At 28.9% G+C, this 131,807-nt stretch overlaps 8 protein-coding genes across 13 annotated transcripts; 5 read left to right on the top strand and 3 right to left on the bottom strand.

The window, feature by feature from the left end:
- The first annotated feature begins 469 nt into the window (after positions 1-469).
- Positions 470-12,028, top strand: LOC123273408. The gene is made up of 7 exons (XM_044740806.1): positions 470-852; positions 986-1,174; positions 1,282-1,340; positions 2,978-8,216; positions 8,286-9,069; positions 9,178-9,303; positions 10,983-12,028. The coding sequence occupies exons 1-7, from the start codon at positions 847-849 to the stop codon at positions 11,495-11,497; spliced, it is 6,918 nt and encodes a 2,305-aa protein (XP_044596741.1). The 5' UTR covers positions 470-846; the 3' UTR covers positions 11,498-12,028.
- Positions 12,029-12,801: 773 nt separating this feature from the next.
- LOC123272986 (zinc finger protein 181-like) lies at positions 12,802-18,347 on the bottom strand. The gene is made up of 4 exons (XM_044740056.1): positions 18,110-18,347; positions 17,888-18,037; positions 13,604-13,774; positions 12,802-13,529 (listed from the first exon to the last, which is right to left on the bottom strand). Exons 1-4 carry the CDS (start codon positions 18,245-18,247, stop codon positions 12,825-12,827), a joined length of 1,164 nt encoding a protein of 387 aa, XP_044595991.1. The 5' UTR covers positions 18,248-18,347; the 3' UTR covers positions 12,802-12,824.
- Positions 18,348-18,406: 59 nt separating this feature from the next.
- Positions 18,407-27,529, top strand: LOC123272980 (elongator complex protein 3). Its single transcript, XM_044740045.1, has 6 exons — positions 18,407-18,561; positions 18,754-18,995; positions 23,635-23,838; positions 23,916-24,169; positions 24,265-24,454; positions 26,747-27,529. The coding sequence occupies exons 1-6, from the start codon at positions 18,543-18,545 to the stop codon at positions 27,491-27,493; spliced, it is 1,656 nt and encodes a 551-aa protein (XP_044595980.1). The 5' UTR covers positions 18,407-18,542; the 3' UTR covers positions 27,494-27,529.
- A 1,326-nt stretch (positions 27,530-28,855) lies between these two features.
- On the bottom strand, positions 28,856-33,976 carry LOC123272984 (solute carrier family 17 member 9). The gene is made up of 8 exons (XM_044740052.1): positions 33,688-33,976; positions 33,225-33,571; positions 31,647-31,820; positions 31,448-31,583; positions 31,268-31,364; positions 29,480-29,645; positions 29,197-29,355; positions 28,856-29,107 (listed from the first exon to the last, which is right to left on the bottom strand). Exons 1-8 carry the CDS (start codon positions 33,774-33,776, stop codon positions 28,968-28,970), a joined length of 1,308 nt encoding a protein of 435 aa, XP_044595987.1. The 5' UTR covers positions 33,777-33,976; the 3' UTR covers positions 28,856-28,967.
- A 4,841-nt stretch (positions 33,977-38,817) lies between these two features.
- LOC123272973 (probable histone-lysine N-methyltransferase CG1716) lies at positions 38,818-49,248 on the top strand. 5 transcript variants are annotated; one of them, XM_044740021.1, is made up of 6 exons: positions 38,818-39,134; positions 39,285-39,329; positions 39,397-39,464; positions 39,559-44,383; positions 45,307-45,639; positions 48,616-49,248. In XM_044740021.1, exons 4-6 carry the CDS (start codon positions 39,587-39,589, stop codon positions 48,769-48,771), a joined length of 5,286 nt encoding a protein of 1,761 aa, XP_044595956.1. In that variant the 5' UTR covers positions 38,818-39,134; positions 39,285-39,329; positions 39,397-39,464; positions 39,559-39,586; the 3' UTR covers positions 48,772-49,248. The 5 variants fall into 5 exon arrangements, with proteins under 5 accessions (XP_044595956.1, XP_044595959.1, XP_044595958.1 ...); XM_044740024.1 differs by having other exon boundaries at positions 39,524-44,383; XM_044740023.1 differs by lacking the exon at positions 39,285-39,329.
- A 5,173-nt stretch (positions 49,249-54,421) lies between these two features.
- Positions 54,422-123,886, bottom strand: LOC123272985 (stress-activated protein kinase JNK). 2 transcript variants are annotated; one of them, XM_044740053.1, is made up of 10 exons: positions 123,427-123,886; positions 109,630-109,685; positions 70,009-70,073; positions 66,095-66,510; positions 64,890-65,019; positions 63,795-63,992; positions 63,364-63,628; positions 62,005-62,163; positions 61,634-61,758; positions 54,422-56,973 (listed from the first exon to the last, which is right to left on the bottom strand). In XM_044740053.1, exons 4-10 carry the CDS (start codon positions 66,232-66,234, stop codon positions 56,815-56,817), a joined length of 1,176 nt encoding a protein of 391 aa, XP_044595988.1. In that variant the 5' UTR covers positions 66,235-66,510; positions 70,009-70,073; positions 109,630-109,685; positions 123,427-123,886; the 3' UTR covers positions 54,422-56,814. The 2 variants fall into 2 exon arrangements, with proteins under 2 accessions (XP_044595988.1, XP_044595989.1); XM_044740054.1 differs by lacking the exons at positions 109,630-109,685; positions 123,427-123,886 and adding exons at positions 100,660-100,764; positions 100,828-101,497.
- Positions 94,092-95,366, top strand: LOC123272998. Its single transcript, XM_044740083.1, has 2 exons — positions 94,092-94,233; positions 94,870-95,366. The coding sequence occupies exons 1-2, from the start codon at positions 94,219-94,221 to the stop codon at positions 95,167-95,169; spliced, it is 315 nt and encodes a 104-aa protein (XP_044596018.1). The 5' UTR covers positions 94,092-94,218; the 3' UTR covers positions 95,170-95,366.
- Positions 123,887-123,975: 89 nt separating the features above from the next.
- On the top strand, positions 123,976-130,697 carry LOC123272987 (GDP-fucose protein O-fucosyltransferase 1). Its single transcript, XM_044740057.1, has 5 exons — positions 123,976-124,142; positions 124,621-124,736; positions 127,726-127,849; positions 129,758-130,122; positions 130,204-130,697. Exons 1-5 carry the CDS (start codon positions 124,037-124,039, stop codon positions 130,642-130,644), a joined length of 1,152 nt encoding a protein of 383 aa, XP_044595992.1. The 5' UTR covers positions 123,976-124,036; the 3' UTR covers positions 130,645-130,697.
- The last annotated feature ends 1,110 nt before the right edge of the window (positions 130,698-131,807 follow it).

The raw sequence follows: 131,807 nt of genomic DNA, 5'->3' as shown, positions 1-131,807 counted from the left end.
CTAGAGACAATGAAAATTAAATTAGCCGACATTTAAAAATTTTTAGATTTTTTTTTTATTGAAAAAATTATTAAAAAAAAATGTCACTTGTAAAAAACTTCAAAAACTGTAAGTGAAATTTTTTAAAAATATTTTTTTATTTTAATTTAATTATTAAAAAAAAATCAAATAATTAAAAACGTCGGCTAACTTTAGTATCATTTAGAGACGTCAAAAAAAATAATTTATTTCTTTTTTTTTTTTATTTTTAAGAAGAAATAAAATTATTTACAAGAAAAAAAAATATTTCTTATATTTTTTGCTAGTATGAAAAATAAATTATAATAATAATAATAAATATAAAATAAATTTGAATTGCAAAAACGCCATCTAGGTGCTTGAGAAATTTCCCAGCAGCCAATTCAGTGTTTTATTTTATCTTCCACCAGTAAATTTTTTTGTCAAGTCATGTTTTAAAATCCAGTCGCGAAGTGTAAAAAGTGTCAGCACCAGGTGGACCCAGACCTACACTAATGGGCCCGATGGGCATGGCGTTTTGATCTTGCTCTAGTGTCCTAGGTCTTCGTCTGGTGTCTAGTGTCGTTACATGTCGACTTGATTGCATAGCACAGAATCGAGTTGTTTGCGAATCATTGAATAACGTATGTAAATTTAAGTGATAAAAAATCATGCATAAATAAGTATAGATATTTTTAAAATTTTAAGTGCAATCAAACATCTAGAATTTAATATGCCATCATGACACATTTTAATAACATTGTAAATACACCAGCTGATTTTTAAAATGCTGTAAAAAAATTCAATAAACCTATAGTTTTATCCATCTATTTTCATCACGGCTGAATTATGGAGGTATTTATACTACAATAATTATTTTATTACTCCATTTATTTAAAAAAATTATTGGTCATTATTAAATAAATAAAAAACATTTTATATCTTGTCTCCGTTATACATGTTTATTATGATGACAATTTTATTGTAGGAGTGTAACGGGTGTAAAAAGAAAAAAATGGATCAGCCTAACGATAAAATTCCACCACGACGCAAACGCAATCTAATGCAAAATTTTATTCATCGTGATATTGGAATTGGAACCAAAGGTAGTGCTAATACTAAGTCATTTGAATTCCTCGCAGAAACAAATCTCGTTCTCAAAGATCATGAAGAAATGGTAAATATTTTTAATTATTTTTATTATCACTGACTCATAAATAAGTACTTACAATAGCATCTATTCATAAAATCAACTAAATACCATCATTCATTATTATATTTCAGAAATGTAATATTCCTGGATCTCCTCGAGCAACTTATTTAATGGTCTTTAGTCCAGACGGGTACGTAAAATTTTCATTAAATAACCTTAAGGAGGAACACCACTGTGACGATCGAAAAAAAGAGGTGATTTTCGGGAATTTTTTTGACAAGGAAAATAAAGAAATTTGGGGATCTGATTTTTTTTATTTTATTGAAGGTACATTATAGATTATTGCCCTAAATTTTTATTAAAAAATATTAAATTATCACAAGGTTAAGGTAAAGTACCCAGTACTTGAACACATAAAAATGGGACCAGTACTTGAACAGACTTTTCGAATTGTTATAATACAAAATCTGTAAATTTATTATGAGTAATATAAGCATATTATTATTATTTTTATTAAATGATACAGTAACTGATTTCTGTAAGTTTTTTCAATTATAAGTCAAAACAATTATATTATTATTAATTTAAAAGTTGACATGTCGAGAATCAACGATAGATGGTATTTTTTTCATGAAAAAAGTACTAAATCGTAAACCAAACAATCAGTAAAAAAAAACGATATATCATCATTTTAAGTAAAAAAAAATTGTATCATCTAATGAAATAGTCTTTTCTCAATAACATATATTTTTTGCAAAGACATAAACTAGAATTTTCATATTAAATTTTAGCGTTCAACTATACCTCCAAATTTTCAAAGCGATACCCAGAACTTGAACAGGCTGGAGCCGTATAATTTTAACAGCACTGTGACCTCTAATAGGTTTATAGACTAGTGATCAGCATTTTGATTTGTATTAATTGCTGCAATTTAAATAAGTTTTATGACTAAAAATTAGTGTAGTTAAAAATTATTGAACGTTTTGAATTGAGTTTTTTTGATTTATAATTGAAAATTTGTTTTGTCATTCATAAAAAATGCAATTAAAAAATTAAATACAAATATTTATCATTTTTAAATGAACATATTAAATATTCACAGTATTATTTTTAATATTATTCAATAATAGGTGTGCCTATTGCCATATATTTTATTAGTTCAACTACTGCTCCCAGAGTGTTCAACTACTGCGGCTTGTCAGAATTGATTGTTCAACTACTACTCCTTTCATAGTCTATTTTAAAAACGTTGTCAAAATATAAATAACCAATTATCTGTATTATTTTGCGCTTCAATCAATTTAAAATTGATTATATTTTCATGAAAATCACTAATTTGAACTAATAATTACATCTTTATATATTAAAAGTAGGGTCAAATAAGTTTTACTTTGAAACCTGTTCAACTACTGGGTACTTTACCTTAGTGAAAAAATTTTCAATTAATTGCCATTTTTTAAAGATAAAAATTTTTTTAATTTCGTACGTGCGACGATAACTACATCTCTACTGATTAAAAAGCAATTTGGGTTTTTATTTTTAAATGATCCGTTTTTGAGTTATCGAACCGACCATGGAGAGGGAAATTTTTTCTAGTGCTCTACGAGATTGTTAATAACTTTGTAATAATTAAATATTTCTTAATAAAAATTTAAGGTAATAGTGTTTAATGTACCCTTAATAAAATAAAAAAAAATCCGATCCCCAAATTCCTTTATTTTCCCTGTCAAAAAAAATCCCGAAAATCACCTCTTTTTTTCGATCGTCACAGTGGTGTTCCCCCTTAAAACCCCCCAAACTGTACTAAAAAATAAAAAACTTCCACAGAAAAAAGGTCGCATCGACTCACGGGAACAGAAACGTCTGTATAACAGACCTGACAACAGGAAAGAACATAAAAACCCTAACAGGACATCCACGATCTCCATGGTGCATAGCATTTCATCCTTCCAGCGAATTGGTAGCCACAGGGTGTCTCGCTGGACAAGTAAGAGTCTGGGATCTCCAAGGAGGAAGCGAGGTCTGGAGCTCTGGTAACCCAACAGCAATAGCCTCACTAGCTTTCCATCCATCCGAGCGTCTTCTAATAATAGCAACCCACAACCAGATCCATTTCTGGGACTGGCGTAGCTCTGAGCCGTTTGCCGTAGCGTCAACTCGCAGCGACTCGGAAAAGGTCCGTTTCGTGGCGTTTGATCGATTGGGAAGAAAGCTAATAACGGGAATCGCCAACACACTTCACTCACAGTCGCAGTGGGATCGTCCTCCGAACGACCACCTCAACAGACGGCTCTTGAGACCGGACTACAGGATTCAGTACGAAAGACCAGACCCAAACTCGTCTGGTAACAACCACCATCGGATTCCCCTGGGTATAAACATTTGGAATGACTTCAGCAACCGCCTGCCAGAATTATCAGCCAATAGATACCCGACTTACATCAGCTTTGACGATCTGTACCGAGTTAGGACTACCAGCAGGCAAAACTCTGCTCCAGCTAACCCAGATGACGATGAGTTCACAAATTCTCCGACGATGCGCAACTTCTTGAGGGATAGACACCTTCCGAGAGCTGCTGCGAGGCTCCTGGGGAGAATCAATGATAACGGTAACGTCGAGCAAGGCAACGTGACCATAGAAGTCCGTCGGAATAATTTGCTGTCGCAAAACAATGAAGCGTTGGGAGCTGAGCAACCAGGCCATCGTTTACCAAACACGCACCCGTACTATCTAGGCTCAATTTTGCGGAGAGTGTTGAGACACCTGGCGGATATTCGCAGGGTACCTCAGCTGATGTTGGAGGACATTTTCTATGAAATAGACCGTAATCGCAGCGGACTGCGCAGTGCAAGGCATTATTTTTCTTTTGCTCCCCGCGAAGCTCGCTGGCGAGAATTAGCTGAAGAGGGAATTCTTCCTCCAGTTCCGACAATGTCGCTGTCAACTTCACCGTCTTCGTCAAACAGTCTTCCGACTCCTAGGCGGCTGGCTGAAGATGATCGGACTGATTGTGATAGACAGTTGATTTATTTATGGGCAGAGCTTCAATTAAATCAGCTTTACAGGAATCTTATTGACCATTATGAAGCTCAGGTTCATACTTTCTTCAACCCATCGAACAATGGGCTGGAAACTGAATCACTACGTAATTTCTCGCCAATGCAAGACAATGACATTGCTGGGAGAACTCAGCGACTGAGTTATATTCTACGAGTTCATCAGCTTCCTACTTCTTACGACCATGTAGCTCTAGTGTTTCAGCATCTTCGTCGGCAGCGAGCTTATGGTAGTCTCTGGGAACTGCGCAGAGCTATTCAGATCACAAGTGCTAATAATTGTAATTATTTATCGAGGCTTCGTAATCTTCGTGTGAGGTTAGAGGTCCACGCGACGGCTTACATTGGTGAGGAACGAAGAGGATTGAACCGCTCGATAAGAGCTTCGCTGGATATTGAATTGCGCGAGCTGAGAAATCTTGAAAATCAATTTCGAATGGCTAATTACAGGATTGAACAATTGAGACAGTTATTCTTGCAATTGTCAGCCAGGTCAATACCTTACTATCCGTCTGCAAATGCTGAGAGGGTGATTTATTGGACGAAACTCAACCGGCTGATTGGTATTTCTCCGGAAGTTATTTCTTTGTATGAGAGAAATTCCCGGAGTGATTACAATTCGTCTCCTACTTTTCAAAGTGACTCTCGGAACCCTGATAATCCTTCATCATCGTCATCGAGGCTCGCTGGCAGCTCGGGGAATCAATCGGGGAGACGTAATCCGGGTACTTCTAACCGGCGGCTTTTTGAGCCTAGCAACAGTGATCCCGGGGATGAGGAACCTCCACGAAGAAGATTAAGGAGAGATACTACAGATGATAACGCTGGTAGTGAGATAAGAAATAATGGTCATTATTCTGAAGCAACTCCTGATAATTCGACGTCTAGTGAAGAAGGACAATTTGCACAAGTGCCACATCCTGTATTATCAATATTTACTATCTCGTCACACTCTGCTTTTCAGCCGAGTGTTCCGAGAAATACTCTTAATAATCAAAGTCAAGATTCTTCCAATAATTCCTCGCCACGGCAGTCTAATTCAAATGCTAATCAGAATCAGCCGGCACCACTACCTCCACCGCCATCAACTACTACAGCAGCTACAACTTCGGCAGCTGGGACAACAAACAGTGATAATTCTCTGTGGATGGCTTTGATGATTGCTCAGAGATTAAATACTCAGCAAAATAATGGTTCAAATGATTCTAATAATTCGAATGCTGAAAGTAATCCTGGTCCTAGTACATCCAGGCACAATAATGATAATGATAATCGTAATGATGAAAATGAAATGCTGTTAAATGAAGATGAATTTATGGATGTTGATGAAGTTGGCTTTGGTGAAGAAGACGAGGAAGAAGAAACTAGAGAGACGCCTCAAGTTGAGGATGAGGATATTAATCACGAGGAGGAAGAAGAAGAGGTTGAAGAAGACGAACCTGAGGTAGAGGGAGAGGTTGAGGAAGAAGAAGAAGATGAGGAGGCTGAAGACACTGAAGAGGCTAGAATAACCTCTCAATCTGCTATTGCTGGCGTTAGTCGGGAAGAAGAAGTCCAGAGTTCTAATAACGATCCAAGACCGAGATTAGCTACTCGGTTTTCTGCTTCCACGTCAAGAGAGCCTAACCGCGTTGAAGACGAAGAAAACACTGCTGAGCAGTCGGAAATTGGGTACTGGTTACTTCAAGAAAACAGCAATCCTGACTCAAATGACGCGGGGACCAGTTCTAATTCTACGCCTCTGAGGTGGACCAGTCGCTGGATCCGCACGAGCCCTAGCAACCGTCCTGGGAGCACTCGGACTCCTTTATCGCCCTATGAGCAGCCGCCTTTCTTTCCTTTTAGAAGTCTTCGTGATCAGCAGCGCTGTGATGCAGAGCAGAGAAGACACTCCAGCGAGACACCCTCGGCCAGTGCTCCTGATAGTAATCCAACGGATTCGCAGTCAGAGTCCGGTGTCCAAGGGTCAGCATCGTCTGTTCTTCTTCAGGAACTTGCGTCTGCTTTACAGGTTGACGAAACTCCTAATACCTCGGATTCAATGGACAGGATCCTTTCTTCGGGTCAGGCAGCTTCGGATAACACTGATAATAATGATGCTCCAGGTAATTCTAATGGACAAACGGGTAATTTAATTTTGAGAACAAGTGATATTAATAGTCATTTTGGAGATAATAATTGTAGAGTTTTTATTAATCAATTCCTTCGGGAAAAATCTGCTGCTAGATTTAATAATTATAGTAATAATAATAATAATAATAATAATAATAATAATAATAATAATAATAATAATAATAATAATAATAATAATCAAAGTGTTGGTAGTAGTGGTAGCAGTAGTAATAATAATAATAATAATAATAATAATAATAATAATAATAATCCACAATCATATGCAGGAACTTCAAGAACAAGGATTGATGTCCAAATAACAGAACTCCGAAACTACATGACGAGATATCAAACTTCAAGATCTAAATGGAAAGTTCTTCTCCAAGAATTACGATCACTTCACTCTCGAAATTTCCAAAGAAACACCTCCGAGGACCCAGTAGCTTCAACATCAAGAGACACCCAAGATTCGCCTTCAGTAGAGCGACTGAGAAACTTCAAAAAAGCTCTGATACAAAATTACGAGCGACAACACGGAGCTTCATCTTCATCTGCTGGGCCATCTTGGCTGGCGAATCGTACACAAGAGCCTAGAACCAGTGGAGAAACTAGTCCAGTGTTTACTCCAGAGCAGTACAATATGCTGGAAGAGCTGTCGAACTGTATCCCCCAAGAGCATGAGGCTGAAAATTTATTTTACCAAAACTTTATTTCTTTTCTAGACGGCAATTACCCCCGACTTAGTTCTAGCTCTTACTCAAACTCAACCAGCGACCACACTTACTCGAATCTGACTATTAGAGATCGAGAGAGTGAATCGCCGACGATATCCAGTTTAGCGCATCGGCTGGTCAGCAAGTGGACCCCTCCGGGTTCTAACGACTCGCTGGATGAAGACGGAGAAGTAAGACGGATTACTCCTGGAATAGCCGAGTATATCCGCATAAAAACTTACGCTAGAGATTACGTTCATCAAACTGACGACATGCGGCCGCTAAGGTTGGCGCTTCATACTCTGGACGCGCGCTTGCTTAATTATTGGTGTTTTTTACCGGATTATGGAAGCGAGTCGAGGTCTAGAACTCCAGCGAATCGTATGCTGATGATAATGAGTAAATCAACGCAATACAGTTTACTGGGGGCCTTTGAGAAGGTAAGAATTACCTTGAACAAAATAAACGAGAACGGAGCTTACGAGAGACTCTGTTACATATACGTCATAATTCGCTTGGCTCTAGAATTGATTGACTTAGTCATAGCCCAGTCTATTATAATATACTGCGAAGCGACTGAAGCTGATCGTGCATCTGAGCGCAGAGGTTCAAGACGCGAGCAGCCCTCAACATCGGAACCACCTGAAGGCACAAATGCCAGTGGTAGTAATAATCAACCAGACAGCAATTTGAGGTCCACACGACTTTTACTGGGCACTGCAGATGCTCTTCCAATGCCTAGGCCAGTTATTTTAAAGTACCGGAGGATGGCTGACCGGCTCGAAAGATTGTTTCCGAATTCAATGATTTATCAAAGTCAAAATCAAAATTATAATCCTAGCATTAATAACATTGGTAGCAATGTTGGTAATAATAATTCTAATGGAAATAGTAATTTTATTTCACCTACACCGTCAACTTCTATTGCCAATGATTCTTCAAGACTGGGAAGAAATTTAGGTATTGCTTCTGAGAGCAGTACTCTGTCCGCTGAATTACAAAGTATCATCGAGAGGATTCAGAATAATGTTAACTCACTTTCTGGAGTTGTTGATGATACTCGACTGTCTGAATCTACAAATTCTGCTACTTCTGCTGCTAATAGTAGCAGTAATAATAATAATAATAATAATAATAATAATAATAATAATAATAATATTATAAATAATAATAACAATAATAATAATAATAATAGTAATAATATTATAAATAATAATAACAATATTATTAATAGTAATAGTAATAATAACAATAACAATAATAATAATAATAATAATAATAATAATAATAATAATAATAATAATAATAATAATAATAATAATAATACAAGAGAATTTCCAAGAACACGTAATTATCCACGACAATCGCGTGTCCATGAAGATGATATATTGCGAGCAATAAGACGCTTGAGTGCTAGTGTCCTTTTAAACCGTGCATCATCACGATTGACTAGTCTAAGATTCTGGCAACCAACGACAGAACCAAGCTGGACACTGCCAATTCGTCGGATTACATCATCCCGAGATGCACCTAGACAACAATTGAATGTACCAGTTCTCCAGGTGAACAACGTTCCTGTAAGCGACTTCAACAACTTGCCAGGTCATCGTGATCATCTTCTAAGATTACCACCACCTTCCTACGAGACTCCGCGTCGGATACTGACCACGAGAATCCAGAGACAAAATGCGGTCCAGTCAGATTCGTCAAACTCGTCATCATCTCAGGGCTCCGATCACGCGGCTCCTGAGTTTGTGTCACCGCCCATTGATCCTATTCGGAGCTCCCCCTGGGTCCCGATGATTAATTTGAATGAAATAGCACGAGCTCGGTTCCCAGGACACGTTGCTGCTGCGGGGATGGCTGTTGATGCCAATGGTGGACGGGGTGATGGCCAAGAGCCGGCTAATGACGATAATGATGATGTTGAGATTAGGACTGAACATGTTCCAATGTCGTTTCATGATTCTGAGCAGCAGAAGTACAGGGTACAAGCTTGGGACTTTTCCGATGGAAAAATACCTGATATTAGAGATTGTAAGTTCATTTTTTATTTATTTTAATTTATTTTTAATTAATTTTTATTTAAATAAATATTGATTTTTATTAAGGTTGATTGGTTGTTAATTATTGGTTTTTTTTTAGCTGAGAAAAATATTGTTGTACGCGAGTGCAAGATTCATAATGATGCTAATATTGATATTTCTTCGGATGGTAAATACTTGGCATCATTTTTGCCGTCTGGACGGATGCATATGTCTACAACAATAGGTAATTTTTAATTATTTATAGTTTTTTTATGTATGAAAAAAATGATTAACTTGAAATTAATTAATCGGCATCAGTGTTGGGCAGTAATATTATTTTTATTAATAATATTACCATTAGTTACTTATTTTTTTCTAATTAATGATTTTTTTTTTAATTAATTGTATTTTCATATAATTATTAATTTTTTACAAAGAATTGGTCATGTTTTTTTTTTTCTAATTAATTAATAGTTACAATTTTACAAAAAGTAAATCAAACCATATAATAGCAAGTAAAATTAAACTATAAATTTCTAAAATGAAGTTACATTCTCGCCTGTCCAGATTAAAAGTCAGAGTAATTCAGATTAGGCTTTAAAACTCTCGATAAATTTATTTCTAATAATTTCTAAAAATTATATATTATTCTTTTTTAACGAATAATTTTTCTCAAAAATAATTTTTATTCTTCAAATTAAAAAATTTTCAGAACAATAAATACTAATCTATATTATTATTAAGAGAATAAGAAAAATTTTGTTTCCAAGATAGTCATATGATAAAATCAGTTTTTTTAGTGAAATTTAGTGTCATAGCAAAGGTCTTGATTTGAATTTGTGCTTTTTCAAGGTTTCTTATTATTCTCACCGATATTCAATTTATATGATAAGTATTTAGGCTGAATTTAAAAATACTCTATCTCCAGACACATAATTAAGAAATGACTTTGTATCTTGTGAACTATTGACATTTTTAAAGATATAAGCTCATTCCGATGTTACACTCATCAAGACCTTTCATTTGAGTACCCACATCAATTTTTTATATATTTCATATATTTATGTATATTACATATATGTATATATGAAAAATATATCAAAATGCATGTGGGTACTCAAGTGAAAGCTCTTGATGAGTGTATCATCAAGATGAGCTTATATATTTTTAAATGTCAATAGTTAAGAAAGTACAGGGCATTTTATCAAATATCTTGTGAACTTTTGACATTTTTAAAGATATAAGCTCATCCCGACATTGCACTCATCAAGACCTTTCATTTGAGTATACACATCAATTTTTCATATATTTATATATATTATATATATATGTATATATGAAAAATATATCAAAATGCATGTGGGTACTCAAATGAAAGCTCTTGATGAGTGTATCATCAAGATGAGCATATATATTTTTAAATGTCAATAGTTAAGAAAGTACAGGGCATTTTATCAAATATCTTGAGAACTATTGACATTTTTAAAGATATAAGTTCATCCCGACATTACACTCATCAAGACCTTTCATTTGAGTACCCACATCAATTTTTCATATATTTCATATATTTATATATATTATATATATGAAAATATAAAAAATATATCAAAATGCATGTGGGTATTCAAATGAAAGCTCTTGATGATTGTAACATCGGAATGAGCTTATATCTTTAAAAATGTCAATAGTTAAGAAAATGAAGTGCAATTTAACAAAAGTTATTATTTAATGATGCAAAATTTTATTTATTTATAGTTCACAAGTCACGGCAGTCATATAGTGTCTGCAAGGTTGCTAGTTTATAATTAAAAAATTAAGAAACACAAACAGAAAATGATATTCTGCCCAAAACTGATTAATCTTCATTTGAATAATTAACGTATGTAAAAATCTTCCTGAAATAAAAATAAACAATTTCCCCAGGAATATACAGTCTCGAATGGGAAACCCTGGGCAAGCAGCTACACTCGACAAAAGTAGACCAAACAGTAGCATCTCTGTCAATATCTCCAACTCATGGACACTTATTAGTTGGCCTAGCGTCTCGTCGTGTTCACGCGCCCTTGAGACCATTTCCAATGGCGCTGATCTACAAATTCATCGAGCGTCCCTTGGAGGACGAGACCACAGAAAAAGAAATAAAGAACCTGGAGACTCGCGAGGACGAAGTGCTCGACCAATTTTTGCCATACAGCTTCGAAACCTACAACATTCCGTCGTTTCTCACACACACTCGGATGCTCTCAAACCGGTACGCTTCTCGCAACCAGGAAGATCAAAAGGACAGCAAGAAATCAATGGTGCTTTTACGTGAACTCCAGCAAGTTCATCGCGAGAACGCTGGTTACATGAGCCTTAATTGTATAAGATGGGTTCCGCAAGCGGGTCAAGGAATTATTTATGCTACCAATACTGGACTACTTAATATTCTTCATTGATTCCTATTTATATTTAATTACCATGATAACAATATTAATAATATAAGTAATAACAATATTATTGTTATCGAAACAAATAATGATTAACAGAGTAAATATAATGAAATAAATATAATATTAAATATTATAAAATAAAAGGGAAATGTAGTAGCAACAAAATGATGGCAATCCGAGCGAAGCTCGGAAATTTTTTTTATAGAATCGCGTACTAACGAGTGATGCTAAGTCACTATCAAATTGAGGAACTAAATTATACTTGACTGCTAATTTTATTTAGTTTCTTTGGGGCATACTTATGTACTGCGATTGTATCTTTTATTTTTGGTTTTCTGTTTTTAAATAACTTTACCCAGTGTTTATTAACTTTAAAATACATAAAAATTTTTGATAATTATTTTTATTTAGAATTACTAAAATTAATAGTTTCTTTCACTGCGTACTCGGAGTGGTTATTTGTGATAGTGGCATAACAGCTCATTGAATTGATTGTAAAAGAGTTAAAAAATAAAATAAACATGTATACTATTCTAATTTTTATGATACTGAAATAAGCAGACATCTGATAATTATTTTAATTTTTATAATTAATTAATTTATATATAAAATATACACTGAAATTAATTTGTTGAAAATTTTAAACATTTTTATTTCTTACCTGAAGAAATAAAAACTTTTCTTAGTAACTTTATTTAAAAAAAAATAATTTTATAAAAACAACTTGCAAATTTTCATCCAAAATTTTTTTTCCCAAGCCAAAAAAATTAAAAAAAAAAAAATTTTTTTTTTTATTTCGAAATAAATAATTTTATAAAAACAACTTGCAAAATTTTATCCAAAATTTTTTTTTTCCTGTCAAAAAAATTTTTTTTTTTAAAAATGTCTAACAAAAATTTTTATTTCTGTACACGGAAAGAACAAGATGACACTGGATATAATCCCAGATTATACTGAGTATAATCCAGATTACAATGAGTATAATCCAGATATCACACAGTGTAATCTGGATTATTTTAGCTATAATTTGAAATTTTTTTTCACTACAGATATCACCGAGTATAATCTGGGATGATATCCAATATTATCTTGTTCTTACCGCGTAGCTAAAAAATAAAATTGTTTAAAATTTTCAATAAACTAATTATCATAAAAATGCCCATTTTTTCAAAAAAAATTTTTTTTTTATATTTTTAAAAATTCGCACATAATTTTTTTTTGTTAGTACTAAAATTTTTTTCATTAAAATTTAATTATTAAAAAAATTATTAGATGTCTGTTAAATTCATTCTCATGAATTTTTATTATAGTTAATAATTATTGTAATTTATTTCTAAACATCATACAGTAAACTATGTAACAATTCTGGAGTCTCTGGCTGTTTTAAACAAAGAGACATTTTGTCTGATGTGTTAGGATATTTATCAGCATTAAGATGTCCCAAATCTTGATCAAGAATCGTTTCAATTTCATCATCTATATAAATTTGATTGTCATAGCTCTTAATTAAATATGACGACGAATTAGGATCCGTCGAGTTGATAGTTTCATTAATTGTCTTTTGGATTTCGCTTTCTGTGATGTAAACAGGAGGGAAGGGTTCCAGTCTTTGACTAGTCAACTCTGGTTCATTTTCTCGACACTCGTAATCAACTCCCGACACGTCGATTCCTTCAGGAATCATGCTGCTGCGAGAGCACTTGCTCAAGTGTAATTTCAAATTGCCAGTTTGCGAGAAAGCGCGATTGCAAAAGTTGCAGCTGTAAGGACGCTCTCCAGTGTGACACCTCGCGTGTCTCTGAAGCTTGTATCTCGTGGCGAAGGTCTTGCCACACTCGGTGCAAGTCAACAGATTGCTTCCAAAAGGATTCGCCGAACTCTGATCAGGCTCCAAATGAAAATTTAGCATGTGAGACTTTAGAGATATTTTGTAGCGAAACGACTGCTGACAAGTCTCGCAACGAAATTCTTTCTTTCCTTGATGGCTTTCTTGGTGTTTTCGGAGGACTTCTTGTTGGTTGAATGACATTGAACATATCTGAAACCAGCAGTAATGTAAGATTTTTGTTTATAATTTATTTGAAGAATAAAAATAATTTAATTAATAATTACATTACAAATAAACGGTCGTTGCCCAGTATGGATCCTTTTGTGTCGCTCCAAGTGCGACTGACACCTAAAACTTTTAGCACACTGCTCACACATGTGCTTTTTTCTCACTCTTGATACAGGTACAGGCTTCTCCATTACTATTTCATTTTCTTTTAAATGGCAAAGCATATCCTGAAATTTTTTAAGTTAATAAAATTTTTATAATTTTTTTTATTAAAAAAATTATTACAAAAAAAATTGATTTTTTAAAAATTGCACTTGCAGTTTTTAAAATTAAAAAAAAAAACAATTTTTTTTGTAGTAATTTTTTCAATAACAAAAATTGAAAAAAAAATTGATTTTTTAAAAGTTTGAAAAACTGTAAGTGCAATTTTTAAAAAAATATTTTTTATTTTTAATTTAAAAATGTCGGCTAACTTTATTATTATGTCAATATGAAAATTAAAATTTTTAATTTAAGTTAGCCGACATCTAGAAATTTTTATAATTTTTTTTATTAAAAAAATTATTACAAAAAAAATTGATTTTTTAAAAATTGCACTTACAGTTTTTAAAATTAAAAAAAAAAACAATTTTTTTTGTAGTAATTTTTTCAATAACAAAAATTGAAAAAAAAAATTGATTTTTTAAAAGTTTGAAAAACTGTAAGTGCAATTTTTAAAAAAATATTTTTTATTTTTAATTTAAAAATGTCGGCTAACTTTATTATTATGTCAATATGAAAATTAAAATTTTTAATTTAAGTTAGCCGACATCTAGAAATATTTATAATTTTTTTATTGAAAAAATTATTAAAAAAAAAATTGATTTTGTAAAAAATTTCAAAAACTACAATTGCAATTTTGAAAAAAATATTTTTTAGTTCTAATTCAATAAATTAAGCAAAATCAAAAATGTCGGTTAGCTTTATTATTATCTCAATATGAAAATTAACTTAGCCGATATCTAAAAATGTTTATGATTTTTTTTTATTGAAAAAATTATTAAAAAAAAAAAAATTTTATTGTAAAAAATTTGAAAAATTACAAGTGCAATTTTAAAAAAATATGTTTCAGTACGATAAAAGACCTAGTTATTGACACTTGCAATTTTATTTTAATTAAGAACAAATCAACTCTAATAAATTAATAAATGAAAATTAAGTTAGCCGACATCTAAAAATATTTATAATTATTTTTTTATTGAAAAAATTATTACTAGAAAATAAAAAAAAAATTATATTTGTAAAAAACTTTAAAATCTACAAGTGCAATTTTTCAAAAATATTTTTTACTTCTAATTTGATAAATAAAAAAAAATAAAAAAATTAAAAATGTCGGCTAACTTTAGTATTATAATTAATAAATATCATTTTTGAACTATAAATTTTGAGATAATTGATTTTTTTAGAATATTTTATTTTTTAATTAGAATAAAATTGCAAAATTAAAAAATTAAAAGTCAGCTAACTTTAGTATTATGTCAATAAAATATTCTTCATAATTCAATGAAGAGATATTTCATAATTTTTTCTAACAAACTACCACAAAAAAAATAGGAAAAAATTCCATATGTAAAAATTTCAAAAAAGTTTGGAAAATCCAAAAGTGCACGCCTCATAACGCTCATTCATTTTTTAAGAAAAAATGAATTGTGTAACTGATAAAAAAAAAAGAAAATTATAATTAAGTAATTTCTTACAGAGTACTTTTTTTTTTTTTTTTAAATATCAGCGCCCTTTTTTCTTGTTATATGCGTACGCAGTCTAAAAAAATCTAGCTTTATCAAGTAGCGCCATAGTTTTCACGTGACAAATAAGAAAAATTCGTTTGTCTTTGTACGGTTATATCGTAATAAATTTTAATAAAAATTCAATTTAAAAAAAAAGTACGTAAACTAGGCTACTGATATGAAATACGGACCCAGTTCATCGAATTCTTAAACTAATAAAAAAGGTCCGGTCTTGAAATATCAATTTGTTTGGGAGTAATCGTTGGTACATCCAAAATGGGGTGACATCCGGACGTCCACGTAAAATTTTTTTCAAAACGTTTTTTTTTTCAAAATAGCTACATGAAATGATTTTAGAAAGTAAAAGATGGTTAGATTTAAGTGATTTCTCCGTGTACATCTACTTATATTATTGTATAAGTGTAATATGGTTGTGATAGAGACATTTAACCCTTCAGCACTCTCGCTATGAGATTTTCTCTCACGCTCATCAATAACTCAAATTTTCTTTCAAATTTCAAATGGAATGACTATGTGATTTTTTTTCTATCTGCCAAAAAATTAATATTATTTCAGATTGCAATATTATTATTTTAATTGTTCTATACTATAAAAAAATAAAATAAATTTTATTAACTCTGTGAGATATTTTCTCATCGCAATAGTAAAGTAGAGGGGTCAGAATTTAAAAAATCGGGTCTGATCGGTACAGTTCGGAGGTTCTCGTAAGAGTGCATTTGTGTTTGGATGTATTATTATAAATAGTATCCCTCGCGGTTTTGAGAATGCCGTAAAAATACCGTAATTTTTCGGCATTTATGCTCATGCCGTATATTTACCGTTATAATTTGGTAATAATGCGGTTAAACTATAGTTGTTTTGGCCAGTTTTTATACTGTAGTTATCCAGTATATATACTGCACTTATGCTGTACAGTTACCAAAAATATACTATACAATTACCGCATTAATGCCCAAATTTTACCCAAAAAATTCCAAATAATTACCGTAATAATACAGTAATTTTGCCGAATATTTTCTGACATAATGGACAATTATTAAAGATTTAGTTTTATTTTAGTTCACTTCTATGTTAGAAATGAATAAAATGAAAAATTTCAAATTTTGCTTTTTATTCTCCATCGCTACTTTGCAAAAACAAATACTGTTTTTGAATAAAAAATATGTCGAATATTATTTTTTAATTAGGTATTTAGCAGTAATTAATATAGAATAATACATATGTTAAGTAAATATATTCTAATTTTAATTTCAATTTTTAATTTCTCACTTAGAAAATTGAAAATTTTCTAAAATCGAAAAGTTATATTGTTTCACATATATAATTATATTATTTAATTTTAAATATGCTTATCGTAAGATGGACGGTGTGGCTTAATGTAAATAGAATAAGCAAAAAAACAGTATGGTATAATCCGGGTAGCTCAAATGGTAGAGTAGCCGACATGTCCTCAGGAGGTTCTGGGTTCGAATCCCAGTCCGAGCGTTATTTAATTTTACACAATTTTTTAAATATGGTTTTAATACAATCATTTTACCGCCTTATTACCGTAAATATGCCGCATTTTCAGCGTAAATATTCTAAATTTTTAGCGTAAATGTATCGCATTTTTACGGTAAATGTTCCGTAATTTTTCGATAAAAAAACTGACCAAAACAACCGAAAAAATGCTGAAAAAATACCGCATTAATACTGTATAATTGCGACATTTTTTCGGCATTTACAAAACCGCTAGGGATATTACATACCTAGGCCAGTAAAATAAGAAGAGTCTCAGATCACATGTAATTGTTGGCCGAGGCGAAGCCGAGGTTGACAAACATGTGATCTGAGGCTTTCTTATTTACTGGCCAAGGTGTGTATACTATTTTTCTACTCGACGTAGCCGGAATGTGGCAACTTTGTTTAGCGCAGCGGCCAGAAAGTTGCCACTTTCCGGCCGGAGGGCAGAAAATATTATTTTTAAATAAGTCAATTTTTTTTTGTTTTAACAGTACATTACACCCCTAGGGAAGTAAAGTAAGAAATGTCTCAGATCACATGTAATTGTTGGCCGAGGCGAAGCCGAGGTCAACAAACATGTGATCTGAGGCTTTCTTATTTACTTCCCGAGGAGTGTATACTATTTTTTTCCTCGACGGAGGCGTAAAGCGGCAACTTCGTTTAGCGCAGCGGGGCTAAAGTTGACGCTTTACGCCCGGAGGGCAAAAAAAAATTTATCTTGTTTGAGATTTATTAAATTAAAGGGGCTATAAGCATGCGTGCGCTTCCACAAAAGGCGTGAGAGTTTTTCTCATCGCGCGAGTAATGATAGTAAATCGTTTTGCGAGAGTGCTGAAGAGTTAAAGATCACAAAATTGCTTGACCTTGATGAGTCGAGTATAAAGCACAACCTCACGCGCTTCGCGCTATGAGGCGTGCAAAACTATAAATGTCATTTTTTTTCTTAAACATTTTTTAAGTTACTTAATTTATTAAATAAAATTTAAAGATCATCAGCTGATTTTGTTTTAGTATATTCTTCACTTGTCACTGATTAAAAAACTAAATTACCTCTGCAAAATCAATTTCTAAGGACGGAGCAGAGAGCTGTTTTTGTACATTGGCTACCATCAGACAAAACTCATCAAAGCTGCATATTTTTTGCTCGCAATCCATGCAGACATACTTGGAAAATGTATCAGAAATCGAAACATTTATTACCTGTAACCGATTTAATTAATTAATTATTAATTAAAATAAACATTAAATTATTAGTTATTAAACAATACTCACATCTTTAGAAAAATATTTATTGATAATTGAAACTAAAACAGCTCCTTTTATTTTATCTTCAAAAACATCTGTTCCACGGGCTTTTTCTTTTCCACATAGTCTACATAATTTCATGCCTATTTTGTGAATGTTCATCATTTTTTCTTCTTAAATTATTGTTTTAGAATCAAGTAAATAAATAAATTACTAACAGACTGACATAAGTCAGACGTCAGAACTACAATGAAAAGTACCTTTATTTATTTTTGTCTCTCTCTTTTACCGACAGAGTGCGACATAATCAACAATTGTGTATGTATATATACCAGCGACTCATAATCATAATAATTCTGAGAATAAATAAAAATAAATATATTCCACGTGCTTGAAGTGTCATTTAGTGGAATTTACTCAAAATACTTGGAAAAAATAACGTTAATTATTAATCATCAAGATGGCTCGCAAGAAGAAAGGTAAGATTTAAAGAAATTTTTACAATAATTTGCGCCAAAACCTTTTGGTTGTTTTTTAAAACTAGCAATAGAAATTTTTAACCTATAATTTAAAATTTTAAGATATTTTTAATTTTTTTTAATTTCTACATGTCATAATTTATTTGTTAAAAAAATTATTAAACATCTGCCTAATTTTTTTATATTTTATAGTTTTTATCGAAAGTAAAGAAGAGAGAATGATGTTGACTATTCAGGAAGTAATCCAGGAATTGCTAGTGGCGCATGACGAGCACCGGGATGTTGATCTGAATAAATTAAAAACCAGGATATCATCCAAGTACGGTTTGGAGTCTTCACCGAGGCTGGTGGATATTATTGCAGCAGTTCCTCTTGATGCTAAGAATAAATTGCTTCCTAAATTAAAAGCTAAGCCAATCAGAACAGCCAGTGGTGTAAGTTTTTTAAAATTATTTTTAAATCAAAAGATATCTGTCAGTTTTTCAGAATTTTTTTATCAAATTAATTATAAAAAAAATAAGGTAAAAGACCCAATACCGGAATGACGAAGGGTACATGACTGGTTTTTATTACTTAGAAAATATTCAAATGGTTCATTAGTAATAATAATTCATCCAATCATATAGAATAAACATGTAGTTACACGAAAATAATTAAATTTATCAATTTTGTCGAATTTAATACTAAATAAATAATAGTTTAAAAACTAAAACACGCTTTTTATAGAAAACCAAACTAAAAAATAGAAAATAAATTTTAATAAATTTAAATTAAGAATAGTGTTAAAAATTTCAATAAATATAAATTAATAATAGTGTAAATAAAAATGTATTTTATTTTAAAAAGCGTGGGGTGCTTTTAAGATATCAAAATGATAATCACTCTACTCATATCTGTCAATAAAATATTTATAACTATTGACACCATGCACCCCACGCTTTTTAAAATAAAATACATTTTTTATTTACACTATTATTAATTTATATTTATTGAAATTTTTAACACTATTCTTAATTTAAATTTATTAAAATTTATTTTCTATTTTTAGTTTGGTTTTCTATAAAAGCGTGTTTTTAGTTTTAAACTATTATTATTTTTACTTTTTAGTTTGGTTTATTTATAAAAGCGTGATTTTTTAGTTTTTTTAAACTATTATTTGTTGATTATCAAAAATATTCAGGCGCGCAAATTACCCACGGAGAGTTACATACTGACAAACTGACATACAAGTGAAGCTAATATAAAGCGTGTAAAAACCTACGGAGGAAACCACCTGGTTTCGAAATATAACTTCGGGATGGTCATCAGAGGATTCCGGGTTGATGTACGGGTTTATCTGTGCCATTCCCGATGAAAACCTACGGAGGAAAACACCTGGTTTCGAGAGATATAACTTCGGGATGGTCATCAGAGGATGACTAGGAAGGTCATCACCTGGGTTCTAGGTTGATAATAATCAAAATTTAAATAATATCATTATGGTAGTCTCTTTATGCGAAGGAGAGTTACATACTGACAAACTGACAAACTGACAAACTGACAAACTGACAAACTGACAAACTGACATACAAGTGAAGCTAATAAAAAGCGTGTAAAAAACATGTTTTTTGAAATAATCTAAAAGACCCAGTATCGGAACACCTTAAATGCCTAGTCCCAATACCGGAATATGGTTGGCCCAATACCGGAACGATAAATAAAACTAATTTTTTTAATCTAAAGAGTCCGCTTTTCGTAAGCTGGATTAATTAAATGATTAATTAACAAATCATAATACTTTATGTGAATTTTTCTGAATTTATAAAACTAATTTATAAAATGTTATCTTCGACTTAACTTTCGGCATCCTACTACTACCTATAAAAAATTAAGCAGTTAATTCAGAACTCAAATGACATGTATGCATAGTGAAACTAACAATAATTATTTAATATTTAAAAATCAAATAAATTTTTACTGAAAATCAAAAAAAAAAAAAATAAACGATTCGAGGTTATTATTATTATTATACTTGACGACACTTATGTAAAAAAGAAAATTTCAAAACAGAAATTTGCTTTTGTTCTTCAAGTTAAAATTTACGAATATTTGAAGCAATTTTTATAATAAAATTACTTTCTGTATTAAATGTTATTTCACAAAAACTATTGTTGTTGTGCTTGATGTTAACAATCAACACAGTATATCGTAAATGTTAATAAATAATATCAATATGGCTGACTGTTCCGATACTGGGTATTAGCTCATTTCGGGTGTACCAATAGACGAACAGTAAATTTTAAATAACAATAGGGTCTTTTTTGTATTATTAATTAATTGCATCGAATTCTTAGTATTTGTATTAATACATAAAAAAAAAATTTTAGTGAAAAGTATTTCCGTTAGGTTTCTATGAGCTTAAGATCATCGAGTGATTTCTTAGCAAAACCATTAAGAGACCTTGATAAGTCAGAAATCTAAGACTATTGACATCATTAACATTTTTTTTTCAATATTTCCAATATAATTTAAAGTTTCATTCATATTTTATTATGTAAAAAAAAAGATTGAGGTTTCTAATAAAGAAAAGTTTGTTTAATTTGATTGAGTACGAGATAAAATATAAAATAATAATTGTCAAATCGTTCCGGTATTGGGTCTTTTACCTTATTTTTTTTAATTTGCAGTTATATTTTTTTTTTTACAAATAAATCATGACAAAAAAAAATTGACATTTAGAAATTTTAAAAAATTTCTAAATGCAATTTTTTAAAACAATTTATTCGTTAAATAAAATTAAAAAATTATTTAGTAATTGTAAATTTTAATGTCATTTTTTTTTTTAATTTTTTATAATGAACTTTTTTTATTAATTTTAATTAAGAAAATCAAAAAAATTGTCACATGTTTTGAAAACAATTAATATATGATAGATTTAATTTATTTTTAACAAATTCTCTTTTGCAACTAAACTATTCAATAACTTGGTGGACTGTCCTCAATTGTTATCATTGTTTAGATTTAAGATATCAATCTTAGATGTGAGAAGTCATGTTCCGATGCATTTACCTATTGCTAAGACCAATCTAACTCAGTCAGCACGTATCTTTAATACGGTAAATCGTTTTTGTCAATTGGAGGCTTCATTTGACCCTTTTAACTGTCCTAATGGCTATGTAACAGCATTAGGGGAGAAGGGCGTCAATTGAACCACTCGACTTAAAAAATCGAAAAAATTGAAAAAACGCTTCATGCTCCTAGAATTAGATTTTAATATGTTAAACTCGGATATGATCAAAATTTGAAATCATTGCGATTAATAAATTTTGAAAAATTGAGATTTTCTTATTTTTAGGCATGTAAACTGTTTTTTCGGCTGGTGACAAATTGTTTAATAATATTTCAATTTTTGAATTAATTGATAACATTTGAATTGTAGTAGTTGTATATACTTATACTTTATAATCCTCAACTTTGTTCATAGTGATATAATAGTTTGTTTATTTATTATTTACTATTAATTGTTATAAAATTATATGGGGTCAATTGAACCAGCAGTCCCGGAGACGATTGAACCACACGGAGAAGCATGGGACATACGCGCGCATCTTGACTCTACGTGAAAAATACTCAGAGAAATAATCTAACAATTTGATGAACAGAATTTATAATGAAAATTATTTTTCAATTGATTTTTAATTTATTTAATATAATATCTGTGCATTAAAAATGTGTAACAGTAATATTAGCAAGTAACAATTAATATATTATTTATTAAAAGTTCGGGTTTGAGTTTTAAATATTATTGGTTCAATTGAACCATTCGACGCGTTTGGATAAATTAATAATTTTTAAAAATTCACGTTGTTTATTGACTAATTTATGTGTTGATATTAATAGTAGACTTAATTAATAAGCTACCATTCCAAGAAAAAAAAAATTATTTTTTAGTTTTAATTCGAATAGTAAAAAATTACTAAACTTTTTTTGGTTCAATTGACCCCCTTCTCCCCTACTTGGCAAATTAGCAACTAAATGGCGTTGAATACGTGCAATTGTACAATTGAGAAGCTTAGTTTCAAAAGGGTATCTTTTCATTTTTGATTAATCGAGACAAAAAACTAGTTATCTTCAATTATAAATATTCGTATTGAACTTTTTTTAAATTAGCTATAAAGTGCTATCGGTTATAAAGTTGCAATTCGATTTTCATTTATAAATCTTTATAATTCTCGAAGTAATTAATATATAAAAGTTCAGAAAACTGGTATTTTAAAATATGAAAAGATACCCTTTTGAAAATCAGCTCCTTAATTATAATAATAATAATAATAATAATTTTTTTTTCTTTTTATTTTTGTTAATTACTATTATTTTTTTGGACTACAATTGCTAACACATCATTAGTCTTTTCATTTATCAATTTAACTATTGAATTACTATACTAGCTATAAGTCATCTTGTTATACATAAAAAAAAAATTTTATGTACTAACCCTGTTAATGGCCTAAGCTGTTGGGTTTGTTTATATAAATAAATTACTTACTTAAGTGAACAATTTATTGATATTGATTCTCGACGATCACAAAGATTAGCTCTCAAATCAAATAATGTTAACTTTGAAACCCCGCATTTTACATCGAATTATTATGAAAATTCATTTGTTATCACTGTTATTCGTCTCTGGCAAACATTGCCCCCTGATCTTATTGATGCTTCCAGTATTGAGGTCTTTAAAACCAAACTGTTTAATTATTTAATGGAGCAAGAGACTTAAACTAAGTTACCTATTGTCACTCTCGATGTTATTATAATTCATATTGTTATTATCTTTGACTGTATAACTACAGATATTATATAAACCCATCTACCCTAGTTAAATCATATAAATCATATAAAAAATTAAATTTAAATCATATTATAGTTTATCATAAGCATTTTTATTATTATATTCATTATATTCAAATTTTTATAAAATTGTTTCCACTATTGCAAAAATATTTTGTATACCTTGCCATTTGGCATCAGCCTTGGCTTTATTAAATAAATAAATAAATAAACGAGTAATTAATATTAAAACTTTTTAATCTTCAGATTGCAGTTGTCGCTGTAATGTGTAAGCCCCACAGATGTCCACACATAAATTTCACAGGTAACATTTGTGTCTACTGTCCGGGAGGACCAGATTCAGATTTTGAATATTCAACTCAATCTTACACTGGATATGAACCAACGTCTATGAGAGCCATTCGGGCTAGATATGATCCATTTTTACAGACTCGTCATCGCGTTGAACAGGTTAAAATTCTGAAGCATAATTTTTTAAATAAAAATAAAAAATAATAACATTTATTTTTAATTTTATTAATTGACAGCTGAAGCAATTGGGCCACAGCGTCGACAAAGTTGAATTTATTGTAATGGGCGGTACATTTATGTCTCTACCTGAAGATTATCGCGACTATTTTATCAGAAATCTTCACGACGCGCTATCTGGACATATAAGTAATAATGTTGATGAAGCGGTCAGATTTTCAGAACGAAGCAAGACTAAGTGCATCGGCATCACTATTGAAACTCGACCGGATTATTGTTTGAATAGACATCTTTCTGATATGCTTCGTTATGGGTAATTTTTTTATTAATTTTTATAGTAAATAATTTAATTATTAATCAATATTATATTCAATTAATTAATATTTTATTTTATTAATTAATAATTAGATGTACAAGATTAGAAATTGGAGTTCAATCAGTCTTTGAAGATGTTGCTCGTGACACCAATCGTGGTCATACAGTTAAAGCAGTCTGTGAGACATTTAATATTGCTAAAGATGCTGGATATAAAGTAATTGCTCATATGATGCCTGATTTACCTAATGTAGACATTGAACGTGATGTAGAACAATTTATTGTAAGTATTTTTTTTATTTGTTATTTTATTTTATTTAGGTATTAATTATTATTAATTGAGTATTTAACTTTAATAAAATCCATTACAAATTGTAGTTTTTAGTAGATTTCATAGAAATTTAACTATTGCAATGGTCCTCATGACGAAACTTTTGAAAAATTTTGCTATATTCCTACTAAACTCGACGAGCTGAGTCAGAAAATACACATGGTTCAAAAGTTTATATATATATATATATATATATATTAGGGTGTGCCAAAATGTAACTCCCGTGGAGAACCTTTTAAAATTGGAATTTCGAGTTCCGCTTTCAACAGGGGCTGCGTTTGGGCATTTCCTGAGATATTTTGGAGTGAGACGATGTATTCGATTTTCATAGAATTTTTAACAGAAGCTTAGCTTGAGCATTTCCGATGAAAATTCAAAATTTGGCCGGAAGTGCCCAAACTAAGCTTCTGTTAAAAAATTCTATGAAAATCAAATACATCGTCTTACTCCAAAATATCTCAGGAAATGCCCAAACGCAGCCCCTGTTAAAAGCGGAACTCAAAATTCCAATTTTAAAAGGTTCTCCATGGGAGTTACATTTTGGCACACCCAAATATATATATATATATATGATATAACGCGGCTTGTCACGACGATAGCGTCGTAAATTTACAACGAATCTTTACCAAACTCAACATACTTATTCTACAGATAGATACCGAAGTCAATTTCGAAGATGAGCTTAATCGGTAAAGTATTTTAGAAATGCCAGGATTTAAAAATTTTCAAAATCATAAAAATTTATATTTCTTCACATTCTTACTCGATTAACTTTTAAATGAGATAACTTATTGAATCTCTGTAAATTGCATCTGAAAGCTCTTTAAATAAGCTTTAATTTAAGTACCATATCATGTGTGAAGTCTTAAAATTATTTAGAAATGCCAGGATTTAAAAATTTTCAAAATCATAAAAATTTATATTTCTTCACATTCTTACTCGATTAACTTTTAAATGAGATAACTTATTGAATCTCTGTAAATTGCATCTGAAAGCTCTTTAAATAAGCTTTAATTTGAGTATCATATTATTTCTGTAGTCCCAAAATTATGTCTTATTCCGCTATGCTAATTATGAAATTTGCTATTGCATTTGTTTTATAAAATTTTTAATTTAATTTTTTTCATTAGAACGCTATCATTGTAATGATTACAATAAAAATCATACTTTAAAATTCAATTGTAATTTTGATTGATAAGTAATAAAATGAAATCTACTTCCATTTCGGCTGCCGAATGGTCTTTTTATTTATTTATTTATTTATTCATTTAAGTGATTTGTAAGATATTTTTTTAATACACTGTCTGTTGGTCGTTAGATTATATAAAATCTAGTTAATTGTAGTAAACAAGTTGATATTTTTTTTATAGCTTAGTACAGAAAAAGAAAATCTTAATCGGTCAATAATTGGTTCATTTACCCTAACACTGATCGGCAATATAATTTATATATTTAATTATTAATATTCAGTATGAGGAAAAATATAAATTAATATAATGTAATCAATGTCTAGCACCAAATTAATAATAATACTTTTATTTTGACTTATTTTACTTCTGTATATTAATTATATATATTATTTCTCTTTCCATCTAATCTTTCTATTTTTCTTTTCTTTTATTTTATCTTCTTGTTTGCACGTTGTTGTCCTAGTGACCCTCCTGCACCAAACTCCGCAATCCTTTTTTTTTTTTCCTTAGGATCTTTTCAATTTTTCTGAAGACCGTAGCACCAAATTGATATTTAATGACTAGTATGATTATAATTTTCTCTTGATTATGGAATTGAATCAATGTAGCATTAACGAAAGTACAATTAGACAAAAAAAATTAATTCTTGAGCAGAAAAAAAATTTTTTTGATTAAAAAAAAAAATTTTTTTTAGACCAAAAATATTTTAATAATTTATTTCTTGAGTCAAAAAAATTTTTTTTGGGAGTAAATGCTTAAAAAATTTTTTTTTGGGAGTAAATGCTTAAAAAATTTTAATTTGTATTTATAGTTAATTTATTTAATTATTTATTTATTATTTAATTATTTATTTATTATTTAATTATTTATTTATTATTTAATTATTTATTTATTATTTAATTATTTATTTATTATTTAATTATTTATTTATTATTTAATTATTTATTTATTATTTAATTATTTATTTATTATTTAATTATTTATTTATTATTTAATTATTTATTTATTATTTAATTATTTATTTATCCATACTAACTATAAAAATTTTTCACAGGAATTTTTTGAAAATCCAGCATTTCGTGCTGATGGTTTAAAAATATATCCAACATTGGTGATCCGTGGTACAGGTCTCTATGAATTATGGAAGACTGGTAGATACAGAAGCTACCCACCCAGCACCTTGATCGACTTGATAGCAAGAATATTGGCGCTAATACCGCCTTGGACTAGAGTATATCGAGTCCAGCGTGACATACCAATGCCTCTGGTGAGTTCAGGAGTCGAGCATGGAAATCTAAGAGAGCTTGCCCTGGCTCGAATGAAAGATTTTGGCACAGACTGCCGTGATGTCAGGACTCGCGAAGTTGGAATCCAGGAAATCCACAACAAAGTCCAGCCTTATGAAGTCGAGCTTATACGCCGAGACTACGTGGCCAATGAAGGATGGGAGACATTCCTGTCGTACGAAGATCCGACTCAAGACATCCTCGTCGGGTTGTTGAGGTTGAGGAAGTGTGGAGCCAAGACATACCGCCCGGAACTCAAAGGCAAGTGTTCTATCGTTCGAGAGCTTCATGTTTATGGTACGGTGGTTCCAATCAGCGCGCGCGACCCTACTAAATTTCAGCATCAAGGGTTCGGAATGCTGCTCATGGAAGAAGCTGAAAGGATTGCTAGGGAAGAACATGGCTCACATAAAATTGCTGTGATATCAGGTGTTGGTACCAGAAATTATTATCGAAAAATTGGCTATGAATTGGATGGTCCTTATATGTCTAAAATTCTTGTAAATAATAATTAATAATTAATAATCAAAATAATAAAATTTATTATAATCATAATCATTAATTTAAAATTTATTATTTCTTCTTTTTTAAAAGTTTTTTTTGATTCATTAAAATTATTTAAAAAAATGATTTTTATTTAAATAAAAAAATTTATTCTAATTTATATTATTAAGAGAATAAGCAAAATTTTGTGGCTAGTTTATTTATATGATAAAATGGGTTTTTATGGTTAAATTTGGTATCGTCGAAAAAGTCTTGACCTGGAGTTAAGGTAAAAGCCCCAATAGATGATCATATACTGGTACGTGATCATCTATTGGGGCTTTTACCTTATGCCTTTTCATGGTTTTATATCATTCTCACCAATGATCAATTTATGATAATAAGTATTTAGACTGCATTTGAAAATTCTCTATCTTTAGATACATAATTAAGAAATGACCTTGTATCTTGTGAACTATTGACATTTTTAAAGATATAAACTCATCCCGATGTTACCCTTGTCAAGAACTTTCATTTGAGTACCAACATCATTTTTTCATATATTTATATATATTATATATATAAATATATGAAAAATATATCAAAATGCATGTGGGTACTCAAATGAAAGCTCTTGATTAGTGTTACACCAGGATGAGCTTATATATTTAAAAATGTCAATAATTAAGAAATGACCTTGTATCTTGTGAACTATTGACATTTTTAAAGAAATAAGCTCATCCCGATGTTTCACTAATCGAGACCTTTCATTTGAGTACCCACATCAATTTTTCATATATTTATATATATTATATATATGTATATATATATATATATATATATATATATATATATATATATAAATATATGGAATATATGAAAAATTGATGTGGGTACTCAAATGAAAGCTCTTGATGAGTGTAACATCGGGATGAGCTTATATTTTTAAAAACGTCAATAGTTAAGAAAGTACAGGGTATTTTAATAAATATCTTGTGAACTATTCACGTTTTTAAAGATATAAGCTCATCCCGACATTACACTCGTCGAGACCTTTCATTTAAGTACCCACATTAATTTTTCATATATTTATATATATTATATATATGTATATATGAAATATATATCAAAAATGCATGCGGGTACTCAAATGAAAGATCTTGATGAGTGTAACATCGGGATGAGCTTATATCTTCAAAAACGTCAATAGTTAAAAAAGTAAATTGCAATTTAACAAAATTCATTATTTAAAATAAATCAAAATTGTATTTATTTATAGTTCACAAGTAACGGCAGTCACATAGTGACTGAAAGGTTGCTATTTATAATTATTAATCTTAAATTTATAATTATTTCTTCTATTAAATTAATATTTTATTTATTTATTAAAATTAAAAAAAATGATTTCAATTTAAATAATAAAATTTATTTTAATTATCTACAAATTTTTTAAAATATTTACAAATTTATTTCCTTATAATTAAATATTATCTAAAATCACTTTATTTATATAATCGGTTGGCCTGAACCAAACGTCAAGTACACGATGCAACCAAGAGCATCGATTATTGACGTAAGGATAAATACTGCTGCCCAACTGTGAGTCATGTGTAGAATGTAACCAGCTAAATAAACACCCAAGAAACCTGTCAGCAGATAAAAAAAAAAAAAAAGAAAATAAATAATTCTTATTATGTCTTAAAACAATCATTTTCAACAATAAGTATTATCATACCAGGTACTGCGCCGATGGAATTCATAATACCGAAAACACTTCCAGAATGTTTAGGAGCAAGGTCTGAAGGATTAACAGCTATTGCGGTGTTGTGAAATCCAGTGCCTCCAATAATCAGCATTAAGCAGATCATGGCACTCGGGAACGTCGTCACTCGTGCTGCAAAAACACATTTTATTGATAAATAAATTTTATTACCGCTTTATCTTGACGGATAAAATTCCGATCCGCATAAACTTGCGAATAAAAAAATCAGAATACAATGAAATGCAATATAACTTACACAAGATAAGTAAATTAATACTTTGCGTCGTTAAACAAATTGTTTCAATTATTTTCCTGGTAGCTGTTACAGAGTACCCGGTTTTTATGAGTCTTTCTGACAGCATTTTTGCGATAAACGTACAAGGTACTAACGATAACCAGGGTATCATGTTTACCTTCCAGCTCTGAAAATGAATAGTTGCATTAATTATCTACATTATTAAGAAAATAAGAAAAATTTTGTGGCCGGTGTATTTATATAATAAAATGGGTTTTTATAGTTAAATTATGTATCATTAGAAAGGTCTTGACCTGGAGTTGTGCTTTTTGAAGATTTCATATCATCCTCATCAATAGTCAATTTATGATGAAGTACTTAGGCTGCATTCGGAAATGCTCTATCTCTAGATACGTAATTGAGAAATGACCTTGTGCCTTGTGAACTATTGACATTTTTAAAGATATAAGCTCATCCTGATGGTACGCTCATCAAGGCCTTTCATTTGAGTACCCACATCAATTATTCATATATTTATATATATTATATATATGTATATATTAAAAATATATATCGAAATGCATGTGGGTACTCAAATGAAAGCTCTTGATGAGTGTAACATCGGGATGAGCTTATATCTTGAAAAACGTCAATAGTTAAGAAAGTACAGGGCATTTTAACAAATATCTTGTGAACTATTGACATTTTCAAAGATATAAGCTCATCCCGACATTACACTCATCGAGACCTTTCATTCGAGTACCCACATCAATTTTTCATATATTTATATATATTATATATATGTACATATGAAAAATATATGAAAAAATGATGTGGGTACTCAAATGAGAGCTCTTGATGAGTGTAACATCGGGATGAGCTTATATCTTGAAAAACGTCAATAGTTAAGAAAGTACAGAGCATTTTAACAAATATCTTGTGAACTATTGACATTTTCAAAGATATAAGCTCATCCCGACATTACACTCATCGAGACCTTTCATTCGAGTACCCACATCAATTTTTCATATATTTATATATATTATATATATGTACATATGAAAAATATATGAAAAAATGATGTGGGTGCTCAAATGAGAGCTCTTGATGAGTGTAACATCGGGATGAGCTTATATCTTTAAAAATGTCAATAGTTAAGAAAGTACAGGGCATTTTAACCAATATCTAGTGAACTATTGACATTTTTAAAGATATAAGCTCATCCCGACATTACACTCATCGAGACCTTTCATTCGAGTACCCACATCAATTTTTCATATATTTATATATATTATATATATGTACATATGAAAAATATATGAAAAAATGATGTGGGTGCTCAAATGAGAGCTCTTGATGAGTGTAACATCGGGATGAGCTTATATCTTTAAAAACGTCAATAGTTAAGAAAGTACAAGGCATTTTAACAAATATCTTGTGAACTATTGACATTTTTAAAGATATAAGCTCATCCCGACATTACACTTATCGAGACCTTTCATTTGAGTACCCACATCAATTTTTCATATATTTCATAAATTTATATATATGAAAAATATAGGAAAAAATGATGTAGGTACTCAAATGAAAGCTCTTGATGAGTGTAACATCGAGATGAGCTTATATCTTTAAAAACGTCAATAGTTAAGAAAATAAAGTGCAATTTAACAAAAATCATTATTTAATAAAGCAAAATTTTATTTATTCACAGTTTAAAGTCACGGCAGTGACATAGTGACTGCAAGGTTGATAGTTTATGAATAATTATTTTGTAGGTGGTAAATAATTAATTAAATAAATAAATAATACCTGCACATCTGGAAAGGTATCATGAAAATATGTTGGCATCCACGAAAGTAGTACAAAAAAACAGTTGTTCTGGCACGCATGAGTGAACACGCAGGACCTAATTCGAATATTAATATTAATCATTTAACGCTGAATATTTTCTGCTTAATAATAAATCAAGAGATAAGATAACGTAGGTACCAAAAGGGGGATTTAGACCACAGCTGCCTCCAGGGCAATGTGCTGTGAATAGAATCCTCGGTTGATTTTATTTTTTTTCTCTGGACTGTCAGACTTTGGTAGTATAAAAATAGAGTCCATAATAGTCCTAAACTACCTAAAATCAAATTGAAATTGTTCTATTTAATCTTCTTCATAGTCTTCACATTATGTAATGTACCTAGTACTTGAAATACAATTTGCCAATGATAAGCCTTCATCAGATAAGACCCTAAGGTCACTGTGAGTAAAGTACCAAGTGCCGATCCTGATGTAAGTAGCCCGAAAAACGAGGCTCTTTCGTATTCTTCTAGATGATGGCTAGTTAGGCTTATTACACTGGGGAAATGCATACCTGAAATAAATTATTCAATTTTTATTTTAAAATTAATAAAACATTTTTTAATTTTTATAGAATAATATAAGTATGTCATCATTTTATCTCGAAAGTGTTTGTAAAAGTTAATCTCGAGAAGATGACATGTACTTAACTTTCTCTTGGATAAAAATATTATATACATAATTCATTTTGATTATAAAAGATGTTACGTTTATATAACTTTTACTTATAAAAAGTAAATCCAATATCTCTAGATTATCACATCAAAAAAAATTTATGACACTTAAATTAGCAGATCCTTGACAATTTTTTTATTTTTTTTGAAAAATAAACTAGTTCTAGAAAATTATTATAAAAAATGGTATTCATAATTTTTTAGAGCTTTTAAAAATAAAATTTTAAAAATAAATTTTTCTTGCTGTAATTTTTTAATTTAAAAAATCCTACAAATTATCAGATGTTTCTCAATTCCAGTATCATAAATTTGACGCTAAAATTAGCGGACACAATTTTTTTTTCTTGAAAAATAAACTAAGTCTAGAAAATTATTAAAAAAAAAATTATATTTATAATTTTTTAGAGCTTTTAAAGATAGAATTTTTAAAATAAATTTTTTTCGCTGTAATTTATTAATTAAAAAAAATTCTAAAAATTATCAGATGTCTCTCAATTCCAGTATTATAAATTTAACACCAATTTTTTTTATTTTTCTTGAAAAATAAACTAAGCCTAGAAAATTATTAAAAAAAATTTTATTTATTATTATTCAGATCTGTTAAAGATAGAATTTTTAAAATAAATTTTTCTTGCTGTAATTTGTTAATTAAAAAAATTCTAAAAATTATCAGATGTCTCTCAATTCCAGTATCATAAATTTGACACTGAAATTAGTGGACAAGACAATTTTTTTTTTATTATTGCTTTCCTTGTACACCTCCGCGGTTCTTACAAGGCTGATATTCCTTTTTTTAAGTAAATTTTTTTTCATTTTTCTTGAAAAACAAACTGCGATAATTTATTAATTAAAAAAATTCTAAAAATAATCAGATGTCTCAATTTCAATGTCATAAAAATATAAAGTACATATCGACGCTCTAATTAGCAAATTGTCTAACTCCATTTTAGAGAATCTTCTATTTGTACGAAAAAAACAATTAGTTCAAAATTTATTATAATTTTTAAAAACCATTTAATATCATTAATATCTAATAGAGACATAATATTTAGGTTTGAATCATTCAAATAATTAATAATTGTATTGCTAAATGAAAATGTTAAAAAATCACCCTCTAAAAAATAAGGAGTTAGACAAATAGCTAATTAGACCATCGATGTAGAACTCCTTCATCTATCTTATAGCAGTTTGTGCCCCTAGTATTTACAATTTACAATTAAAAAAATAAAAAATGTTTCGTGTACCTTGAAAGGCACCATTTAGTACCCGAGCAATAGCAACAATTAACACACAGTGAATGCTCGAGGAAAACATTTCAATGACATCAGACATGAAGAAGGTGCTGAGCGACCAGCCTAGAGCAGCAATCCACATGACTCTTTGGCCACCCATCCGATCGCTTATGTACCCACTGGCTACCTGGGTGAGTGTGTACCCCCAGAAGAAGCTGGAGAGTATCATCCCAGAGTCTGCTTTGCTCCATTGCTTCTCTTTGCTGACAACTGGCATCAGCAGCGGGACTGAGGTCCGGGTAGCGTACAGTAAACACGTCCCGCAGTACAGAGAAATGAACCATTTTCTCCTCTCTTGTCTACAATAAACAAACAATAGTAAATAATGATAATAAATTATAAATTAAAAAGTACAGGCAAGTAAAACAAACAGTAAAGCGAATGATGATCAATCAATAATTAATCAAGTATTCACCTAGTCCAGAAACAGGTTTTGCTGTCATCGGCGAAATCGACAGTCAGCATCTCCAGTTGATGCGTTGGCAGTAGGTCGTGACTGACCATTAGCTTCTGTTGCTTGGGATTCGAGTGTTCCCTTCCGTCACGGAAACTCCTACGTGTCCATAAAACCAGCAATGTCCATTGTTATTATCGCTCATTCCTGTTTACTGCGGAGCGATAGCAGTCGGTCGGCTTCGACACTGGTTCTGTGCTCTGTCCAGTCTGTCATCGAGCCATTCGATCCACTGAATGCTTTCTTGACTTATCATAATAATATACGGACGCTTGCGCGTGAAATTTTGCTTGATCTGTGTTTTTTACGCTGGGTCTAAACATTAAAGCATGAACTTTTTATCTGAAATATTTTATTGCAATATTATTATTATTATAATTTAAATAAATAATTTTTTATTTAAATGAGACACTAATTACTTTGAAGTAATTATTTTTAAATTATGATACTGAAATTAATTAATAATTAAGGAATAATTAATAGTCAATTAATAATAATTAATAGTCAATTAATAATAATTAATTGACATCTGATGATTTCTAGGATTTTTTTTTTTTAAATAAATTATTATAAAAAATTTAACTTGTAGATGTGTCAAAAAATTTTTGACATAATTATTTTAAAAATATTTTTTTAGATGATATTAAAGTTAGCTGTCACTTGACCATTTTTTAATTTTATTTAACAAAAAAATTTGTTCCAAAAAATTATTTTTAAAAAATTGCATTTTTAATTTATTAAAATTTCTAAATGTCAATTTATTTGTTTCCAATTTTTTTTGCAGTAATTTATTTCTTAAAAAATTGTCAAATATCTGCTACTTTAATTTTCATTTTTTTATTATTAATTTATTTGTTGTAAGAATCCAAAAAATCACAGATGTCTGCTGATTTCAGTTTTAATTTTTATAATAACTAAATTTTGATAAAAAATTACAAATCAAAAAGTTAGAAAAAAATTACAAGTGCAAATTAAAAAAAAATAGTATTTTTTATGAAAATTAACTTAGCAGATATTTTATAATTTTAAGAATTTTTTAACAAATAAATTATGTCAAAGAAAATGAGAAAAAATATTGACATTTAGAAAATTAAATAAATAAAACAATGAAAATTAAGTTAGCTGACACTTAAAAATTTTTATAATTTTTTTTTCATTGAAAAAATTATTACAAATTAATAAAAAAAGATTGTCATTTGTAAAAAACTCGAAAAAATATAAGTGAAATTTTAAAAAAATATTTTTTAGTTCTAATTAAATAAATGAAAAATAATCAAATAATATGGCATTAAAGTTAGCAGTCACTTGACCATTTTTTCATTTGTTTTAATAAATAAATTTGCTCCAAAAAATTATTTCTAAGAAACTGGATTTTTTATTTTTTTAATTTTCTACAAGTCAATTTTTGTTTCTCATTTTATTTTACATAATTTATTTGTTAAAAAAATTCTTAATATTATAAAATATCTGCTAAATTAATTTTCATTCAAATAATTAGAAACGTCGGCTAACTAGTATTATAATAACAAGTGAAATTTTTTGGAGATAATTTTGCGGAACTTATTTATTTATTAAAAATAATTAAAAAATGGTCAAATGACTGCTAACTTCAATGTTATTATTTTTTTACAATTGAATTGTCATAAAAATAAAAAAAAATGTCAGACATCTGCTAATTTCAATATCATATTATTTTTACTTAATTTTGGGATTCATCACCTTGTTTAATGGAAAAATGAATTATTTCTAAAAAAAAACACAATTTTTAATTAACTTAATTACTTAAAACTGATGATTAATTGTCAAATTAATTTACTAACAAAATATTCTAGAATATGAAATCATAATTCAAATAAGTTTTAAAAAGTATTTAAATTTCCCGCCACCAGATGGCAGATAGTGACGGCTCAAAACAGCATATATGTAATACTTCTATATGGACAGTTTCTATAAGTGGAAGCTGTTCCGACTAAGAAAGACAGAAGAATAACACTTTCTCTGTCCTCTGAGGTCCCAGCTCGGTTCTGCGCCTTCTTTTGTGCGCAAAGGGGAAAGCAGCGGGTTATTCAAAACAGGAATGTTATTATAAAATTTTTTTTTTAATTCAATGCAAATTTATTTTAAAATACCAAATAATACTGAACAATTAGTTTTTCTGAATTACAATAATAAATATATTTGTAAACAGAATCATAACCACAAAATTATTCCCCTCATTCTTCCCCCTCTATTAATATCATGGGGAATTCTCAAGCATGCGCAACGTGAACCAGGTATCTGGGACGAGAGAGAAAATAGTATATGTCGGCACCTTAATAGTGGGACATTCCTTCCCATTTAAACTGTCCATATAGAAGTATTACATATATGCAAAACAGGCACCAGTTAACGCGACGGAGACAACCTGAAGAAAAAGTATCTCCCACCCGTGTTATGTTATGTTATAATCTGATCCGATGTTTAGTAAGTTTTTACTGCCGTAGATGTCTCAATATTATAGGGACCGAGCCCTAACTGTAGAGGCAGCACATCTGTCGGAAGTGGCGCACTCTGGTGTTAAATTTACACAAAAAACGGGCAAAAATATTGCAATTGTTAATGAAATAATAATGAAAAATAGGAAAAAATAATTAATTACAGTTTTTAACGGGTAACAACCGATCGTATTCAAAGCAGAAATGATTGAAATTGTGAAAAAACTTTTGAACCTAGATATTTATGGAATCTAGTTGAAGAAAAACATTTAAATACCTCAGAAAACATGAGCGCTAGGTTATGTCCCACTCCAGTTGCACTTCTATCGAGGTTATTTGTCTACCATTTTTCGACCGCGAACCACAGCCAGTCAGAGAAAAACATCAAAATTTCAGTGGTTAATTTATTTTACACTTTCAGTCCAGTGTAATTATATACTTTAAAGTATAACTAAATTATATTGATAAAAATACTGCCAAAAATCTATCCATTTATTAAGATAAAAATTAATAAAAAGTGAAACTCATGTTAAAATTCAAAACTTTTGCCCGTAATTTGTACATTTAAGTCACCAGTTGGCGTGACAGTCTAGAGGCTCGGTCCCTATAGTTAAATTCGGCTCAGATCGGCGGGCTCTTTAAAATTCGCTAAAGAATACGAAAGTATTCCTGTTACGGACTTTCGTGAATAATAATCAATATTATTATTAATTTATACTAGTTAGGATGAGGATTTGGCATTCGGTATTATGAATGATGAGATTTTATATGCAAGTTATATGGGATATATTGTAAGATGTTTCATATACAGGAGTTACTTGCTTACTGCTATATCTTAATTTTCCTAAGTTTTGTATCGAGTTAATAACTTATTTTAGAGGGGAGATTTTAGCTTTAGGGTTGGATTTATTATAAGAATGATTTCTAATTGGTCGATTTCTTCAAGAGTGCACAGTAAAAAAATTTTTGTAAAATTTAACATAAAATTTTGTGTAGATGTTTTTTTTTACATAAAATTTATGTTAATTCTAGACAAACGGTTTGTATTGATCAATCCATCCATTTTTTAACACACTCAAGTGTTAATTCAAAGTAAAACTACACTTTTTTAATGTTACTGGCCAACCAACACAAAATTTATGTTAAAGAATTCTTCATATATAGTCACGTATGCCACACAAGATAGACATGTAAATGTGATAGCCTCAACGTCATTTTAATTTGGTGGATTTTGATTTGTGTCATTACGTAAAATACTTAAATGCAGCTAATAAATATACAATTGTAGTGTATAGCAATTAAAAACTAAGTAAATAAAGGGTAATTTATATTAAAACATCCGATAACAGAATTGTAACCTTAAAATTCATTACAAGGTTAATGTCCTTTCTAGTGTGAATCTAGAAGACAGAATAAATTTTAAATTATGAGGAAATAAATAAAATAAGAAAAATTATAAATTTAATGATTATGAATCTAGCAGACATGTTGATTTTTTTTGACAAATTATTTACAAGTTAAAAAATACTTAAAAAAAATTACACGAATAATTCTTCAAATTTTCTACAAGTGAAATTTTTTTTTTTTAATTTTTTTGTAATAATTTTTTCATTAAAAAAAATTGTAAAAATTTTCAGATGTCGGCTAACTTAATTTTCATTTATTTTTTTGAATTAGACAAAAAAATAAATAATTGAAATTAATAAATTATTAGAAAATAAACTTACAGTTTTTTTAATTTTCTACATGTGCATTTTTCCTTTAATTTATTATTTTCAATTGTTAATGTATTTTTTTTAATCACAAAATATATATATATTTAAGTTATTAGTAAAACTCACATATTTGACAGCTGATCTGAGTAACACAAAGAAAAAGTTACAATCAACACTTTATTTGTGTTATGGATAACATTTAAGTGTGTAGAAATCCGAGAATCAGCCAATGAAAGTTTTAACATATTTTTGTGTTACTTTTAACACAGAATTATGTTGATTTCATCAATACAAACAGTATGTGTAGAATTAACATAAATTTTGTGTAAAAAAATCATCTACACAAAATTTTATGTTAAATTTTACGAAAATTTTTTTACTGTGTGGGACTCAAAAGTAAAAGTGACGTCTTCGCTTAATTTTCTCTCGGAAAAGTGAAACTAACCATGTGTTTAACACATGGCGTCGTAGTCATTGCCTGGTTAGAATAAAAGCCATAAAAAAGGGAATATTTAGTTTAGCCTAGGATAATAAAGTCCTTTATTGAAAGTCGTAAATTGTAGTATTTTGCTAGAGTCTCTAAGAAACAAAGATGTATTTGTTATTTAAGATTTTAGTTTCTCCTTTTTATAGTTTTTCTCGAGATATTATATTTTATTTTCCTCTCGAGTGACCATTCTATATTTAAGTATTCCATATGTTTTATTTTCTTTGTTACGATGTTCTTAATATTATTCTTATTATTTTTCTACAAATAATTATTCTTATAATTATATTATTAATCAATTATTTGTCTGATTTGAATTTAAATAAACCGCTAATTTATATCCTATGTAGATGGCGGCATGTGCTGCTACATCACACCCGGTAAGTAAAACGAGTGTGTATTTATGCCCATCTTCACGTTGTTGCAGACTCGATGCTCAACTATCTCAGCATCTGTCTTGATCTTGACGGTGGTCTTTAGACATTTCATCTCTGTTGCTTTTATAATTTTACACATATACAAAATCAGTTAAATAATTACACTAAAAAATAATAACTAAACAAGTCTCTAAATAACAAAATAATTAAATAAAAAAAAAAAATAGGAGTTAAAAAATAATTAAGTTTGGTTACTAAGTTTGTTACAAGAGTTCCCTGAAATATATCAACATTATCGATGTGATTTTTAACATTTTCACCACCCCAGTAAATATATCCCGCATTAATCACCAAGGTACAACGCTTTTATTTATCTAAATTCAATCTATATATATTTTAATGTCAAAAAACTTTTCTACCGTGACCGAGTTATCATAATGACCATTTAATTTAAAAATAATAATTCCACCAGTAATATATTTACAAAAAAAAAATAAATTAATAGCCAGCGCTGATGGAACAAATCGAGTTAAATTTATTAAAATCAAACGTAAGTTTAAATATTTAAAATTATTAAAATTTTTATTTTAAGTTATTTAGTTATCGTCTGTGCTCAGGTCTCGGGTTGTCGTGGAAACTCGTGAGGCATTAACAGCCATGGGAATCTCGTCAGAATAATTCCAAGGTAAGAACGTAATTAATATTACTTAACACTTAATTAAAAATAAATTTTTCGACTGACAGATCGATTGTTTCATCAACCCGGTGGTAAATTTCAGGTAATTAGTCTGCGGATAGAATAAAAAAATGGCTAGGCGTAAAAAAAGTGATACCGGAGCTGTCCAAAAGCCCGTTAATCCAGTAGCTGTCAGAAAATCAACCCGTCAGAGCGCCAGAAGATTGTCAGTGGATGACAAAAAAGTTAATGGAGACACTAGTTATCAAACAACACCAGTCCAAGAAGACCAGCAGGTAAATCCGGTTAATAGTGACGAAAGTGCTGCTACGGTTCCAATAAAAGTTAAGAAAAAACGCGGAAGGAAACCTCTTAATCGTAATAAAATAAATGTTGATGATAGTGCTAAAGTTATTGTTAATAAAATCGAGGACGTCACTGTGGAGCTTGACGGCAGCAGCTCTGAGAATATTAAAGCAGATGATGATGACAACGTTGCAATAATAGTTACCGAGGAGTTTTCGAGTCTTAATACCGAGGAAGACTCCAGGCAGATGGTGTGGGAAGACGGGGAAGTTATTGAAGAGACTATTATCTGCGGAAGCATGGACGTAGATAATGGTCAGCTTGAGGAGGAGGGCTGTCTCGACACCACTGTTGTCCTTGAGCAAGTTTTGCTGGTTAATGAGCCTAATTATGAGGGTAAAGAAGTCGTTGAGTTTACTGTTATTCAAAATGAAGACGGGACTGAGTCGATGGTTATGACTTCTGAGGAAGGTTTTAAAGCTAGTGAGTATGATAGTAGTGTAAGTTGTTTAAATACTGACCAGGTTTCACCTAAAGAAAATCAGAATCAAGATCAGGATCAAAATTACGAGCCAGAAGACGAGGAAGCTTCTAAAGAAGTTATTTTTGTCAGAGAGGAGGTTGAGGAGGTTACTATTGAGGATGGTGAAACTTTAATTAAAGCTGAAGATGAATTATCAAGTGAAGTAATTGTTACTGAAGATAAAGCGGTGAGTAATGTCATAAATGACAGTGACACTAAGTTAAGTGATAAGTTGGATATTGTCGAGGTTAAAGCAACTGTTGTTGATAATCTTCAGGTTAATTTAAATAAAGTAGATAATTTTGAAAAATGTAAAGTTATTGACGCTGTTATTGCTGATTCGTCGCTAGTGTCGTGCCCTAGCTCGCCAATTGTTGAAAATGGAACCTCAGATTCTTCTAATTCAAACATTGTTCCGGTTAAACGTAAGCGAGGAAGACCTCGAAAGGAGCCTTCGATTTCTCCGAGCGAGTTGGAGAAAAATTTAGCTACTATTTCGATAAATGAAGTACCTAAAGAAAGTGATATGGTTGATGGAACGTCCTTGGGTGTAAGTAATTCTAACAATGATTCTCTTGTTATTAACAAGCCGTCTGAAGAACTTTTTGAACAGCTCGCTAATGTTAGCAATCAAGAGAGTGTAAAAAATGATAAACTTGAAGAAAAATTGAGTGTTTTTAAAGAAGACATGGATTCTACGGAAAGAGCGTTGGATCGCACACCAACTCCTACTGACGGGTTCAAGCCGAGCAAGACTATCAACAGATCTCAGAGTGTTGAAGAACTTTCCCGAGAAAGTGGGCTGGATGTTAAAACAGACTCTGATGATATTAAATTGTCCAGCAGTAGCGACAACAGCAATGACACAGTGTCGTTAAATGGGGTCAAGTTGCCTGAGTTTGGTGATAAATCATCAGGAATCGCTGAAGGCGACAAGAAGATCGGGTTCCGTAGCAGGAGTGGCAGCACCGACACCACTGGCTCCGAAAGTGGCTCCAATAGCTCAAATGTACGTCGTAGCAGCAGAATTCGTTCTCAAGGCTTGATGAAACCGCGATCTAGAGGCCGTGGGTTGGTAACTAAGCCCATTGCGGATTTTCTAAAGCTCCCGTTGGAGCGAGACAAGCTCCAGCCGGTTAACACACCCGTCCAAGCGCTGAGAGACACTCCAGACAGTCAGTCTGAGACCCAGTCGGACAAAGAAAATAGTATTAAAACTCCTCTTTCGGAGTTTAATGCCTCAGTCAGCTCCAGTTTGATCACTGGATATGATTCAGACTCGACAAAGCCTGTAAAAGTTAAATCACGCTGGAGAAGGTCCAGCGAGCTTGAGATGCATGCGGGATCTCGATTGTCTTTCGGTGGCCTTACTGCTGGTCCAACTACCAGCGATATATCTAATTCTTTGCCTGCGATATCGGAAGCCGTTCCGACAATTCCTCTTTTTTCGTCAAAAGACAGCGAGGTTAAAGATTTAAATGGTTCGGGGAATCCCTCGCCTGTTCCCGCGATAGTTCCGCAAGTTCCAGAGGAAAAGGACAAAGAGATAGAAGATAGGTTGAGTCAGTTTGAATATTTGAAGGAAAATTTGTACCTTACTGAAAGATATACCAATAAGGAAACTAAAAGGATGGTTTGTGATTGTTTTTTAACTGAAGAGGAGATTGAAAGAGGCGAGCTTGGTTGCGGTGAAGACTGTCTTAATAGACTGCTGATGATCGAGTGTGGCTCGAGGTGTGTTGTCAGCGATCGGTGTACCAATAGGAGGTTCCAAAGCTGCTCTTATGCTAAGTGCGAGGTTTTTAGGACTGACAAAAAGGGTCTGGGCTTACGCGCGACTGCGGATTTAGACGCTGGGGAGTTTATTATGGAGTATGTTGGCGAAGTTGTTGACCCTAAAGACTTCAGAAAGCGTGCTAAGGAATATTCCAAGGACAAGAATAAACATTACTATTTTATGTCGCTTAAATCTGACCAGATAATTGACGCAACAATGAAGGGTAATATCTCACGATTTATTAATCACAGTTGCGACCCGAATGCTGAGACTCAAAAGTGGACTGTTAATGGGGAGTTAAGGATTGGTTTCTTTAATCGGCGCTTTATTGCCGCTGGCGAGGAGATTACTTTTGATTATCATTTCCAGAGGTATGGTAAGGAGGCCCAGAAGTGTTTTTGTGAGGCGTCAAACTGCCGCGGGTGGATCGGCGAGACTCCGGAGGAAGAACAGGAGAAGACTGAGAAGAAAGAGACCCGAGAGCGGGAACGAGAGAAGGATGTTAAGAAAAAGAGGGAGGTTAAGAAGGTTTATGTTGAGGATGAAGATCTGGATGAGGAGATTGATAAGCTTTGTATAGGCGGGTTGAAGAATCGCGCTCATACTTTGACTCTAAGTCGGCTGATGGTTCGTAGTAGGGAAATTGAGCACCGGACTAGGTTGTTGAAGCTCATTCAGAGTGGCGAGCAACCTTGCAGAAGGTTGTTCTTGGATTATCATGGGCTTAGGCTGATGTGGAGTTATATGATGGACGTTGCTAGTTTGGAGACAGAAGAAGCGATGTTGTTTAGACTTGAGCTGCTCAAGACTCTCAGTACACTGCCAATTCCTAATAAAACTATGCTGATGGACAGTAAGGTTTATAGTGTTGTTCAAAAGTGGTCCGATCAACAGTATTTGTCCCCGAAGTCTGAATCTCCCAAAGATGAAGCTGATAAATTGAAGGGTGAAGAAATTGAAGGTAACTGTGATAATGATGACAAGTCTGGTGAATCAGCCGGGTTGAGTAAGAAAGATAAGAATGATAAAGATGAACCTGGGAGTGGAGATGTTAGCCCAACTGGAATAACTGGAGTAACTGGAGCAGCTGGACCGGATCATGCTAAAATTATTCAAGAGCTGGCGAATAATTTATTGAACGACTGGCTGAGTCTTAAAGAAGTGTTCCGGATACCAAAGAAAGAAAGGATTGAGCAGATGAAGGAGCATGAAAGAGAAGCTGATAGTGGGTACAGAGAAGATCTCAAGAAGGAGGCTAAAGAATCTTCTTCTACTTCGTCGTCGGCTTATGATAGGCGCAGGTCTGATAAGTACGACCGGAGACGAGGGAGAGACAGTCCTGAGCCGGATAATCATCGTAAGGACAACAAACGAACAAATGATTCTATGTCGAGGTTGTCTAAACTTGAACGGAGACAGCTTTTTGCGCTGAAGGTCGCTAAAGAGGAGGAAGAACGGTTGAGGAGACAGCAACAAGAGATGTGGCAAGAACACGAGTCCAGGTGTCATGGATTGGGCATGGATCCACATACTACTGCTGCTGTTGATCCTCAAACGGGGTATCCGTTGTTTTTTAACCCGGCTTTGGGACAGTGGCAGTCTTATCCTCTGCAAGAGCCTCAGCATCCGGATATGTTCATGAATAACAGGGTGATGCCGGTTCCCAATCAGAATTCCCATCCGATGCCCAGTGAAATTCCTCCGGGGATGCCGCCGTATGGAATGACTCAGCCTCCGGTGCCGTACAATGTTGGGCCGATGGTTGGAGTTCATCCTCCTCAACCTTTCGCGGTAGACGGACATATGATGCCGGGTAATTTGATGCCCATTCATAATGGGTCTACTCCGCCGTTGCCCATTCCGCAGGCTCACTGTCCGGTTTTTATGGAGAAACCCGTGGAACAGTTCACTCCGACTCCTATGGAAGCTGTTGAAGATACTCCTGAACCTCCGGTTCAACAGACTGTTGAGCTACCGCCTATTGATCTGCCGCCCAAGTGGAAGTGTGCGAAAGACGCTAGGGGTAGGTGTTACTTTTATCATGTTAAAGAACGGATTTCTCAGTGGTTGCCACCACCTCCGGTTCATATTGGGGGTCAGCAGGATACTAGTTCTAGCTCGGAATCTAGTGAAGAGTCGAGTTCGTCCGAGGAGGAGGTTGATGAGCTTGAGGATGATGATGATCATGATGATACTGAAATGCTCAGGGGGGTTTTGGAGCAGATTAAGATTCCGACGAAGCAGAATCCTCGGGGGAGTGCTGGGGTTCCGTCGGAACCTAAGAAACGAAGAGATGGGCTTGTTCAAGAAAGGATTATAAGTGTAAGTATTTTTTTTTTTTTTTTTTGTAATTGTTTAAATGCGAGTTTTCTTTTTTTTTTTTTTTTAACTTAAAAATTAACTTGTTTTAATTTTTTTTAATTAAAAAATTAATTTATTCAAATTTTTTTTATCAAAAAATTAGAAAATTAATTTATTTTAATAAAAAAATTGAAAAATTAATTTATTTTAATTTTTTTTTTTAATTAGAAAATTAAATTGTTTTAGTTTTTTTATTAAAAAAAATTAACTTATTTTAATTTTTTTTAAATAAAAAATTAATTTTTGTTTTTATTAAAAAACTAATTTATTTTAATTTTTTTTTGCTATAAATATGATTATGATTATTAAATTTTCAATTTGAAAGTAAAAAAAAATAGATAGTTTTATTTTTTATTAAAAATTTTTTTAGACATTAATTTTAGAGTAAGATAAAAAACCCAGTTATTGACACTGGCCTAGTTGTTTGACATTTGCAATTTTATTCTAATTAAAATAATAAAATGTTCATAAAAAATCAATTTTCTTAAAATTTATAATTAAAAAATTATATTTATTAATTTATTAGAGTTGATTTGTTTTTTTTTTTTTAATTAAAATAAAATTGCAAATGTCAATAACTAGGCCCAGTGTCAATAACTAGGTCTTTTACCTTATCTATTTTTTTTTTTCTTGAAGAGTATGAAAAACTTTAATTTAAAAAAAAAATTTTAAACTTTTTTAAAAAATAGATAATTTTTATTTTTTCATATTCTGCATCAAAAATCAAAAAATTCATTAATTAGTAAATTTTTCGAATTTTCACAATTGAACTTAATTTTATAAATTCTAAAAAAATTTGAGATCTAAAAAATTATTTTTTTTTTTATGTTTATATGTTTAATAAATTAAAATTTTATTGTAATACTTAACTTTTTTATTAACAGCCTCGTCGAGAAGAAAAAGTCGATCACAGAAAATACAAGGAAATCAAAGAAAAGCAACGAAGGCATAAAGAGCGAGCCAAGTTGAAAGAACAAATGGAGAAATTAAAGAAACATCGACGTGCTAATAAAGCAAAATACCATGCAAGACACACGGCAATAAAGTTGCAAGCGATTGCCGAGTCGAACGAACTCACTACCGAGCGAAAAATAAAGGATACATTCAGGATAAACATGGCGAACGTAATCGTCAGATTCTTGAATCCTTATCGTCAGCATGACTGCAAGCAGGGACGAATTACCAACACAGAAGATTTTAAATATTTAGCGAGAAAGGTGAGCTATTTTTTATCAGCTAAAACATTTTAAGCTGGTCTTTTATTGCACGCCTCATGAATTTTTAAAAAAAAAAAAAAAAAAAAAACAGTATTTTAAAAAAAATTCTATCCTTTAAAGTTCTAGAAAATTATAAATGCAATTTTTTTAAAAATAATTTTCTAGAACTAGTTTATTTTTCAAGAAAATTAAATATCTAATTTCAGTGTCAAAATTATATATTACTAAAATTTAGAGAAATTTGATAATAGCACGCTTCACAAGCGAAGCGTTGAGGTAGTGCTTTACTCTTGACATTTAAAAAAAAGCAGTTCTCTCGAAACTAAAATTGATTTTTTTTTTTATTTATATTGCACTTACAGATTAATCTGAGTGTCCTAATATCAAGTCAAATAATTTGTCAGGCACATAAAATATATTTCAATAACAATTATTTTGTTTAACATAGTAAATAATAACATTAAAAATAATCTTTTCTGGACGTCCATGTGTCTGTATTTATGGATTGGTGCATGTGGCAGGAAAATTCGTCGAAAAATGATCGTATCGGAATAATTTTTTTTTTATTATCTAAAGTAACACCCGACGGACTTTCTCAATTAATATGAGCGTTTAATTTACTGTCGTTAAATTATTATTTATAAAAAAACTAATATACGACTGTGTATTTTTTTTGTATACAGGTGATTCTCTGTAAGGACGTCTTGAATCTGCACAAAATTGTCCGACCAAATTATTTTTGATTTTATTAGAAAAAAAATTAACAAGGGCTAGAAAACTATCAGCTTAATCATAATAAATAAACAGCCGATTTAATTTTTGCTTTTTCAATATTTGTGTATCTTGTGCCATATAACATGACAGGGGACTGACTGTTTGCCAGGGGACTGTTTTTAGTAGATTTCATAGAAATCTAACTATTGCATTGGTCCTCATGACGGAACTTTTGAAAAATTTTGCTATATTTCGACTCAGCTCGTCAAGCGGATTCAGAAAATGCATATGGTTCAAAAGTTTATATATATATAGCTATATATATATATATATATATATATATATATAAGGTATATATATATATATATATATATATGCTGCTGCTTGCTATATATACACGATATATATACAGCAGTATATACTGATATATATATATATATATATATGTTATATATATATATATATATATATATATACTATATATATATATATATGCCATATGCATATATATATATATGACTGCTACGATATATATATAGCTATATATATATATATATATAGCTATATATATATATATATATATTGTCGATATATATATATATATATATATATATATATATATACACGATATAATCGGCATTGGCTCTTCTCTAACTCTCGTAATTCTATACGGATCTCAATAAAACGTAACATACTTATTCTTATGACGATTTCCGAGGTTAAGTTCTAAGATGAGCCAAATCTGTCGATTAGTTTAGAAATGAGAGCAATTCAAAAATTTTCAAAAATCGCAAAAAATTTTCACTTTGACCTTATTTCCGTGCAATAACAATGGAACACGACATCCTATCGGATTTCTGTGAATTGCATTTGAAAGCTTATTTAATAAGCTTCAATTTGTGTACTTATTTATTTCTCCGAATTAAATAGTTTAGGAATAATAGCAATTCAAAAATTTTCAAAAATCGCAAAAATTTTTACTTTTACCGTATTTTCGTGTAATTACAATTGAACGCGATATCAAAATTCTATAAGTGGTATCTGAAAGCTTATTAAATAAGCTTTAATTTGTGTACCTCATTATCAGTTTAGACCAAAAATCACCTACTTTCTCAGACAGATTTAATGAAATTTTACTTTTGTATTCGTTTTGACGTCATTGTTGTTTAATCAAACAGAAATTTATTTTTTTTTTTTTTCGTATGCATCCCTAGTAGTATTTTTATTATTTATCATGAAATCTACTTCCATTTCGGATGCCGAATGGCCTTTTTTTATTAAATTGAGAAAAATCAAGCAAACTATTTCAATGCATTCAACTTTTCAAGTTCTCAATGAATGTTTACATTAATTAGAATAATATTAAGACTTATGGATCCAATTTTATAAATAAATTATAAATAAAAATAGTTGCCAGGGGACTGAGTTTTAAAGTGGCCCAGACACATATTTCCAGCACAAACGGTGCTTTGACACTAAATAAAATGGCGATAAAGCGCTAAAAGCCCTATGATTATTAACTTAAGGCTAGTTAGATCCTTATAAACTTTACAAAAGGTAAAATAACACGGTGGATTTTTTTTTTTGGCTTTGAACTTCTGGCAGGGGACTGTTCTTAAAATGCCTGGGACAAACTTTGGTTTAATGAATTTAATGAAACAAATTAATTTTCGGTACTTTTTATTGAAGAAGATTGTTAGTTAACTAATTAAGTTTATAAACATTATGGACCAAATTATATATTATGGACGAATAACTTAAAATTTAATCTTAAAGTTTTAATTTTGGAAATGGGACAGCCCAGGGGACTGTTATTTCGGTGGTTTACGAATTTATAGCAAAAAAAACAAAATTTATTTTATTTTAGTTTTCAATGCTCCAAATAGAAATGTTTTTTTATTTTCGTAATAAATTTTTTTTAGTAACAAAATAACAATTTTTCTAATAAAAAAATGCCTGGGACAACAAAAAACATCCTTACAGAGAATCACCCATATCTATCTATACATTTTATTATAGTATTTTTTTTCCTCACCTTAGAATTATGACGCGACTAAACCATAGCAGAGTTTTCTATTTTTTATTATTTTGCTTTTTACATTTAATTTTAATCAATTTTATTGTGAAAAATGAGATTATGAGGCGTGCACTTTTGGATTTTCCAAACTTTTTTATTTTATTTTATACATTAAATTATATTGTATTACATTGTATGACTAGACGAAAGCGATTTAAAATAATGGATTCTAATTTATTTTTCAGCTTACACACTTTGTACTAGCAAAAGAACTGAAGCACTGTAAAAGCGTCGACGAATTGCAGTGCAACGAAAATGTTAAACATAAAGCTAAGGATTTTGTACGTAAATACATGGGTAAATTTGGACCTATATATCAGAGATCATCCGATGAAGATTAAATATTAAATTTATTATTAATTATTATATAAATATAAATAACTATTTTATTTTTTCAAATCGAGATCATCTCACGCTCGTAAATATCCTTTAGAAAAAATAAAATAGTTTATCGTAATTATTTAAATGTAGATATATTTACTATTTAATTAGTGATAAATGAAATTAATTATGTAAGGTAGATACAATTTTTATTGAAGTGATGATGCATGGTATATATATACATTTGTGTGTATATATACATATAAAAACAAATTACTTATTCATTACTTTAAATAGTTATTTATAAGTCGATTTTTTATCAGTCCTTGTACAGTGTCGTGTAGTCCTGGATATTTTTATTTTATCTTTTGTTAAATAGTTTGTGGTTTCGCTAACTAATATGGTTTCGTTATTTCAAATGTTCACGCAGATATTTTATTCTAAGCGGTATTTATATAATTCGAGTGAATGGTCTATTGTTTAAGTAACAAATAAGATTTAAAAAAAAAAAATAAAAAAAGAAACGAAACAAATAGACAAAATTTTAACTCCTGTTAATAAAAATTATTCTAAGATGAGCAATATATTGTGCTATTTGAAACATTGTAAATACAGTCTAATATAGCCAAATTTACACAACAATTTCTTAGATATTTTCTTATTTTATCCGTCCTTTGATATTTAATCGTAGCAATTTTTTTTTTGTCAAAAGAAAAATAGGAAGAAATCAAATTTAGAGCTTCATGTCATCTGCAAAAAGAAAAAAATATAAATTAAATTTATTATTATAATTATTCATTATTAAGTTTATTTCAAAAAATTATCATTTCTTCTTTGACTTAAAAAACTATGTTATCGATATTATTAAGAGAATTAACAAAATTTTGTGGCCAGTGCATTTATATGATAAAAAAGGTTCTTATGGTTAAATTTGGTAGCGTTGGAAGAGTCTTGACCTGAAGTTGTGCCTTTTCAAGGTTTCATATCATTCTCATCAATAATCAATTTATAATGATAAGTATTGAGGCTGCATTCGAAAATTCTCTATCTCTAAATACATAATTAAGAAATGACCTTGTATCTCATGAACTATTGACATTTTTAGAGATATAAGCTCATCCCGATGTTACACTCATCAAGACCTTTCATTTGAGTACCCACATCAATTTTTTATATATTTATATATGTATATATATATATATATATATATATATATATATAGTAGCAGCATATATATATATATATATATATATATATATATATATATATATATATATATATATATATATATATGTATATATATATGTATATATGAAAAATATATCAAAAGTGCATGTGGGTACTCAAATGAAAGCTCTTGATGAGTGTAACATCGGGATGAGCTTATATCTTAAAAAATGTCAATAATTAAGAAATGACTTGGTATTTTGTAAACTATTGACATTTTTAAAGATATAAGCTCATCTCGACATTACACTCATCGAAACCTTTTATTTGAGTACCTACATCAATTTTTCATATATTTATATATATTATATATATGTATACATAATTAAGAAATGACCTTGTATCTCATGAACTATTAACATTTTTAGAGATATAAGCTCATCCCGATGTTACACTCATCAAGACCTTTCATTTGAGTACCCACATCAATTTTTCATATATTTATATATATTATATATATATATATATGTATATATTAAAAATATATCAAAATGCATGATGGTACTCAAATGAAAGCTCTTGATGAGTGTAACATCGGAATGAGCTTATATCTTTGTAAATGTCAATAGTTAAGAAAGTACAGGGCATTTTAACAATTATCTTGTGAACTATTGACATTTTAAAATATCTAAGCTCATCCCGACATTACACTTATCAAGACCTTTTATTTGAGTACCCACATCAATTTTTCATATATTTTATATATTTATATATATAGTAATATATATGCATATATGAAAAATATATCAAAAGTGTAACCGGGATGAGCTTATATCTTCAAAAACGTCAATAGTTAAGAAAGTACAGTGCAATTTAACATAATTAAGAAATTACCTTGTATCTTGTGAACTATTGACATTTTTAAAGATATAAGCTCATCCCGACATTATACTCATCAAGAGCTTTCATTTGAGTACCCACATCAATTTTTCATATATTTTATATATTTATATATATTATATATATAAATATATAAAATATATCAAAAATGCATGTGGGTACTCAAATGAAAGCTCTTGATGAGTGTAACATCGGAATGAGCTTATATCTTTGAAAACGTCAATATTTAAGAAAGTACAGTGCAATTTAATAAAAGTCACTATTTAATAAAGCAAAATTTTATTTATTTATAGTTCACAACTCATGGATGTCACATAGTGATTGTAAGGTTGCAAGTTATTATTATTTATTAATTTGAGTTCTAAAGATTATTATTTCTTCTTTGATATAAAAATTTTTTCTAATGAAGAAAAATCTAATTTCAATAAAAACAAAAAAAAGCAAAATAGTAATTAGAATTCAACTTATTTTTACTACGACTTATAATAAATCTAAGAAGAGCAATAAATGTTCCTACCTGAGAATATCGTAAGTATAATCCCCTACAACTTTAATTACAATCAAAGTTTCTCGTTGTTCCAGTTGTTCTTTGGCTGGTTAATCAATATGCAGAGCGCAACTCCGAAGAAACTTATCAAAGCTATCTCAACAATTATCTAATACCATATTAACTAACTATTACTCACTACATTTGAATATAATAATAATAATTCTAAACAAACTAATAATGTATCTAAAGGACACAGGCAAAGAAGAAAGAAAATGGAATACATATTAATATTTGTTTCCATTCTTTATTAATTAAAACCAACAGCATTATTGAGCAATTGGTTCAGCATTGCTAAACGGATTATTAATTGCCGGCGTAGTATGTGTCAAAAGGTATTTACTAAATAAATAATTAATAATAAATAAAATAAAGTCACACTGTTGAATTAAACTGAGATTCAATTTTAAAAATTAATTATATCCAGTCGGCCATCAGCTTTTAATTCTTCTCTTTATATTAATTTCAATTAAAACTTCAGATTAATTTATATTCACAGTTATAAATATTTTATATATATATATATTTATATATTGTATTGCACAAGAGCATTAATATTAATATAAATATTAATATTAATAAACTTTCGATATTTATACATATAAAAAAAAAATTATTTAAATTATTTAATACCGAAATAATTAGCACGGACAATTACGTTAATATTTAAGGACGTTTTAAAACACCCTTATTGGGCGCTTGGTTATTTTTTTAAACCTTTATACTTTTAAACTTCTAGGCTAGTTGATTTTTAATTAATAATTAATAATTATTAATTTATTTTTATACTGGAGATTAAATCCGTAATTCATTGCTGTTTTATTAATTATTATTTTTATTTTAATTATCCATCCCTCTCTCACTCTCTCTCGTTCCTCTTAACTTACTCACAATAATGATAATTATCGTAATGTATTTACAGAAGAGGTAACATAATCATCAATCAATCAATCAATTAACCCAATTAATCAATTAATCAACCGAGCAATTCAACTGTAGTCTATTATAATAATAAATAATGATTACACTGCATTTAACTACCAAAACTAATTACTACATGTTTTACCATTTAATTAGCTACATTTTATTTTATTATTTCAATTAATTATCATTATCACTAATCTACTGCTACACGTCGCTAATAACTACTTAAGTTTTATTTATTTAATAAACAAATTCACACATTTTAACGTTTACGGAGCAATGGACTTTTGTCACCATAAACATCTATTTATTTATTTATTTATTATTATTATTAATTGTTTATTATTATTATTTCCTTAAAATGATTAATCCATTCGACAAGTAGAGACAATTCATACAAATTACAATCGCATATCATACATACTGACTCTCTCGCTTACGAGAGGGACGAGAGTATTACAATGATAATAATTGTTACTTAATAAAATCATATAATTAGTAAATTATTATTATTAAAAGGTAGAAAATAAAATATAGTCATAAGCGCCCGATACTCGACACAACAATCATTCCGGCTTTTTTAATGCCCGAAGAATAGTTAAGAACAAAGAACTATACAAAGCTTACGCTTTTTTAGAGCTTTCATTTCTTCCATTTAAATAAACATTATTATTATTATTATTATTATTATTACTGTTAATTTTATTATTATTTATTAGTTAGTAAGTTTATTTCCAAAAATTATTATTTCTTCTTTGACATAAAAATTTATTCTAATTAAGAAGAAAACTAATTAAATAATTTTTTTGAAATAAACTTAATAAATAAATAATAATAAATTATTTTTTGCTTATTGTTGTTATTATTAATATCAACAATACTTTGTGGAAAATTCAAACTTAATAATAACAATAATAATAATAATGATTAAAAATTTTTTTATCTTTTCTTATCATTTCTTTTTTGACTTAAAAATTGTTTATTATTACTATTATTATTATTATTATTATTATTATTATTATTAATTAGTTAGTAAGTTTTTTTCGAAAATTATTATTTCTTCTTCGACATAAAAATTTATTCTAATTAAGAAGAAAACTAATTAAATATTTTTTTTTAAATAAACAATAAATAAATAATAATAATAAATTATTATTTTACTTATTGTTGTTATTATTATTATCAACAGTACTTTGTGGAAAATTCAAACTTAATAATAACAATAATAATAATAATGATTAAAAATTTTTTTATCTTTTCTTATCATTTCTTTTTTGACTTAAAAATTGTTTATTATTACTATTATTATTATTATTATTATTATTAATTAGTTAGTAAGTTTTTTTCGAAAATTATTATTTCTTCTTCGACATAAAAATTTATTCTAATTAAGAAGAAAACTAATTAAATATTTTTTTTGAAATAAACTTAATAAATAAATAATAATAAATTATTTTTTTGCTTATTGTTGTTATTATTAATATCAACAATACTTTGTGGAAAATTCAAACTTAATAATAACAATAACAATAATAATGGTTAAAAATTTTATCTTTTCTTTTCATTTCTTCTTTGACTTAAAAAATTGTTTTATTATTATTATTATTATTATTATTATTATTATTATTATTATTATTGTTATTCAGTTAATAAGTTTGTCTCCAAAAATTATTATTTCTTTTTTGACATAAAAATTTATTCTAATTAAGAAGAAAACTAATCTTAAAAATTTTTGGAAAAAAATTTAATAAATAAATAATAATAATAAATTATTATTTTACTTATTATTGTTATTATTATTATCAACAATATTTTGTGGAAAATTCAAAGTTAATAATAACAATAATAATAATGGTTACAAAATTTTTATCATTTCTTCTTTCACTTAAAAAACTGTTTTATTATTATTATTAATTTTATTATTACTTATGCAATCTTAATAACCTACCTGGTAGATAAAATCCACCAAAAATTATTTTTTTATTGAAAAAGGCTAAGGCTTAAATAACTAATCTAAAAAGCGTTGAAGATAATCCTCATTTCACTTATGCATTGCACATTGTTACATTCATTCATTAACATACAACTCTCTAATTAACCACTCGCTTATAATAAATCATTTATACATTACTATTATTATTATTATTATTATTATTTTAAATTAACTGAAACAAATTTAATTACCGCTACATAACTATCCGCGAAACTACCGATCTAATTTAGCAACATGGACATATTCTTCCACAATTGTGGGCTGTGGGTCATTTATTATTAATTATTAACTATTAATTAATAAATAAAAATACGCCGGCTCGCAAATATCCTCCAAAAATTACCCTTACAATTGTTTATTGTTTATTATTTTCATGTATAATAATAAATGTTTGTGTATTTATTTTTTTATATATACTTCTTAATAAATCCTCCGGTCTCTGACATTATCACTTATCAAACTGCAGAGCACGGGCTCCAAAAATCTTTATAAATATTATTGATAAGCTAAAGTAGTCTCAGCAGAGATTAATCAAAATTTTACAAAAGCGATAATATGTATATATATATTTATATACTTAATATTTGTTTTTATACATTTATAAATATTTATATTTATATTATTTTCATCAAGTACAAATTCCATTATACCCTGTCCGATGGAGTGAGGGAATGTTTCAAAACTCAAGCTCAAGGGATAGCCCAACGTTATTACTAGTAATCATTATAATTATAATTATAATTATTTTTTATAATCATAACTATTAATCAATAATCTAATTGACGTTGGCGGTAAAATTTACGCAAGCGTCAATTATTATATTTATATTATGCGGGGTTTTAAAGCGATTGTTTGACAGCGCGCTCTACTTTTTAAAAATTCAACTTTTTGTAGCTATTTCTTCATAACCTTAAAACTTATTATGTAAATTAAAAAAAAATTAAAGGAGTAATTTAAAAAAATTTGATGTAATTACAATTGTACTATGATAAAGATTAATAAAAAAATTATTTCAAATTATTATTTGTTAATAATTAATCACAATTAAATAAATAAATTTTGAGATGGAATGACCATTCAAAATGGCGGATTCAAAAGTTGAAAAATTACGTCAAAATTTGAATAAAATTTTTTTTTAATATCAAAAAATGGAGAGTACTGTCAAAAATTGCCTTCAATAAGCCGCAATTATTCGTAAAGATTTTTGGTAGAGCTCTATGATCGTGACACAAATTTTCTCAATTATCTGCGTCGTATTATATTTATTACAATAATTATAATTAGTTATATTTATATTTATATATATACCCATAACGTACTCAGTACACGCAATAATTATTAACCGTGTGCAATGCAATTACATTAGCAATTATAATATCTTAATGTTAAATAGTTATCATTATTATTATTGTTATTATTCATTTTATAATTATTATAATTAGTATTACAAAAGCTTGATTATTTGGATCGGACTGTAGCAATATATTCACATAACTATTTTCGTGGTAAAATAAAATTTAATATTAATATTATTATTATTACACTTTTTTCCATCAAATTTTTATTATTACCATAATAACGCCTCTGTACTTGCTCGCTTTATTAATTTAATAAACTAAAGGTCTCACTAAATCATTTTACTTTAATAACATTAATTCATTCTACTTAAATTAAAATAATAATAATAATAATAATAATAATAAATACAATTATTCATACCAATACTCTGACAGTAAAATGTACAACAAGACTTTGAATAAAAAAAAAAAAAAGATACAGAGGATTTAAATAAAATAAAAAAAATAAATCATAATAACAATAATAATAAAAATATTCCTCGAATTAATATAAAAACTCAGTAGCGACTGTACACTTTTAAAGAACGTAATTGTCAGGGCAGTTGGAATAAATTATTATAAAATTTATCACTTAAGCACAAAACACACTATAATTAAAACGTCCATATCTCTGCGCCCGTTATTAAATTAATTATTTTTTTATTTTATTTTTCATTTTAATTTATTTATATATTTATATATATATATATAATAATAATAATAGCCTGTGATACACAAGTAAAGGGCTCAAAAACATTATTATCAACTAAACGTCTAGTCTTAAATCGACTCGCTTGAATAATCACCTTCTTCTAAATAATTTCTTCACTCGCGTTTTTTTTTTTTTTAAATAATCAACGAGCACTGTCCAAAATATATCAAGTAATAATTCAATAGAATTCCATGTTGTAGACATACTACTGACAAATAAATAGGTGAAGTACAACAAACTAAGTGTCAAAAAATTTATGAGAAGAAAGTGAAGACGAGTCGTGATTTTTTAATCGAGCGGGCGGAATAGTTGAATGTGTATAAATTTATATTGAATAATAATAATAATTAGTGGTAGTATGTAGAGTAAAATTTGTGTTGCGGTGATGTTGTTTGAAAAACCAATTATCAATAATAATCAGTTTTTTTTATTAATAAATTGGAAACGTAGATACAGATGATCCCTTTGTCTAATGTGCAATGTCTACCGTGAGCCAGCAACTGGATCCACGGATGATTGGGCGGTCGCCGCAGGATTGTGACTTGTCTCGTATTCCATTACCTCCTGATAAATCAGTTCCTTCCACTGATCGACTGTGTGCTCCCGTTCATCGACACTGTGGTCGTAAGGACCCGGTGCAGGCTGGAATTAAAAATTACAGTTATTAATCCCCGTAAATGGTTTATGGTAGTATTGTTTATGTACATACTACACTGATAGTAGGATTTGTTTATAGTTAAAAATGTTTGTTAATATTTAACAAATCATTTATTAGAGACCATTTTTTACTCCTTAATTAATATTTCTTAAGGTAAAGTACCCAATACTTGAACACTTATAAAAATGGGACCAGTACTTGAACAGACTTTTCGAATTGTTATAATACAAAATCCGTAAATTTATTATGAGTAATATAAGCATATTATTATTATTTTTATTAAATGATACAGTAACTGATTTCTCTAAGTTTTTTCAATTATATTATTATTAATTTAAAAGTTGACATGTCGAGAATCATCGATAGATGGTATTTTTTTCATGAAAAAAGTACTAAATCGTAAACCAAACAATCAGTAAAAAAAACGATATATCATCATTTTAAGTAAAAAAAAGTTGTACCATCTGATGAAATAGTCTTTTCTAAATAACATATATTTTTTGCAAAGACATAAACTAGAATTTTCATATTAAATTTTAGCGTTCAACTATACCTCCGAATTTTCAAAGCGGTACCCAGAACTTGAACAGGCTGGGGCCGTATAATTTTAACAGCACTGTAACCTTTAATAGGTTTATAGACTAGTGATCAGCATTGTGATTTGTATTAATTACTGCAATTTAAATAAGTTTTATGACTAAAAATAAATAATAGTTTAAAAAAACTAAAAACACGCTTTTTATAGAAAACCAAACTAAAAAATAGAAAATAAATTTAAATTAAGAATAGTGTTAAAAATTTCAATAAATATAAATTAATAATAGTGTAAATAAAAAAAATGTATTTTATTTTAAAAAAAGCGTGGGGTGCTTTTTAAGATATTATCAAAATGATAATCACTCTACTCATATCTGTCAATAAAATATTTATAACTATTGACACCATGCACCCCACGCTTTTTTTAAAATAAAATACATTTTTTTATTTACACTATTATTAATTTATATTTATTGAAATTTTTAACACTATTCTTAATTTAAATTTATTTTCTATTTTTTAGTTTGGTTTTCTATAAAAAGCGTGTTTTTAGTTTTTTTAAACTATTATTTATTTTTTACTTTTTAGTTTGGTTTATTTATAAAAGCGTGATTTTTTAGTTTTTTTAAACTATTATTTGTTGATTATCAAAAATATTCAGGCGCGCAAATTACCCACGGAGAGTTACATACTGACATACTGACATACTGACAAACTGACATACAAGTGAAGCTAATATAAAGCGTGTAATTAGTGTAGTTAAAAATTATTGAACGTTTTGAATTGAGTTTTTTTAATTTATAATTGAAAATTTGCTTTGTCATTCATAAAAAATGTAATTAAAAAATTAAATACAAATATTTCTCATTTTTAAATGAACATATTAAATATTCACAGTATTATTTTTGAATATTATTCAATAATATGTTATATTTCTTTTGATATTTCAATAAAACGTTGAAAATTTTTGGTGTGCCTATTGCCATATATTTTATTAGTTCGACTACTGCTCCCAGAGTGTTCAACTACTGCAGCTTGTCAGAATTGATTGTTCAACTACTACTCCTTTCATAGTCTATTTTAAAAACGTTGTCAAAATATAAATAATTAATTATCTGCATTATTTTGCGCTTCAATCAATTCAAAATTGTTTACATTTTCATAAAAATCACTAATTTGAACTAATAATTTTCATCTTTATATATTAAAAGTAGGGTCAAATAAATTTTACTTTGAAACCTGTTCAACTACTGGGTACTTTATCTTAGTATTTAAAAAGATTTATTAATATTTAATAAATTAATATCAGATTTATTAAATACAAACAAATCATTTTAAATACTAAGAAATATTTGTTTAAAACGGTTGTCCAATTTTAAAACACAGTAACTGCAAAATTTTTATACCTAATTTTTTTTTAATATTGCTGTATTTTTTATAACTTTTTGACCTTAATTTTAAGTATTTTTTCTTAAAAATATTTATATTCAAGTATTTTCTATTCATAAATCAAATTTTTCATCAATTTGGTAGGCAAACTTTTATTTAATCAGAAAAATTTTTAAATGTTAGTTACTGTGTTTTGAAATTGGGCAGTCGAATACTATAAAGTGGTCTCTAATAAATGATTTGTTAACTATTAACAAATATTTTTGGTACAAATAAATCCTTCTATCGGTGTATACTAGGTACAGTATACTGAGAAAAAAAAAATTTTAGTTCAGAAAAAAATTTCTTGGCTCAAGAATCGTTTAAAATAAATTTTGGTTCTTTGACAAAAGAATATCAATATCTATCATGGTAATAAAATATTAATTTTGATAGATTAACAAACTAATAAGTTCACTTGAATTAAATAAAAAGTAATTTGATTAATTAGATTAATTCTTGAGACAAGAAAATATATTCTTGAAAATTATCAAGAATATATATTCTTATGACAAGAAAATTTTCTCAAGTGTAGTACTTTTTTTTCTCAAGAAAGAAAGAAAAATTTCTTGACGAGAACAAAATTCTTGGCTCATGAAAATTTTCGAGTGCCTGAAGGAAAACCGAAGTTATGTTGGCCGAAGTAAAAAATTTTTCTTTAAATTCTATTCTTGGTGGAAGTCATTTTTTCTTAATTCAAATTATCATAAATATTTGATACAATAAATTTTTTTCCCCTCCGGGCGTAAAGCGTCAACTTTAGCCCCGCTACGCTAAACGAAGTTGCCGCTTTACGCCTCCGTCGAGGAAAAAAATAGTATACACTCCTCGGGAAGTAAATAAGAAAGCCTCAGATCACATGTTTGTTGACCTCGGCTTCGCCTCGGCCAACAATTACATGTGATCTGAGACATTTCTTACTTTACTTCCCTAGGGGTGTAATGTACTATTTATTTGAATCAAGATTTTTAGATACTTTAGGGAAGCAGCGCCACCTATTTCAGCTGAGAAAAATAGTATATTACACACCTGTGGCAAGAAAATGAGAAATGTCTCAGAACACATATATGTTGCCCGAGGCGAAGCCGAGGTCGACATATATGTGGTCTGAGATATTTATTATTTTCCTGCCATAGGTTTGTATACTATTTTTCTGTCCGACAGAGGCGGAAAGCGGCAATTTCGTTTAGCGCAGCGGGCCGAAAGTTGCCACTTTCCGCCTGGAGGGCAGAAAAATTTTGCCCTCCGGGCGGAAAGTGGCAACTTTCGTCCCGCTGCGCTAAACAAAGTTGCCGCTTTCCGCCTTCGTCGAGCAAAATAGTATACACTCCACGGAAAGTAAATAAGCAAGCCTCAGATCATATCCTGGTCAACCTCGGCTTCGGCTCGGCCGCCGTTTACAGGTGATCTGAGACATTTCTTACTTTACTTCCCTAGGTGTGTAATATACTATTTGCTCGACGGGCAGAAAGCGTCAACTTTCGGCCCGCTGCGCTAAACGAAAGTGTCACTTTCTGCCTTCGTCGAACAAAAAAATAGTATACACTCCACGGGAAGTAAATAAGAAAGCCTCAAATCACATGTTTGTCAACCTCGGCTTCGCCTCGGCCGACAATTACATGTGATCTGAGACATTTCTTACTTTACTTCCCTAGGTGTGTAATATACTATTCTCACCTGGAGAAAATTTTTCTCTTGAATATTTGATACCCATTTTATATTATTTTATCGTGCAATTATACATATTGAATGAAAAAAAAATGATTCAATATTATTTGATCTTCCAATTAGACATATTAATCAATAAAAATATTAATGAAATAGTATATTACACACCTAGGGAAGTAAAGTAGAAATGTCTCAGATCACATGTAATTGTCAGCCGAGGCGAAGCCGAGGTTGGCAAACATGTGATCTGAGGCTTTCTTATTTACTTCCCGTGGAGTGTATACTATTTTTGGGCGCGACGAAGTCGGAAAGCGGCAACTTTGTTTAGCGCAGCGGGACGAAAGTTGCCACTTTCCGCCCGGAGAGCAAAATGTACTTTTCTGCCCTCTGGCCGGAAAGTGGCAACTTTCTGGCCGCTGCGCTAAACAAAGTTGCCACATTCCGGCTACGTCGAGCAGAAAAATAGTATACACACCTTGGCCAGTAAATAAGAAAGCCTCAGATCACATGTTTGTCAACCTCGGCTTCGCCTCGGCCAACAATTACATGTGATCTGAGACTTTTCTTATTTTACTGGCCTAGGTATGTAATATACTATCTATCTTTATATTTAATTTTTTGGAGCAAGAGAGAAATTTTCTCAAGACAAGAAAATTTACATCTATCAAGAACTAAATTTTTTGGATCAAGAGGCTGAATTTTCTCAAAACAACAAGATTTTCTTGACTTAAATAAATTTTTTTGGATCAAAATACGTATTTCTTAAAGCAAAAGAATTAATTTAGTTGGAATAAGTGAAATTTCTTGTGTCAAAAAAAAAATTTTTTTTCGCTCAAGAAAATAATTAGGAAGAAAAAAATTTTCCTGGCTCAAGTGAACTTTTTTTTCTGTGTACATAGGACATAGTACATAGTACACGATCTGCAGATAGTCGAGTACAGACTATCTACCGTGTTAAATGTCCTTTTAATGCTTGTTCATTATCAGTGATTGCATGTCGTTAATACTTACAGCGTTGACCTCACCCTCATCGTACCAGACGTTGATGTAATTGTGCAATAAAGCGTCATCGACCGAGATGCGACGTTCGGGATCGATGACTAGCATGCGCGAGAGCAGGTCCCTGGCTTGACTCGCTGCAAACAAATGATGCAGGAAATTTCGTTGAGAGAGTAAGTAGAGTAAGAGTTTTTAGGAAGGAGCTGGAATGGAAAGTTGGCTTCAAACCACTCGATATATGCTCCTAGTTTCAGTGCTTTATATGAGCGGAGAGGAACCAGAGGAACAAGTCTCCAATGCGAGTATTATAATAGATATAAATAGAAAGAGAGAGAGGAAGAGATAACATATAGTACTTGAGTTGATTCCCAACTTCAACTTACCCTTCAGTCTATTGTGCTCCGAGGAGTCCGTGGGAAACAGAATATCCGGGAATAGCCTCTCGAAAGGATACCCTGGGTATCGAGGCCTGTTCTCTACGTAATTCCTCACCGTTGGCTGCAGTCGTTGCATGAATTCTTGAGCCGGCGTCCCGAGTTGCTCTGGAAATTGTTAGAGTTTAGATGTTTATTTAGAAAGTTGTACATATTTTTTTAATTTTATTTTTTAAATTAGGAGATACTTGAAAATTTTTTGACGTTTCTTGAAAAATATACTAGTTTTAGAAAATTTATTTATAGTTTTTTTAGATTTTTTAAAGATAGAATTTTTTGATAAATTATTTTATGTGAAAATTTATATGGTAAAAAAAGTTTGGAAAATCTAAAATTGCACGCCTCATAATCTCATTTTTTACAATAAAATTGATTAAAATAAAATATAAAAAGCAGAAAACTCTGCTATGGTTTAATGGCGCCATAATTCTAAGGCGAGGAAAAAAAATACTGTAATAAGATGTATATAGATAGATATACAAAAAAATACACAGTCACATATTAGTTTTTTATAAATAATAATTTAACGACAGTGAATTGAATGCTCATTTAATTTTTTTGAAAAATAAACTAGTTGTAGAAAAATTTTTTTTAATAAATTGCATTTATAATTTTTTAGAACTTTTAAAGACAGAATTTTTTTAAAATACATTTTTTTTTCTGTGATAATTTATTTGTTAAAAAAATTATAAAAATTATCAGATTTCTCTAAATTTCAGTATCACATATTTATGACACTGAAATTAGATATTTAATTTTATTGAAAAATACACTAGTTCTAGAAAATTATTTTTAAAAAATTACATCTATAATTTTTTAGAACTTTTAAAAATGAAATTTTTTTTTAATAAATTTTTTTTATTGTGATAATTTATTTGTTAAAAAAATTATAAAAATTATAAGATTTCTCTAAATTTCAGTATCATATATTTATGACACTGAAATTAGATATTTAATTTTTTTTGAAAAATAAACCAGTTGTAGAAAATTATTAAAAAAAAAAATTGCATTTATAATTTTTTAGAACTTTTAAAGATAGAATTTTTTAAAAATACTGTTTTTTTTTGTAAAAATTAATTTGTTAAAAAAATTATTAGATTTCTGAAATTAAATACTTAATTCTTTTGGAAAATAAACTATTTCTAGAAAATTATTTTCAAAAAATCGCATTTATAATTATTTAGAACTTTTAAAGATAGAATTGTTTTTATAAAAATGTATTTGTTCAAAAAAAAAATTATAAATGTAATTTTTTCAAAATCGGCTAGCAAAATTTATCAAAAACAGCTGATAAAAAATTAAACTTACCAATAATTTTATTCCACTGATCAATATGATCAGTACCAGGAAAAAGAACTCCTCCGCGGATCATCTCACCCATGATGCATCCGACAGACCAAATATCGACATTCTCCTTGTAACCCATACCCAGGATAACCTCAGGTGCTCGGTAGTAGCGCGTGACAACATAGGGTGTCATCATGAACGTCGTTCCAGCAGTTCGCGCGAGACCAAAGTCTAGAATCTTCAGTGTGCAGTCTGATTTAACGACTATATTGCTTGGCTTCAAATCCTGGAAAACACACATGAGGATTAAATATTTAAACATGCTAAAGTCCACCGCTGCGGATGAGAAGCAGACCCGGTAGCTCTGTGTGTATAACTCTATCTAGTGTAGAGTTTAGTCTGTAGGCTGAACTGAGTAAATATGTGGTTATGCATAATATAGCGACACGTACTCTGTGAATAATACCGGCTGAATGGAGATGCTTAATGCCACAGAGCATCTGATAAAGGAGATAGGACATACGCTCATGGTCCAAATCCATTTGAATTACTTGGCACAGATTTGCGTCCATCAGCTCCATTACCAAGTAAACGTCTTGAAATTCATCCAATGACCTTTGCGGCGTAAATGCATTCAAGAGACCAATAATCTGAAAATTTTCACCATTTTAATAATAATAATAATTATTATAATAATAATAATAATAATTATTATTATTATTATTATTATTATTATTATTATTATTATTATTATTATTATTATTATTATTGTAATTACAATTATTATTATATTGAAATTACCAAATAGGTAAATGAAAATTAAATTGAAAAATGAAAAAAATAATAATAATTTACCCGGCGTTTTTAATTTTTTTTTAAATTATTAAATTAGGACTAAAAAATATTTTTTTAAAATTGCACTCACAGTTTTTCAAATTTTTTACAAATCAATTTTTTTTTGTAATAATTTTTTCAATAAAAAAAATTCTTAAAAATTTTTGGATGTCAGCTTACTATATTTTTATAAAAAATTATTACAAAAAAAAATTTTTTAAAAAATTTTCATTTGTGAAAAACTTCAAAAATTGTAAGTTCAATTTTTACAAAAATATTTATTCATTCTAATTTAATTAATCAAAAAAAATTAAAACGTCGGCTATCTTTAGTATTAAAAGAGTTGATAATTTTTTTTACTTATAAAAAAAAATGATTTTAAAAATTCAAAAAAATTATCAGCTGTCATTTCTTCTTTTTATTACTTCATTGTTACCTATTATTACACAATAGTCATAATTTAAAAAAATTAATCCTCTAAATTGTTAAAAATTTTTCTGTCAAATTAATAATATTTAATATTTAATTATTCGTGACTTTAATAAGTCACTCACATTAAGTGAAAAGTAAAATGAGAACGGACCCTAGTTCTGACAGTTTTGGGTTATATGTAACATAAGCGACTGCCGTGTACAGTGTACAGTGAATTAAGATAGTGATGAATAATTAAATGAAGTATATAATATGAATATAAATAAAAACAATGTAGTTACATTTTTATGATTGACAAGTTTCATAAGTTTAAATTCCCTGTATGCTCTTTTGGCGTGTGTCACGTTCTGAAAGGGCCTTGACAGTTTCTTAATAGCAACATTTTGCTGCGTGACCGTGTCGTAGGCGGCACTGGAATAAAAAAAATAAAATGTCAGAAGATACTCTAAGGGCAGAGTGTGAAGAATAATAATATAAATAATTTTTATAATATTAAATTAAAATAATAACGTCACTTTGTTGACATTTTATCAATATCTATTTATTATAAAAATGAAGAAAAAAAATGACACTTAAAGTAGCACACTTGAAAACTTTATTATTCTTAAAAAATAAATTAAGTCTAGAAATTTATTTTTAAAAATTGCATTTATAATTTTTTAGAGCTTTTAAATATGAGATTTTTTTTGTAATAAAAAATTAATTTCTTAAAAATTTTATTTTTTACCTGAAAAAATAATTTTCTTATTGAAAAAAATTTTTCTAAATTTGAGAAATTGTTTAATTTTTATAATTTTTGACAAAAATTCTTAAGTTGTCTATAAAAAATTATTTTTTTCTAAATCAAAAAAATTTTTTTTTACCAAAAAAAATAATTAAAGAAAAATTTTTATTTCTTCAGCTAAAAAATAAAATTTTCATTAAATTAATTTCTTATTACACCATTGCTCATTTTTTTCCAAATAAATTTTTTCTAAGTAGAAAAAAAAAAAAAAACTGAAAATGAATTTAACAGATTTTTGTCCCAAATAAATTATGACAAAAAAAATTTCATGTAGAAATTAAAAAAAACTTAAAAATAATTTTTTTCACAAAAATTTTCTTATTGAAAAAAATTTTTCTAAATTGTTTAATTTTTGACAAAAATTCTTAAGTTGTCTATAAAAAATTATTTTTCCTAAATCAAAAAATATTACGTAGAGAAAAATTTTTATTTCTTCAGCTCAAAAATAAAATTTTCATTAAATTAATTTTCTATTACACCATTGCTCATTTTTTTCCAAAAAAATTTTAGCTGTGTAGAAAAAATAAAAAAAAATTGAAAATAAATTTAACAGATTTTTGTCCCAAATAAATTATGAAAAAAAAAAATTGTCCTGTAGAAATAAAAAATGCAATTTTTTAAAAATAATTTTTTGGAACAAATTTTTGTTAAAAAAAATTTGAAAAAAGTGTCTGTTAATTTTAATATTATAAAAAATCTTACCAAACGATTCCTTGAGCCCCAGAGCCAATGGGCTTGAGATTTTGGTACCGCTTGAGGATAGTAAACTTGGTGTCCCCGACCTCGACCGTGTAAAACATGGCGGACAGCCGGGTTGTCATTTCAGGCCCGAGGTAAGGCATGCGCCTCGATACAAGTGTCTCTTTTGACACCTGTGACTCCAACCTGGAGCACACCTGGTTGGCTAACGGACTTACGCTTCTAGCCACTTTGTTTGCCAGAAGATTTAAACGATATGTTTTTCCAGATACGTTCCAGTCTGATTGTTGTCTTTAGTATCAATGTAATTACTGTACAAGAAAAGCGGCGTTTTGTCGAGACAAATGTAACTGTCGGTAGCGTATCAGCTGGTCACCTTGCGCAGTTGGATGTTGGATGCTGGATACTCCCGGATTTGTCTGGAAAGAGGGTAAAAACTAAATTGAGACTTTTATCATAATTATCAGCTCACAATTGCCGAGGGTGCTTTATACTTCGGTGAATTATTGAAGTTAGGGAGAAGCTGACAGACTCTTACGGGATTATTTATAGCTGACAACCCACCGGATCTCTTTCTCTTGCTCTTGCTCTTGGTATAAGTTCAATCGCCCTCGATTTACGTTCTGACTTATTTCCTTTTTTTATAAACAAAATTCAACCTGTCGACTGCTTTATTCTCATAATTAACGAGGCCCGATTGCTCCCAGGTCAATTACGGTTATATAAAATAAATTTAATTAAGAAATAGACAGATAAATTTTTCCAATAAGCTTTTTATAAATTTATAGCTTTTAAATAATTCAATTAATATCTCATTTTTTTTTTTTTTTGATTTACTGAAATTGATATAAAAACTGACGTTTTGCCGACGCAGCGCATTTAAAATTATTTCTTAATTATTTATCCTAAATTTATGTATTATTTTTCAGATAAAATTTATTACTGTCAGCGTAGTATTTATAACTACCCTAAAAAAAAATTTTTTTGTCCAGAAAAAAATTTCTTGGCTCAAGAATTGTTTAAAATAAATTTTGGATTTTTGACAAAAGAATATCAAAAGTTTGGAAAATCCAAAAGTGCACGACTCATAATGCTCATTTAATTATGAAAAAAAAAAAAAAAAAAACTTAAGTCGTTTTATTTTAATAGTATTCATTTTTTTAATTGAAAAAAATAGCTATCCAATTATTTGTCAATAAATAACGAAAAAAAAACACATGAGTCGTGCAAAATAAAAAGAAAAAGTTTGGAAAATCCAAAAGTGCACGACTCATAATGTTCATTTAATTATGAAATATAAAAAAAAAAAAAAAAAAAAACTTAAGTCGTTCAAAATTAATTGCCGACAAAACAGCTGTAGTAGGAATGTACTGCACAAGCGCCCCTGGTGGAATAAAATGTACATAATATCTATAGATATAGATATATCACCATCCATATTAATTTTACATAGATATATATTGATATACAGTCTTTTAGTTTTCGTTTTTATTAATTGAATTAAACGACACTGAATTAATTAATCATTCGCATTCAGTGACCTACAATCGTCGATTAGAATTTAAAAAAAAAAAAAATTTAACTCAAATAATGGATTTTTTCACAAGTTACAGTGTTTCCGGGTTTCACACATGACGGACAGGAAAATTTTTTGACCTATTTTGGTGTTTTTTTCCAATTCTATTGCAGTAAATCAATTTTTAAAAAGTATGAAATTAATCTCCATTAAATTATCTCGACAATAGTATGCAAAATATCTTGATTCTGTGAACTAACAAGGCTATAATAATAAAAATAGCCGCCAAAATGAGGCGAAAAAAATTTTTCGATCGTAAAGCACTCTCTGATGCTTCGCATCATGAGTCGTGCAATATCTATCATGATAATAAAATGTTGGCATTAATTTTGATAGATTAACAAACGAATAGGTTCACTTGAATTAAACAAAAAATAATTCAATTAATTCGATCAATTCTTAAGACAAGAAAATATATTCTTGAAAATTATCAAGAATATATATTCTTGTGACAAGAAAATTTTCTAAAGAGTAGTACTTTTTTTTCTGTGTACACATAAAAAAAAATTAACTTGAATCAAGACAAAAATTCTTGAATCAAGAAAATAATATTGAAGAGTTTAATTGTTTTGGATCAAGACGGAAAATTCTTGAATCAAATAAAATTTTCTTAAACCAAGAAAAATTTCTCAGTCTAAGAATTTTTCTGCTCAAATTAAGAAGATAAAATTTTTCAAAATTATTTACTTGATTCAAGTTATTTTTTTTTCTGTGTAGTTATTTATTAAATGCGGGTCATTTTTCTTTTTATTAAAAAATTAACTTACTTCAATTTTTTTTTACTATAAATATAAATTAAGAAAATAAAATTTTCAATTTGAAAGTAAAAAACAATAGATCGTTTTATTTTTCATTAAAATTTATTTTTAGACATTAATTTTAGAGTATCTATTTTTTTTTTTTTTTTTTTTGAAGAATATGAAAAACTTTAATTAAAAAAAATTTTTTTGAGCTTTTTAGCGTAAATTATTTACTTGATTCAAGTTAATTTTTTTTTCTGTGTAAGAAATTGATTTTTTCTAAGCAGCCGGTCATTATGTAAAATTGCCGCAATGTTGCTGACCACACGGAAAAAAGAAAACTCGAAAAATGACAGTATAAAATATAAAATCGGTCCCGTCGTAATCAAAACTAGAAAAATTACAGTTTAAAATAACATTTTTCTAAATTCAATTTTTTAATTTAATATTCAGAGCTTTCAATGTAAATATTACATTCTACAATGTAATTCTTATAAAATCTGTAATAATTACATTTGATACTGTAATTTTTCCAGTTTTCATCACGAAGCGCCAGGTTGCATTATATACTGTAATTTTTCGAGTTTTCTTTTTTCCGTGCATTCATTTAAAAATTTTTAAAGCTTTATTTCGCGTTTTTAAAGTAAAAAAAAATTTTTTTCTATCAATAAGCATTCAATATTCTGAAAAATCATGATTATTATCCTTCAGAATTAAAAATAAAGTCCCACGATTGAATTTATTAAAAAAACTGGCGGTAAATTAAAACCATTGAAATACTGCAAAAAAATTAGTTCTCAATCTTTTTTTCAGACAACGATCGGAGCTTTTTACCCGAGTCAGTGAAGGAATTTTGCTAATTAAATGCTTGTTAAAATAGCTTCTCAATAGCTAAATTATTATAATAATAATAATAATAATAATAATAATAATAATAATAATAATAATAATAATAATAAAAGTATTTTGAAAAAGTTTAATGAAGTGAAACCACTATAACTTTCATATTGTTACTAACGAGACATTCAAGTGCTTCATTTTATCTCCAAATCCAATTAGGAGATCAAGTGCGAAGCTATAACTGTCATAAAATAAACAACAAAACTATATATAGGAGGGGAGTAAAAACTGTTTTACGAATGAGAGTACGAGCGTTGATAGAAATATATAAGTATGTATGCTAGATAATACATAATATAATATAATAGTAGTTTAGTTGTAGTATAACTTGAAGAAGAATATCTATATACATAAGAGATTATTTCAGAGTACAGGGATAAAATTTTATGATGAAAGAAACTGTCGGTAGACGATTAAATTGCCGTGACATCGTTTACACACACGACACCACGCTGAGATGCATTATATCTTGTTCACCCACATATGCGAAAGGGTATTACATGCTTACGGCTCAGCAAATTTACTTTGTCTACTTTGTCTAGCGAGCCCAAGACGTTGGAGCATTTCCAACCTTGTCTTCCTCTCAAGTTAACTAAAACTAAAACTAACATAAAACTACACGCCTAGCTTCTTCGCCCGCAATCTCACCAGCACAATCTCTTTAATCATACCAGCACACTGAAACACCAAAATATCCTTACCATAAATTGGTAGCCATGATTAATCGTTCATCAACCGAGATCTCTGATGATTTAATGTCAAGGATCTGTCAACAAAAAGATTTACACATTATTATTTATTGTTATATCCAATAATCTACATAATATAATCGATAAATAAATAACGCGTGAGGTTTAATAACCTGTTATGTTGGAAATGAAGATTATTACTTAATACAATTATATTATATTGTATAAATTTAATTTAACGATACAGCACACGGAAAGAAAATTGAAGGAGTTTTTACTATTTTACTATTGTAATTTTTACTAAATAAAATAGTAACCGTGGACTATACTTCTCATTTAGTAATTTTTACGATCTACTATTGTAAATTTTATCCAACAAATAAGACTAGCAAGAGTCTTAAAAAGTCGAATACTATAGAGCAAATTATACAATATGTGTTTGTGAACTTTACAATTCAACTATTGTAAAAATTCACAGTTGGTTTTTTTAAAAGAAATAATAGGGAGGGAGAGAGATAGAAGGTTGGACTAATTGGTACCTGTACAGTAATCGAAAAAAGAAACCGACATCTTCGTGCTATCTGGGAATCGAACCCAGAACTCTGTGTTGGCAGCCAGAGACTCTCCCTCTACGCTATCCGAGGTAAACTAAGACCCATGTCCTTTAACATTTACATAAACTCGGAGTCTAGCGCTGTGCACGGCCATCACTCACACTAATTGAGAAACATTCCAATTCAACTACTGTAAAATTTGCTATAGTTCTATTGGAAAGATACAGAGGTAGCACTGGAAATTTTCATCTCTTACTTTTTACAATAGTAATATCGTATTTTTTCATGAATAAATAGTATTTTTTCTTCTAAAATATTTGACAATTAATAGTAATAAAAGTATAGTCCAGCTTTACAATAGTTGTATCGTAAATTTTCCCAGAAATTTTTTCCCGTGCAGTTTCTAGTGATGAAAGTAAAACAGAGATAAATTATCTGAATTAAACGAAATGCCTATTTGAAGAGTGTTTGCAAACAGTTGGATGGAGATGCTTCAAGAAGGCATCTACCCGCTCTTTTTACATTTACTCTTTTCTATCTCTAGGAAAGACTCGGTATTACCCGGGAAATAGCTTTTCCGGAGATTTATCCGCGGGGAAATTGGCGGCAGGTTGCTAGGTAATAAAAAAAAATCAAATATTCAGTAATAAAATCTTAAGAAGTATTACAAATTTATTTTAGATTCATCTTTTTGGTGCGTTATGTCAATAAACATTATAGACGTGAATTAAATTGGTTATCTATAAAATCTAGACGTCTATATTATTTAGCTACTTATTTTTATCAATTATTACAAATAGAAAAGCCTAGTTATCTTAGAGAACTATTTATTGAAGATGAAGCTAGACGCTCTGAAAGACTGGCAAGCAAAATCAGCAATGTAAATTTTGAATTACCGAAATATTTTACTCTCTCTTTAGAAAACTCTTTTGTATACATTTTTTCCGCATGGAAAAATATATGCGAGTAGATATTTTTACATATATTTTTTTGCGCTAAATATATGCAAACTTATATTTCGCAATAGATAATAGAATATATGTCTACATATACGCTCGCATATATAAATACATATGCTAATATATATGTTATATTAACATATATGCGCGCATATAAATGCAATGTATATGTCTAGATATACACAGAAACAAATTTAACTTAAATCAAGAAAATAATTTTGAAAAATTTCACCTTCTTGGTTTAAGTAAAAAAATTTTTTTTTCAGTGTATGCTTACATATATGTCTACATATATTTTTGTATATATGCTTACATGTATATCTAGACATACACGGAGAAAAAAATTTTGCTAGAGGAACTCTATAGTAGTTAGTTAGTTGTGAAAAGTTCCAGTAGGTTAACGTTTTCTTATGGTAACAATACCGTTTGGCTCCTGCAACTCTACATCGTTGAGCTCTGAGAGCTAAACGTTATTTACCTCTCACAACTCTACAGGATCGTTCTGAGACTATAACAAATTTTTGGCAGTCTGATTAATAATTTTTTTTACGATTTAGCATTGATAATTTAATAAATAAATGCGACCGAACGAATTTATATTGCCAACAATAATTGTATATGACAAATAAGAATAGTATTATAATAGAAATAAAATAATAATAGAACTTATATTACAAATAAAAATTATTTGTAAAATAAAAATATGGTCGTCATAAAATTATCTTATTTTCATGATTATATTCATAAATATTGGACATAAAATCACTACCGTATATGCACAAGAAAAGATAAATAAACGAAAACAAATTTTATTTTGTGTTAAATGGGGTCTTTTAAATGTATTCCGATAACTTATTACTTATCACAATATATTCAGCTAATAAATTTAATTAACAGTCACTGCAAATGAACCTTGAAAAACCACAAATACAAAATTGTTCTAACGAAATTCAATTTGACAAAAAAAAAAAACCTATTTCCTTAAATAAATAAACTGGAAACTTAATTGTCCTCATATATTTTTAATAATATGGATGAGTAACAAAATAATTCTGTTTGTCATTTTAAAAGGTTGTGAAATAATAACTGCGCAACGTAGGGCGCTCCCAACTATACCGTTTGGCTCTGAGAACAATCCCGTAGAGCTCTGAGAGCTCAACAACATTGCGTTATCAGAACTAAATAACATTATGTTACTGTAACTCTACAACGAATAGTAAACTGTGTATAGTTGTGGTAACTCTACAGTTAGGTTACCAGAACGAAATTTTTTTTTTTGCCCTCCGGGCGGAAAGTGGCAACTTTCGTCCCGCTGCGCTAAACTAAGTTGCCGCTTTCCGCCTTCGTCGGACAAAAAAAATAGTATACACTCCTTGGGAAGTAAATAAGAAAGCCTCAGATCACATGTTTGTTGACCTCGGCTTCGCCTCGGCCAACAATTACATGTGATCTGAGACATTTCTTACTTTACTTCCCTAGGTGTGTAATATACTATTTCCGTGTATGCCTACATCAATGTTTATATATGTTTACATATATTTTGGCATGTATCTCTATACATATATGTTGGCATATATTTTTTTGCGTAAATATATGCGGCATATATATTATATATGCGACATATATTTTTGACATATATATTTCTCCATGCGAAATAGTTAATGCAATACGATGACAAAATTTTCCTGCAGAAATTTTAAATTAAGGAAGTACGAGCGCTAGGCGGGGTGGGGATAGGTATCCACTCTAGCGCGGTAAGGGGAAAGCAGTAACCATATGATTTTTCTCAATATATAGATATACATTTAACATTGGCTAATGGCGGGATTTATTTTTCTTTTAATTAATACACTTTAATTAGTCGGGCAAGTGTTAATTTTTTTGAATTAAATTTATCACTAATATATTTACTTTCATCCATAAGTTTTTTAAAAATATTCACCGACAGTTTTACGAGAAAAATACAGAAATGTATCAATGTTTGGAGGTTACCCCATAAGACCAATGTTAAATTGCTCAACTTTAAAGTTAATTATTTATTTAAATAATCGGGCAATCTCCTTCAAATTTTCAGAATTTGTTAAGACATATTTAAACTTCATATTAAAAAAAAATCAAGCCTTTTATCAAAAGTTGTCTTGGTGCTCGTACTTCCTTAACTTGCTTAGTTATCATTGATTTTATGTATTAATATATACTCGAGTCAGAATAATGAACCTATTCCATACAAAAAATGAAGATCGGCCCGATACTGGGCCAAGATTGGTAACCGATCTTTAAGTATCGGCCGAGTATCGTGAAATATCGTTGGGCCAAGACTGGGCGAGTATCGGATGGTAACACCCAGCCGATATAGGCGAGTGAGCGTCGGCCGAACATAGTAATCAAGCATTGGCCGAGCATCGGCCAAGCATAGGCAAAAAATCAAATTTTAGGTAAAATAATAAAAAAAAATTTGTTTTTCGTTGTTTATTTTTGAATTATTATTATTCTGAGGTGATGAACTACTGGTTGATAGAAATTAATTCTGAAAAAATTCGGGTGTGGAGAGATTTGAACCTGATCCGTCTGCGTGGAAGTCTCGAGCGGTGTCACGAGCGCTGCTAACTGATCTGAATGTAGTATTCTTAGTTTAATCATTTCAATGTTCAACAATCAATTTTTCTCAGTATAATTGAGTTAACTTGATTTTTATTACGAATTTTTCTATTTATTTCATAATTGAACAATTTCTGAATTTTAATAATAAAAAATAACTTCCCAGTTTTTTAAAACTTCATTTTTTAAGCAAGAAGTTCAAAATTAATTAAAAATAAATGATTTATTAGTAAATAAATCTATATATTTATATTTGTATATTTTTATTTATATTCATAAATCTATTTATAAGTAAATAAATCATTTATTAAAAATCATTAGTTTCTTGCTAAAATATATTTTTTTTTTAATACTAAAAGAAATAGTTTTAACTGATTGGGTAATGTAAAAATTTATCGAAAAAGTCTTCCAAAAAAATATTCATTAATTTATTAAATCTGTTTTAGTGAAAACAAATGTTGATTTAATCCTAATAGAGCTTGTTGAATAATAACAATATTAAAAACTAAAAAATGATCAATATAATATTTATAAAAAAAAAACATTGTTAATAATTTGAATTGGTGTTTTCTCCTAAAAAAATCTCTTAAGATATTTTTTAAAAATTGATTTACTAATTTTTAGTACATATTAGTTTACAATTTGGTCAATCGTTAAATTAAAAAAAATTGAAAACAATAATACAACATAGTAATGACTAATACGTATTAATTGTTTTCAAGTGTAATAAAGAATTAGCCAGAGCATCGGCCAAGCAATGGCTGATAATCAAATCACATACCATTATGTTATAATAAATATCGTGCGGTAGCCGATGGCTTACCTAGACTAGGCCAGTACAAATCGCCAATGCTTGGTCGAACATAAAAGCCGATGGTGTACCGAGGCTAGGCCGATACAAAACGCCGATATTTGGGCGAGCATTAGTAGCCGTGCCTTGGCCAATGAACGGAAATTGTTGAGCATCGGCAACTTTGTTTGGGATATGAGCCTACATGAATCTACATGAGCCTACAGGATAATTTTCAATTGTTTTGATCGATATTATTCAATTTATAAATTGAATTTTTAAGTTTTTTTATCAATAATTTTTTAGTTACTCTTTAAATTTATTTGTATTATATTATTTAATATTGGTATAAGTGTATTTTGCGAGGTTATATCAACAGACTCGATAGAGTCTGGCGCCAAGTTCCGTTCTCAAGCCAGACTACCGAGTGTGTATATACCGTAAGCAGAACGGTTTTTTGAGGTTACAAATTTTTTTTCAAATTTATTTTGATTTTTTTTTTTTATATGATATTTTATAATAGTAGTTCATGCTTTTTATTACGCGTATTACTTGATTATTATCAATTATCTTTATAATTTCTATTTAAAACTAGACGACCCGGTGAACTTCGTATCATCTACATATATTTGTGAAAAGTATAGTCAAAACTTGATACAAAATTTTTATTTACATTAAATGCAACATATTTATACACTTAATTAATTTTAAAGCTTTCCGATGGACTACATTTTTATCTTTTCTTGCAGTGCGTAAATATATAAAGATGGTGGTTTCCCCGACTCACGAACAGTCGTCAGGTCGTCTTCTCCTTGGTATTTTGAAACAATAACAATAAAAAATTTCTTGCGCACTGACAATCTGATGATAGATTTTATTCATTGGCTTGAAATTAATTTATTTCTTTTAACAACTAACTGACACTTTTTTATTTCTGAAAACAAAACAGACCAAAAGATCGGACCTCACTTCACAGCTAGGAACGGACCCAAAGAGATCGGACCTCATTACTCAGCTCAGAACATTGTGTATTGGAAAACTAAATTGTCGTTTTTAGTATTTTCTGTTGTTTATTATTTATGTTTTTCACCGTTTAAACTTCCCTGAACTTCCAAAATTTCCTGTTTCTCTTGAGATTTTATCAAATTTTATATCTGTAGGAACTGATATTTGAAGAATATGAATTTTGACAATTAATACCCCCGCACTCTTATGTGAGGGAGGAATTTCATAAGATCCTATTCGAGATGATTTCTACATTATAAATAAAAGATTCTTACAAAACTTCGAGTCTATAGAAACTATTGTCTGGAAATGATAGTTTTTCATTGCTGACGTCCCCGCAATCCTTTTTGGGGTTAGAATTTGATAAAATTCATTCTTAGCTGAGCTTAAAACGAGACACGAAGAGTCGTACAAAATCTATAGTCTGTAGAAGGTTACAGTATGGAGATAGAAATTTAACATTCTAACACCCACCCCGCAATCTTTATTAGGTGGGTTGCTGTAAAATCCGTTCTTAAAACATTTCCGCACCACATATGGAAGACTCCAACTAAATTTGCCGTCTGTGGGATCTATAATTTGAAAATTAAAAATTTTCATTGTTAATATCTGCCCTGCAACCCCTGTGGAGTGAGCTATCGTGAAATTCGTCCATAGATTATTTCTATATCCCTTACCGAAGATTCCTACCAAATTTGGGGTCTATAGGATCCATAGTTTAAAAACGGGAAATATTCATTGTTAACGCCCCGCAATTCCCTTTGGGGGAGGATTTTTTGAAAATTATTATGACATACAAACCTTCTCCTGAAAATTCTGAAGACAACAAAAAAAAAATTAGCCCAATCGGTCCAGCCGTTCTCAAGTGATGCGTGGACATACATGCGGCATTTTATTTTTATTTATATAGATTATTAAAAATAATCAGCACAAACTATAGCGACCCAGATTTTTAGATTTTAACTTTTTTCTTATGTAAAGAGCGGACGGCCAGAGACTAAATAATATAAGGATGCATGCTAATCTTATAATAGATGGGAAACTACAGTGAAAAAAAGATATTTGACAGCTTGCAATTACACACGCCAGGCGGCGCAAGAATAACTTTTACATGAACTATAGCTTAAAGGGGATAGTTTGCCACCGGAAATGTATTAAATTAAAATTGTCAATTTTTATTATAATTACAAAAAATACTGAAATCCGAACAAAAACAGTTTCACTGTTAAAAAATCACGCCAAGTCCACGTTCATAAGACTATTAAGAACAAAAAAAATTTTATTTCTATACAAAAATATAAAATAAAAATTAAAAATCCAAGTAACCGATAAGGTTGTATATGATTTTCGGAAAATAAAAAATTTTGTTGTAAATTTAAAATTAAAAGAAACAATTTTAGAACGTACTTGGCGTGCGTCATTGTGTACTTCAATTTTTTTAAAAGTCCTAGTAGATAGATTTTAGAATTTCATAAAAGTGAAATTTTTCGTAACCACGCACACTAAATACGTTCCAAAATTCCAGTTAAATCTAAAGTCTCTATTCTGAAAATTTACGATTTTATATAAAATTTATGCAAGTGTAAAAATTTGTTTGTAGAATATTACACTCTAGTGTGTAGAATTTCACGTTCTCATGTGTTGATTTAACAAACTAGAATGTGGAATTAACATTAGTTTGTGTAAAAACAGTCAGTAACACAAATATTTGTGTTTAATTTGACGGAATTTTTTTTACTGAGTGTTTAAATTATTTAATATTCTCTGTAAACTGTTTTATTAAAAACTATGTAAAGAAAATTTCGTGCCATTCGTTTAATTACGTTGACATATTCAATAAATACAAACAAACAAACAAACATTTATTCTGGAGGCTAAAGCGGTAAAAATGTTCCATCATATAATAGCTGAAGGATTAATTGGAGTGTTTATAATTATAATAAATATTAAAGCAGAGGAATGAAGCTGGCGTGTCAACGACGAGTAAATTTATTAATTCCATTTGGTCGTAACATCAAAGCCCATAAATAAATATTTCAAGAGCCGAGATTAATTAAATAACATCTCGTGTAATGTAAGCGTAAGTATCTTTCCTGTGATGGTGTGAGTCTCGGTAAAATTCATCACGGACTTTTGGGGGTATATGGTAACTAAGAAGCGATATAAATCTTGTAGGAAATCGCGGAAACGTCACAAGTCTGCCGGAAACTAAGCCCAAGTGTCTCTTTACTTAGTTTAGCTCATACTCAGCTTCGGCTCTTTACTCTTTACTGCACTCGTTACGTATCTTGGTACTCAACTAACAGAATTTAACTAGTTGTTTTTATTTTATTCAGTCGGTATTTAAACTTTCATTCATTTCCTTTTTCCCAGACGTAGTACCACTCGTAGACATTCGGCTGGCCTGCGACGCATATAGGGAGGTATATTTCAACGATGCTTTGACTTGGCCCGCTTCACCCGTTCACTCGGTCTCACTTCTATCCGGAGACACGAGAGAGCATGAGAATGAAGATGAGAAGATAAATTAGAAGAGAAGAGAAGCTGTAGATACTAGAGACACGCGAGTTGGCGCAGCTAATCTTAATTAGCCGCATTCCCTTCTATAATTAATAATCCACGCGACATCACTGCGGACGTTGATTGACTTACGACCTGTGGATTTTATGTTCAAGTATTTGCTACAAAATTTATCAATCGCTTCAACCTACTGATTCTCGCTTCAGTAAAGCTTTTACTTCACAACTTGTGCTTAATCTTACTCCTCTGCTTTTCAGAGAGCTAAGGTTATCTCAATATTTGCGAGATTATCTCCGAGCTTTAATCAGCCATTCAAATTCATTCAATGTTACTCTGCAAAAATTTACTCTTGGTGTTTCATTTTATGGAGCTTAAGTATTTATAGAATACTTAATATAATTCATTCTTTTAAATTATGGTGATTGTTTAGAATTAATTAAAGTTTATTTTTTTTTGTTATAATAAAAAAAAATTAGGAAAACGGTTGACCCTAAAGGCCATCCCTGCAACTTCCCGCTCATTTCGTACTTAAGCGAACAAACCTACATTTATTACGTTTTTGAGCTCTTCAAGCTCAGAAAAATAATTTTCGTATCATTTTGAGCTCTTCGAGCTCAAAAATCTGCTAGAAGTTGAATAAAACACTATTTTTCGATTTTTAAACCGAAATAACTTTTGAATGAATGAACCAATTTTTACGTGATTGGTGGCATTTAACGAAGTTTTTGAAGCTTCATAAAGAACTTTTAAGTTTAAATTGATCGAACAAGGAATTTTAAAGTGATTCCCAAAAAACGATTTTTTTCGTTAACGATAACTCACGAACGAATTAACCAATTTCGACCGGGCTAGCGGCAATCGACGTGTTTTCTTTATGTTAAGAGCTTATTAGTTTTTGGAATTGATCGGTCAAGCCGTTTAAAAGTGATTCCAAAAAAACCACATTTGAAAAAAATTTTTTTTTGAAGTTTTTTTCAGATTTCTCAAAATCTACTGGTTCGAATCGATCCAAATTATAGTCAAAATCTAAGTTTAGTCAAGCCCTTTCGAATGGTGCCAACCGCGATAAAATCGGTCAAGCCGTTCAAAAGTTATGAGAGGATTACATACGGCCGTACACACACACACATACATACAGACGTACGGACATCATCGCGGAAACATTCGGGGAGGCTTCCTAGGACCTCAAAACGTCAACATCCGTTGAAAACTCGATTTTCGAAAAACGGGGTGAAACCAATAACTTCCCGATTTTTGAAAATTTTCAATTTTCTTAGCGGGAAGTTAAAAATTAAATAATTTAAATATATTGATTTTTTTATAGTTGAAAAAATTTTTGTAAACTTTGAGGAAGAAAATTGTAAAAATAAATTTAATTATGACAATTTTTAATGGCAAAAATTTAATTAATTCTTAAAAAAATAAACAAAATTTACTCAAATTTTAAATTAAATTATTGATAAAAAAAAATTATGAATTATTAAAGACAATTAATTACAATTAATGTTTGTTGTTTTGATAAAAAAAATTTTTGTAATAAAAAACCAATTTTTTTTTTATTAGATAAATTGGCACTTTTGCACGCCTCATATTTTAATTTTATTTTAATAAATACATTTTTATAAAAAAAAAATTTATTTAAAAAAATTCTAGCTTTAAAAGTTATAAATGCAATTTAAAAAAAAAAAAATTTCTATAACTAGTTTATTTTTCAAAAAAATGAAATATCTAATTTCAGTGTCATAAATATATGATACTAAAATTTAGAGACATCTGATAATTGCTCGCCTCATAAGCGAAGCGTTTAGGTAGTGCTCTACTCTCGACATTTCAAAAAAAGCAGTTTTCTCGAAACTGAAATTGATTTTTTTTTATTTATATTGCACTTACAGGTTAATCTGAGTGTACTAATATCAAGTCAAATAATTTGTCAGGCACATAAAATATATTTCAATAACAATTATTTTGTTTAACATAGTAAATAATAAAATTAAAAATAATCTTTTCTGGATGTCCGTGTGTCTGTGTTTAGCCATATTAAAGCAAATTTTTTTTTTTTTTTTTCAAGGGAGTTGGGAAAGAACGGATAGGGGAAAGGGGGGGAACCTACTCAGTGGGAATTTTTCCGTAATTGAAAAAATAATCAGACAGCCCAGACTGGGAATCGAACCCAGATCTCTCGGTTACGCGCCAAGGGCTCTACCAGTTAAGCTATCCGAGACAAGTACTGACTACTTTATTCAGTCACGTATATAAGACCCACCGAGCAAACAACGCCACCGTCCATCTTACGGTAAAGAGCCATATTATAGATTGGTGTATCTGGCGGAAAAATTGGTCGAAAATATGATCGTATCGGAATAATTTTTTTTTTAATATCTAAAGTAACACACGACAGGCTTTTTCAATTCATATGAGCGTTCAATTCACTGTCGTTAAATTATTATTTATAAAAAACTAATATGTGACTGTGTATTTTTTTGTATATCTATCTATACTGTATTGTACTGTATCTTATATTTGTAAATGTTCGAGATGGCTGGATTTTAAGTTATGTACAGCTAAAAATATTGATATTACATAGAATAATCTACTACCAGGCCTATGCACAGATGCTGCAGCATTTCTATAGGTATATATGTATGTATTTTTGTATGCATATATTTTATAACCTGGTAAATAAATAAATAAATAAATAAATAAAATATACATTTTATTACAGTATTTTTTTCCTCATCTTAGAATTATGGCGCGACTCAACCCTAGCAGTTTTCTGTTTTTTATTATTTTGCTTTTTATATTTTATTTTAATCAATTTTATTGTAAAAAATGAGATTATGAGGCATGCACTTTTGGATTTTCCAAACTTTTATAAATTATTCTATCATTCATACACAGAAAAAAAAATTAACTTGAATCAAGAGAAAAATTATTGAACCAAGTAAAATTTACTTTAAACAAGAAAAATTTCTTAGTTTAAAAGTTTTTCTACTCAAATCAAAAAAATTAAATTCTTCAACATTATTCACTTGATTCAAATAAATTTTTTTTCTGTGCAAACTTTAATAGAAGAAATTATCTGATTATTCTAAAAAAATTTGATTATACTAATTTTTTATGAAAAAGTAAAATGATTTTAAAAAATTATTGATAAAAAAAATTACAGATAGTAAGAGAAATACTATAGAATTAAATGAACCATGAAATCAATGTTATAAAATCTTCAAAAAATTTTTCCAGAGTATAACATCAATAATGATAGCAAGCTAGCTCGGTTCTGCGCAGCACAAAAGAATAAAAAATATTGTGGAATGCATCCTATGAATATTTAATATTTATTCTAGAACGAACGTGATATCGATTGAGCTTTTGATAATGTTCACGAGCATAAGCAACGTCACGCGTTGCCGCAGAGCATAGCCGAGGTATGTTACCACGTGGTGGTCGATCGATCCAAAAGTTTACAGAATAGCGGTGCTTTTTTGTTCCATTCTGACGGCACATACACAGCCTGTTCAGTTCTTCTTTCTTCTGTTCCTTTCTGCTGGTGCTTAACTTTTTTCCGGGCGAGCTTTTTTACTCTCACTTCTTCATAACTTTGTTGTTGTCGTTATTTTTTATTCATAATGCCGACACCGGTGTGTGTGATGTGATAAAAATCTAAAACAATAACCTCATAGGAATTCAGGAATATAAAATAAAATAAAATGATTAATGATAAGAAAAATAAAACGTTGCAATAAAATTAAACTGAAACAAAAGTTTTAAAAATATTAAATAGGCAGTAATCGATAGTTGCGTTTAGTTAGCCATAAAAACTCATATTTCACAGAGTTTCGCGCGTCATTTCCTTCTTTAAGTAACCACCATTGTACTAGGTATATCGGAATTCAATAGCTTTATGTTCTTGTCAATACCTAGTTTCTGTTGGTAAATTTATACTCTGACATAACTCGTATGATTGAAGAGAGGATCAGAGTAAATAAAATTGTAAAAACATACGTCAACTGGAGGTATACAGAAAGAAAAATTTCTTGACTGGAGAACAAAATTCTTGGGTAAAAAAAATTTTTGAGTGCCTGAAGGAAGACTGAAGTTGTGTTGGGTGAAGTAAAAATTTTTCGAGAAATTCTATTCTTGGTGGAAATAATTTTTTCTTAATTCAAATTTTCATCAATATTTGATACAATAAATTTTTATATTTGATCAAGATTTTTAGATACTTTAGGGAAGCAGCGCCACCTACTTAAGTTGAGAAAAAAATTTTCTCACCTAGAGAAAATTTTTCTCTTGCATATTTGATACCCATTTTATATTATTTTAGCGTGAAGTTATACAAATTGAGTGAAAAAAAAATGATTCAATATTATTCGATCTTCCCATTTGACATGTTAATCAATGAAAATTCACTTCTATCTTTATATTTAATTTTTTGGAGCAAGAAAGAAATTTTCTTAAGACAAGAAAATTTACTTCTATCAACAACTAAATTTTTTGGAGCAAGAAGCCGAATTTTCTCAAAACAAGATTTTCTTGACTTAAATAAATTTTCTTGGATCAACATACCTAGTTCTTAAAGCAAGAGAATTAATTTAGTTGGAATAAGTGAAATTTCTTGTGTCAAAAAAAATTTTTTTTCGCTCAAGAAAATAATTAGGAAGAAAAATATTTTCCTGGCTCAAGTGAGCCTTTTTTCTGTGCCCAGAAAAAAAAATTTCTTGCCTGGAGAACAAAATTCTTGGCTCAAGAAAATTTTCGGGTGCCTGAAGGAAGACCGAAGTTGTGTTGGCCGAAGTAAAAATTTTTCTTTAAATTCTATTCTCGGTGGAAGTAATTTTTTCTTAATTCTATCATAAATACTTGATACAATAAATTTTTCTCACCTCCGGGCGGAAAGCGTCAATTTTCTCCCGCTGCGCTAAACAAAAATGCCGCTTTCCGCCTCCGTCGAGGAGAAAAATAGTATACACACCGTGGGCAGTAAATAAGAAAGCCTCAGATCACATGTTTATTGACCTCGGTTTCGCTTCGGACAACAATTACATGTGATCTGAGACATTTCTTATTTTACTGCCCTAGATGTGTAATATACTATTTATATTTGATCAAGATTTTTAGATACTTTAGGGAAGCAGCGTCACCTACTTCAGCTGAGAAAAAAATTTTCTCACCGTGAGAAAATTTTTCTCTTGCATATTTGATACCCATTTTATATTATTTTAGCGTGAAGTTATACAAATTGAATGAAAAAAAAATGATTCAATATTATTCGATCTTCCCATTTGACATGTTAATCAATGAATATATTAATGAAAATTTACTTCTATCTTTATATTTAATTTTTAGGAGCAAGAGAAAAATTTTCTGGACAAGAAAATTTACTTCTATCAGAACTAAATTTTTTGGAGCAAGAGGCTGAATTTTCTCAAAACAAGAGAATTAATTTAGTTGGAATAAGTGAAATTTCTTGTGTCAAAAAAAATTTTTTTTTCGCTCAAGAAAATAATTAGGAAGAAAACATTTTCTCGGCTCAAGTGAACCTTTTTTTCTGTGTAGATGAAGATGGAGAGGAACATCGAAATTGAGAGACGCTGAAGGATAAAATGTAAAAAACTCGGAGACATAGACAACTTTAAGTAATGGAATAACAATTTTATTTAGATCGCAAACCCATACAAGAGTATTGTAGTAGCTCTTAAATCCAAGCCGGATAATAAGAATCCTCAAGAATAGCAGACGGTATCATCATAAAATCCAAGACACTGCTCTTTGACCTGTTTGATATTTGAAGATATGGGAATTTATTGTCAATCGGACACGCCTTTGCACTTTATTTTATAATACTAGCTTGTGAAAAATTCTTTCGTTAGTTATTAGCCATCTGGTTACGGGTTAATACGCTTTGATTTCGAATATCGGTTTTCAATAGTTTAGAATCTAATATCTATTTCAAGAGCAATTATCACGGAAATTGGGTTTAATTGAAAGTTGTTTGTCGTTTAAAATTGTTTTTTAAATTCCGGAAGTTTAATTAAATTACTAAAACTAATTAAGACTTAAACTTCTATTCTGTTCTAGATTTTTTGTATTTTTTATTCACCGATATCTTGATTTCGGTTTTTTTACGGCGATGAAAAAGATGTTCCTGTTGGTGAAGTTAATTAAACTGTTACTTTTATGTTTTTTTAAGCTTAGTTTAATTTTATTTAATTTGAATTTTTTTCATAAGATTAATAAATTTTTTATAATAATTATTAAACTGCAAAAATTAAAAGAAATTATTTTTTTATTCATGTTTTTCTATTTTTTATTTTTTTGGTAATTATTCGATTCATTGAAATCGTTGATATGTTTATTGAATTGGAAAAAAATTAAATGAATAAATTGAAAATATAAATAGGACTTTTAATTTAGTCGAGATAAATTATTATTATTATTATTATTATTGAAAAGGCGTGGGAACTTCTAAGTTAATAATAATAATAATTATTATTATTTTTTTTTTTTCTCAACCGATTATGTATATTTTAATTAAAGTTATCTCGCCTTATTGGTCAAGTGACTAGTGAATTTAATTCAAGCCTACAGATGGACAACTCGAACAGATACCAAAAAACTTCCAGCTTTACTAGTATTCAAGTTTGATGGACCCCCATCGAACTTATGCAAAGAGAGAATTCCCTCCCGACCAATAGCGAAGATGGAATGTCCATCTGTTGGCTTGAATTAAATTCACTAGTCACTTGACCAATAAGGCGAGATAACTTTAATTTAATAATAATAATAATGAATGAATGAATATTTATTGCTTTTTTAAAAATTTACAATTAAGTGCAATAGAGTTCGTTGAAATAATACAAGTTAAAATTTTTTTATACATTGTTAATTTATGTGTTATTAATATTTAAATTTAAATTTGATTCTCTTAGTTTGCAAAATAAGCTTCCATTGCACTTAATTGTAAATTTTTAAGAAAGCAATAAATATTCATTCATTCATTAATAATAATAATAATAATAATAATAATAATAATAATAATAATAATAATAATAATAATTTGCCTTGAAGAATTATTATTATTATTATTATTATTATTATTATTATTATTATTATTATTATTAAAGGCGTGGAAACTTTTAACTTAATAATAATAATATACGTGACTGAATAAAGTAGTCAGTACTTGTCTCGGATAGCTTAACTGGTAGAGCCCTTGGCGCGTAACCGAGAGATCTGGGTTCGATTCCCAGTCTGGGCTGTCTGATTATTTTTTCAATTACAGAAAAATTCCCACTGAGTAGGTCCCCCCTTTCCCCTATCCGTTCTTTCCCAACTCCCTTAAAATTTGCTTTAATATGGCTTATAATAATTTGTCTTGAATTATTATTATTATTATTATTATTATTATTATTATTAAACAAGTTAAATAAATGATTATAATTTAATTGTAATCATCTCTCTATTTTTAAAATACAAACTAATTTTTTAATTCTTTAAATGAATACCTTCAATCCTAATAATCAAAGCAAATAATTCCTCCAATTCTAAAAGCGTTTGATTAAAAATTCATACCCAATACTAAACATGATTTGCTACGAAAATGTAGCATAACGTTCTGTACATTAGATTACAATCCCAATATCGAAATCGTTATTGCATAAGTTTTCAAATAGTTCATATCATAACTTCTCTATCGATAAAATATCTTCTTGACTTTATAAGGGTAGACTTGCGGGCAATATAGACAAATTCAAGACGTGAGTCGATAGAATCTCGTACCGAAATTGAGATTTTAAGTCTAAAAAGTTTGATAGTTGAAACTTTAATTCAATTCAGTTAGTTATTTGATCTTCAAAATTTATCATCATTGTAAATAAATAAATAAAAAAACCTCAATGGTAAACTTTTGTTCCCGCCAATCAATTTCCTGCTAAAGTTCCGGCCGAAGAGAGATGTTTGTTATTGATTCACCGAAAATTATTTAGAAGGGAGCGTTTTCTAGTTTGACCTTATTCTAGTTTTTCTAACTATAAATTATCTTTATAAATCATTAATCTTAACAGTGATTAAGGGAAAATTTCTTAAGAAAAAGAAAAATTCTTGAACCTGTTGATATTTACAATTTTTTACCATCAAATAATTTAATAAATATATTTTTTAAAAAATAATCTAAATAATACAATAAAAAATGAAAGTCATCAAAGATAAATTTTAAAACATTAATTTTATTTGATGATATAAATTATTAATTTAAAGTTCAAAGCAAAAAATATTTAACTCTAGAAATATTTATCAATTAACAAAAAGTAATTGTTTTTAAATAAATTAAGAAATTTTGTTTTTATCTATATTATTAGAAGAATAAGCAAAATTTTGTGGCCAGTGTATTTATAGGATAAAATGTGCTGTGATGATCAAATTTTGTATCGTTGAAAAATTCTTGACCTGGAATTGTGCTTTTTCATGGTTTCATATTATTCTCACCAATAATAATCAATTTATGATAATAAATATGTAGGCTACATTCGAAAATGCTCTATTTCTCAATACATAATTAAGAAATTACCTTGTATCTTGTGAACTATTGACATTTTCAAAGATATAAGCTCATCCCGATGTTACACTCATCAAGACCTTTCATTTGAGTACCCACATCGTTTTTTCATATATTTATATATATTATCTATATGAATATATGAAAAATATATCAAAATGCATGTGGGTACTCAAATGAAAGCTCTTGATGAGTGTAACATCAGGATGAGCTTATATCTTTAAAAACTATAATAGTCAAAAAAGTACAGTGCAATTTATCATAATTAAGAAACGACCTTGTGTCTTGTAAACTATTGATATTTTTAAAGATATAAGCTCACTCTGACATTACACTCATTGAGACTTTTCATTTGAGTACCCACATCATTTTTTCATATATTTATATATCTTATATTATATATATGTATATATGACAAATATATCAAAATGCATGTGGGTACTCAAATGAAAAGTCTTGATGAGTGTAATATCGGGGTGAGCTTATATCTTTAAAAATGTCAATAGTTCTCAAGATACAATGTTATTTCTTAATTATTGACATTTTCAAAGATATAAACTCATTTTGATGTTACACTCTTTGAGATCTTTCATTTAAGGTAGTTGTAGCGTGATAGGCATTTCAACAGAAAATTATGAAATTTTTTTTATTGAAAGATAAATATATTAATAATTCACTACCAAAATTTCAGATCAATTGACCGCACCGTTTTTGAGTAATTAATTTTTGAAATTGCATCTTTTACACGTAGCGGTATAAAGAGATGATAAAGTTAGTATGAAATCTTTGGCCCACTCGAGTGGTATGGAAGATTTCATACTAACTTTACCATCTCTCTATACCTCTACGTGTAAAAGATGCAATTTCGAAAATTAATTACTCAAAAACGGTGCGGTGAATTGATCTGAAATTTTGGTAGTGAATTATTAATATATTTATCTTTCAATAAAAAAAATTTCATAATTTTCTGTTGAAATGCCTATCACGCTACAACTACCTTAAGTACCCACATGGCATTTTTTATATATTTTATATATATGGTATTTATGAAATATATAAATATATGAAAAATTGATGTGGGTACTCAAATGAAAGCTCGTGATGATTGTAACACCGGGATGAGCTTATATCTTTAAAAACGTCAAAAGTTAAGAAAGTACAGTTTAATTTAACAAAAAAGTCATTATTTAATAAAGAAAAATTTTATTCATTTATAGTTTACAAGTCACGGCAGTCACATAGTGACTGCAAGATTGCTAGTATAAATTAATTTTCGAACAATTAGAAATTTTTTTTAGAAATATCTTTCAAAATTATTTTCTTGTTTCAGAAATTTTTCTCTTAAATCAACTTGTTTTTTTTCCACTGTAAAATAAAACTCTCACCACAAAAACATCTAGGACTTTTCCATATTTCAGCAATAATTCCCAAACTAAAAAAAAACCCCCCAACACTACAAGCCAGAAAAAAAAGGTAATACATTTATAATTTATAATATACATTTATAAGTAAATGCGAAAGTCTTGACATAAAGCTTTAGTATTCCACAGGAATATTTTATGGGCTGCCGACATTCATACCTTTATGCTGGATTTAGAATGATATACGTCGGCTATTCTCGAGTCTCGACGATTTCTGTTTAATTCGTTATTCGTAATCGCGAGTAGGAGATTAGGCTGCCGTTCAAAATAAACTTTGATGTGTGCTTAGGATGAAGGATTAATCCTAGATGGCCTGAATAAAAGTTCTTAAAATGAAAAGCAACTTTTGTGTATAGTTGTAAAAATAAAGCAACAACCCTAAGCCGAAATCGTGGCCAATATCCCTTTCCGTCACAGCTGGCATTAAACGCTCGGGCAAACGTCGATTGCAAATCGTTTGGGCGGGTTGTTCCCTTGCTAGGGAGTTAAGGAAGGCGGAGAGTTATCAATATAGGCAATCTCGAAGGTTCCTCGGTACAGTTCTCAATTCTCAGTTGCGAGTTCTCAGTACCCTGGCTAAAACTGTAATATCTATACATCCCGGTACGCGATAGTGGTAGTTTACCCTCTGAAACGCCTACGGGTATAAAATGCGTTTCGCAATATCAGGGTTACTGCCTCGAATAAAAGTCAACTTCCAAAGACTCCCTCGAGACCATAGATCATCACCTTTACTTCAACCACTAGATAAAATTCCTTCTCTTCTTCCCATTACGTCGAGGCTCATTTCTTATCTTGCGAGCCACCCGAACCAGGTATGGAATGATACAGTTCCAACGAACAGCTACTAACTACCATCATTTTACTTTTCATTCCTGAATTCCGACTTTTTATCAAAATTTAAAGCTTTAAATAATTTTTTTTTCTAAATTAAAAAAAAAAATTACTCAATAAAAAGTTTTGAATTTTTTTTTTTTAGTTCAAAAGCTCTAATGTAATTTTTTTTTTTGCAAAAATAGTTAATCTAACACAAACCACATTAAAAATTTTTCTTATCAAATTTTGAAGCTTCAAATAATTTTTTTTAAATTTAAAATAAAGTATTTAATAAAAAGTTTTGAATTTTTTTTTTTAATTTAAAAGCTCTAATGTTATTTTTTTTTTGCAAAAAAAAATTATTCTAAAATAAGCCACTCATCTAATAAAAATTAAAAATTTTTTATCAAATTTTAAAACTTGAAATATTTTTTTTTAAATTAAAAAAAAAATATTTGATAAAAAATTTTGAATTTTTTTTGTATTTAAAAGCTCTAATGTTATTTTTTTTTTTGCAAAAATAGTTCATCTAAAACAAGCCACTTATCTAGTAAAAATTAAAAATTTTTTATTATCAAATTTTGAAGCTTCAAATAATTTTTTTAAAATTTAAATTTAAAAAAAAATATTTAATAAAAAGTTAAAAATTTTTTTTAATTCAAAAGCTCTAATGTTTTTTTTTACAAAAGTAGTTAATCTAAAACAAACCACTCATCTAATAAAAATTAAAAATTTTTTTATCAAATTTTGAAGCTTCAAATAATTTTTATTTTTTAATTCAAAACATGAAATTTAATAAAAAGTTTAGAATTTTTTTTTTTTAAAAACTCTAATATTATTTTTTTTTTGCAAAAATAGTTAATCTAAAACAAGGCATTCATTTAATAATAATTAAAAATTTTCTTTTGTCAAATTAAAAAGCTCCAATGTTATTTTTTCTTCAAAACTAGTGAAACTAAGTAAAACTAATCAACTACAACGTATAACAGAACATTAACTTTTGATTATATAATACATCATTAGATTCAAAGTTTGTTTTGTATAAACCATAACACCAAGTTTCAATTATTGAAGTTTCACTTTAATACAGATTAATACCGACACGCGTTAATTAATAGAGAGTTATTACCAGGAATTGAAATAACTATAGCAATAGACGTACAATATCGAGATCATCTGAGTTCTGATTACCTTGCGGAGTGATAATCAAAGTTCAATCAACCCTCAGTTTCAAGTCAAATTTAACTCTATACCTATGTTAATTTTAGCTACTAAAAAATCTAAGGATCATCATAATCAATACTATTTCCAGAATTTTTTTTAAATTGTTAAATTATTAAAAAAAATTTAACCGTTCATGCAAAAAAAAACAAAAAAGAGTGAAGTAAATATTTTTCTTTTATCAAAAAATAAATTATATGTTTATTATCTTTATAATTATTTTAAAAAATATATCTTTATTATAACATTATATTTTTTTTCTACTCATTAGGAAATCTACTTCCATTTCGGCTGCTGAATAACCTTTTTTTTTTTAAAAAGATATATGGGTGATTCTCTGTAAGGATGTTTTTTGCTGTCCCAGGCATTTTTTTATTAGAAAAATTGTTATTTTGTTACTAAAAAAAATTTATTACGAAAGTAAAAAAACATTTCTATTTGGAGCATTGAAAACTAAAATGAAATAAATTTAGGTTTTTTTTTGCTATAAATTCGTAAACCACCGAAATGTCAGTCCCCTGGGCTGTCCCAGTCCCAAAATTAAAACTTTAAGATTAAATTTTTCTGCCCTCCGGCCGGAAAGTGGCAACTTTCTGGCCGCTGCGCTAAACAAAGTTGCCACATTCCGGCTACGTCGAGCAGAAAAATAGTATACATACCTTGGCCAGTAAAAAGTAAAGCCTCAGATCACATGTTTGTCAACCTCGGCTTCGCCTCGGCCAACAATTACATGTGATCTGAGACTTTTCTTATTTTACTGGCCTAGGTATGTAATGTACGCTCTTCCTGGCAGCAATTTACTCCAGGAAGAGCAACTTTTATGGCTTGCTCTAACGCATGCGCGCTAGGCATATTTTCTGGCTCGGCAGCACAGAACCTCGCTTTCTTTCGTATTTTCGTGGCGCGACTGGCCTATACAGCGAGTTTCAACTGTATATATAACAGTCACAGCATCGTCTGTATGTAACATGTCAGCGCATAAACTAACCAAAAAATGGCAAAAAAATAAAAATAATTTTTAATTAGATCATTGTTAATGAACTATTTAATAATAATACTGCACAAATAATTTATATAAAAAGTTTAAAAAATAAAACATAATAGTTTTGTGAATTTTATTTGCTTTTTTTTTATATTTTGATAGTTAGTAAAACAATGTTTATAAAACGATCCATGTACTCTACAAACTTGTAATAATTTAATTTCAATCTTTCTTAGCCGTCGATTACTAATTAAAAACTAATTTTTAATCAGCTTAAAAAAATAAATTCTGTAATTAGAATGAGTTTAAATATTTGTGACAAATCCTGTGCATGATATCACTCTTAATCAGAGCATTTGTTAGTAAAGTTTAAAATAACATTTTTTTTTTCAATTTATTAACTTTTATTTTTTTTTTTTTTATACCCGCCCCGACCAGCAAAGCCTCGGCTTTGCAAAAGTCGGGCGGCGCCCCCCTCACGCCCGGCAAAGCCTCGGCTTCGCCTCGGTTTTGCAAAACCCCTTCCACGGGGTTGCGTACTTTCGGCTGGAGAGCAAGAAAAATAGTATACAACCCATGACCAGAATGTTGGATACCCTGACGTATGGGATATGATGGCCGAGGCGTAGCCTCGGCCATCATATCCCATACGCCAGGAAATCCAACTTTCTGGCCTTGGGTTGTAATATACTATTTCTGCCCTCCAGGCGGAAAGTGGCAACTTTCGGCCCGCTGCGCTAAACGAAATTGCCGCTTTCCGCCTCTGTCGGACAGAAAAATAGTATACAAACCTATGGCAGGAAAATAATAAATATCTCAGACCACATATATGTCGACCTCGGCTTCGCCTCGGGCAACATATATGTGTTCTGAGACATTTCTCATTTTCTTGCCACAGGTGTGTAATATACTAATTAAGTTATTCGTCAATAATATATAATTTGGTCCGTAATGTTTATAAACTTAATTAGTTAACTAATAATCTTCTTCAATAAAAAGTACCGAAAGTTAATTTTCTGCCCTCCGGCCGGAAAGTGGCAACTTTCTGGCCGCTGCGCTAAAAAAAGTTGCCATATTCCGGCTACGTCGAGCAGAAAAATAGTATACACACCTTGGCCAGTAAAAAGTAAAGCCTCAGATCACATGTTTGTCAACCTCGGCTTCGCCTCGGCCAACAATTACATGTGATCTGAGACTTTTCTTATTTTACTGGCCTAGGTATGTAATATACTCTATTGTTTCATTAAATTCATTAAACCAAAGTTTGTCCCAGGCATTTTAAGATCAGTCCCCATCCAGAAGTTCAAAGCCAAAAAAGAATAATCTAGCGTGTTATTTTTCTTCAATATGGAATTTTAAGGTTTATAAGGATCTAACTAGCCTTAAGTTAATAACCATAGGGCTGTTAGCGCTTTATCGCCATTTTATTTAGTGTCAAAGCAACGTTTGTGCTGGAAATATGTGTCTGGGCCACTTCAAAACTCAGCCCCCTGGCAACTATTTTTATTTATAATTTATTTATAAAATTGGATCCATAAGTCTTAATATTATTCTAATTATGTAAACATTCATTGAGAACTTAAAAAGTTGAATGCATTGAAATAGTTTGCTTGATTTTTCTTAATTTGATAAAAAAATCAGTCCCCTGTCATGTTATATGGCAAAAGATACACAAATATCGAAAAAGCAAAAATTAATTCGGCTGTTTATTTATTATAATTAAGCTGATAGTTTTGTAGCCCTTGTTAATTTTTTTTTCTAATAAAATCAAAAATAATTTGGTCGGACAATTTTGTACAGATTTAAGATGTCCTTACAGAGAATCACCCATATCTTTATTATAAAATGAGGTTTTATATTAAAATTTGGTACTATTAAAAAATTCTTGAAATAAATTTTTGCATTTTTAATAATTTCTTGGTTTTATAAATTTACTTTGTACCATTTTTCATTAAATATTATAATAGCAATATTATTTTTAAAATTTATTTCCAAAATACCGTAATTATGCACTGATAAAAAAATTAATTTAACTCAAGAGCCAAAATCTTGAACTAAGAACACTATTTTGAAGAAAATGATTTTCTTGAATCAAGAGAATAAATTCTTGAGTCAAGAAAAATTTACTTAAATCAAGAATTTTGTAATTTTCGAAATAAAGTTTAAGTTTTTCTGAAATTTCATCTAAAAATTTTGATTAAAAGTTAAAAAATAAAACAAAATTATAAAATTGATAATAATAACCAACAAATACCAAAATCCCATTCAAAGATAGTTTTATCTTAGAGCGGACGTCAACTAGCAGCTAAATATTTAATTTTTTCGAGCACGAACAAGTCCAAGGCTCATTATGGGACGTGTTGGACACCCGATTACTCATGAATAGTAAAACACTTTCGTTAATAGTTGGCAGGCGTTCAAGGACTCTCGGAGGTTGCATAATTTATCCTTCGATTCTGGCGAGTATTATGGTACGTGTTGATATTCCTCCAGGTATTATGCGTGCAAGCATATATGTAATCGACATAAACCAACACATGGAGTATTAACACACACCACATGTACAATAGACATTGTTACGATGCAATTGCTGCCTCCAAACTAGATACCTTCAACCAGCGCGAGGGATCTTTGTTGTCTAATGTACTTGATATGTTAAGTCAAAGCACGTACTCAGCATGTCGATGCCTCGCCAAGACGCAAAGTGCTCGGTATATAAGCTCTCGGTGTCCAGCGACAGACATCAATCGACTCAAGTCAATCTCAGTCAATTAAACCTCACTAAACACACCAACAATCAACATGAAATTCTTCGTTGTAAGTACTTTCAATTTTACGCGCTTTTTAATTGTGTTTATTTAAAATTACACTTTTTTTTTGTTAAAAAAATTTTTTTTAAATTAATACAGATAATTTCAGTGAAAATAATTAAATTAATTTTATTTTATCGGATTAAATATTTAAGAAACTCATCAAGAAATTAATTTTTAATATTTACTTTTTTTTTAATCGAAAAAAATAATTAAAAAACGGCAATTAAAATTAATTTTAAAAAATAGCGCTAATTTTACTAATACGCAAAAATTTTTAAGATAAATTTAATATTTATTTATTTTTAATTAAGTAATTTAAAATTTTTAATTTTAAACTAAAAATTTTATTAGTAATTTTAAAATTATTAATACTTTTTTTTTCTGTTTTAATAATTTTTTAATGATTAAAAAATATTTTACAGTGATTTTTTTCAATCATACGAATAAATTAACTAAAGATCAATTAAAAAAAATGAAACGATAAATTTAAAGTTTAGTTCTAAAAAATTAGAGTGTGATAAGTAACGCAAAAAGCTTTCGGTTGGATAAAAGACGATAAAGCGTTGGTTGAAGTAATATAATAGGATAAAGTGAGTCGTAACACTCGATATTGATAGTAAAAGATAAATTGTAATTGCAGGCATCAATCCTCCTGATGGCCCTGATCGCCGTAGCGATGGGTAAGCCAACCGAAGTAGAATCCCTGGAGCCAGTTAAGACGGAATCGGCATCTCATCAAGAGGCAGTCCCGGTAGCGGAGGCAGTTCGCGATAAACGGGGCATCATATTGGGAGCGTACACCGCCCCGGTGGCTTACACCGCAGCTTACACAGCACCGGTGGCCTACACGTCGGCATACAGCTACCCCTATGCCTACTCCGCCTACTCAGCCTATCCCTATTACGCGGCTGCCTACAGTTCACCCTACTACTTGGCCTAGATTTTGACTTAAATCCACTGCACGGACTACTCTACTAGTGACTGCTCGTACACCCTCGAGACAACTCACTCTCGCTTCCTTATATTGCATTCCCATGGATTCATTATTGATTGTACAACTATTCATTTTATTATTATTGTTATGTCTATTTTTTGACGATAAATAAATATTAATAAAGTAGAGAATATATAAATATATTTTGGATTTATTATTTTACCCATATTATTATTATTATTATTATTATTATTATTATTATTATTAGCAACCTTACAGTCACTATGTGACTGCCGTGACTTGTGGACTATAAATAAATAAAATTTTCCTTTATTAAATAATTACTTTTGGTAAATTGCACTGTATTTTCTTAACTATTGACATTTTTAGAGATATAAGCTCATCCCGATGTTTCACTCATCAAGAGCTTTCATTTAAGTACCCACATGCATTTTGGTATATTTTTCATATATACATATATACAATATATATAAATATATGAAAAATTGATGTGGGTACTCAAATGAAAGGTCTCGATGAGTGTAACATCAGGATGGGTTTATATCTTTAAAAATGACAATAGTTCACAAGATACAAGGTTATTTCTTAATAACTGACATTTTTAAAGATATAAGCTCATCCTGATGTTACACTCATCAAGAGCTTTCATTTGAGTACCCACATGCATTTTGATATATTTTTCATATATACATATATATAATATATATAAATATATGAAAAAACGATGTGGGTACTTAAATGAAAGGTCTCGATGAGTGTAACATCAGGAGGTATGTATATCTTTAAAAATGACAAAAGTGCACAAGATACAAGGTTATTTCTTAATAACTGACATTTTTAAAGATATAAGCTCATCCTGATGTTACACTCATCAAGAGCTTTCATTTGAGTACCCACATGCATTTTGATATATTTTTCATATATACATATATATAATATATATAAATATATGAAAAAACGATGTGGGTACTTAAATGAAAGGTCTCGATGAGTGTAACATCAGGATGGGTTTATATCTTTAAAAATGACAATAGTTCACAAGATACAAGGTTATTTCTTAATAACTGACATTTTTAAAGATATAAGCTCATCCTGATGTTACACTCATCAAGAGCTTTCATTTGAGTACCCACATGCATTTTGATATATTTTTCATATATACATATATATAATATATATAAATATATGAAAAATTGATGTGGGTACTTAAATGAAAGGTCTCGATGAGTGTAATGACGGGGTGAGCTTATATCTTTAAAAATATCATTAGCTGACAAGATAGTAATGTCAGTTGATAATTATTGATAATTTTAAAGATTTAAGCTCATCCCGATGTTACACTCATCAAAAGCTTTCATTTGAGTACCCACATGCATTTTTGATATATTTTTCATATATATATATATATATATATATATATATATATATATATATATATATATATATATATATATATATATATATATATATATATATAAATATATGAAAAAACGATGTGGGTACTTAAATGAAAGGTCTTGATGAGTGTAACATCGGGATGAGCTTATATCTCTAAAAATGTCAATAGTTCACGAGATACTAGGTCATTTCTTAATTATGTATCTAGAGATAGTGCATTTTCGATTGCAGCCTAAAATACTTATCATAATAAATTGACTATCGGTAAGAATGATATGAAACTATGAAAAGGCACAACTCCATATCAAAATTTTTCCAACGATATCAAATTCAACCATAAAAACCTATTTTATCATATTAATACACTAGCCACAAAATTTTGCTTATTCTCTTAATAATATAGATTATTTTAAATATCAGTTTTATTTCAATTTTATTAATTTGACTGATGTTATTTATTAAAATATCAAATTTTTATGTATCAAATTTTCTTTTATTTTTATTTTTATAAAAGAAAAATATTTTTATTACGAAAAAAAAAAAAAATTTATCAATAAAAAAAATATAAAACATTCCTTTTATACTCAGTGAATATATATATGAAAAAACTGCTAAAAAAATATAGGACAGTCCAATTTGAAATAAACTCCTACAATTTTTAAAATACAATTATTATTATTTCTATTATTTTAAAACTATTCTGATGAAAATTACTGATATAAGAATATAATTTTTTGCTTTTAAATAAATTAAGTTAAAATATAAAAACTAATTATTCCTATCAATTTTAAGAGCTTTAATTTTATTTAAAAAATTTAAATTACTTTCTAAAACTTAAGGATTAAGTCATAAAATTACAATCTTTAGTTCATTATTATTATTTTTATTTTATAAATTATTATGAAAAAAATTTTTTTTTTCAATTCTTTAAGTAGAAACTTAATAAAAAAAATTGGTTAGCTATTTCTCGTAATTTATTACTCTTAACGAACATCTAATTTAATTTAATAATAAATAATACAAAGGAAATATATCCATCATATAAAAAGTATAATGAAGAATATAAAACAGAAAATGTAAAATGGGCGAAATGTAGTAATGATTTATGAGGTAAAAAGAGTGGTTGAGTTATGAAAAAATAAATGTATTCGACGTTAATATATTGCCGTTATTTTTCGTTCCGAGTTTGCCGAGAGCTATAGAAAGTAAAGCTAAGGCAAAGTATTAAGTATAAAGAGAATGAGAATGAAAGAAAAGCTAAAGCTCAAGTTAAAGCCAAAGCTAGGAAAGTAAAGTTTTTCAGCGGGTGCTTATCCAATCCAAGGAGCACGCCAGGTTAGGTGTACCTAACACTCGGTACTCTGTTCGGCCCTCCTCAGTGTTTGAACCATCACGTGACTCTCAGTGAGCCAGAGGGTGCCCTTGGAGGGTATAAAGAGCTGTACGCTAGTAAGGGTAGTAGTATAAAAGACGCGAGGGAATCCAAGGAGAAACGTGAGACGCGTCTCAGATCACCACTTGTCAATCTTTATTTCTTTTTATCTTTATTTCAGCTTTCAACTACTGAAAAAAGCTTCAATTTACACTTCAATTGATTTTACCTTTTTACTCTTATTTTAATTAATATTTTTTTTTCTTCTTGCAAGATCTAGCGTTCATTTCTTAAATTTTTAATTGGGGAACTTTGTGTGTTAAAGGCCGTAGAAGAATTTTGTAAAATTAAAATAATGTTAATGCTTTAAATTTGTGATGTAACTTGCTTTACAATGTTTATGAGTTGTATTTGTATTTATTGATTACGTGAGTTTAAAAGTATCGTTTATACTAGTATGATTCTATTTATAGACTGATGGAGTAATAATAACATTACGAAACGTTGGAAATAACAATTGTGATTGTAATTTTATCACTAAATTCTTAGAAAGTAATTTAGATACTTGCAATGAGAAATTCATTTTGGAGTAAGTTTAATTTAATATTAAGTTTAAGTTTTGACAATAATTGAATTAAAATACTAATAATAATAATAATAATAATTTATATTATTTTAAGATCGGCGATTTTACTTATTAAAGAGCATTTATTATTTTTAAGCCACACGGAAAAAAAGAACTCGAAAAATTACAGTATACACAGTAAAAAATTTTCGTCAAATTTAACACAAAAATTTGTGTTGATGACTTTTTTTACACAATCTGTGTTGAATCAACACTCTATTGTGTTGAATCAACATACTAAAATGTTAAATTTTACACAAACATTTTTACACTTTACACAATGACGAAAAATTTTTTACTGTGTATAATGCAACGTGGCGCTTCGTGATGAAAACTGGAAAAATTACAGTTTCAGATTGCAATTATCACAGATTTTATAAGAATTACATTGTAAAATGTAGGGGAAGGACGGGCAAAACGGATATGTTAATTTGAAAATGAAATAACAAATATATATTACAATCATATCCATTCTTAACTTTGGCTAATAATTTTTTGGGTAATTGAAGTTTATAATTAAAGTAAAATAAAAATAATAACAAAGAAATTCTTCTTCGAAATTAAAAAAAAAAAAAGTCAACATTATCCGTTTTGCCCTACCAGGGCGGGCAAAATGAATACTCAGGTCGCGTAAAACGAATACTGATTGGAAAATACATTTCAATCAAAACAATCGTCGCAAAAATATCAACCGCGTCCTGAATATGAAGAAAAAAAATCAAATCTGCATCGTCCTTAACAACATTAAACTAAGTACTGTATACTTACGATTTAAAATTTTTTTTTTTTCCTAAATTTCAATATTTATAAAAAAAATTCCCACAAGTATGCAAAACCAATGCTTTATCGATAACGGTAAGTGTAGTTACATAATAGATTGATAGATTGCTGTCTAAAATGTTTCTATCGACCGACCAGCGATTTAAAACGATTATTCATTTTACCCGCCCTCTCCGTCTTGCCCGTCCGTCCCCTAATATTTACATTAAAAGCTCTGAATATTAAATTAACAAATTGAATTTAGAAAAATGTTATTTCAAACTGTAATTTTTCTAGTTTTGATTACGACGGGACCGATTTTACATTTTATACTGTAATTTTTCGAGTTTTCTTATTTCCGTGCAAATGACCCGATAAGAATTATTTTTTGGGTTACCGAAAAAAGTTTCACGGAGTAAAAAATAATATCTTTCCATAAACCCAACTAAAAGTGTCTTAAAAAATTTTTTAATTATTATATATTCATCCGAAGATAGTATGAGTGTTCATACTGACAATATTGTGGAGAAAATAGGTAATAAAAATAAAAATTGAATAATCTTTAAGTGGATCGGGTGATTTGGCTTAAAAATAATAAATGCTCTTTAATAAATAATAATAATAATAATAATAATAATAACAATAATAATTTGTCAAATCACTGATAATTGATTGTATAAAAAATGAAACGTATTAATATTTTTTCTATTTCACGGATTTTCGCGGTTTACCGCAGATTGATATTTTTTTTATGATAAAAATAATCTTCGATAGAAATATGAAAAAAAAGAAAAAATTGAAAATTTTATATCATAAAAATGAATTTATTCAAATCAATTAAATTAAAATAAAATTCAGATCTGTCTCACATAAAATAATAATAATAAATTGTCAACATTCTACAAAAGTTGATTAAATGTAACTGATTGCTTAACTCAAAAAAAAAGTTCACAATAATATTTACGGCAACTAACGAACCAAAAAAAAAAAACAATTAAAGATAAAAAAAAATTTCTATTTAATTCTCCATAAAAAACACTTGAATTTTGTAAATACTTAAAAATCAATAGAATAAAGTTTAAAATTCGGATGAAATATTAAAAATAGAAAACTTCTAAAGCATTAATTGTAGGAAATTAAATTTCTCACAAAAAAGGTTTTCATGAATTTTACCCTATCTTGCACCCTTAAATGAATAATAAATAATAAAATCACTTGTTCATGAAATATAAATATAAAGTACATATTGTCCAAAAACGAATCAATCATTAGACAATAATTAATTATAAAATCCACTTTGGTTTAAGAAGTAGTTTAGTACCTTGTATTAATAAGTGAATCAGTGGTAATGGACAGCGTGCCGGACCACACCTCGACTCTTGCTCCTAGTAATTCAGAATCAAAATATTCCTGCTGTTATTTTCAGCTGGAAGTAAAAAAATCACTCACTTGAACTAAAAAAACGCTAGATATATCTATATAGCTCTACCTGTATCTATATCTGGATTTTAATATTCACTAAGTCATACTGTTTTCACTCGGCGATGAATATAGATGAAAAAGTACTCAGTGTAAAATCATTAATGATAAAATAATGTAAGCGGCGAGATATATTTACAGTTCTATACAGTAAGATTTTTTAATTTAACATTCAAGCTTGATGGGTTTTCATTTCCTTTACACGGTTTTTATTTCAGTACATCGAGCAGGAAAAAATCCACGAGGGGTGAAATGACAACAACAATAACAACAGTCTACCGGCAACGTGTGTCTGTGCTGTTAAGTACAGGCGTACGTGATTTATCTCTGGAAGTTTAGGATAGCCAATGCACGTCATCCAGATGAAAAGATAAATATATAAAAGCTTGAGAACATTATCGATATCCGATAGTCCAGCTCATACACATACACATGCTCGCTCCGAGACTTCTTGTTGACAATAGACTTCTTGTTCTGAAAGACACTTTACTTGGTTCACTATTATAACAACAATAATAATAACAATATTCAATTGAATTAAATTATCAACAATGATGATGAAAATAGTAATTAGAAAATTAAATCAAGCCAAGTTAGTTGTTAACTCAATGAAGAAGTGAGCTTGCGGAAGATAACTTGTGTGAGCGCAAATAAGGGCGAGTATGGATGTATTAGATGTGGCGCGTGTCAAAAGCACCGCGCGACTGTCCGCCGGTATTGCTAAATTGGACAAGCCGGGTTGCGTTTGCGCATCTATTCACCGGCTTTTCTGCTTCTGCTTTATTCTTATTCCTCTATTTTAGCTTTTTTTATTCTTCCTTCTTGTTCGTACTCTTGCCTCCTTTTCTTCATTCTATTTTTCCCTTGATTCAGCTCCTCTTGACATCCAGGAAAATTAAATTAATTAAAAAAGAATAAAAGCATGAAATCCAGCCGCACTGACCTAACATCTTGAATTAAGTCTAAAAAATATTCAAACTAACAAGTTAGTCGACTTTTATAATGACACTTGACGTTAAACAATATAAATTTTAAAACTATAATAGTCATAGTAACTGAAGAAATTTCAAGTTGAATTATGATTATTATAATTTTTTTTTAATGCAAAAAATATTGAAATTTTTTTGTACTTTTATAATAATTGTATTTTAGATATTGAAAATTTATTTTAATTTGTAAGGAAACTTAAATTAATCCAATTTTTGGTTTTATTTAAAAACATATATATACATTTTATTAAAAATTTATTATTTTTATTAATTTGAATTTTTATTATAGTAAAAAATTTTTTCTATTATAAAAATATATACAAAAAAAATTTTTGTTATGAAAAAAAATAACAGTAATCTATATTATCTTATAGAGAATAAGCAAAATTTTATGGCTAGTGTATTTATATGATAAAATGGGCTTTTATGGTTAAATTTGGTATCGTTGGAAAAGTCTTGACCTGGAGTTGTGCCTTTTCAAGGTTTCGTATCATCCACACCAATAGTCAATTTATGATGATAAGTATTTAGGCTGCATTCGAAAATGCTCTACTTCTAGATACATAATTAAGAAATGACTTTATATCTTGTGAACTATTGACATTTTTAAAGATATAAGCTCATCCCAATGATACACTCATCAAGACCTTTCATTTAAGTACCCACATCAATTTTTCATATATTTATATATATTATATATATGTATATATGAAAAATATATCAAAATGCATGTGGGTACTCAAATGAAAGCTCTTGATGAGTATAACATCAGGATGAGCTTATATCTTTAAAATTGTCAATAATTATCAGCTGACATTACTATCTTGTCAGCTAATGATATTTTCAAAGATATAAGCTCAATTTGACATTACACTCATCGAGACCTTTCATTTGAGTACCCACATCAATTTTTCATATATTTATATATATTATATATATGTATATATGAAAAACATATCAAAATGCATGTGGGTACTCAAATGAAAGCTCTTGATGAGTATAACATCAGGATGAGCTTATATCTTTAAAATTGTCAATAATTATCAGCTGACATTACTATCTTGTCAGCTAATGATATTTTCAAAGATATAAGCTCAATTTGACATTACACTCATCGAGACCTTTTATTTGAGTACCCACATCAATTTTTCATATATTTATATATATTATATATATGTATATATGAAAAAATATATCAAAATGCATGTGGGTACTCAAATGAAAGCTTTTGATGAGTGTAACATCGGAATGAGCTTATATCTTGAAAAACATCAATAGTTAAAAAAGTACAGTGCAATTTAATAAATAAAAAGTCATTATTTAATAAAGTAAAATTTTTTTTATTTATAGTTCACAAGTCACAGAAGTCACATAGTGACTGCAAGGTTGCTAGTGATAATTATTATTATTATCATTATTTTGACTTGAAATATTAACATCATTATCATAAATTTTGTATAAAAAAAAAAAAATTTAATAATAATAAAAACTAAAGTATAAAATATAATAAATTGAAAGCTGAACGACTACGCGAATTATTGAGCGCTCGGATTATTCTATTTTTAAAGTTACAACACGTTCCGTTGAATAATTTCGTTCTCTTTCTCGCTTCCACCTACACACATACACACACACACACACACACACTGCTATCCTTCGTATTATCATGACTATAATTTCTCTCATTTCAATTTAGAGCTCCAGCCAATATTCGTTGCACCGGTGAGCTTGCGGTCGGTTTAAGTCCTCAAAGCCTGCCTTCCAGGGTAAATTTTTTCTCTCTCCTCCATCTCCCTCGTCCTCTTCCTTTCAGTTTTCAGTTGAAATTCATCTCCTCATCGAAATGATCTCCACCGCAACGGTATTAATCTCACGCCTCTTAATCCCGATGAAAGAAAAATTTATCATAGTCACCGTTAATTTAATTAAGGTTCATTAAGATGATAAAAATGTTTCTGAAGACCCCTCGAGTTTTCAGAAATACAAAAACATGTTCCACACACATATACATTAATATATAATATATATAACTAAACAGATAGTACTTACTTTTTATCTGAATTTAAAGACAAAAGCTCAAAGCCTATGCTTCATTCGTCCTTTATATCTTTCCACCTGTTTCTTTTCGCACACATGCTCAGAATACTTCATCCTCATCCTCATACATTTCACCAACAATACAGATAAGTAAATTAAATTTTTTACTGAACTTTATTCTATTTTACTTGTTTCCTTTCTTTCTTCTGTTTTTCCGCCGTATGATTACCAGACGAAAATCGATCGTTCCCAATGCAAAAATACAAGGGTTGCGATATATGTAGCCCCAAGTACATCCATAATTCCTAAAATAACTCTGCTTTGAAGTTACAAGAGTTCTCCCTCCTTTAAGTTCTTCTGGCAGCCTCCAAGAGGCAGAGGGTGGCAGTAACAACACGTCGTCCAGCAAAGAAAACAACTCTCAGGTTAAATTTAACTGCTTTTTTACACTCAGCTATCACGTAAAAACTCTGTTTACGGTAAATAAATAACTTCGGGGTATAAAAGTTATCTGTTGCAATGTTTTATCATTTAATAAATATTTCCGATATAAAAAAAAGTACATAAAACTTTACTATAAGTATAGCTTTAAATTAAAATTCAAAACTCTTAAAAAAATTTTTTTTCTTTATTATTTAATACTAAATAAATTTTTTCATTACTTAGTGTGTTTATTTAAGAAAAAAAAAAAAAAAAAAAATTGAAGTGACTCTGTTGAGATTCGAACCCAGAACCTTGCGCAATAAATCTAACTATTTTTCGTCTGGGCCCATAACCTTTTTTTTTTTTTTAAAGAAGTTTTATTGAATTAACCAGTACAATATTGAGAATTACAGATGTCAAATAAACTTAAAAAAACATCACATATATTTTTTACATTAGTAAAAATTTTAGTTACTAGGTATTATTGATACTCGCGTAACTTTTAATTAACTGTATTTTATAGCTTTTTTAATTATCACTTAATTATCTATTAATTATTGTAATTTAATTTTACATTAACTATAATTTGTATGAAGCAAGACGGAAAAAATGGAAAAAATTAGGTTTTTAAAACCGTCATTTAAGGGCCCATAACCTTTTTACTGAGGTCAATTAACTTGAAATTTATATAATAGGCCATTTAAAATGTGTACTTTAAGAAAATTTAATATTTTTATCAATTAAATTTGGGATAAATGAAAAAAAGTTTGGAAAATCCAAAAGTGCACGTCTCATAACGCTCATTCATTTAAAAAAAAAAAAAATTAATTGTGCAATTGATTAAAAAAAAAAATTATAATTAAGTAATTTCTTACAAAGTATTTTTTATTTTTTTTTTTTTAATTTCGGCGCCCTTTTTTCTTGTCATATGCGCACGTAGTCTAAAAAAATCTAGCTTGATCAAGTGGCGCCATAGTTTTCACGTGACAAATAAGAAAAGTTTGTTTGGCTTTGTACGTCCACGTAAAATTTTTTTCAAAACGTTTTTTTTTTTTTTTCAAAATTGCAACATGAAATGATTTTAGAAAGTAAAAGATGGTTTAATTTAAATGTTTTTTCGGTGTCCATCTACTTATATCATTGTATAAGTGTAATATGGTTGTGATAGAGGCAATTAAAGATCACAAAATTGCTTGACCTTCACGAGTCGAGTATAAAGCACAACCTCACGCGCTTCGCGCTATGAGGCGTGCAAAAAAATGATGTTTGATAGTAAATAAACTTTTAATAATTTTTAATTTGACTGTACCTTCAGTAAAAAATAAAATGAATAGATTTATTGGATAATAGCGACATTTTTAGCTTTTTTTTTTTGTGTCAACAGAGTATAATAGACATCGGATAACGTGTGCCGTAGATAATTGAAATATAAAGTAGATTTAACGGGTCATCGACTTATCGTCTGGTATCTAGAAGCATTTGGTTCTACTGTGCCTTCCAGACTTTGTTCCATTAATTAATAAACACGGTGGCAGCAAGTATGAAAGTTCCCTCTTCAAAGGCTGGCTTGTCCGTCCAGCAGCCGGGAATTGGGAGCCGCAACGTACACAACAACCCCTAAATTCTCTCACCAATTTTGAACTAATAATCACCAAAGCACAGCCTGAGGGACGCCAGTTTTGTATCCACGTGGAATACATAATGAGTTGTACTCTTTGGGATGCGAATCGTACCGAGAAGTACAGAGTAGAAGGGTGAAGATAAATAAATAAAGAAGAAGAGTGATAAAGAGGCTTTAAAAGCGCAAGGATAAAACAACAACAAACTGTTTTCGAAAGAGATGAAATAATATAATGACAATAAAAAAAAAAAAAAAAAATCATAAGTAAACTAACACAACCGAGGGACAAAATGATGTCGAGCGAGTAAGAGGGTGAAGAATAGAGGGCGAACATAGCGAGGTCTATGTACAGACTCTCTCTCTTTCTCTCTATACTACTTTGTGTGTACTATTCTATTCAGAGTACTCGTTGGAAAGAGAAAGAGAAAGAGAGTGAATGTTACGAATGTGATCGATAAAGCAAGATGGCGGAGGGGGACACGATGCCGCAGCGTACCGCAACCCGAACAACTACGAATCAAATTATTTCATTCTCTGTTTATGCTATTACGATTACAATAACAATTATTCGGATAATTACTGGAATTATCAACGCGATGGTCATCGTTATGGTGATTGTCATCATCATCAGGATGAAAGGATTTGCTCCGCTGGCGTTTATTACTTTCAGAGGGCAGAAAGTTTGTGAACCCGAAATGCACGCTTGAACTCTTGTCATGAAAATGGAATAAAAATTGGTATTAAAAACTTGCTTATATTCAGAAACTGTTGCGTGAAAACAAGTTTAAGTTTTACGATCAAGCTTAAAGAAAAAAAGCTTAATATTATAATATATTGATGATACAGAAGGTAAGAAGTTAGAATATTCATCATACTACAGGTTTTTTATATTTTCAAATAATTTTTTTATTCCCGCTTTTTTTACATATAAAACGCCATTTTTGTGTATAGTTCTAGAATTTACTGTAAAAACAAGCATTTACATTTGAAATCCGTTTTTCTGTATTATATCGTTAACTGTTTATAGTATAATATCAAGATAATGAGATCAATTTTAATGTTCACAGGCGAGTAGAGCTTCGCGCTCAATTCAAGCGAAATTGCGGTATGAATGGGATAGATAATTTAAAGTTCAATGATCAAGCTTTTTCATCCAATATTATAGTATATAAATAAAATTTCTGTTAATAATTTATATGCTGAATATTTTTAAACTTCAATGTTTTTTGTTTAAGAAATTTGTTTTTTTAACTTAAAAAACGCCATTTTCATCTATAGTTTCGAAATGTACAATAAAAACAAATATTTTTTTGTGAAATCAAAATATTTTTTATCATATTGTTCTACAGTTTGTACTATAAAAATAATAAGATCGATTTTAATCTTCTCAGACAAGTTTACACTCAATTGAAGCCAAACTACGGTATGAATTGGATCAAAATAGCTTTAAGTTCAATGATTAAGCTTTTTCACTAAATATTCAAGCATAATGATAAAATATTTGTTAAAAAATTAAAGGATCATACGACACGATAATGTCTCGAGCCAGTAGTGCATATCTTCAAGACCTTTCAATATTTTCTATTCAAAATTCCCGCTCTTTTAACTTAAAAACGCCATTTTTATGTATAGTTATGTTACAAGTTCTTCTACTGCAATTTTTTGGATTCTCGGGGAAGCATAATCAAATTTAATCTAAAATTCTATTGCAGGTTCATGAAATTCTCCTAATTAAAAAAAAATTTTCTAAAAAACGCTCTTCTGCTCGATAGAATAATTAATTAATAAATAATTATCTATTTTCTAGCAGAGCGTCTGTTATTAAAATTTTTATTAAAGTCAGAAAAATTAATAAGTCTTACATTAATAAATCATACCAAAGTAGTAGCTTTCAAAGAAGAGAAAAAAATGGGAACTTCAATGAAAAAAAAATCAACTTGAATCAAAAGAAAAATTAATGAACCAAGATAATAATTTTTTAATTAAGTAAAACTTATGAACAATAAAAAATTAAAATTTTGCTTAATTAAATAATGACTTTTGTTAAATTGCACTGTACTTTCTTAAACATTGACGTTTTTAAAGATATAAGCTCATCCCGATGTTACAATCATCAAAAGCTTTCATTTCAGTACCCACATTCATTTTTGATATATTTTTCATATATACATTTATATATAATATATATAAATATATGAAAAATTGATGTGAGTACTCAAATGAAAGGTCTTGATGAGTGTAACATCGAGATGAGCTTATGTCATTAAAATTGTCAATATTTCACTAGATATTTGTTGAAATGCCCTGTATTTTCATCAATGTTGACGTTTTCAAAGATATAAGCTCATCCCGATGTTACACTCATCAAGAGCTTTCATTTGAGTACCCACATGCTTTTTTGATATATTTTTCATATATACATATATATAATATATATAAATATATGAAAAATTGATGTGGGTACTCAAATAAAAGGTCTTGATGAGTGTAACATCGAGATGAGCTTATATCTCTAAAAATGTCAATAGTTCACGAGATACTAGGTCATTTCTTAATTATGTAACTAGAGATAGATCATTTTCGATTGCAGCCTAAATACTTATCATAATAAATTGTCTATCGGTGAGAATAATATGAAACCTTGAAAAGGCACAAATTCAAGTCAAGACCTTTGCAATGCCACTAAATTTCACTAAAAAAACCAATTTTATCATTTGACTATCCTGGAAACAAAATTTTTCTTATTCTCTTAATAATATAGATTGATTTAAACCAAGAAAAATATCTTAGTTTAAGAATTTTTCTGCTCAAATCAAGAAGATGAAATTCTTCAAAAGTATTTACTTTATTCAAGTTAATTTTTTTTTCTGTGTACTATTAAAAAAATAAAATTTTATATATTAACTGTTTTAAAACATGTAAAAAAGGATTTATACTTATAATTTTTTTTTAATAGCGAGCTTATCGCATCGCTGAACAATAAATTTATTCATTACACAAATAATGAGATCGATTTTAATATTTTCAGACGAGTGAATCTTAGCGCTTAAGTCAAGCAAAAGAACAGTATGAATGGGATAAGATTGCAGGATCCCGGATGAGGAAAGCATGAGTTAAGCTGAAAACTGTAAGAAGAGCAATGCTCTCTATTATTATCTCTGATAATAAAAGATACTTTTAAATTCGCTTGGTCGGGTGGTGCGCGATAATGGATAATGGCATAGAAGATGTAAATTACGACGAGAAACAAGACTTGATAGGTGTCGCGCGAAGGTCACAGCCCGAAAATCCATAACTACCCTTCTGTTTCTCTCAAGAGACATATATATATTCAGTACGTAGGTACAGATGTGTATACACCAGAGAAAACGGGTAGGTGCAGATATATATATAACAGAGGCAGTATAGAGATCCTACACAGAGTTCAGAGCGAGAAAGAAAAGCAAAGCTGAGCCCTCTTTTGAATCGCGCTTGCGTGTTTTACGACAGTGGAGTTCCGAATCTGGAATAACGCGAAACGTAAGAGGAAGCATAACATAACCCACTGTCAAAGTTAGATCCTGGGCTGTCCTTTCCTTCCTATTTATCAATTCCATAACTTCCTTTTAATTATTGAAATCCAGATGGGTCATTAAAAATTCCATTCATCGCAACCCCGTCTCCACAAATGAACCTTGTAAATTATCGGTACACAAAGGTTAAGCCGAAGTCGGAAGGATTAATAAATGGTATTTGTTCTTACCTGATTAGATCATGTCTTCTGACCGCAGGATGCTCTTCGATGCCGAACAATGTTTCCTGGAACAAACAAAACCGCCGGTTAGATTATAATGCTGTTTAATATTCGGATATTTACTTAGTTTATATTGAAATAAATTTATGCATCAATTAAGGTTTTTTTTTATGGTATTTGAAAATTGAAAATAAAAATTTTTATCATAATCTGAGCTTTTGATATTAATATTAAAAAATCCTTAATAAATTTTTCAATGTTCCAGTTAATAAATTTTTTTTTATTTTTCAATTTCTATAACTTTAGAACGGTCGAAAAAATTGATTTAAAAGAAAATTTCACGCTCTATAAAAAAGGTAATAAGCGAAAATTTCCTACAATTAACCATTCTTAAGATATCGGTGCTTAAATATAATACTCATAAAGAATTTGAAAAAATTTGAAAAATCCAAAAGTGCATGCCTCATAATCTCATTTTTCACAATAAAATTGAGTAAAAATAAAATATAAAAAGCAAAATAAAATTATTTGTATCACAAAAGTTGTGTTTTAAAAGTTTTTACAAAGATTTTTTTATAGTAAAAAATATCTCTAATTTGCACTCATATTTTTTCTCTTATTCTAACAATGTTTTGATTTACTATTTCTACTTTGTACTGTAGTTTTAATAAAAAACAGAAAACTCTGCTATGGTTTAGTGGCGCCATAATTCTAAGACGAGGAAAAAAATACTGTAATAAAATGTATAGATAGATATAAAAATAAATCCACAGTCACATATTAGTTTTTTATAAATAATAATTTAACGACAGTGAATTGAACGCTCATATTAATTGAGAAAGTCCGTCGTGTGTTACTTTAGGTAATAAAAAAAAAATTATTCCGGTACGATCATTTTTTCGACCAATTTCCCTGCCACATACACCAATCCATAAATAGACACACGGACGTCCAGAAAAAATTATTTTTAATGTTATTATTTACTATGTTAAACAAAATAATTGTTATTGAAATATATTTTATGTGCCTGACAAATTATTTGACTTGATATTAGTACACTCAGATTAACCTATAAGTGCGATATAAATAAAAAGAGATCAATTTCAGTTTCGAGAAAACTGCTTTTTTTTAAATGACGAGAGCAGAGCACTACCTCAACGCTTCGCTTATGAGACGTGCAATTATCAGATGTCTCAAAATTTCAGTATCATATACTTATGACACTGAAATTAGATATTTAATTTTTTTGAAAAATAAACTAGTTATAGAAAATTTTTTTTTTTTTAAATTGCATTTATAATTTTTTAGAACTTTTAAAGCTAGAATTATTTTTAAATAAATTTTTTTTTTATAAAAATGTATTTGTTAAAATAAAATTATAAATGTAATTTTTTCAAAGTCGGTGAGTAGAGAGTAGAGCACTACCTCAACGCTTCGCTTATAAGGCATGCAAAAGTGTAAATTTCTCTAATAAAAAAAAAATTTTTTTTATTACAAAAATTGATATTTAAAATTTTTTTTTTTTGTCAAAAAAAACATATTAATTTTAATTAATTGTCTTTAATAATTCATAATTTTTTTTTATCAATAATTAAATTCAAAATTTGAGCAAATTTTATCAATATTTTTAAGAATTACTCAATTTATTTTTCGTCATTAAAAATTATCGTAATTAAATTTATGTTTACAATTTTTCTTCCTCAAAGTTTATAAAAATTTTTTCAACTATAAAAAAATCAATAGATTCAAATTTTTATTTTACTAAAATTTTATTAAGATTGAAATGTAAGACTATTGTTTTAAATAATAAACTCAATAAATTATTTGTCATAAAATAAATTTTTATTAATTATAAATAACTAAAGAATAAAATTTTAAATTATTTCTCCAATTTTTATAATAAAATTAAATTTTCTAAGAGAAGAATACCACGCCGTCTACTGGAGATTTTTATCAATACTCTAAGAAGTACTAGTAGACAAATAATGAGCAAAATTAGTTCATATAAGAAAAATATCTTTTAAAAAATGAATTACATGCAATTAATTCTATAAATACTAAAATTTTGTCCTTTTGGGGGTATTTATTTCGACAGAATTTATGTAGGTGAGCTAATGAATAAGCTGTAGACAGTTATAGACACATCGGAAGATCTCTAGAGACGACATGAACCTAGTGGATGACAAGAACTAATTGCGTCGACGTTCAATACGCCATTGAGACATTCTGGACATGTCTCTCTTCGTCGTTAATGCACTTGGGCTAATTTAATTCCAAGTTACACCTCCCCGGGTCCGTCAAATACTTTTTTGCCTAATGCCTAATACATCACACCGTAATTAGGCCAAGCCTAAAAGTTAAGAATGCAACATTGTTAGTTTGTTTGTTTGTGCGTTTATTGTACTTATTGTTAGCTTCTTTTTCCTTTTTTAGACGAAGCTTTGTTCAATGTGAAAAATATAATAATTCGCTGTTCATATTCTCGACATTGTAGGAAGTTTAAATAGAAAAGAGGTCTGATGTACCAAGAATAACCCTCTCTTAGGACATGTAATGGCACGGGAGAAAAAGAGCTTTGTCTAACTCTAAAGGTCTTCTCCTCGTTGAGAAACAGACTGCTACTGCGACAGCTACCACGGTTGTTGAGAGTAATTACAGGGTCGTTAGCATCTCCAGGGCAATGTACAAGGTCTCTATATTTTATACACGGAGAGAATTTTATGTTAACAGTAACCATCCCTATTTTGTAGCTTCTACTATCCAGGATGGTTATTAACTTTTACAAAGTTAAGATGATAAATGCAACTATCCGGCGATTTTAATTAGTACAATCAGTATATATTAATTCCCACAATTATGATGATACGGTTTATCATCTAGATGGTAACTTTTATCATCGGAAATAGTTAAAATCATCATGATTGGAATCATAAAAAAAAATAAACAGGAAGTATAAAAAACTAAATTTTTTCGATTTTAGAGTCAGAATATAATAACATTTTAATGTTTGACATAGGAGTGAGTATTGAAAAAAGTATATCTATATTATTAAGAGAATAACAAAAATTTTGTCTCCAGGATAGTCATATGATAAAATCGTTTTCTTTTGTGAAATTTAGTGTCATTGCAAAAGCTTTGACTTGAATTTACGCCTTTTCAAGGTTTCATATCATTCTCATCAATAGTCAATTTATCATGATAAGTATTTAGGCTGCATTCGAAAATGCTCCATTTCTAGACACATAATTAAGAAATGACCTTTTATCTTGTTAACTATTGACATTTTTAAAGATATAAGCTCATCCCGACATTACACTCATCGAGACCTTTCATTTGAGTACCCACATCAATTTTTCATATATTTTATATATATATGTATATATGAAAAATATATCAAAATGCATGTGGGTACTCAAATGAAAGCTCTTGGTGAGTGTAACATCAGGATGAGCTTATATATTAAAAAATGTCAATAATTAAGAACTGACATTGCTATCTTGTCAACTATTGACATTTTTAAAGATATAAGCTCACTCCGACATTACACTCATCGAGAACTTTCATTTGAGTACCCACATCAAGTTTTCATATATTTCATATTTATATATATATATATATATATTATATGTATACATAAAAAATATATCAAAAATGCATGTGGGTACTCAAATGAAAGCTCTTGATGAGTGTGACATCAGGATGAGCTTACATCTTTAAAAATATCAATAATTTAGAAATGACCTTGTATCTTGTAAACTATTGACATTTTTAAAGATATAAATTCACCCAGACATTACACTCATCGAGACCTTTCATTTGAGTACCCACATCAATTTTTCATATATTTATATATATTATATATAAATATATAAAATATATGCTTATATCTTCAAAAATGTCAATATTTAAGAAAGTACAGTGCAATTTAACAAAAGTCATTATTTAATAAAGCGAAATTTTTGTTTATTTATAATTCACAAGTCACGGTAGTCACATAGTGACTAATCATATTACTAGCTGCGATGGTAATAATTACCATCATGATTGTAGAATTTACAATCAACATGATTTTAGCTGTTAACATATAAGGTAAAAGCCCCAATATATGATCATGTACCAGTATATGATCATATATTGGGGCTTTTACCTTATTATGATTAAGTTTACCATCTTTAAGTTACCAGCCAGATGGTAATAATTATTATCCAGATGGTAAATGTAACTATCTGGATGGTTCAGTTAACAATTTGGATAGTTCTTGCAATCATTCATACTAAGAAGCCTGTTTTTACAATACTCGGATAGTTGTATTTACCATTAAATTCTCTCCGTGTACTTTTTGTATTCAATTTTTAATCATACAAATTTTTTTTATACTAAAACGTTGTGTGCACTTTTAATTTTTTGTAATATCAACATATTTAAATATACAGACATTAAATAAATTAAATATCAATCAGACAAATATTTTCAAAAACTTTAAATGTCTTTTTTTTAAATGAAAATTAAGTTAATCGACATCTAAGAATTTTTATAAATTTTTTTATTAAAAAAATAAGAAAAAAAAATTTCATCTTTAAAAAATTTGAAAAACTACACGTGCAATTTTTAAAAAATATTTTTTAGTACTAATTAAATGATTTAAAAAAAATCAAAAAACTAAAAACGTCGGCTAACTTCTGTATCATTTTTTTTAAACTGTATTTTTAAAGTTAGTGAGGAAGATTTATCAAAAAATGACTGATAAGATCAGTCTTAAATTCTTACATATTTTTTTGACTATATTTTTTAATTATTAATCCAAGGTTTAATTAGTTCTATAAAAATTTTTCTTTTTTTAAACAATTTAAGGCTAAAATTTTAATAAAAATATTTTTCAGGATCTTGAAAAATTATTTGTAAAAAAAAAAGAATTCAAAGTTAAAGTTCAAAGTCACTAATATACAAATCTTCATTTTAATTTTAATAAATTAAAAAAGATTCTTAAAAAAAAAATTATTCTCAAACCACTTTGACTTTCTTAGTATGTAAATGTAATTCCTGAATAACAAAAAATTAATTTAAAAATTTTTTTTTCATTCCTAAAACAAGAAAATGCATACTGATAGAAGGATTTAATTCTATTTAATAAGATTTAGTAACAGATACTAAATGATTTAGTAACAAACCTTTCATTACCAAATATTTAATAATAGGTACTAAATCATTTATTAAAGCTCATTTAGTTCCACCTAATAAATATTTAGTAGTATTAAACAAATGATTTATTGGTACTCAATAAATCGTTTATTGGTATTAAAGAAATTAATTTTGCACACCTCATAGCGCGAAGCGCGTGAGGTTGTGCTTTATACTCGACTCGTCAAGGTCAAGCAATTTTGTGATCTTCAAATGTCTCTATCACAACCATATTACACTTATAAAAAAATATAAGTAGATGTACACCGAGAAAACACTTAAATTAAACCATTTTTTACTTTCTAAAATCATTTCATGTAGCTATTTTGAAAACAAAAAAACGTTTTGAAAAAAATTTTACGTTGACGTCCAGATGTCACCCCATTTTGGATGTACCAACGATTACTCCCGAACAAGTTGATATTTCAAGACCGGACCTTTTTTATTAGTTCCCTAGTAGAAATAATCGAGTTTTCACTGGATATAAACCAGTAGCTGGCCAGTGATATCGAGTAAAAACTTGAAATCGCGCCACCTACAACTAAGTCATAAACATTAGTTACACCGACAGTGTATCTTTACTAGTGTGTGTATGTTTGTTTATTTTTTTTGTTAACCTGTACGCATCATTATTGTAATTATTATTATTAAAAAACAGTATAAATCAATCAAAATTAGTGTTTATTAACGTGTAAATAATTTCCAGTATATATTTCAAAATGGATACAGTGAAAAAAAATGACACAATATATAAATTGCGACTGTGGGCATTAAAAACAAATCTCCAATTCAAAATAATTATTTTCTTATTCTATTGTTAGATTTATTATTAGTCTATCAGACTAATGATGTTATCTATTTTATAATGTACACATAAATGAAACTTTTTTATATCATATCGTTTATTAAACATTATTTTGAATTTATTTGACAATTTTAATAACGCCTAATAACCTCAGAATTCGAAACTGACAGTTTCACTAAAGCCGCCATAATGTTTTGTTAGATCTCTAGTGAAACTGGCCAGTTACTAGACAGAAACTGGATATTACACTGGCCAGTTACTGGTTTAAGTCTAGTAAAACTGGCCAGTTACTGGCTAAAAACTTGATTTCATTTCTACTAGGGTTTAAGAATGCGATGAATTGGGTCCGTATTTCATATCAGTAGCCTAGTTTACGTATTTTTTTTTTTAAATTGAATTTTTATTAAAATTCACTACGATACAACCGTACAAAGACAAATGAATTTTTCTTATTTTTCACGTGAAAACTATGGCGCGACTTGATCAAGCTAGATTTTTTTAGACTGCGTGCGCATATGACAAGAAAAAAGGGCGCTGATATTAAAAAAAAAAAAAAATACTCTGTAAGAAATTACTTAATTATAATTTTTTTTTTTTTTTTAATCAATTACACAATTTATTTTTTCTTAAAAAATGAACGAGCGTTATGAGGCGTGCACTTTTGGATTTTCTAAACTTTTTTAACTAATTTTAGCGTGTAACCCAACTTTTCAACTTGAAATAAATAAAAATAATTAAAATAAATAATTTTAAGTAAAAATATAAGGTATTATAAAGAAAAGAATCTCATTAAATTATATTTTTTCGTTTGAGACATTTATAAAATTTAAAATTAAACAAGTTTTTAACACATTAATAATAGACAAATTGAAAAATGTAAATTAAACTCCACTGAGAAAAGACATAAATAGAAGATATTTATTGGGAGTATGTGTGTTTTTAAAGGTTTAATAAATCTCCCAGAATCGAACTGAATAAAATAATCTGAGTTAAGACATTAAATAGATTAAATATGAATCAGACAAATATTTTTAAAAACTTTAAATGTCTTTTTTTTAAATGAAAATTAAGTTAACCGACATGTAAAAATTTTTATAAATTTTTTTATTAAAAAAATTATTAGAAAAAAATAAGAAAAAAAAAATTTCATCTGTAAAAAATTTGAAAAATTACACGTGCAATTTTTAAAAAATATTTTTTAGTACTAATTAAATGATTTAAAAAAAATCAAAAAATTAAAAACGTCGGCTAACTTCTGTATCATTTATTTTTAAACTGTATTTTTAAAATTAGTGAGGAAGATTTATCAAAAATAACTGATAAGATCAGTCTTAAATTCTTACATAATTTTTTTAACTATATTTTTTAATTATTGATCCAAGTATTAATCTTAATCTGTTCTATAAAAATTTTTCTTTTTTTAAACAATTTAAAGCTAAAATAAAAATTAATTTAAAAAATTAAATTAATTATTATTTTTATAATAAAATTTAAATTTAAAAATAAAAATATTTTTTTGGGTCTAGAAAAATTATTATTTGTAAAAAAAAAAAAAGAATTTAACGTCAAAGTTCAAAATCACTGATATATAAATCTTCATTTTAATTTTAATAAATTAAAAAGGCTCTTCAAAAAAAATTATTCTAAATCCACTTTGACTTTCTTAGTATGTAAATATAATTCCTGAATAACAAAAAATTAATTAAAAATTTTTTTTTTTTATTCCTAAAACAAGAAAATGCAGGATTACTTTTTTCACCAACATTAGTATAAAAAAAGACAAGTTACAAGAATGATGTAAAAAGTAAACAAAATAAAATCAAAGTTGATTGAGGAAATTAGGTATAGATGTAGCATGATAACAAGCAATCAGAGTCTAACAAACCGTTAAAAAATTAAATTGTCAGACACATTTACTCGAGTTAGTAATGGAAGAACGAGTAGTAGCGTGATCGTGAGCTAAAGCCCTTGGGGTACGGAGGGACTTATTGTCAATTTGTAGCTTAGGTTTTGGACCATACAAACAAGGAGAACCGCAAGCCACGAGGGTCCGTACCTCTGCTCGTATACTCCCGTCGGGTGTTTCTGCTTTCGTCATCTCCAGCCTAGAGGCTGCGAGCTACGGAGCTAATGGTACTGTTCCAGAGAACAGAAACAGACAGAGCAACGGCCAGTCAATGACATTATTATTATTATTATTATTATTATGAGTTGTACATTATTGCACATTACTTGACTCTTACTCTGCGTACCCAAAAGTTGCTCAGAGGTACGCGCGTAATTTTCACATTAACTAATTTTCTGTCCTGCTCTGTGCTGGAATTGGACTAGGCAGAATAGGACACTGCCCTGGGATGCGATGCTATGTGGGAATACTGAATACTTGGTTCCCTGTATGTCCCTAGTGCAGGGCTCTCTGGCACTGTGCTATCTCTCCCTTAGTTCCAGAGCCAGAGCCAGAGTCAGTGTAGCCAGAAGAGGCACGAGGGGAAAGAAGAATTCAACCCAACCGAGTTGAGGGTGCACGATCAATACTCCGCCACGCCTCACGCCAACGAACCATCGTTGTAGGATATACCCTCTATACATACTCGTGGAACTTGACTTTTCTCTGAAAAATACCACTTGTATTACAACACTTTCTATTGAGATTCATTCCTTTGGTCAATGACATTGTCATTCAACCAACTATTTGTATTGTTACAATTATTAATTTTAGTTTTGTTTGTCGAGATCTTTCGAGAGTTGCGGTGGTAGAAATATTTTTTTAAAAAATTCTGGATATTGAAATTTAATATTTTTTCAATTAATAAATCTTATGAAATTTAGTAAAAAATATTTTCATTAAAAAAAAATAAAAGCTTATTAATTTTGCAATAATATTTTCACTTAAAATTAATACTTTTATAATTTAAATCATTTTTTTTGTTTGAATATTTGAAAAAATATAAGGCTTATCAATTACTGTACAGTATTTATAGATAATTAATTAAGTATGCTTATAAGAGCACTAATTTTTAATCCTTGTATAAAAAAAATGTAAATAATTGTAAATAACATGTGCGCTAACATGAAGTAAAACTATTTTTTTTTTTTTAATTAAAATTTAATAGATAACAAGATTTTTAATTAAAATTTTTAAATAATTATTGATTAATAAGTTTATAAAAAATTAACAAGGACTCAAAATCAATTTTTAATAATAGAGACACTGATTCAAAAAAAGAAATTTATGACTTTTTTTCGAGATATAAAAATTGTAAAAAATTAATTGATAATCCAAATTAATTTTAAAATTAATAATCTAATAAATTTTAAAAACTTTTTTAAATACTAGAGCTTTAATTATTTACAAAGAATCAAAAGCTCATTAATTTTTAAATAATTATAAATGTTTAAAATAGTAATGAATTGACAAAATTTTAAGTTCTGTTATTTTTTGCTTCAGGATATTGAAATTTAATATTTTTTTAATTAATAAATCTTATAAAATTTGATGAAAAATATTTTCATTAAAAAAAAATTAAAAGCTCATTTTGCAATAATATTTTACTTGAAATTTTTACTATTATAATTTAAATTATATTTTTTTTTAATTAAAATTTAATAAACAACAAGATTTTTAATTAAAAATTTTAAATATTTATTGATTGATAATTTTTAATAAGTTTATAAAAAATTAACAAGGACTTAAAATCAATTTAATAATAGAGACACTGATTGAAGATAATGAAGATCAAGTATCTGAGAAGTTTATGACTTTTTTTTTTGAGATATAAAAATTGTAAAAAATCAATTGATAATCCAAATTAATTTTAAAGTTAATAATCTAATAAATTAAAAAAAATCTTTAAATTTTAGAGCTTTAATTATTAAAAAAAAAAAAAAAAAAACAAAAGCTCATTAATTTTAAAATAATTATAAATGTTGAAAATAATAATGAATTGACAAAATTTGAACAAATTAAAAAAAATTCTTAAAATATTAAAACTTTAATTATTTACAAAAAATTAAAAGCTCATTAATTTTTAAATAATTATAATAATAACATAAATTTTTTACATATTTTCAGTTTTATTGGCTATCCAGTCTAAAACAACAATTTTTTTCTCTAATTTTTCGTAATGTTGTTAGCCTGTATTTCCCTCTAGACATAAATAATTTATCCTTAATTCATATCAAAATTTGTCATTAAAAATAAATTCGACTGAAAAAATAATTCGGACGACCCAGACCAGGTTAACAACATTACGAAAAATTTGAGAAAAAAAATTGTTGTATTAGACTGGATAGCCAATAAAACTGAAAATATCTAAAAAGTATTATAAACCAGTCTTTAGGAAAAATAAATGTTTAAAATAATAATGAATTGAAAAAATTCCAACAAGTTCTGTTTACAAAAGCTTGACACAGACCTCCAACAAAATAAATACAACCACCGATGAAAGACAATGACGACCAAATAAACAATAAATTTATGGTTTAGAATTATTTGCAGCATTACAGGATATTTGTGTGTTTGTCAAAGATCGAGATATGCAGATAGGAGGTTATTTAGGGTGGTATTAGTGCGGAGGGTATAGTATCTCCTGTGCAGATTGTGCGGGTGCACTCTAATGACATTGTGTTCACGTGGGAATGAAACGAATTGGTGAAGAGGAAAATAGATGGATCTGGATAGAGGGACTAGAATGAACATATAGAATTAAGAGAGAGAGTACCGAGATAATTTTCTTGTCTCTGGATGTGTATCTCTGGTGTGTCGCTCGAACGCGTGCGAAAACGACCAAGAGTCAATGTGAGTTGGTCGTAAATTGAGGTCGGAAATGTCGAGGGGGTTGGTTTTGATTAGGCGCAAGCGCAACTTTATGTCACGTTGGATGTGTGGAGGGCCGATAATATGAGTACATAGGTAGGCAGCTATCTGTATGTACATTGAGGTACTACATGTGGGTGTACTAAACTTTGGAGGATTTATTAGTAGTTGTAGAGTTGTGTATAATAGGACGTAACGGGTGAAAGAAGGGTGAAGAGACAGGGATAGAATTCTATTCGATTGGAACCGAGGAGGTGCGAGGGAGAAATGTTAACCACAGCCGATTGTCGCCAGCCTCAATAATAAACGTGGAAAATCCAATTGATTTCCACACGATTCTTCTTAAATAATTGCTTTTACTTTCGCATTAGCTGCGCACGACACACACCATTATCGTGCTATCGGATTTCCAGCTGCCCTGTGTGATTCTAGTAAAACGATACTCTTACTATACTAATTTTATCGATTTCATCCATCAAATTTAAACTTTTTACAGTGCAATATTACCTTGCGACCCTGCAAATATAAATGACAACCTTTTTTTTTAAATTAACTCATTATAAGTTCAACTGGGCGTTAAACTAATTATTATCGCAATTAAATTTCAAACTCATTCATTATGAAATCCAATACTGCACGCACGTGGTGACACGTGCAATAAATCGATACCGACTGAATTAATTAATGGATCTTGCTATGCTAAATTTTACAGATGAATCCTTTTAATTTCAGCGATTGTCATACACCATACACAGAAAAAAAAGTTTCTTGACTGGAGAACAAAATTCTTGGCTCAAGAAAATTTTCGGGTGCCTGAAGGAAGACCGAAGTTGTGTTGGTCGAAGTAAAAATTTTTCTTTAAATTCTATTCTTGGTGAGTCATTTTTTTTTAATTCAGATCATAAATACTTGATACAATAAATTTTTATATTTGATCAAGATTTTTAGATACTTTAGGGAAGCAGCGCCACCTACTTCAGCTGAGAAAAAAATTTTCTCACCTTGAGAAAATTTTTCTCTTGAATATTTGATACCCATTTTATATTATTTTAGCGTGCAATTATACATATTGAATGAAAAAAAATGATGAAATATTATTTGATCTTCCCATTTGACATGTTAATTAATAAAAATATTAATGAAAATTTACTTCTATCTTTATATTTAATTTTTTGGAGCAAGAAAGAAATTTTCTCATGACAAGAAAATTTACTTCTATCAAGAACTAAATTTTTTGGAGCAAGAGGCTGAATTTTCTCAAAACAAGATTTTCTTGACTTAAATAAATTTTCTTGGATCAAGATACGTATTTCTTGAAGCAAGAGAATTAATTTTGTTGGAATAAGTGAAATTTCTTGTCAAAAAAAATTTTTTTTTCGCCCAAGAAAATAATTAAGAAGAAAAATATTTTTCTGGCTCAAGTGAGCCTTTTTTCTGTGCCCAGAAAGAAAAAGTTCTTGACTGGAGAGTAAAATTCTTGGCTTAAGAAAATTTTCGAGTGCCTTAAGGAAGACCGAAGTTGTGTTGGTCGAAGTAAAAATTTTTCTTTAAATTCTATTCTTGGTGAGTCATTTTTTCTTAATTCAGATCATAAATACTTGATACAATAAATTTTTATATTTGATCAAGATTTTTAGATACTTTAGGGAAGCAACGCCACTTACTTCAGCTGAGAAAAAAGTTTTCTCACCTTGAGAAAATTTTTCTCTTGAATATTTGATACCCATTTTATATTATTCGAGCGTGCAATTATACATATTGAATGAAAAAAAAATGATGAAATATTATTTGATCTTCCCATTTGACATGTTAATTAATAAAAATATTAATGAAAATTTACTTCTATCTTTATATTTAATTTTTTGGAGCAAGAGAGAAATTTTCTCAAGACAAGAAAATTTACTTCTATCAAGAACTAAATTTTTTGGAGCAAGAGGCTAAATTTTCTCAAAACAACAAGATTTTCTTGACTTAAATAAATTTTAAGTATTTCTTAAAGCAAGAGAATTGATTTTGTTGGAATAAGTGAAATTTCTTAAAAAAAAAATTTTTCGTCGCCCAAAAAAATAAGTACACTGATAGAAGGATTTGTTTATAGTTAAAAAGATTTGTTAATATTTAACAAATCATTTATTTGAAGCCATTTGTTAGTCCTTAACAAATATTTCTTAGTATTTAAAAAGATTTATTAATATTTAATAAATGAATATCAGATTTATTAAATACAAACAAATCATTTTAAATACTAAGAAATATTTATTTAATATTAAAAAATGGTCTCTAATAAATGATTTGTTAGCTATTAACAAATATTATTTAATACAAATAAATCCTTCTATCAGTGTAGGAAGAAAATATTTTCTTGGGTCGTGAACCTTTTTTTCTGTGTGACACCGAGTATGTAATCGAGCAATTACCGGTGTACCATGACAGTGTTTTACCAACAAACACAAATAAAATAAAAATTCATGTTAAAGCACACTTGCTATCGTTACATATCTTCTTTAAAAATTCACGAGCAGACTGTCCACGAGTCGAATATCAGCGAATAGAAGGCAGGTTAACAAAAGCCGGTCGGGAGTTAGCCAGTAAACAAATATCTACTAGATTTTTTTTTGTAATAAATCTAACGTAAATCCGGGAAATGTCAACAAGAAGAAATAAATGAATTAGTAAATGGAGTAATTCGTTTTTAATTTCAGAATGGTAAGTTAACCTGTCACAGATCGATGCGTCGTCTACGTAGCTCCCTCTTTTTTTTTTCTCAATCCTCTTTTTTACATTACCGAGCTACGGGTTAGTTATTTATAAAAATAAATAAACAACTAGTTATTTGATGAGTTAATTCCTCTGATATTATTAACATAAATTTTTTGCCATGCTCATTTTATGCCTGTACATCAGTTAATAATTAATTGGAATTGTCAATTATTATTGACGTGATAAGTATGTACCTGCTGAAGTAGAAAATGTTTTATTATATAATTAAAATAAAAAAAAAACTCACCTCGTTGACGTTTTGTGGATCCTCTTAGTATTGACTACCAATTAATTGTAATCTTGGGTGGTTATTATTTTTTAACCGAAATAGTACTTATTAAAGTACATGTAACATATAATAGCATGTATATAAATATATTTATATATATAGATATATATGAAGTATGTACATTACATATAGATGTGTATGTGTATATATTATTAATTTTATTATATGTTCTTCACAATCTAAAACCTCAACACTGACAACAAGCCGGCAATAATAGTACTAATTAAAAAAATGTATATATATAAATAAATAATTAAACTCAGTCACTATAAAACATGCTGGTAGTAAGTAACTTTAAAGAAATAACCGCACTCGCTCAAATTCACTTGCACCAACACTCAATGACGTCATTACACGGCCGGACAGCGAAACTAGCAACATGGATTCCCGTCGCGGCACGAGCACGACGACGACAGCGCGAACCGGCTTCATACGGACTGTAAAATTTTAACCGCGCGCTCTACCGGTAAACAATTCAATTACAATTGTTTTGATTTTGTATTTTTGTTTACGCGTAACTAGCCTAACAATTATTTATCTCTAGTTTACTTTGTTATTTAAATTAACAATGAGTTTAGTATTATTATTATTTACTATTTTAGGATCAGTTTCTAATATTTATTGCAGTATTGATGTTGATACTAATGGATACATTGCGTACTGTCCTTGCATGGGTAATTCTTATTATTTATTATTTTTAATTTACAATTTTTTTTTATTATTGATATTAAAATTAGCTTGAAAATTAAGTTAGCCGACACTCAACAATTTTTTATTAATTACAAATTATAACTGAAAAACTATTTTTAAAAAATTCCACGTATAATTTTTTTAATTTTCTACATGTGAAAATTTTTGTTTTAATTTTTTAAAAATCATAAAATAAATTATAAAAATTTTCAAATGTCGGCTTATTTAATTTTCATAAATTAGCCGACACCTAAAAATTAAAAAAATGTTTTTATTAAAAAGTTTATTACTAAAAAAAAAAATTCATTTGTAATAAATTTGAAAAACTATAAGTGCAATTTTAAAAAAATATTTTTTAGTTCTAATTTAATTAATTAAGCAAAATTAAATAATGAAAAATGTCGGCTAACTTTATATGATATTTTTATTAATTAATTTTTGCATAAAAAATTATTTTGACAGGTCGGTTTGGAAACCAAGCTGATCATTTTCTGGGAGCCTTAGGTTTTGCCAAAGCAATTAACCGGACATTAATTTTACCACCATGGGTCGAGTATCGCACCGGAGAAATAGGATCCGTGAGTAAACAATAATATTTAAAAATTATTAAAATTAATTTAGCGGACATTTCGCGTGCCTAATGCCAAAAGGGCGGATAAAAATTATACGTCCTTTTGGCTTTACAAAACCAAAAGGGCGTATAATTTTTTTTTTTGGTGCCAATCGTTTTGTAAACATGTTCTAAGCCTAAAAATGAAAAAAAATTTTCCAAAGCCAAAAGGGCGTATGTCTCAAGTTATACATCCTTTTGGCTTTAGAACACTGAAAATTTAGTGATCTAAAGCCAAAAGAGCGTATAATTTTTAACTTCCCGTTAAGAAAATTAAAAATTTTCTAAAAGCGGGAAGTTATTGGTTTTACCCTGTTTTTTGAAAATAGAGTTTTCATTAGATCTATATTCAGCTATACTCAGCTCAAAAATTTTTTTTTTTTGCCCTCTGGGCGGAAAGTGGCAACTTTGGTCTCACTGCGCTAAACAAAGTTGCCGCTTTCCTCCTTCCTCGGACAAAAAAATATTATACAGCCCTTGGGAAGTAAAAAAGAAAACCTCAGATCACATGTTTGTTGACCTCGGCTTCGCCTCGGCCAACAATTACATGTGATCTGAGGCTTTTCTTATTTTCCTTCCCAAGGGGTGTAATATACTATAATGATTAGTTAATAATTTCTTACTTATAATAAGATGTTTTTCATTCTATATATACATATTATGGATTTTAACTACAATTTTATGCAACGAATAAGAAGGAAATTTATAAAAAATATAAAATTTTAGTACACGAAAAAATTTTTAATTCATATGCTTTTTTAATCATTGGAGTGTCCAAAATGATGAAAATTTAAATTTACTACTATCGAAAATGTTGACTTTTTCAAAATTATTTTTTTCACAAACTTTCTCCGGACAATTTTGAAGACTGTTGTTCGAAATTATGAAAAATCCTGATTTTTTTTTATACGCCCTTTTGGCTTTAGTACGTCAAAAATTTTTAACTTCCCGCTAAGGAAATTGAAAATTTTCAAAAATCGGGAAGTTATTGTTTTCACTCCGTTTTGCAAAAATCGAGTTCTCATCAGATCTTGACGTTTTGAGGTCCTAGGAAGCTTCCCTGATTGTTTTCGCGATGATGTCCGTATGTCTGTATGTCTGTATGTGTGTGTGTGTATGTATATGCGACCCTCTTATAACTTTTGAACGGCTTGACCGATTTAGTCGCGGTTGGTGCCATTTGAAAGGGCTTGACCAAACTTAGATTTTGAATACTATTTGAACCGATTCGAACCAGTAGATTTTGAGAAATATCAAAAAAACTAAAAAAAAAATTTTTTTTAAATGAGGTTTTTTTGGAATTACTTTTAAAAGGCTTTATCGATCAATTCCAAAAACTAATCAGCTCTTAAAATTAAAGAACCACGTCGATCACAGCAAGCCCGGTCAAAATCAGTTGATTCGTTCGTGAGTTATCGTTGTCGAAAGAAAACCAAAAAAAGTGTTTTTTCAGAATTACTCCAAAATTCCTGGCTTGATCGATTAAAACTTGAAAATTTTTCATGGAGCTCAAAATCTCATCATTCAAAAGTTATTACCGTTTGAAAATTCAAAAAATTGTGTTTTATTAAACTTCTATTAGAGTTTTGAGCTCGAAGAGCTCAAATTGACACAAAAAAAATATTTTTGAGCTCGAAGAGCACAAAAACGTAATGTATAGTTTTGAGCGCTTAAGAACAAAATGAGCGGGAAGTTCCAGGGATGGTCTTTAGGGTCAACCGTCATCCTAATGTTTTTTCTGCAGATCTTTACGTTTCGAGCGATTCTAAAAAGAATGGCAAAAAAAAATTTTTTTATACGCCCTTTTGGCATTGAACCCTATCTAACTGCTGTAATATGCCCTTTTGGCATTAGGCACGCGATTTGATAATTTTTAGAATTTTTTTAACAAGGAAATTATGGTAAAAAAGAATTGATATTTAGAAATTAAAAAAAATAAAAAATGCAATTTCTTATAAATAATTTTTTGGAACAAATTTATTTGTTTAAAAAATAGTCATGTTAACTTCAAAGACTGCTAACTTCAATGCCATTCAAAAATTATAACATTAAAGTTAGCAGTCACTTGATAATTTTTTAATTTTATTTAATAAACAAATTTTCTTTTGAAAAATTATTTTTAAAAAATTGCATTTATAATTTTTTTTAATTTTTACATATATTTTTTTCTCATTCTTTTTGCCACAATTTATTAAAAAAAAAAAATTCTAAAAATGATTAAATATCTGCTAAATTAATTATCATTTAAAAATTTAGATGCTTTTATATTCACAATTTATAAAACTAAAGTTAGCCGGCATTTATAATTTTTTTTTATTTAATAAATTGGATCAAAAAAATATTTATTAAAAAATTGCAGTTAAAGTTTTACAGTGAATTTTTTTAATTATTTTTTTATATCAAAATTTTCAATCAAAATAATTGTAAAAATTTTTAAATGTCGGTTTACTTAATTTTCATTCACAATTTTTGCATCTTTCATAAAACTATATGACTTAAATAAGAATGTTAATACTATTTATATTTCTGACACTATATAAGTACAATTTTCCGAAATGAATCTTAGCGAAATCTATTTAATGTAGCCAGCTAAGAAAAATTAATATTATTTATTATAAATATGTTAAAATTTTTTTTATTGTATTTTTTATTCTGTATGAACATTTTATGTAACTTTTGTTTGTGATAAAATAAAAATAAACTTTTCAAAAAAAATTAAACAATGATACTGAAATCACCTGACATCTGATGACTTTTAAGATTTTTTTCGACGAATAAATTTCTATAAAAAAAAATTTTATTTGTAGATGTGTCAAAAAATTATTGTTGTAATTTTTTTTTAATAGAAATTTATTTTTTCTAAAGATAGATTTATGCTAATTTCAGTTTCATGAGTAAACAATTGTTGATAATTGATAATTTAATTGTTAAATTACAAATTTAAATTTTTATTACAGAAACAAGTGCCTTTTGATACGTACTTTAATGTCACAGAAGTGAAAAAGTGTCATAAAGTAATGTTGATGGAAGAATTCATGACTGAACTGGCGCCGATTATTTGGCCGTTGTCTGAAAGGATATGTAAGTTGATAATAAATGATATTAAAATTAACCAACAATTTTTGATTTTTTTTTATTAATTAAATTAGAACAAAAAAAAATATTTTTACAAAATTGCATGCATAATTTTTAAAACTTTCTACATGTGAAATTTTTTCACTGAATATTTTTTTTAATTTTTTCAACAAAAAAAATTCAAAAAATTTTTAGATGTCAATTAACTTTATTGTCATTGGTAATAATATTTTTATAATCAAGTAATTACTATAAAAAAAAATATTTTAAAAAATTCGCACTTGGAATTTTTTAAAGTTTCTGCATATGGTATTTTTTTGCTAAATTTTTGTCATAATATTTTAATTGTTATAAAAATTTTTAGATTTCTGTTGAATTCAATATCAATAATACCAAAATTAGTCTACTTTTTCAATTTTTTTTTTATTATTTTTCATTTATTAAATTAAAACTAATAAATAAATAAATAAAAAATATTTTTAAAAAATTGCAATTGTAGTTTTTCAAGTTTTTTACAACTGAAATTTTTTTTTTATTTTTCTGTAATGATTTTTTCAACAAAAAAAAGTTCTAAAAATTTTTAAATGTTGTCTAGCTTAATTTTCATTCAATATAATAATTATATATGACTCAATAGATCGGTAATTTTAATTAATAAAGAGGATAAACAAAGATGGTTACTATTATAAGCCAAAGTACCCGATCCAATTCTTGAAGAATGACTAATTTTTCATTATTATTCCTTCACCATAATATTTTATCGGTATTAGGTCTCATATCATCAGAGAAAATCCAGGTGAAAATACAACAATTAAAATTTTATTTAGGCAATTTTTGTTTGAGAATGTGTAAAGATATAATTTTTTTACTTAGTGTAACTTTTTTTCGGTAAATGAAAAAATAATTCGGACAACCCAGACCAGGATTCGAACCTGGATCTTTTGGTTACGCGAAGGAATAATAATGAAAAATTAGTCATTCTTCAAGAATCGGATCAAGAACCTCGGCTTATAATAATAACTATCTTTGTTTATCCTCTTTATTAATAATAATAACAATTATAATTATAACAATATAATAAATAATTAGATAGAGATAAAGATATTTATTTTGCCTTGTACAACAGTAAAAACTGTTTTTTACAATTTTTCATCACAGTTTCTTAAAATTAAGTCTGCATCTTAATAAATATTTGAAGCTCTGGTTCTAGCACCACATTTACTTAAATATTTAATTTCGTCTTATTGTTACTAGCTTAAATAATTTAGAAATTTTTGGAACATTTTTAATTAAATCAAAATACATTAAAGACTCTACAAACTAACTTTTATGGCACTTGTTGGCTAAAATTAAAGGAATTTACTGTAGCCTCTATGAGGCAATTATGAATAACAAATATACTGCACTGGGTATCTACTTCTTTGGCTGCCATCTAATCACCTTCGCTCTGGACTTGTTGGGCTGCTGTATCACGGTCTTCAAGCAAGGGGTCACTCCCTTCTCTTGTGAGTTTTAGAAATTTACCAACGAGTTGGCAAATTTCTTGTACTGGTTCACCTCTTAGTGTCTGCAGTAACAACCAGTCAAAATCTGCTCCTGGTTTTCTACCAACCCAATCCAAGACAAAGCTTCTCACCTCTGCCTTGACACTGTTCAGTAATGTTCTGCATCTGAAGATGTGCTCTAAGGTCTCGTCTTCACCTTGGCATAAACGACATAGCCAATCCCTGTAGCCCTTCTTTCCTGCCTTTTCTATGTTGCCGCATCTGATTCTGCACCAGGCTAGTTTCATCCAACTTGGTGATTTTCTGTCTATCCAATACGGTTCAGTTTCCATACTGGTCTTGAGAAATATAATAAATAATTATTTAATCAACATACATTGATTAACTTGCTAATTTATTTTCAATAAAGCTTTTTGTTACTCATCTCGTGGTAACTCGGAATCATGCAACGCAAAGGAAGGAAATCCTTTCGGACCATTCTGGGACAACTTTAACGTCGACTTCGTCGGTTCTGAATTTTACGGACCATTCCACTACGACGTTCACCACACAGACATCGCCAATCAGTGGCGGAAAAAATACCCCGCGGTATCCTGGCCAGTTTTAGCATTCACAGGAGCTCCAGCTAGCTTTCCCGTTCAATTGGAGAATAAAAGCCTCCAGAAGTGCGTCGTATGGAATGACGAGATGCTCAATAAAGCTAAAAAGTTTATCAAAGGATCTTTACCTCCTGGCGCCTTTGTAGGAATTCACTTGCGCAATGGAATCGATTGGGTAACTTTAAACTTCCAATTGTTTAATTTAATTTAATTATTCTATCGCAATATTTATTAATTTATTTTCAAACTAATCCAGGTACGAGCTTGTGAATTCATATCGAGCTCTCCGAATCTCTTCGCAGCAGCCCAGTGCCTTGGTTATCGCAACGAGCGTGGCAAAGCCACTGATTCTATGTGCCTTCCGTCATTAGAAGTAATTCTCAAGCACCTGAAACGAGTGATCAGAAACGGAAAGGACATAAAAAGCGTCTTTGTCGCCTCGGACAGCAATTACATGATCGAAGACTTGACCAACAATCTCTCGAGAATGAATATCAGCGTACACAGACAGCCCGAGCCAGCTTCTCCTCATATAGACCTCGCGATCCTAGGTCGCTCAAATTACTTCATCGGGAACTGTATTTCTTCCTTTACGGCTTTTGTTGCTCGTGAACGTGAGGTCAAAGGATATCCAACATTTTTCTGGGGCTTTCCTCCTGAACGACCTGCTACAACTACTCCACGCACAGAGTTGTAATTTAATTTCTTCCATAACATTTTTTAAGACATTAAAGTTAGCAGTCACTTGACCATTTTTTTTGTATTTTATTTAAGGGGTTAGGTGGGTTTCAGAGGTTCAAAAAAAGGGTATTTTTACTATTTTTAACTTTCCGCTAAGAAAATCGAAGATTTTCAAAAATCGGGAAGTTATTGGTTTTACCCCGTTTTTCGAAAATCGAGTTTTCATCAGATCTCGACGTTTTGAGGTCCTAAGAAGCTTCCCTGACTACTCCCGCGAGGTTGTCACTATGCCTGTATGTGTGTGTGTGTGTGTGTGTGTGTGTGTGTGTGAAAGTATGTGAACCGCTTATAACACACCGTGACAACCTCGCGGGGATAGTCAGGGAAGCTTCCTGTGATCTTCAAACGTCGAGATCTGATGAAAACTCGATTTTTGCAAAACGGGGTGAAAACAATAACTTCCCGATTTTTGAAAATTTTCAATTTCCTTAGCGGGAAGTTAAAAATCAGGATTTTTCATAATTTCGAACAACAGTCTTCAAAATTATCCGGATAAAGTTTGTGAAAAAAATAATTTTGAAAAGGTCAACATTTTCGATAGTAGTAAATTTAAATTTTCATCATTTTGGACACTCCAATGATTAAAGAAGTCTATGAATTAAAAATTTTCGCGTAAGGTAAAAGCCCCAATAGATGTTCATGTACCAGTATATGATCACTCCATGTATTTGTATACCTATATTTGTGAATATAGATATACAAATACGTGGAGTGATCATATACTGGTACGTGATCATCTATTGGGGCTTTTACCTTACTAAAATTTTATATTTTTTATAAATTTCCTTCTTATTCGTTGCATAAAATTGTAGTTAAAATCCATAATATGTATATATAGAATGAAAAACATCTTATTATAAGTAAGAAATTATTAACTAATCGTTAAAAAATTTTTTGAGCTGAGTATAGCTGAATATAGATCTAATGAAAACTCTATTTTCAAAAAACAGGGTAAAACCAATAACTTCCCGCTTTTAGAAAATTTTTAATTTTCTTAACGGGAAGTTAAAAATTATACGCTCTTTTGGCTTTAGATCACTAAACTTTCAGTGTTCTTAAGCCAAAAGGATGTATAACTTGAGACATACGCCCTTTTGGCTTTGGAAAATTTTTTTTCAT

Source organism: Cotesia glomerata, linkage group LG10 (assembly GCF_020080835.1).
Source record: "Cotesia glomerata isolate CgM1 linkage group LG10, MPM_Cglom_v2.3, whole genome shotgun sequence".
Classification (NCBI taxonomy): domain Eukaryota; kingdom Metazoa; phylum Arthropoda; class Insecta; order Hymenoptera; family Braconidae; genus Cotesia; species Cotesia glomerata.
Note: the sequence above shows the minus strand (reverse complement) of the source record. Positions and strands in the feature narration are given on the sequence as shown.

Coding starts and splice junctions, on each gene's coding strand:
- LOC123272973 (XM_044740023.1), top strand. CDS start 39,587: ATGGCTAGGCGTAAAAAAAGTGATACCGGAGCTGTCCAAAAGCCCGTT. Junction 44,384..45,306: donor TTCAAGAAAGGATTATAAGT/GTAAGTATTTTT, acceptor TTTTATTAACAG/CCTCGTCGAGAAGAAAAAGT. Junction 45,640..48,615: donor TTAAATATTTAGCGAGAAAG/GTGAGCTATTTT, acceptor TTTATTTTTCAG/CTTACACACTTTGTACTAGC.
- LOC123272980 (XM_044740045.1), top strand. Junction 18,996..23,634: donor CAATCAGAACAGCCAGTGGT/GTAAGTTTTTTA, acceptor TTTAATCTTCAG/ATTGCAGTTGTCGCTGTAAT. Junction 24,170..24,264: donor TCTGATATGCTTCGTTATGG/GTAATTTTTTTA, acceptor ATTAATAATTAG/ATGTACAAGATTAGAAATTG.
- LOC123272985 (XM_044740053.1), bottom strand. CDS start 66,234: ATGCCTTACCTCGGGCCTGAAATGACAACCCGGCTGTCCGCCATGTTT. Junction 65,020..66,094: donor GGGGCTCAAGGAATCGTTTG/GTAAGATTTTTT, acceptor TTTTTATTCCAG/TGCCGCCTACGACACGGTCA. Junction 61,759..62,004: donor GGAGCACAATAGACTGAAGG/GTAAGTTGAAGT, acceptor ATTTGTTTGCAG/CGAGTCAAGCCAGGGACCTG.
- LOC123272987 (XM_044740057.1), top strand. CDS start 124,037: ATGAGTTTAGTATTATTATTATTTACTATTTTAGGATCAGTTTCTAAT. Junction 127,850..129,757: donor GCCGTTGTCTGAAAGGATAT/GTAAGTTGATAA, acceptor TTTTCAATAAAG/CTTTTTGTTACTCATCTCGT. Junction 130,123..130,203: donor TGCGCAATGGAATCGATTGG/GTAACTTTAAAC, acceptor AAACTAATCCAG/GTACGAGCTTGTGAATTCAT.
- LOC123273408 (XM_044740806.1), top strand. Junction 1,175..1,281: donor TCAAAGATCATGAAGAAATG/GTAAATATTTTT, acceptor ATTATATTTCAG/AAATGTAATATTCCTGGATC. Junction 1,341..2,977: donor ATGGTCTTTAGTCCAGACGG/GTACGTAAAATT, acceptor AAACTTCCACAG/AAAAAAGGTCGCATCGACTC.
- LOC123272986 (XM_044740056.1), bottom strand. CDS start 18,247: ATGATGAACATTCACAAAATAGGCATGAAATTATGTAGACTATGTGGA. Junction 18,038..18,109: donor ATAAATATTTTTCTAAAGAT/GTGAGTATTGTT, acceptor AATCGGTTACAG/GTAATAAATGTTTCGATTTC. Junction 13,775..17,887: donor TAGAAATTGATTTTGCAGAG/GTAATTTAGTTT, acceptor AAAAAATTTCAG/GATATGCTTTGCCATTTAAA.
- LOC123272984 (XM_044740052.1), bottom strand. CDS start 33,776: ATGGTCAGTCACGACCTACTGCCAACGCATCAACTGGAGATGCTGACT. Junction 31,365..31,447: donor TGGTCTAAATCCCCCTTTTG/GTACCTACGTTA, acceptor TATTCGAATTAG/GTCCTGCGTGTTCACTCATG. Junction 29,108..29,196: donor TTCCATCGGCGCAGTACCTG/GTATGATAATAC, acceptor ATCTGCTGACAG/GTTTCTTGGGTGTTTATTTA.